The sequence below is a fragment of the Stenella coeruleoalba genome (assembly GCF_951394435.1).
Source record: "Stenella coeruleoalba genome assembly, chromosome: 9".
NCBI classification, from domain to species: Eukaryota; Metazoa; Chordata; class Mammalia; order Artiodactyla; family Delphinidae; genus Stenella; species Stenella coeruleoalba.
In genome coordinates this window covers 9192430-9301425 of record NC_137155.1, presented here as the reverse complement: position 1 = coordinate 9301425, position 108996 = coordinate 9192430, and the positions used below count along the sequence as shown (strand labels likewise).

The 108996-nt window shown below is 50.5% G+C and overlaps 2 protein-coding genes across 2 annotated transcripts; both read right to left on the bottom strand.

Annotated features, from left to right (window-relative positions):
* Positions 1-965: 965 nt before the first annotated feature.
* Positions 966-74958, bottom strand: NUDCD3 (NudC domain containing 3). The gene is made up of 7 exons (XM_079931244.1): positions 74684-74958; positions 68775-69067; positions 25391-25523; positions 16710-16853; positions 6888-7076; positions 1419-3535; positions 966-1034 (listed from the first exon to the last, which is right to left on the bottom strand). The coding sequence occupies exons 1-6, from the start codon at positions 74873-74875 to the stop codon at positions 3425-3427; spliced, it is 1062 nt and encodes a 353-aa protein (XP_079787370.1). The 5' UTR covers positions 74876-74958; the 3' UTR covers positions 966-1034; positions 1419-3424.
* A 4832-nt stretch (positions 74959-79790) lies between these two features.
* On the bottom strand, positions 79791-103264 carry NPC1L1 (NPC1 like intracellular cholesterol transporter 1; the record flags this gene model as incomplete). Its single annotated transcript, XM_079931672.1, has 19 exons — positions 79791-80138; positions 81995-82157; positions 82235-82348; positions 82507-82738; positions 82948-83098; positions 84221-84276; positions 84441-84567; positions 85164-85288; positions 85452-85642; positions 94386-94475; positions 94727-94864; positions 95310-95437; positions 95565-95679; positions 96801-96983; positions 97393-97521; positions 97757-97929; positions 98281-98381; positions 100692-102217; positions 103211-103264. The coding sequence occupies 19 exons, from the start codon at positions 103262-103264 to the stop codon at positions 79939-79941; spliced, it is 3996 nt and encodes a 1331-aa protein (XP_079787798.1). The 3' UTR covers positions 79791-79938.
* Between the last annotated feature and the right edge of the window lie 5732 nt (positions 103265-108996).

The following is a 108996-nucleotide window of genomic DNA, read 5'->3' as shown; positions in this document are numbered from 1 at the left end:
GGGCAGGAGCGGGGGCCCAGCTCACGCCTCGGGGGTGACACTTCCTCTGTGACCACTGCACAGTGGGGGTTTGAACCAAAATGTCCCTAATGCCCCATCCAGCACTGGCCAAAAAGCCTAGGATCCCTCCCAGGAGGAACCAGGACAGAGGTGGTAGAAGGCCTGGCTCGAGCTCCCTGGAGAAGCCCTGACTCACTCTGGGGTCCAGGCACCTCTCTCGCGACGGCCTCCATCTCCAGGGGACAGGCTCGGGCCTGCCCTGCAGGAGGATGGCCGCGTCAGGCCCACTGGCTCTCTGTCCACAGCTGGCGTGACGCTTGTTCTACCAGGCTGGCCCCTCTCCGCACCACCAAGTCCGAGTCAGTCCCCAGATTCTCCCAGGGTGGGCTGCAGTGCGTGACCCCAGCCCCGCCCTCCCCACGCCAGCAGCAGCAGGTGCCCGAGCCTGCAGAGTGGGGCTAGGACAGCAGAGTGGCGTCCAGCTGAGGGCTCCGGGTTAAAAGGGGGGGATCTAGGACCCCCAGCTGGCACCCGACGGTCCTTTCTTCCCTCTGAAGGGAAGCCGGTGACCCAACCTTCAGTTGTAAAGAATAAAACCAAGGACGTAAGACAGAATAGACCAGATAAAACCATGCTCGTGTGGACTGGCTGAGGGGTGAGCTGAGTCTGAGACTACAGAATATATGAATTTTTCCTTGCCCCTGATGTTGTGACAGGGACCTGAAGGAGGGGCCTCGGGATTCCTAACCACGCCCACGGGGGCATCAGGGAGCTGAGAGAGAGCGTGCCAACCTGGTGTCCAGGAAAGGTATGCGCAGCAGCGGCCAGGTTGCAACCACCCGACTCCCAGACCAGGGGGGACCAGTCCCACGTGTGCGCCACTGTCGAGGGCAGGAGCTCTGCTCTGGAGCCTGCCCTCTGATGAAGAGGGAGAGAGCGCTTACCGAGGACTGACGATTGCGAGTCCACACACCATTCTTTATTCACGGAAACAAGTCGTCCAACCTGGGCTGAGCCTGCTGCCAGCTGGCCGTCTGGGGAGCAGAACGGAGGGGGGTTTGGGTCTGTTCCCCAGACTGTGTTCTGGGTGGTCAGGTCTTTGTAAGGCAGCTGCCACCTCCTGGACACACTGGCACATAGACTACTCCCGACTCTTCTCCCTCCCGCACACTTTGGAGGCAAACTGTTGAGAGATGGTGCCTCTCCCTCCTGGCAGATTTTTCCTGCCCTGGGAGTTTGCAGTTCGCTTGGTAATTCCACTGCTGAGCCCTTTGCACATTCTTCACTCATTCAAGAAATGCTTATGAAGAAATGCTCACCAGGTCCTGCCCACTGAGCATGGCCCCTGGAATGGGGGAACGGGCAGGGGGGCTCTGGAGAGGCTGCCATGTGACTGAGGAAGGGGATGTGTCACACACCTGTTATGTCCGGAGCGGGTGCAGGCAGACTCGTGAACCCAGCGTTCCGGGACCCGTGCAGGTAAATGGGGCACTGAGGACCCTCGGGCTGCAGCCTTCTGACTCCTGTTTGGAAATGCACGCAAGCTCTAGAGCTACAATCTTTTCTCCTGACCAAAAGCTTATTAGATTTCTGAAATCTGTGTGGAGTCTTGCCAGGATGCAGGCTGGATGAGAAACACCTCTGGGAGATATTTAGGAATTTCCCATTTTGGCGTTTGCTGTGTACGCGGGCCTCAGGGCTAGAATTCGGGTAATGACCACACAATGAGAACTGTCTTGGCAACGATCGTCACACACAGACCCACAAGTGCTTAAATACAGATTTATTGCAAACCAACACCGGAGACAGGGTGATTTCGCAGGTGTGTACCCCACTTCCTTGGACCTCAGCTGACGGAGCTCAGTGGCCAAACTGCTGCTGCCAGGTTTGAAGAGAGAAAATGGGCAGAGTGCACAGGCTCCAGGGCCCAGGCCGGCAGCGAGGGGCAGAGGTCTCCCACGACACGGCGAGGGCGAACGAGCACTCCCTCCCCTGAAGCCCCGCACTCCCAGATGCCTGCGAGCTGCTGTTACAGCGGGCGGGGTGGGGAGAAACCAACACTGGAAATCAAATCGGGCAAAAGGAAGACAACTGGCCACCGAGTCCACAGCTCCCAAAGTCTCCCAAACAGCTGAGGCGCAGGCACCACAGCCCTGCCGGTCGCAGCAGAAGACCCCACGGGGGCGGCGGAGGGGAGGAGGAGACAGGGGCGTGTTGAGAATGGTTCTCTCACAGACACGTGCCAGTGAGACCTTTCACTATGTGGGACAGGTGTGCAAATCCTGAGGGCGCTACAGAGGGGCCTCCAGCAGCTCCGTGGCCAGCCTCGGTGACAAGTGCAAACAGCAGGGCCCTGTGCTCCCATGGTGGCGCTTCCCCCAGCCACCTGGTGTCCACGCCTCCTGTGGTGGCATCAGAGCAAGCAAACGCTTCCCAGGGACCCAGGGATGTGTCTACAGGGCGCTGTGAGCCAGAAACCTGCCCCCACAGACTGTGATGAAGCAGCTCCCACCTCTGCAGTTAAAGGGGGAAGGCTCCAGAAAGAACGCCCCCCAGACAGGGCTCCTTCCTCCCCCAGACCAGAGAACAGAGCTCACGAGGGCAGGTTCCAGGGTGCAGAGACCTGCAAGGTCACTGCCCGGAAGGGCAGCCCCACAGTCCTGGTGAAGGGCACAGGCTCTGGGTCCTGGGACAGCGGTGGGAGCAGAGCCACGAGCTCTGTGCGGTGCAGTCTGGCCTCAGCCAGGAAAGGACCAAGGGCTGCACCGAGCAGCTGACACACCACGGGGCCTCCTGAGGGTGCCTGGCCCAGCTCACTTTGACAAGAACCGGATCCCCCGAGAGAAAAGTGCTAGGCTGGGTGGCAGCAGAGCAGCCCGGTCAGGAGAGGGACAGATCCTGCCGTGCCTGCCCCTGAGGCCACAAGACACTTTCTTCCAGCGTCCAGATCCGGCGGCAGGACCCCAGTTTCCGCAGCTCCTCAACGAGGCTGAGGCAGGCGGTGAACGCGTACAAGCAGGCGGGCAAGACCACACGTGAACACACCCAGCAAAAGGTCGAGGCTGCGCTCTCCCCAAACTGGCCAGGAGCTCGGCCCTCAGGCTGCACAGTCCTGCCCACGCTTCAACAGCCGAGCAGCACCCACGCCCGCCCCAAGCGTGAGAACAGCAAGCAGAGAGCACACGAGCAGCAAGCGGAGGGAGGGGGTGGCTAACGGCCAGGAGGGGCCGGAGCTGCGCCTGCCAGGACACCCCCTGCTCTCTAACACCCGCCCGGCACGGGCCACGCAGCCCCCGCCCTGCTCTACAACAGTCTGGAGATGCAGGGCCAGAGTGGAGGCCGGGTTCCCCCTTGAAAAGAAGGATGGCAAGGGTGAACCAGGCGAGCGAGTCCCCACCGGCGAGGGCTTCCTTTACTCCGGTCATTAAAACTGCACAGCCCCGGGGGAGATGTTGAACATGGCCGGGTCGAATCGCTGGCCTCGGAAGGGGGAGCCTTCAGCATCCCACCCCTTCTTCAGCATCTCATGGACTTTCTACAAACAGAAAATAGAGAGGTTAACTGTAGTCACCAGGCCCGCATGTCCTAGAGCAGGACTCTGCTCTGCTTCCTCCGGAAGAGGACCTGCCCAGGGTGACAGCAGACCCTCCGCAAAACTGTGCTTCCCACATGCAGATTCCATCCCCATCTTGTCCCCAGCGAAGCACCGGCTATCTTCCTGGCTCAGATGCTGTCCCTTCTCACCAGAAATACCTATCCGAACTCCAAATGGCCTGAGGGCTACAGCCCACAGGGCTGACTGAAGTGCAAAGAGGGGTTCTCTGCTCCCCCTTCCCAGGGAGAAGGCTGGTGGCCTCGAGGCCTGCACCCTCAGATAGTCTGGGAATGACCCAGGCTGTGACTCAGAGAGACCTCAGGGAGTCTGGCTGTGGACCCACCAGTCACCGACCCCTGCAGCCCTTGGGGGGCAGAGGTCAAAGCTGCTGGATCACGTATCCCAGCACATGGGCAGCCTGGACCATCCAGCCTTCAGGGGCAGCAGCAGGCCAAGCACTGTGGCCTGGGCCAGGGCACGGCAGGAGGCTGCGCCTATGAGGGAGGTCCCTCGCGGTGCTGTAGGCCCTCCTTCCCCGCGGGTCCCCGGGTCTGCCCTCTGTGCTTCCCTGCGAATACATCAGGCTGGGAACCATCTCCCCTTCCTTCTGACCAGGAGAAACAAAGAGACTCACTGCCACGGGGCCAGAAAGCCCTGTCCACCTCTGGCCTCTAGGCTGACAGCCTGAGCTGAGGGGAAAACTCCCGGTGTCTGGCGAGGCTGCAGGACTCCCCTCCTGACGGGGGCCTTCTTTTCCCTGTTATGAAACCTACGTGGTGCAGCAGCAAACACATCAAAGATGGGTAGTACATCTCAGGGATTAATCCATATTACTCCCAACTCGGTACAGATGACACACGCCAGGGACGCTGGGAAGGGCACTGGAGGAGCGGGCAGTGCTGCCCGCAGGCCGCCCCCCGTGGAGAAGGGGCCAGAGAGGCCGGCCCCGCCCACCAGCCTGACTCCGGGGTTTCCTGGCAGCCCTGCTGGGCCAGGCCTCCTCCTCCGTCCCATCCCTCTTCCTCTAGCTCTCGCCCACCTACCCCTCTGAAGCCCCGTCCTCCCAGTCTCTCAACTCACTCTGTGCCCCTCACCTGAGCACCTCCTCTGCTGAGTGAGCCCTGACCCACCTGACGGGCCCCTCACGCTCCAGCTCCATGGGGCCCCGGCCCGCTGCCTGCGCTGGTCCTGCCACACGCCCCTCATGGCCACCACCTGCTTTCTTAAGCCGCCCCTCCTCCCAGTAGCCCCCATCTGAAGCCACCAGTCAGTCCTGCTGACTCTCCAGCCCCGATTTCCTTCTTCTCCTGGGGACGCTTTCCTCCGAGGACTCCAGAGACTGTCCGTGGCTTCAGCACCGCGAAGCCCAGCTCCCTCACCGCCAGGCCACGCCAGCTCTACTGGCTCCTCGCGCCTCCAAAGCTCTTCTCTCCGTCCAGATCCTGCTCCCCACACTGCGCTTCCCTCAAGGCCCCGTGTACTGAGGACAGTCCACGTGGAAGCCTGGGAGGCCCCAAATGTCTGCTAAGCCCAGATGAGTCCCAGACAGCAGTGCTGGTGCTCCCCCTCTACCACCACGGCCCTGAGGTGTCAGTCCTCTACCATCTCCAGCAAGGGCCGGCGAGCTGGAGGCCCCTGCCCGTCCAGGAGCAGGTCAGCTGGGCGAGGGGTCACCCCCGAGTTCTGCCGCCTGCACCACCAGCCATGGGCTCCTGTGTGTCTGCTGAAGGTCTCCACAGGGCACTGCACTCGGCCAGGCACTCACGCCCCTTCATGGTCAGCACACTGCCTGGCACATGGCAAGCCCTTCCAGAATCCCTTTCGACTCAAACCACAGAGGTCTTTCCATTAGACTGCAGGGTCTTCCAGGCTCTTCTTCAGATCCTTCTTGATCGGCCGGCCCCATCCCTGAGCTCATCAACAGGGACTCGGCTTCCTACTTGGGTCTCACAGCCAGGTGCCTGCCCACTTTGGGGCAGCGACACCCACACTTTCGACGGCTGCACAAGGTCCCCTCCCGTCAGGCCAGCGTTCAGAGTGCTCGTTCACCTGGTGGCCACAGGCAAATGCAGCACAACTGGCTAAAACTGCCGCCTAAACGTGCACAGAGGTGGGTTGCACTCCGCGTCCTGTGCCCTGCGAGCTCAGCGATTACAGCCAGGGGCCAGTTTCCGTAGACAAGACCAGCAGATGCCTGTGATCCAGTGGTCAACCATAGCCCTGGCCTCTAGCCCCAAAAGCCCAGGTGGGTCAGGGAGCCAGACCAAGAGGCGATTCAGAGACTCGGGGAGGGGTGACAGACAAGACTGGAACCAGCTCAGGGTTCAAACCCCAGCCCTGCTGTCTGGCTGTGGGACCTTGAACACGTGCTGTGACCTCTAAACCTCGACCCCCCTCTCAGGGGTGCTGCAACAGGGACCATGACCCAGCCAACCCGACCCAACCTGCGTGCAGTAAGCACTCACTAAGCACTCCCCTCCATGGCTCCTTGGCCGTTGAAAGAGCGAGGCAGGCCGTTTGCATGCAAGGTCTGAATGAGACAGAAAGGAAGGACCACAGGCACGGGGCAGTGGGCGGGGGCGCTCGACGGCCCCAGGCCTAGAACACTCACAGGAGCCACAAAGTGAGGCCCCTGGGAGACAAAACAGGACGCCTGAGAATCTGAATGGCACTGGGGGTGGGGTGGAGGGCGGGCCTCGTGTCTGACACATGAGCAGCCTTGGAGATGGGCCGTGGTGCCATGGCTCAAACTCCCGGCGCTGTTCACGTGGGACACTGGGAACTAAAAATAACCTGAGAAAAGCAACCCTCACTTCTGCAGGGAGTCACTCTTGGGAGTATTAAAGCAGAAGGAAGACGGTACACATCTAACTAATCCTCCTCGTTGTGGCCACCACAGGCTCAGGCACGAGCCTCCTCTTTAGTCACTAACTTCCTCCCGTCCCCCCACAGCCGCAGGCACACTTCTCACGCCTCTGACATTTGGAAGTGACTTGGAAGGACTTTCTTCCCATTGGCCCTTTGTGGTCAAACCCGCACCGCCCCGAGGCAGGGCTGGGCCTGACTCTCCCTCCTGTGCTGAGGGTCCTGGAGGGGCTAAGGGGAGGGATCCGTCCGCACGGCCCCAGCGTGTCAGCTAGCAACACGCGATACCACCGGGACCCCGAGGACAGACAGCTCTTGGCTCTGCTGGCTGGGCGCCCCGTCCCAGGCGGCCAGCAAGCCGGCGTGCCCGCGCCAGGAGCCCACAGCAGCTCGCCCCGCCCCCGCTCCGACCCCAGAGGGCCCGTACCAGCTCGTGGCTCTGCGGCTTGCCCTGCAGCTTCTGCTGGTAGTCGAAGGCGAGCCTGTCCAGGACGGCGCGCTCCTCCTCGTCCACCGTGGCCATGGAGCGCTCCTTGTTGATCTGGTCGATGTCGATTTGCTCCTCCCCCTCCAGGATGGCGTTCCACCAGTACTCGCCCACCTTGTTCAGGCTCACCTGGCACACGAGGGCAGAGACACAGTCAGTGTCGGGCAAGTGGCACCGGGGACCCAGCGGGGCTGTCCAGACCCCGGGCACTGAGTATTCCACTCTCCACCACCATGACTGGGCGGTGCCTGCGGTCCTTGTCCCCCAGGTCCTCTCAGAAGACACTGACCCCCGTAGGCATCAGCATCCGCACTGCTCAGTCACCAGAAGCCCAGCCCACTCGGACCAGAGTGGGGCGTTTCCCAGCACTCCGAGCTGCCCCATCCGCTGGTATCCAGACCCCATCACGGTCTCCCGAGCTGCCGAGGGAAGCTGGAGCCCAAACAGGAGCTTCTGTCAACATCCACCTGCCCGGGCCCCGCTAGCTCACCCCTCTCCCTCCTGCTGACCGTTGCCGCCTCCAAGTGCAGCACCCAGGCTCCTGCCTGCTGGGGGGACCAAGCACTCGGTCTGACAACGACTACCCGCCAGCCAGACGTCCAGGCGCCTTGTCCCATTCTCTTTCCTGGCCAGGCGGCTGCAAGAGTGGCTCCCCAGCCCTGCGACCGCTGCATGTGACTCACCTGCCACTCAGCATCATGGTGCAGCCCAGTGAGGGACGGGGGGAGTCGGGGGGACACAAGAACTCAGAGACGGGGACTGCAGAATAGCAGGGCTTTGCCTGAAGCTGATGCCAAGTACACGCATCCCAGGGACCACACAGGGAGGGCCCAGGCCACCTCCTCCCTATGGTCACTGGCCAGCTCATCGGGAAACTCTTTACTGACTGGCCAAGAACTGACAGGAGGGCTGCCCACGCTCCCTCACTCTGTCCACTCTCAGACGGGATGTAACCCCCACTCATGCCCAGAGGGGCAGGGAGGTGACACAGAGATGACGGAGCCAGCAGTGAGAGCGGCGCTTCCTCACAGGAGCACCGTGAGGAGAGGCTCACTGGCCAGCGGGCAATCCTGACAAAGTGGAGTGCGAGCTGGCCCACAGGCGACATCTGTGAAGACACCGCAGGCCCACGGGGCCTAAGGAGTCGGCCCCGTGGCTCACGGGCTGCGGGGAGCGGTGCTGCCAGCTCCAGCCCTGCTGCCCGAGTCCACGGAGAGCCCCTGCGGAGCCCGGGTCCCACAGCGTCACAGCAGAGCTAAGTCTCGGCCCTGAGAGCGGCTGAGGCGTGGGCAGTGATGAGGGCGGGTCACACAGTGGAGACAACCTCCAGGAAACCACAAGCACAGCATGAATGTCAGCATCTCAGCACATTACAAAAGCAAGTCGCCCCACTTCTGACCATCCTGGGTGGACGCGGGCGTCCTGGGTGGACGCAGGGGTGAGATGGCAGGGGTTCTGAGCACCCCCTGCCCACCTGATCAGATGAATGACCTCTACCCTGCCAATGCCACTGTTTACATTCAGGGTGCAGCTTCTGTTTTCAGATGCTCTGTCTAGCCAGCTTCTGGCCAACTGCACTCTCCTGTTTGCATGCGCAGACCTGACCTGGCCCTCAGAGGCCCCAGTGCCGAGCACTGAGCCCCGTCTTCACAGAGCTGCAGATCACTGCGCCAGTGCCACAGAAACCTTCCACGGGGGAAATACATTCTCTTACCATTCCAGGAGAGACTTCTGAGGAAGTCGGCCCTCTGTATCCACAGGTTCTGCATCCACTGAAGTCAACCAACTCCAGATCAAAAATATTTGGAAAAAAAAATTTCCAGAAAGTTCCAAAATGCAAGACTTGAACTTGTCACACTTCAGCAACTGTTTACATAGTATTTACATTGCATTAGGTATATGATGTGAAGTAAACAGGAGGATGTACGCAGGTTACATGCAAACACTACGCCATTTATGTAAGGGACTAGAGCATCCTTGGACGTTGGTATCCTTCGGGGCGGGGAGAGGTGGGGGGAGGGCTGGGTTCTGGAACCAATCCCCTGAGGACACTGAGAGACGACTGTAAATCTCCAGAGACAACAGACCCTTTAGACTCATTTTACTTGTATCTTCGTTAGTCGTCATCATGGCCAAGATCTCTCTAACATGTACTGTTAGCGCTCACAACCTCTGTAAAATACCCACTATTACCTCTACCTGGAATTCAGCGCCTCGCCTGGATCGCCCAGCGCTACAGGCAGAACAGAGCCATGCTCGGACCAGCAGCCCGTGACAGCACTGTGGGGTCAGCCCAATCCCCGCCCCGGGGCTCTGCTGCTGCTTCTGCGCGTACGAACCACACACGGGGTGTCCCAGCCAGGTCCACACACACATCCAGGCCCGACACAGCTCGGGGGCTCAACGGGACTGACCCTGAAAACAAGGAGCCTGGTGGGCCTCGCTGCCCGGGCCTCGTGTGTCCACAGAACAAGTCCGCATGGGCACTCTGCAGACCCAGTAAACATCAAGATGAGCCCAGCACCACAGTAAAAATAATTTAAGGTGAAATTCACGTTAACATAGAATTAGCCATTTTAAGGTGAACAGTTCAATGCACTTAGCGCATTCACAAGAGTCTGAGCTATTACCACCTCTTATCTAGTTCCAGAACACTCTCATCACCACAAAAGGAGAACCCGTGCCCATGAGCAGTCACTCCCCACTCTGTCCCTCCCCCAGCCCTGGCAACAAATCATTTATTTGCCTGTTCTGGACATTTCCCAAAAACGGACACACAGGCTATGTGTCCTGTGCCTGGCTTCTTTCACTCAGCACGATGTCCTCACGGTCCATTCATATGCTAGTGAGTCAGAACTTCATTCCTGTTTCAGGTGGAATAATACAGAGTGCAGCAGCAAGAGGACATGGGTGAAATGTTCTTGGAATGGAGCTCAAGGATTCAGGTCTAAAAGTAACATCTTTGATAAAGCAGTCTGATGCTTTAACATTTGGTTTTGGTTTTTTATTTTAACATTTTTTTATTTTTTTTAAATCAGGTTTGTGGAGGCGTAAGCTGGCACACAGTAAAATTCACTCTCCTGAGGGTGCATCCTATGAGTTTTGACAAATGCAGCCACGTAGCCACCACTGCTATCAAGCCACACCCCAAAGCTCGCGGTCCCCTTTCGACGGCGATCCCCTCAGCCCCTGACACTTGCTTTGCCATTTCGTTGGTCTGTGTCCGTTGGTCTGCTCTTCTCTTAGCGCAGTGGCCTGGTGTTCAGCCATGCTACGCGCGCATGGGGGTCACCCCGACATAGGCCGACGCACCTGTCGGTGGACAGGTGGGTGTTTCCAGGGTTCAGCGGTCAGCTACCAGGCTGCCTGCAGGGCTCTGTGGTCTCCTTTCCCCTTCGTAGGTATCCAGCAGTGGGACTGCTAGGTCCTATGGTAAGTGCACATGTAACTTTATAAAAACTGTCAAACTGTTTTCCAAACGACCTGCACGGTTTGGCCTTCCCATCCACAGTGCAGGGGAGCCCCAGGGGCTCCACACTGTCACCAGTCCCTGCTCCTGTCGATTCTTTCCAGGAGCCAATCAAATAAGCGTGAAGTGACGTGTCGCCGTGGTTTTAATTGGTACTGCCTTAATGACTAACGACGTTGAGCATCTTTTCATGGGCTTATTTGCCATCTCATTTCTTAAAACATTCAATTTAGAATAATTTCGAACTTACAAGTTATTAGAATTATTCAAGTACAAAGAATACCTTTTCCTCGAGTCACCCACTGTTAACATGCTACGCCTTTTCTTCATCACGTGTATGTGTGTCTGCACATACGCTCTCACCCTATGTGTGTAAGTTTATAATATGGGGTAAATTACCGGAATTTTTTTGGAATCATCTTGGCCCTTTACCCCTAATATTTCGGTGAGTGTCTCCTTCCTGAAGGTATGGAAGTTCTTTACTATAGTAACTTCAGCTCACCTTCCCTCCTGCACAGGATCCAGTCCAGGGTCCTGACTACATCTTAGTGGGCCTGTCCCCTTTCATGTGGAACATTCCACTGCCTTTGCCTTTTGTTGTTAAGGACCATCCTTCATTTGGGGTTTGTTTGCTGCTTCCTCCTGATTAAGCTCAGGGATGTGCCCCCGCAGGACCTGCACAGATGATGCTGCAGCCCTCCTGGGATAATCCCCCTGCAGGCACAGAAGTCACGTGCCACATTCCCGGGGTTCCTCCCTGACCCCATCTGCCCCACAGTATGGCAGGGACACACTTCCAGCCCCAACAGGTGCTGTGCAGGGGCCAGCAGGGGCCTTCTCCTCCATGATGCAGCCACTCTGTCGTCAGCACCGGCTCCTGGACACATAGCATCTCAATGGCTCACTCATTCCCATCCCTGATCACACAGCGCTCAGAGTGCCCCATCTCGGCTGGTCACGGGTGGTTGCTGTGACCTGATAACACACCCTCGTTCCTTGGCTTTCCTCCAGGTTCCTTTTAGCAATCGGTCCCAGACCTAGAATCAGTTTCTCAGGGGAACCCCTAGAGTGCTGGTTGAACAGTTTTCCCAAAATGTCCTCAGAGAAACTTCCAACTCCACATGGCTCAGCTCACCTCAGCACCCCGATCTGTGTGGTGATGATGACTCACCCACACTCATCTCCCTCCCCTCCTTTGTCACAGAACGCTGCTTCTATTCAGAGAGGGAGGCAGTGCGCCCGGCGAGGAGGACGGCTCCTCGCAGCTGCCCGTACGTGGGATCAAGCTTGGGCCAAGGAGATGCAGGTGAAAGCTGTGGGATGGGGCTTCAGAGAGGCGCCTTGAAACAAGGACAGAGGACAGGGAGAGGCAGCAGGGGCCTGCTCAGCTCCAGGCGCTTCTGCGGGGAGGACGCGGCCCCGGCCAGACCGCTGGCCTCTCAGGGCTCTGCCAGAGGCAGCACTGCAGTGGGCAACCTCCTGGTTTTAATGTCGTCAACAAGTGTTTTAAGCTTAAACATTAAAGCACTGTAGGGCCAGACAGAACCCGGCCGTGGTGGGCTGTGGATGCGAGGCAGGTGGCCACGCAGTGCCAAGCTGCGTCTCCACTCTCCTCCCCCACGGGACACGCGCTCTGTCCACCAGGAGCGTGGTCTTCCAGTTCTGCTCGACACGTCCCTTCTATTCACAGGCAACTTCTCCAGAACATGCGGACTCGGGCTACCTGCTTCTCAACACCCGGTGGAGATCCAGGGGTTGGTGATGATGCCAAAAATGTGACCACCTTGAGAAACACGACGGGTCCTGGGAGACATGAGCACTGAAGGCCAAGAACTCGCATTTCAGTCCCTGGACTAATTTCCAGGCTTTGGGCTCTTGCCAAAATACTAACGTAATTTAACTTGTATTTTAAGCTGAACGATGGCCCCTCAGAGCCAGGCAGGGGGCCGGTGGCCACCAGCGACAAAACAGAAGTGGTGAACCACTTCACAGAGAAACACACATCCCCACTCGAAAACAGCCCAGTGCCAGGGCACACAGGGATCTGCTGATGTCACAGAAATCCGACATCCTTCTTAGGGGAGCCCACGGCAATGGCCGAGGACTACACTCAGCCTGTAACTCTACTTTTGAGAACTGTAATCTAAATATATAATCTAAATACGGGGCACGCAGCTTATATAAAAACACTCATAGGTTCAAGCACCAGACACACCCAGTAGCGCGAGCTTTAAGGCAAGCAGATGAAGGTCTGTGAACACTCTGCAGCTACTGTACCAGCTTTAAATGACGAGTGTGGATCGTGTCAGTGTGTGGACTGGCGTCGCCTCACGAATGGCTACAAACGCCGAGACCGTGGAGCCTCGAGGGCTCGAGGCCACGGCCTGCAGGTGCCCACGGCAGGGCCATTAGCCCCACCTGCAGGGAGAAACCAGGACAGTGAGCCGAGGCGGGTTCTGGGACAGAACAAGCCACGGGGGGAGGCCCCGATTTCGCGTCTCGGGAACCAAGAAAGGAGCTTGCCTCAGAATCAAGAAGCCTCATTTAACATTCTCGAGTGTGGGAGGGAGGGAGGCAGGAGCTGTCATCCGGGTTTAGCTGCCACCCCTGCCTGCTCTGAAAGCCTGCCCGGGTGTGTCTGATGTGGATCCGGCTCTGGCAAGGAGGGAGTGGTGGCTGGGCATCAAGGGGCATGTCTGCACTGGCCTGCTTGGGAGGTCAGGACCCGGACCACGGACTCTGGTAAGGTGACAGGCACCCCTGGGGTGACCCCTCCTGTCCCAAGTGGCCCCCACAGAGATCATGCCACGTAAGGCCTGGGCTAGTGTCCTGGGGCAGCCGTAACAAAGCGCCACGCGCTGCGGGCTTCAAACAAGACTCTTCTCCGTCTGGAGGCTGGACGGGGCTGCACTCCCTCCAGAGCTTCCAGGCGACCTTGCCTTGCCTTCACTTCACTCTGTGTCTGTCTCTTTTCCTCTTGTAAGGACACCTGTCACTGGATTTAGGGCCCACCTGGATAATCCAGGATGGTCTCATCATCGCAAGGTCCTTAACCTCATCACATCTGCAAAGGCCCCGTCTCCAAATAAGGACCTATTTGCAGGTTCTGGGATCTGGCGAGGACATCTGGGGGCCCTTTTCGGCCCATGCAGCCTTTAGGAGGAGGGCCCTTGGCTATTTTCCTTAATCGCCCCAGTGCCCAGCCCAGCACAGGGTCTGCCACTTAGTGATAAGCAACCAACAAACGTCTGGGGATCGACCAACCGAGGCTCTGGGCCTCACTTTAAGATCGAGGAACGGAGGTCCACAGTGAGTGGGGCTGAGGCACAAAGCAGGCCTGGCCACCTGGGCAGCCACGCTCTCCCCCTCCAGAGGCTCGAGGGAATGGCACTTGTTCTGGTCAGCAAAGGCCCCAGGGTCTTCACACATCAAAGCCATGTGCTTACTGAGCTACAATATCATTTCAGATACGTGGTCCTCAATGTTACCAGTAAATAAATAATTACACTGAGAACACACCCAACCTTCAGCTCCATAAGCAGCAATGTCTCCATTAAGACACTGGCATCGGCTGTACCCGAGGACCGTGGTCAGGAGGAAGGCGGAGACAGGCAGGATCCCCGCAACTCCTGAGAAGGTGCACGCCAGGTGTGCAGGGGGCTGGGCTGGCAGGGAAGCTCCGGAAGAGGATGTGATGCTCTAAATTAAGTCCTCTTCTTTTTCTACAAGTGGTGGAGCAGCATTAGAAATGTGATGCCATCCACAGATGATGAAAGCCACTCGAAGGAACCTCGGGAAAGAACCAGCCCAGCACCTGCAATTCTGAGAGGTGTCTCCGTGGACCTCGCAGGGTTACGCAGGAGCAGAACAGCCAGAAGCCACGCTCACAGGCAGTGACAGGTGCACCGCAGCCCGTTCTGCTTCTTTATAACTCCTCGAGCAGCAGGTGCTTGGCAAAAGCAAACTGGAAAACTAAAAGGCAGTCAGGGCACAAGCCTCCCCCTGGACCAGAGGAGGGCCTGGGACGACCACGGGGCCTGGGAACATGACCGGACACCGAGGCCGTCTCATCAAGGTCAGCAGGGAAGGCGACGCACCAGTCTCCCTGCTGGCCCGGGGCTGTTGGTCACAAGCTACGCTGCGCCGCTGCCAGCTCTCCTCCCCGCGCCTACTCGCTCCTGGGTGCCTTTCAGCTGAAAGTTAGAGAAGGAGGGAAATGGGAGGCTTCTGGGTCTGGGGTCTGGCTCCACCCTGAGCAAGCTCTTCACCCTCTCTGAGCGCCAGCATCCTGATTTGTACAACAGGCTTGCAGAGACGAAACAGCACCACCAGGCACCTCACAGAGCCAGGGCCAAAGTGTACCCAATAGATGGAGGCCATAATTACAAGGAGTTATTGCCCTGGCCACGAGCCACGTCTGTATTCAGACGCAAGTTGCACAAAACACGCAAAAAAGGTGACATGGCTCTGGAACAGGCATGAAGAAGTCAACATCACCTCTGGCAACGAAAATCCCAAGAGTGAGGTACCTGCTTAACAACCACATCTCTGCAGAAGCCACGTCAAGTACAGGGAATCCTCGGTACCCTGATCACAACCCCGACAGACCTGTGTGTAAACAGTGGCTGTGGACCTTCAGCGTCCAGCAACGAGGTCAGTCTTTCCGTCCCAGGTGGGGACTCGAAGACAACAGGGCTGAAGACAACAGAAGCACCCCTCAGAGAGAGCAAAGCACAACCAGCTGTCTGCCGGGACAAGCTCTACGTGCACAGCTCTGGGCGGTCCATCAACCCCACACAGGAGGAGTGAGGCCCGGCATCCGTGGACAATGGGGCACCCAGGATCACGGGTCCACGCTCCCTGTGACCACTTGAGCCATCACAGCGGCGCCGGGAGAGGGTGGGCTGCCTGCCGCGGCCTCCCGCTGGCTGCCTGCGTGACCTCGGGGGGCGGGGGGATAATGAGACCCTGGCTTCCTACTCCCCACAATCGTGGGAGGTGCAAATGAGACCATGCCCATGAAGGTATTCTGCAAATGGAACTGGTGGTTAAGAGCATGGGCCGTAGTCTGGGGAGCGGCACTGGGGGTGGGGAGGCACGGGGGTGAACAGACGAGCGACTTAACCCCAGGGTGATAAGGGGGAAATCATGACTGTTGCACACTAGTGGCGAGAAGCAGAAACCTGGGAAGGGCAGGGGAGGTGCGACAGAGCACGGTTTAAGCAAGAGTCGGGCAGACTTGGCCGGCGCTCTGCCACCGGGTGTTCCTGTCACACAGAGGGGCCTGTGTGTGCTCGGGGGTCCCGGGCATGCCGAGACCTCCAGCCCCCCCAGCAGTGATGGAATGCTCTCCGCTCCACCGGGTTTGTGTGTCTGCGAGCTGCGAGCAGCCAGAAGAGAGCGCCGCGGGCCTTGTCGGTCAGGACCAAGCAGGCAGGCCCATGGGCACCTATTCCCAGAGAGAGTGGATCACGAAGAAACGGCACACTTTGCACATATAAAGAACATGCCTATATAAAATTCTGAGGTCTTTTGTGCCCAAAGACTTAGTATTTTTCTTTTCATCTTTACCCCTTTCACCACACCCTGGTTAAGCATCCCAGCAGGAAGGAAGAGGAAAGGAACGAACCCAAATATATAGTCTCCCTTCGCTGTATGAAGCCTCTCTTCGCTGTATGAAGCCTCCCTGGGTGCTGCCCACCGACCAGGTGCAAGGCTCTGACGAGGGAGGATGGAGCCACCGAAGACTCTAGTAACTGGAACACGTACCCCTTCGTTTGGATCTTGCACCCTCGGCTAGCTTAGCCAGTTGAGACCCACTTTGTCAAATAGGCTGTCTGTTTGAATTTAGTAACTCTGCATCCCCCAGACTGGCATTCATGAAAGCAACCTGCCTTTTAATTTTTAACTTCTTTGGTTTTGCCATAGATGTAACTGAATCCCTGGAGAGCAGAAGCCTCTGGAACTGAGGGGACATGTCCGGTGTGAGCAGAGCCGCGCTCTGGGGACGATGCCCCAGCAGGACCTCCTCCGTGGTCACTGCATACGGTCTGTGCATGGGCAGGACAGGAAGCAGTGAGAAACACTGCACTCCAGCGCCCCTCCGTTTGTTGTTGACACGGGCCCCACCTCAAGGAAGCAAGCAGTGGGACGCCGAGAGGCCAAGGCTGTAGATGCAGCAGTGACAGTCAGCTGAGGCCCACAAGGTGCCCTTCGAGCTGCTCGGAAAACACCGAGGAAACTCCCCAGCTGGCAGAAATCAACATCCTCACAGTATCACTGCCCACACTTACCAAAACGCACTTCCCGGGTTCAAGGCTCCAGAGGGAGCTCTCGGTGTTGATCTTGTGGGTGAACTTTCCTTCCATGAGGACGCGCTCCCCGTTTTCCTCCAGCACGGCCACCCGGATGGAGCTGCTGCTGAGGGCCACAGAGACCTGGAACAGAGCGGACGAGAATCATCTCGCGCTGGGAAGGTGGTGGCCGGCGTGCTCCAGGGTGGGAGGGAACGGAGGTTTCCAAGGCGCCTGACCACACACTGCAGGAGAACAAGATGCAAAACCAGCCTGAAGGTCATCAGGCTTTCTGAATGACGAAAACCATACCATCCAGTTCACACGTGAAGCAGCCTCTGCATCATCATCTCCTTCAAGGAAACGCACTAGAAGATGTCTCGATACGCGTAACGGTAACACGGGGGGTTTGTGGGAACCGCTGGTTTCCCGCCGCAAACTCTACTCCGGTTAGGGGAGACCAACTCCCTGGGCAGAGGGCAAGCAGGGCCGGCAGCAGGGGCTGTGCTCCCCCGATGCCCACCCTGCTGTCTGGCGTGGACAGCAGCCCTGCCCTGGAGGACACGCCCGGGGGGGCAGAGCAGCCGCGAGCCCGGCTCTGCTGCCTGCCAGGAGCTGCTGTGCCACCTGTGGCCACAGCTCAGCTTTCACCCAGGATGGTGAGGCCAGGTGCTCTGGTTTTATATTTTGTCTTTGTTCTCCCATCTCCTCATTCGCTGGACACACCCTCTCCCTGCTCTCACCGTCTGTCTCCACAACAGCGCTGGAGCTGCTGGACTGGGGGCCTTATTTCGTGTGTGTACCCCGGCCAGCAGGATCCCAAGCACGTGGACCCCAGGACGTTCAGCAGATCAGTAAACAGAGAGGAAAGAAAACAGAACTCCGGGTTTATTTTTCCCCCACTTCTTCTAAATTCTAAATTTTGTGTTTTATAACGTAAAAATCTTTTATAATAGTATTTGCATAATGTCCGCATTAGGACTTTCTCACGGGTGGGTGGTGTCAGTCAAGGCGTCAAAACAGTCTGGAGATGGCCCTCCCATGTCACTTGCGAAGTGCTTATTAAATGCACTTGAAAAGAAACCCTCAGTGTCACAGAATTTTCAAACTGGAGTCTACACCTGTCAGTGGAATCTGATACTATAACCTACCTGTATTTTAAATAACCATAAATAAGCGATGGAAAGGAGAGAGATGCCTGCACACACCGTGTCCACATGCAGGCCCCAGGGGGGTCCTGTGAGCCCCAGCTCCAATTGCACCCAATTTCTGAGAGAATGTACCACTTAACTCGGTTCTGCTAAGGCACGGGCACAACTCACTTCACTCCCAGCTGCCCAACAGCGGCCCAGCGCACTCCTAGACAGATGCAGACAATCGCTGGCCGAATCGCGCGTCCCTGACCACGAACTCGGATGTGTGGTGAACACCTGACAGAGCGGACCAAGGCTCCACCAGTCCTGGCCTCCCAGGAACAAGCTCACTTTAACAAAGAAAATCCTCCAGCCAACTTTATGTAACAGGATAATTTCCAAACCTGGGTGAGCTTCTCACAAGGCTCGTCTCTTATACAAAGCGATGTACCCAAGCACCAAGGGGAAACCAGACCAGAGATGCCTCCAGGAGCTCCACAGTTCAAGACGTCACTCTGGGAACAGGCGGCTGTCTCCTGAACTCCATGACCCACAGAGATGACAGGAAGAAAGCACGCAGAGAAAAACCCCAGGCAACACAGGGAAGAAGGGAGAGGCCAGGACAGAGAAACTTTCAACAACTCTATGGAGAGGAAGGAGAGGTGTGTGGCGAGAGACAGCACGGAGCAGGGACAAGCACAGCCGAGTGGCGCTTCTGGCCGGCAGTTAGCAGGTATGGAGCATGGAAGCAGAGCGGCTGAGTCAGTCCACGGGCAGCCGTGCCAGCGGAAACCCCGTGAGAAGGGATAAGAACCCACTGTGTGCCGCGGAGCTACAGGGGGCCCTGCTCCAGAAAAACTGGCCTGCAGTCTGAGGGAACTGGGTGGACACCCAGCCCAACACACTGCATGGCAAAGCCAGACAGTCAACTCCTCAGCTGTGAGCAGCAATGGGAGCGGCAGACCTCAGACACGTAAAGGAGAAAACCATCAACCTCATCCCACACTCCAAAGAATGGGGAAGATTTTTTTTTCTTTTTTGCCGCACCACGCAGCATGCGGGATCCAACCAGGGATGGAACCCGTGCCCCCTGCAGTGGAAGTGTGGAATCCTAACCACTGGACCACCAGGGAATTCCCAATGTATTTTTAAAATAAAAAAACTAACAGGGAACTAAGGATTGCATTCTATGAGAAAAAGCAGCAGCACAAAAAGACAGACTTAGGTTAAAAAAAAAAAAGTAAAGATTACAGAGCTAATTAGGAAAAAAGGGAATTCTAAAATATTTCCAATTTATACCCTCGGAGAGATCTGAGAAGATACGGTATCTATAGAACCAGAATAAAACATGAAAACAGAACTAGACAAAACAAACGCTTAGAAAAAAAGAGAGTGAAAATAAGATTTTCAACAGAAAAGCTGGAAGATAAAGTCAAAGAAATCAAGGTAGAGCCAGGAACCAATCCAGGCAATCAGTTTGGCATTCCAGAAACTGTGACAGCAACAAGACAATTTTCCAGAGCTTAAGAAAAATATGGCTTCAGTTTAAAAGGACCCACTGAGGGCTGAACAGGACGAATGAAAGACGACTTCCACAAACTCATGACATTTCATACCACTGAATATTTAAAATAAGGTCTTAAAAGTTCCAAATAGGAGGAAAAAAGTTTACTCACAAAGAACCGGAATGGAAGACATTTCTAGAAGCTGTAACAGCGGATGTAAGAAGACAGGAGAATAATGCCTTCAATCTTGTTAGGGGAGATTTTTTTTTTTTTGGCCACACTACGCGGCTTGCAGGATCTCAGTTCCCCGACCAGGGATCGAACCCGGGCCACAGCAGTGAAAGCCCAGGCTCCTAACCACTATGCCAGCAGGAAACTCCCAAGAGAGTATTTTTTAAAGTTAGAATTCTATAAAAACTCAAACCACAAAATAAGCGGAAGTTTAAAATAACCGCATTTTAAGACATTCAAGAACACTGCATTTATTACCACACATCATTTCGAGAAAGTTACCTGCGTCTATACCACAACAAAATGAGGATGAAAACAGAGGAAGATCCTGGATGAGGAGGGGGGTCAAAATCCACTCATAAAATGAGTAAGTTCTGGGGATCTAATGTACAGCATGGTGACTGTAATGAACAATACTAAACGGTACATTTGAAAGTTGCTAAGAGAGAAGAACTTAAAAGTTTTCATCACGAGAAAAAATTTATAACTATGTGAGGTGATGAAGGTTAACTAAACTTATTGTGGTAATCATTTTGCTAAATATACACACCCCAAATAATTATGCTGTACACCTGAAATTAATACAACATTATATGTCAAATATATCTCAATAAAACTAGGGGAAAAAAAGAGGAAGATCCAACAAGGATCTAAAACACAATGAATTTAACCTAGAAGTGCAGTGAAAAGAAGTTCCAGGATGCAAGCTATACAACCGAACTAGAAAATAATCAGTCTGGATGGGAGTCAGAGGCGAGAGGGTCTGCAGGAAGTGATTTCTAGACAATACACAGTACTAGTGAGAGTCTGAATAATTCTGAGATTATGATGAAAGTGTACTATTTTTTGACAAGAAAAAAAGAAAGACAGCCAGAAACTCCAGAAAAACAAAAAACTATACAAGAAACTACTGATCCAAAAGGATGTAATGAAAATGGAATAAGGACCTGCAAAGCAGCTTGACGGGAGGAGCAGCAGAGACCAGAGCCCTGAGTGTACGGGGTGGTGGGCTCAGGGCACTTGCACTCTCAGCGTCCTGACAGCCTAAGCCAGATGACATGGGAAATCCTAGGTCCCCTGAGACTTTCCCGGGCAGCCACTCTGGCTGGCAGGCACGGCTGAGGCCCTGGGGGCATGGCGGCAAACACCAGAGACCAGAACCGCCCTGGTGGGGCCGACAGAGGGAACTCGGGGTGGGGGGCGCACATCATCTGTGCTGAAGGTGGGGCTGCGAGGCTATTTATTCATAGTTGACAACTTGACAACATATGCATAGAAAATATCTGCCCAAAGATCCCAGGAACTAGTACTGTGATTTCTGAGGTTGGGGTGGGGGCTGGTATAGGATAAAAGGGCAGAGGCAGGAAAGAAACCTCTCCTTGTACATTTTATTCTTTTGAACAGGTAAATGTCCTATGCATTCAAACAAAAACAATTTTTTAACATATAAATGCAGCCTATTAGCCTTTTCTGCTATGGAAGTTTCCTATAAAAAAGAGTCTTCCTACATTTTTTCTAAACGCCTTCTAAGAAGGGAACACTGTGTAATAGAGCTTTTAAGCACAAATTCCTACAGCTGAATCAAGCTCTGGGGCACAGCGTCACTGTACAAGACATGCCCAGGGGCCTTGGTGCTGTTCTGGAAGGTTCCCATGGTGAGGCGAGAGATGGCATGCAGCATGGCCGTGAGCCCACCAGCCAGCAGGAAGGGCCTCATCCGTCAGTAAAGACCCTGCACAATCTCCGAGAGGAAAGAGAATACTGAGAAGGAAAGTAATTCACTTGTCACTCAATGTCATCCAGTCATGACTGTGTGCAACAATATCATGACATTTTCCACGCAAAAGACAACTGATCAGACAGGGTGGAGGTGGGAGCCGGGTCCTGCGCTCCGCTCCACCACCGTCTCACCGGACAGTGTGGCGCCCTAGAGGTTTATGTCTCCAGGAGAGCTCTCTCATCTTCAAAATGAGAGTCAGACTAAAACTCTCTGGAGTTCAATTTTCCTCCATTAAAATCCTATGATTCAATGAAATGCCAGGTTTATAACCAGCCCCAGCTGACATTAGCGATCACACACATGACGTCCTGATGGCAAAGTTCCTTCTCCCTACCCCATGGCTACACTGAGGAAAGAATGGGGAACTCGGCTGCTTTTCCTGTGCAGAGCGGACAGAACAAAGAACGTGATGAAGCAAAGACCTAACTACATTTCACTGATGAATGAAACCAAAGCTTCATTTCGAGAAGTTTTCCGTTAGATGCACCAGCAAAATGATAAAAACAACACAGACAAAAAAACAGTCGCATGTAAAATAAGAACGCTTGAACTTAAAGCGTTACGCACATGCGTTTATCTGTCCCCCACTACCCTTGAGAGGCAAATACGTTTTCCACAGGGAAAAAATCGGCAAGGAGTAAAGGAGGGGCAATGTTCCGAGTCCTCAAGCACCAAGCTACAGCTGAAGAAGAGGGGGCCCAGGACCCCCCTGCATTAACCCTCAGTGCTCCCACATCTACCCATTACCCCCAACACCCCTGGCCCCTCACACACAGAGCTAACAACAAATCCAGAACAACTGCGACATCATCAGCTGAGCCGCTACAATCACAGCTACCAGCATGATGCTATCGGATAGGTGCCACAGACAAAAACCAAAAATAAACACTGCTGACAGGTAGCCGTGACAGGTACCGCAGGCAAGAGCTGGAAAGGAGCCAGCCCAGAAAGTGGCAACTCAGAAAAAACCCTTAGGCCAGCAAAAGCCGAGAGATACAAAATAAACTTATCCCTAGGTTTAAAGTGAGGCATGCCTAAAACTCTTTAGATCACCAAGAACTAGAGAGACCATGCATTTTTCAAAGGCTGCAGTATAAAAGCGACCTGGAATTTGAAAGTTGCTAAGAGAGTAAATCTTAGAAGTTCTCATCACACACACACAGTTCTGTAATATGGTGAGCATGTTAACCAGACTTACTGTGGTGATCATTTCGCAGCACACACAGATATCAAACCATTATATTGTACACCTGAAACTAATATAACATTGTATGCCAATTATACATCAATTTTTTAATGATATGGGGAAAATACTACTGAAGGAGAAAAAAAATTCAACCACGTAGGAGACTAGTGTAAATTAAGTCAGCAGGTGTCACAAAGCGCCAACACTAGATAAATAAATGCCTTACGGGGAACACGCCTCTTCCAATCCCAGCGTCACACACACCCAGGCTCATCCACACCCCGCGAGTGGCGGGAGCGCTGGCTCCAGAGCAAGCCAGCCTGGAGAGACCCTCACCGTCTCCGCGTTTCCCCCTGTGCACACCGCAACGCCTCGAAGGGCTGCTGGGAAGAAGGGCCCGAGGGGTGCCCGGCTGCACAGAGCTGGTTGAGCCAACAGCCTGTTTATGCTCCGCACGGCACCCGCCACACCCTGGAACTGTACTGGCGCACCTGCTGTCATCAGCTGAGCCCCACGCAGGTCAGCTCCAGAGCAGCGATCTTGTTTGACTCTTGGGGACCATCATGTGGTCAGTAAACGTCTAATGCAGGAATAAGCAAAACCCAGGGTTATCCTCAGTGAAAGCGAGGCCATCTCCTCCAAGAGGTCACAACAAGTGGATTTAGGAGGCATAGATATGACTGAGGCATGACAGTCTGTCCCTCAGCGCAATGAGACGAAGGACAGGCCCCTCACAACACACCGCTCATGGCAGGGCAGCATCGTGAGACTGACACCCCCATGACCAGGGTGCACATCTGAGATGCTGTTTTCAATGGGAAGGTTTCCCAGATGGCTGTGGGAAGTTCAGCAAGAGATGCCAGGTAACCTGTGTCTCTTAAGTCAAAGAAAGAGAAAATAACTAGTTGGTTTTTTTTTCTTTCTGGCCGCACAGCGCAGCTTACGGGATCTTAGTTCCCTGACCAGAGATTGAACCCTCATCACCGGCAGTGAAAGCGCGGGGTCCTAACCACTGGACCACCAGGGAAGTCCCCAAAATAACTAGTTTTAGGTTGGGCCTAACACAAGTCCTTCCAGAGAAAGCTCCAGAAGTTCATGGAGAAGTTAGAAGACAGACACTAGACCAGGAAGCTGTAACATTTTTAGCCAAGTAGTGAAGTATAGTTACCAACGCTTTTCATAATTTATTCGCCTACACACAAGGCAATCCTACCAAAAATCAAAATGAAAATCAACACCTGACCCACTAAAACTCTACAGGATGCTGAACAAACTATTCTGACAAGGAAGGTCAGCCTGTACCCACTATGACCCACCACAATCAGAGGGAACACAGTCATCAAAAGTAGGACTCTGTAGTGATGACCCCTAGTTACCTGGTCTGACCTGGATCCTAAAGTCCATTGGGTCACTGGTCACTGAGCCCTGGTGAGATCTCCTGGGATGGGGTGGGAAAGGGAGAAAGGGAGGAACGAGCAGACAGTGCTGCTGCAGCCACCATCTCCATGACACCCTGGCGCACACCCACGTGGAGCCGTGCAGGCTCAGGGGCTCCTGTCCGGCTCTTGTCTTCTGTGCTGCAGAATGAACTGCATTCGTCTGACACTGGCGGAAAGTAGCCGTATTCTTAGAGGCTTCCCTGGGCCCCACCCGGACTCCTGCACAGGGCAGGCCTGTTTTAGGTAGAGCCTAGGGAACCAGGGAGGGAGTAGCAGGGGCCTCAGGACGGGGGCGGGGTGGAGGGGAGGCCTGGAGGGGCTCACTCACTGCCCAGAACCTGGATCCACACACGTACCCAGACCAGCAGGAGCCACTTTACAGGGCATCGTTTCTCGAAAATGCATATGAAACTCAACTTCTGTTTTACATGCTCTGGGACCTTCTCTTTGAAAGAAGCCAGCAGTTATTTCGCTTTATCAAGTGAGGAGTGGGACACAGGGAAAAGAGCATGAGCTTCAGAAGCAAACACACGTGAATCAAACCACGGCTTTACCACTGCACCCATTCAGCCATTCACTCCTTCAGAAACATTCGGGCAGTGCTCACTGGCCCCGACACAGCAAGAGTGACGGAGACACATGGTGACTTTTCCATGTCACCTGGATAACCAAGTAACTTCTCTCGGCCTCAATTTCTCATCTATAAAACATAAAAGATACTACTTACTTTGCACGTTGTAGTTTCTCATTATGACTGAAATAAGGAAACAGTTTCTGGCATATATCGGAATTTTTTATATTACGGATTATAGTAACAATGTCCCATTTCACGTGAGAGTTTTTCCTTTAAAGTGATGCCTACCTATTTCCAACGAGCTACAATCATGTTATTCTCAACAACGTCCCCAAGTAAACATCTCTCTCCTGCTAAAAGATTAAATTTCTACTCACTCAAGCTCATTAAGATGGAGAAATCAACTCAAGCTGTAAATGTTACAACTTCGCAGAGCACAGGACTGGAAGTCCACTTGTCACTACAGAACCTGTAGTTCTTTGCTTTGCCTCTTGGGACTCCACTTTCTCCATCTATGAAATGGGTATAACAATAATTGCTTTGCCTACTCTGTAGTGCTTTTGCAGAGACTAAAGGCAATAAATGATATGAAAATACTGTCATTAAAAAACAACAACAAAGCTCAGGTTCTATTCACATAGGGGGCTGAGCTGGGTCTCATACTTGACGTGGTTAAAGAGGATATGGGGTGGCAGGCTTGTGACTGCAGAAAAGAAGCGGTTTTGTGTTGGTGGCAAAACGGGGAGACCAGCTCCAGTGCAGCCCACAGCCTGAAGCCTATGCCCCAAGGAAAGAAGCTGAGCAGAGAAGCTGGGAAGAACCCCCGAGGTTACCTGCTTGCCCTTCACCACGTGCTTGGGCACCGGCACCTTGAGCTCCAGGTCAGTGTAGTCCTGGGACCAAGCGTAGTTCTCACGCACAGCACCATTGTAGCTGTCGGGGTTTCTCTGGAACTGCTCCTGCCTCCTGAGAAAGAACAAGAAGTAAGATGACAGCCCAGGCCCACACACAGGGCAGGAAGGCCACAGGGGAACCCAGGTACATACTGTCTCTAGGTTGTGAGAATTTTCACCTAATCTCACTTGGTTTTGCATCTAAAACTCTCCCTCTCTCTGGGCGATTTCGTTTCTGACCCCCCAGCTCGGGCTTCCTGGGAGGTCACAGGAACAAAGAGAAAAGCCAAGGAGAAGACCCTGAGTGCAGCACCCTTAAGGTTAGGGAAAGTATCCAGCACCACAGACCACGGCACAGCCTGGTCCTCCTGGTCTTCATGAAGCTTAGAAACCAGGCCAGCCCACAAACCAAAGAGCCTCATTAATAAAATCCTGAAGGGACTTCCCTGGTGGCGCAGTGGTTAAGAATCTGCCTGCCGATGCAGGGGACACGGGTTCGAGCCCTGGTCCGGGAAGATCCCACATGCCACGGAGCAACTAAGCCTGTGCGCCACAACTACTGAGCCTGCGCTCTAGAGCCTGAGAACCACAACTACTGAGCCCACACACCACAACTACTGAAGCCTGCACACCCTAGAGCCTGAGTGCCGCAACTACCGAGCCCGTGTGCTGCAGCTACTGAAGACCACACACCTGGAGCCCATGCTCCGCAACAAGAGAAGCCACCGCAGTGAGAAGCCTGCGTACTACAACGAAGAGTAGCCCCCGCTCACCACAACTAGAGAAAGACCGTGTGCAGCAACGAAGACCCAACACAGCCAAAAAAAAAAAAAAAAATCCTGGGGCTTGTGGGTGCCTGGTTTCTCATAAACTACTTGGCAGGACGTATCTCTTAAAAAAAAAAAAAAAAGGCAAAACAAGTTCAGCCTACAGCTGCTCAACTTCAATCCTAATCCAACACCAGCCTCCATTTTCTCTCGGTAAATAAATGAAAGCCAAGGCAATGTACTAAACTGCAGGCTTTCCTAAGATGCGAGCAGTGTGCTTATGAGACAGCCTAGAAAAAAACCCAGTCAGCCAAATCCTCCTGTACACGCATTACCAACCCAGCACAGATGCAAACAGGCATGGCCAAGAAGCTGATGTTAAAAATAAAATACAATAAAATACTTGCCACAGAATTTAACAGTGTTAATGATAGTATGAACACCATACAAAAATAAGCGTAGAGTCCATCATAGTGAGTTTTAGATCTAAATTAAAGACAGAAGCTTAGTCGGGGAGGAGGCAACACCTATGAGGAAGGACATCCCCCAAAACAGATTCATTCGGCCACCTTCTCCTGCCCTCGGAGAGCCCAGCAGATGCACCTGGAGGGAGAGGCCGACGGATGAGATTCCACTCACCGTGAGCATCTGCATGTGTGCAGATGGAAACACCCAGAAAAGGGTCAAGAACACATGTACCCATCAGCCCCTCACCTCTGGTCAGGAGGAGTTGGGAGCGGTGGTTAATGAGGACTCACTTTTTCTGGCAAAAGTTTTAAGCCAAGAACATGTTTACCTCCTGTGGGTATGCTTTACACACCTTGTATCTGAGGCTGGGCGTCCATCACAGCCCAGGCTCTCTGGGCTGGTAAACTGGTGGCTGCTACAGGCTGAACCATGTCCCCCAAAATTAATACACTGAAGTCCTAACTCTCAGCACCTCCTTTGGAGACAGGGTCTACACAGAGGTAATCCAGTTAGAATGAGGTCATTAGGGTGGGCCCTGATCCAATGGGACCGTGTCCTTAAAGGGAGAGAGATCCAGACACGAAGACACACGCACAGAGGGACAACGTGTAGAGACTCGGGGAAAAGACAGCCACATGGCGACGGCAAGGCAGCTGCAAGTCAAGGGACGCTGAGGGCTGTCAGCCACCCCAGAAGCTGGAAGAGGCAAGGAAAGGTTCTACCCAGAGTCCCAAAGGGAATGCAGCCCCGCAACACCCTGATCCTGGACGTACGACTGCACAACTACGGGAAGATTTATTTCTGTTGATTTAAGCCACCCAGTTTGTGGTACTTTTTGCAGCAGTTTAGGTCAGGGGCAGGGCTGGGCACTGACCAATCAGAACAGATGCCAGCCCCAAACTACCTGCTCACGCAGCCGGGGAGGGATGGCGGGCCCCTGTGGGGCCCTAGAGCCACAGAGGAAGCAGGGTGGGGCAAAGGAGACGGGAACGGCCAAAGCCTGGCCACAGGGTGGTCAGAGTAAGCCTGATGCGGATGCCACCAAACGCTAGCGTCTGCACAGGGGCTTCAGTGATGCGAGGTAAGCTTTCAATATACTATAGAACTGACAGAGGACATGCAGCTTTTCTGCATGGTACAGGTTCAGTCTTCTAAGAAAACACACACATAAAGACGTGTGTGTATGTATAAAAGGAAGTCCATTAAGCCTCTGTGGTCGTCTCTGGGTAGCAGGATCACAAGCAGTTTGATTTTCTTTTCTGTATCTTTAGGTATTGTCCGAATTCCCTACAACATGCAGACACTTTACCACCAGGAGAAAAAGAGCTCTCTTTAAGAACACACTGACAGGAGACGGTGATCTGCCCTGTGGCCCCCACTCCCGGGAGCTCTCCAGTGGCCACGCCAGCCTGCTTGCCTGCTGAGCCCCTGAAACAGGTCCAGGGGACAGGGTGGCCCAATACCCACGTGTCCCTGACCCACAGGCTTCCTCCCCGCTCTAGCACCCACTGCAGCTGTAAAGCTCACATCTGACAAACACTTGAACGTGCACAGAATACCGCCAATGAGCACCAAGTAACAGGAGGGGTGGGAGGAGGCCTGACCCTCCCCGTACATCTTCTCTGCATGGCCTTTTGAATCGTGTGTGTACGTTACCTGTGTGAAATAATCAAGGTTATGAAAACACGGAAATAAAATACCCACACACAGAATAAAAGCCTATGTGGCCTGGCACTGGCAGAGGTTAGGAAATAAACCTAAGAACCCTCAAAGTGGGGGGATAGCTACTTCCCATGACATACGGCTAAGCCCTTATCGGCTGCCATCCACGTGGGCCCTCCAACCAGGACGGCCAGCAGACGAGCAGAGGATGGGAGATGCCATGAGGTCACACCTCCTCAAGGGGCCACCCTCCACCCCACGGGCGGCTGTGCTCAGGGAACCCCCTCCCCCAGAGCAGGAGGGGCGCTGCTCAGGCAGCATCGCAGGGGGGCGGCTCAGCAGGCGCTTGCCCCCCTCCCCCCAGACCTGCAGCCTCTTCCCAGCGGAGCCAGGAGAGTCACTCCCAGCACAGATCAGCAAGCTGCTGGGCATTTTTAACTCTAAAAATCCACCTTCTCTTTAAATACAGTTGATTACTTCCAGCCAACAGTGTGCAACAGTAAGTCTCCTGCCATGGGCAGGTGCTCTGGGTCCCCGCCCTCACCCTGTCCCCCACCAGCCTGCAGCCACCCCCCTGCAGCTGCTGGCCAGCGCTGGAGGTGGGGAAGGGGGAAGGAGGAGCGTGAGTCAGCAGCCAGGGCGCCGCGGCGGTGGCGGGTGGCGCTGGCCACAGGCCTCACTGCAGCCCCCACGCCTGGAGCCGCAGCAGCGGATTACAGGGCTGCGACCATGTTAAAGGAAACGCCAGGCCCTGTGTCTCCAAGGGACCGGCTCTGCTGGGCAGACGCCCACAGCCAGCATCACCTGCACAGGTGGGGTATGAGCTCAGGCCGCCCCCACTCTCCCCTTCCACACCCCTGCGCCACGGCAGCATGGAAATTAGAACAGCCAGTGGCAAGTAGGAGTCGTTGCGGGTAAAAGGGGTCACAGCCCCCAGATAAAGGCTTTTGTGCAGCAGGCTGGAGCCCATACAGGGAATGGGTTATAATTCGGGGAGAAGCCGGGGCTGCTCTCAGGCCCCTTCCCAGGCTCCCGGGGTTGGCGGTGGCTCCCCCTACGTGAAGACAGGTGCTGGGCAGTGCTCACCAGGTTCCCAGAGCCAGAAAGAGCTGCTTTCACCCTGGAACATCCTGCCTCCACACACTCACACTTGCCCCTCATGACCTAAGGCAAAGGCCACCTCTCCACTGTCCTCAGTGGTGCCCAGGTGTGACAGCTCTGGCCACACCTCCCTACCCACCTGTAGATGCCACTGCCCCTGAATCCAGTGGGAGGGGCCAGGGCTTATGCGTGTACGAGCACATGTGTCGTGCATGGGTACATGTGCATGAGCACATCATGTGACCATGTGTGCTGTAAGCATGTGCATGGTGTGTACGTGTGGTGTGCACGTGTGTTATACGCATGTTTGTGGTGTGTGTGCGTGTACGGGGTGTCTTAGGTGGTCAGTAGACAGCATCTCATCCTCTCTCTTCACAGACCAGCTCCATCTCTCATCGACTTCCTTCTCTTCTCACTGATCCCACCATATCCCACATGTGGATGGGAGCCATTGGAAACACAGTGATTTTTCCTCTGGATTTCTGCATTTTCCAACCTATACAAAGTGAGCATTGTTAGAACACTTGCCCACCTCGGAGTCCCAACTCCCTGCTTCGGAAGCCCAGCACCAACTGTGCCCTCCTGGAAGCAGGTCCCCGGGCAGCATTCTCAGCACTGCAATGTGACTGTCGGGGCCTGGATCCTTAGCCATTGTGACTGTCTGGGATGACCACGCCACACCATGTCACACTTCACCTCTGCAGCTTAGAAAGGAAAGGGTCAGATGGCAGCGTCGGTCCACATGACCCGCCCAGAGGGCGCTCTGCACCAGACGGCCCACCATCCTCCCCGGCCTCCTGCCCAGTCTCCTCTGGGGCCCCCCACCTGCAGGATCCTTTCTAGTACCTGCCTCTTCTCAGCTCCTCAGGCAACAGGAGCCAACACCACCGGGCCCCAGGTGCGGGGCTCAGAGCCCTCTACACCAGGCCCAGTGGTCACTGAAAACCCCATGTCCACAGCACTCAAGGCCCGAGGCCGAGCCCATGTCACTGGGTGCCAGCCATGAAACCTCAAGCAGGTCATGGCACTCCGGTCCCTGCTCCCCAACCATAAAACCAGAACACTGACAGCTCTGTCCCAAAGAGTGGCCAAGAATAAGCGAGACAAACGTGTAAAATGGCCCAAACGGGAAAATGTTCAGGGTCACCGCCCTCCGCGTGCTGGATCACTGCCCTCTTCAGTGCCTTCCCACCCAGTTAGAAAGTCTGCCTACGGACGCAGGACTCAACAGTGACTTTTATGAATAGAGATTTCTTGACCTTCTGGGGCATTCAGGGAGGGAAGTTATGCATTCTGCCTAATAAGCTTCCAGTTCTACCCTTGAGTTTCTTTTTAAAAATCTCACATCAATAAGTTTATCTACACTGATCTCACCAGTTTAGCATCTGCCACCAATCGGTCTCCCCAGATAGTAGTGGGCCTGCCTCACCAACAGGACCAGAGCCCCTGTGGAGAGGCGGCCAGTCTCCAGCCGGCCTAAGCTAAGTAGTTCCCTGAGAGCAAAGATGCCATTCAAGGTGAGGAGGGTCCCACGAGAGGCACACGAGACCCCCAGAGGGCTCCTGCTGGCCAAAGATGGGACAATTTGAGCATCAAAAAGAATAACATGAAATAGTTAAAGATCCATGAGTTCATAAAACCCCAGTGGTCACCTCTGGTGAGCAGAGCACAGCTCAGTCTGAAAATTAATTTAAAAAAAAAAAGGTTCTACAGGAACTGGAATTTCAGAAAAGCCAAGTCCCTCTATAAGGATTCCAGAAAAGCCAAGTCCCTCTATAAGATAATAAATGAAGGTATAACAGAATGAGAAAATCACCACTGTGTAAACTACAATGGAAACGTGAGGCTGGGCAGCATCCCTTGACAGACGCTGAGCACTAGGTGAGCGGCAGATGGGAGTCTGCCCACGGAAGGATCAGAAAATCACCTATGTCCGCAACAGCCAGATACCAGGCACCTCCTGTGAGAGCCTCACCTTTGGTGTAGTCCTGCACCAACGCTGGGCCTTAAATCCACCCCACCCCACAGGTCTAATCACTATAGGGAGCACAAGGGACAGAGAACATCTTCATCAAAACCATGTACATTGGGGCTTCCCTGTGGTGCAGTGGTTAAGAATCCGCCTGCCAATGCAGGGGACACGGGTTCCATCCCTGGTCCGGGAAGATCCCACATGCTGCAGAGCAACTAAGCCCGTGTGCCACAACTACTGAGCCCACACGCCACAACTACTGAAGCCCATGTGCCCTAGAGCCCACGTATCACAGCTACTGAGCCTGCATGCTGCGACTACTGAAGCCCGTGCGTCTAGAGCCCATGCTCCGCAACAAGAGAAGCCATTGCAATGAGAAACCCGCGCACCACAAGGAAGAGTAGCCCCCGCTCACTGCAACTAGAGAAAGGCCGCGTGCAGCAACGAAGACCCAACGCAGCCAGAAAAGCAACAACACCAAAAAAAAAAATAAAACCAGCCAAGTCCAGAATCTGGAAAATTACAATAGACAAAACACTTAGTTTCTTTACAAATAAATGGCATAAAATGAAAAAAGAGAAGGGAAATGATTCTAAATTAAGAGACTTAGAAGATAACAGCAACCAAATGTAATGTTTGGACCTGCTGGAATACTATTTTGAAAAAACTAACTGAAAAAAGACATTTTGAGACAATCAGGAAAGAGTGAACACAGACTGGACATTAGATGATTATAAGGAACCATAAATTTATAAGTTATGATAATTACATTAAGCCCTTTTTTTTTTTACTGAAGTATATATATGGGTGAAGTCTGTGATTTCTGGGATTTGCCATATCAAAAAAAAAAGTCTGGGATTAGGGAGAGAAATGAAACACGAATCATGACATGCTGCTAACAAGGAAGGGGGGGAACCTCGTGGACATTCGTTATGCTACGCTTTCCTTTTTGTGTCACAAAACCTGAAGGGTTTGTCTTGGTTATGCACCCAGGAGTGGGCCTGCTGGGTCAAGAGTGTAAAAGTAAGCAACCTACCCTTAAGAGGCAGTGCGAACTCATTTCCAAGGGCTGCCCCAATTCACCATGCACCAGTGGTGTGCACGGGGTCCCGTCAACCCATGGGGTCATGTTCAACACTGTCACACTTTCTTAAGTTTTATGAAGTAAAAATATGTAAAAAATAGTATTTCCGTATGGTCTTGATTCACAGTTCCCTGCGTATTAATGTTAACTGGCCGTATATGCGACTCATTTCTGTGAAATTCCTGCCATGGCTTTTGCTTGTGCTTTCCCTGGTTTGAAGAAGTTCTCTATAAACTGATAAGAATTCTTCGTTGGTTTCATAGTTTACAAACGACTTCTCCTGGTTTATTAACTTGTCTTCCTACTTCCTTCCAGATGTTTGATTAACTCAAGCTCCATCACTACCACCAAAAGATCTTCACAGCTCCTCACCTCCTCGAGGTCTGAAGGGTGTCGTCGCGCCTATTTTCTAACAGGAATACTCTAATTTTTTAATCTCTACTTTTTGGAGTTATTGCTCCCTTTGCATTCAACATGGTTTCCTTGTGTAGTCTTTTCTTCTCTTGACCAGTTGTACCAGGAGCTTGTCTAAATATAAAGGGAAAGTCCAGCTGAGGCACACAGAGGGGCCAGCTGGGGACAGGACTGGCCCGTGGTCACTGCGTGCACCAGCCTAGCTCCTCCGGGATGCCTTCCATTCCTTAGCGCCCACTCATGGCCAAGACACTGTCAGGAAGGCTCAGTTTAATAAAAAAAATTCTTACAAAAAGTATATTTTGAAAATGTGCTTTTAACATTGTAAAATTAATTCTGTAGCACAGTTAAAAATATGAGACGATTCTATATTTACCTAAAATAAATGAGGCAAGGTGACTGGAGTCTCATGATAAGCCCATGAATCATTTGACGGTAAAAATGCAAATTTAGGGAACGTCTTTGACAATCTGTATCAGATGGTCAGCCAACAAAAACATAATCAATATTTACTATGAACTCTTCTAATTAACTAAAGATATAAGTTGGTTATAGTGAAACTTTTTCTTAAATCGTGTTAATTACTTCAACAAGGGAAGAAGGCATTCCAATTTTTACAAGTATATAAATATGAAATATACATTTTAAAACAAAAACTAGATAATCTACTCCATAAATATGTTGAATTCTTAGTCTTTAACTCAATTTTCTATTCCTAGTCATCCAAAATCAGGACAGTTATGACCAGCTTTACTATTTCAAGTCCCAACAGACTTCCCAATTGAGGAACACAAGCACACCTCAGAGATATGGTGGGCTTTGTCCCAGACCACCACACCACCACAATAAAGTGAGTCACATGAATTCTCTGGTTTCCTAATGCATGTAGAAGTTATGTGTCCTCTACACTATACCATGTAACTATTCTGTAGTCTGTTAAGTGTGCAACAGCATTATGTCTAAAAAGACAATGTACATACCTTAATTAAGAATATTTTATTGTTAAAAAATGCTGACCATCATCTGAGCCTTTGGCGAGGCATAATCTTCGTGCTGGTGGAGGGTCTTGCCTTGGTGTTGGTGGCTGCTGACTGATCAGGGTGGTGGGTGCTAAAGGCTGGGGTGGCCGTGGCCATTTCTTAAAAGACAACAATGAAGTCCGCCGCATCGATTCACTCTTCCATTCCCAAATGATCTCTACAGCAGGCAATGCTGTTCGACAGCATTTTACCCACAGGAGAACTTCTTTCAAAATTGGAATCAATCCTCTCAAACCCTGCTGCTAAGTTTATGTAATATTTAAATCCTCTGCTGTCATTTCAGCAATCTTCACAGCATCTTCACCAGTAGATTCCATCTCAAGAAATCACTTTGCTCATCCATAAGAAGCAACTCCTCATCCGTTAAGTTTTATATTTATAACAAATATAATAATAATGAAAAGGTTTGAAATATTGGGAGAAGTACCAAAATGTGACACCGAGACCTGAAGTGAGCAGACGCTGCTGGGAAAATGGCGCTGCAAGGCCTGCTTGACAGAGGACTGCCGCAGACCTCCAACTCGTAGGAAACAGTTATCTGCGAAGCACGGTAAAGCAAAGCACAATAAAGTGAGGTACAGCCTGCAATTAGACCAGAGGGAAACAACACCCAAACCTCAGAAGGGGTGAACCCAGCAACACAGCCACCTGTCAGAAACGCCTGCATCAGAAGTTGCCCGTGGAGACAGCGTAACAAGGGGCAAGAGGTCCAGTGAGGGGATGAAACGGAACCCAAACCAGATGCGTGCATGAGAACCGAGCACTGCCACACGCTCACCACAGATGCAGACTAGAAGCCACACCTGGCTGCAACATCAACAAGCCTCAGCACTCAGCCCCTGCCGTCACTAGCACTGACTATTCGTGACAGCAACTTCCCCAAAGAGCCCTCAACTCTTCCATGAATGTAAACTCAACCCCCACTTTACACCCAGCCTCTGAATCCCTCAAAATCGTAGCCTTGCAGTTTCCACCAATCCTGACTGTCCTCACCCAGTCCTAATCAAGACTCCCACCCCACGTTCTCACGTTGAAAGACCCACCTTATATCAAACTTCTAATTCTCAACAAGTTCTGGCCTTACCACCCCCTCCAAGAGGCTGTCAGAGCTCTGGAGGTGGTGCTGTCCCTCCCGAGGTGAGCAGTACTTAGCTGTCTCACCAACAGATGACATGGTGGTCTCTGGGGCTGCCGTACGCAGGCATGCAATGTGCACATGTGATGTGCATGTCAGGACACAGCAGGGTGGCTCTGAACCCACAGGGTCTCTGCTCTTTCTGATGCTGACATCCCATAATAAGTGAAGTTCATCAAGTCCTGCTTCAGGTGGACCAGGTTGTGATGAATGAAAAGTACCACACTGGAGGAAAGAGATCGGCGTTACTTTTATTGAAAGTAAAAATCAAAAAATAGGAAAGAAGGAAACTTGGGAGGGCTGAGGAGGGCTTCCCTGGGCCCAGGTGAAGAGGCGGTGAAAGTGTCAGGGTTGAGGGGCAAGCCTCAGGCCATACAATCGGCTGGCCACCTCTGTCCTGGTGACAAAATGAACTGGTTAATGACACCACCACTATCACTGTCAAAGAATTTACAGCCCAATCCGGGAAAGTCGTGTGCCCAGCCCAAGATGAAAGGTGCCAAGTGTTAGCTGCCAGCGCTAGGCTGCCCAGTACCTGCGAGCACTGAGGGACTTCGGGGGGGCGGGGGGGGCAGGGAGAACGTGGACACCCCGAGACGGGGAGCAAGGCGAGGCGTGGCAACTCCTATCACTGGGACATGTGGTCAGGTCACTTGGGATGGGGCCTCCTCCACTCCCAGGGGCTCCATCCTGGGAAGGGGCAGCATGGAACAGCAGACGCACAGGGATTCAGGATGATTAGCTACGACCGCTCACACCCTCTCTGGGCTGCAGGTTCTTCATCTCCTTTTCACCTCCCAGGATTCTTAGGTGAGAATCATATGGAAGTGCATGCACACAGTGCACCTGGTAACAGGCATGCTCTGTGTGATTTTATCTAGTGTTTCCCTCCCATAAACCACCACCCACAACTCCTCAAGGAAGAAACCAAATGCCCTTTCATCCTGGAAGCTGTCTGCTGTCCCCTTCTCTCAACATCTTCCTGACCGTCCCACCGACTGGACGACCTCACCCACAGAGCGAGATGGCATGCCTGCATCTCTCCAGTCCAGACCATAGAGAGAGGAGGATAAGGCCCAGAAAAAAGAGAGGTAGGGGAATTAAAATAGAGACCAAAAAGGATGCCAAGAATCACCAAGATAATTCTAAAGAAGAAGAAAAACAAGGGGGGAGAACAGCCCCTGCTGATGTCAAGTGTGATCCTGGCACTCGGAGCCAATATGGCCACCAGGGAGAACACCCAGCCCTGAACCAGCCCCTCCCACGGAGACCGAGGTGGCACACGGGTGGGAAAGAATGGCTGCCTGACAAAGAGCAAAAAACTAAACCTATATGTGAAAAACACACTTGTCTTTAAAATTTTATAGGGAAATATTTTTATTAAATCCAAGTAGAGAAGTATTAACAAGACACCTTATAGCATAGAAAAGACCGATCAGTTAGGGCTTCCCTGGTGGCGCAGTGGTTGAGAGTCCGCCTGCCGATGCAGGGGACACGGGTTCGTGCCCCAGTCTGGGAAGATCCCACATGCCACAGAGTGGCTGGGCCCGTGAGCCATGGCCACTGAGCCTGCGCGTCCGGAGCCTGTGCTCCGCAACGGGAGAGGCCACAACAGTGAGAGGCCCGTGTACCGCTAAAAAAAAAAAAAAAGACCGATCATTTGAATCTAAACTAAATGTGGGCTTCCCTGGTGGCACAGTGGTTAAGAACCCACCTGCCAATGCAGGGGACACGGGTTCGAGCCCTGGTCCGGGAAGATCCCACATGCCGCAGAGCAACTAAGCCCATGTGCCACAACGACTGAGCCTGCACTCTAGGGCCCGTGCACCACAACTACTGAGCCCGCAAGCCACAACTACTGAAGCCTGTGCACCTAGAGCCCGTGCTCCACAACAAGAGAAGCCACCGCAATGAGAAGCCCGCACACCGCAATGAAGAGTAGCCCCCGCTCGCCGCAACTAGAGAAAGCCCGCGCGCAACAAGAAAGACCCAACGCAGTCAAAAATAAAATAAATAAATTTAAAATAAAACTCTAAACTGAATGTAAAACTTCCGTATGAGAAGGCCCCATGAGTACACAAAGTTAAAACACAGGCCACAGGGACTTCCCTGGTGGTGCAGCGGTTAAGAATCCGCCTGCCAATGCAGGGGACACAGGTTCGAGCCCTAGTCCGGGAAGATCCCACATGCCGCGTAGCAATTAAGCCCATGCGCCACAACTATTGAGCCTGCGCTCTAGACCCTGTGAGCCACAACTACTGAGCTCGTGTGCCACAACTACTGAAGCCCGTGCGCCTAGAGCCCGTGCTCCACAACAAAGAAAAGCCACCGCAATGAGAAGCCCACGCACCACAACGAAGAGTAGCCCCCGCTTGCCACAGCTAGAGAAAGCCCGCGCGCAGCAACGAGGACCCAATGCAGCCAAAAATAAATAAATAAATGAATTGGGGGGGAAAAAAAAAGGTAGGCCACAGAGAGGAGGAAGATCTGTGACACATAATCAACAAAGAACTGGAACATATAAACAATTTCTACAAATCAGTAACAGAAATAGGAAAGTCGGCAAGGGCTATATAAAGAGGACATTCAGAGAGGAGGAACCCGAACTGCCACTGAGCATAGGGCTGCATGGTCTCCCGAGTAACTGCAATCATGACCAAAATGACGGACTCACCCATCGACTGACAAAAAGGAAAGGAAACCACTGAGGTAATCAGAGAACAGGGCAAGAGGAACGTAACTCTGCACACACCACTGGAGGGTGCACACCCTAGAACAGCACTTCTCAGAGCACGGGGCATAAAATCTACATGTGGAACAGAACACAAAATGGAACAGACAATGGAAAGCTGTACTGCAGAGAAAGAGCCAGCACAGCTTCACGGCGCTGCCCCCATGTTGGTACCGGGAATCTGAGGGCACAGCCAAGACAGTGTGCAAGTTGCTGCCTAAGAGAACCTATCACACACGCAGGAGAGGAACTGCACCATGGTCAGGAGAGGTCAGGGAGTCGAGAGAGGGTCAAGGGCCAGGAGGGAGGAGGGTCCTGGGGTAGAAAGGGGGTCACAGAGTGAGGAGAGCACCACATCAGAGATTATCTAGTAGCCAGTGAGGGTGAACAAACAAATGACAACAGGTTCAATCAGTGGCCCGGTGTATGAGGCTGAATAACTGGAAACAGAGCTTAAAGATGAAGGGTAACGACTAAGTGGTGCTAGCGTTGGGGGAAGGACACACCCATCATCACGAGAGAGAGACAGAAGAAGCTGGGGGCTCACAGTCAACCAATCAATCACAAATGTAGGAACACCTCCTCCAGCACACCTCCAAGCTGGGACACAGAATTCACCTATTAGAAGGATTTGCTAATTGCATCACAGGTGCAGGTGACAGGCGCCATGCTCTGGTTCTCAGAGAAAGGTACAAAGATTTTAATATATTTCCAGAAAGAAAGATATAAAAATAAGGAGACAAGCATGTACACTGACAGGGCCCAGAGGCAGGGGCGCCCAGCAGCAGTGAGCTCACCCACTGCCACATACGGCTTCTAAACACTGTCCTCACACAAAGCAATCAGGCTCCTTGGAGAATGGGTGGAAGAGAAAATACGAGATGAGCCTGGAGCACCTGGCAGTGCCAGAAAGTAAGGAAGTGCTCAAAAAACCACAGGATGCAGAATGTCAAAAGGACAAAGAAGCCAACCGGAGAGCTCCCAATGGGCAGAGCTGGAACTGATACGAGTGGCTAAATATATAAAACAGCACTGGATTATAATGCAGAGAATAGGGACTTCCCTGGTGGTCCAGTTGGTAAGACTCCACGCTCCCAACGCAGGGGGCCCGGGTTCGATCCCTGGTCGGGGAACTAGATACCGCATGCATGCCGCAACTAAGAGTTGCTCAGAAAGGTCACAGAGCCACAACTCTGGTCAAGGGAGCCACTCGGAGGCTTGACAGGTAGGAGGAGGGTGCCTATGACCCCGGTGAGCAAGGGAGGCACACAGCTCCAAGCCAGCTCTGCCACTGACTTGCCGTATGACCCTGAGCGGATGCCTCAAGCTTCTCACCTGTAAAATGGGGACGCATTAGTACCGACCTCAGAGATGTGAGGATTAAATGGGTAGAGATATATATAAAGCACTCAGAGCAGAGCCTGGCCCAGAGCAGGTGTCCCAATCATCAACATCTTTACTCACCTGGATCATCAGTCCTGTAAACACTGCCACTGTTTTGTCAAAGAGAGTAAGCGGTCGTGCCAGGCAAGACCTGGGCTTTTAAAACCAGGCAGGGTTCACAATTTAATCAAAAAGTCACAGGTAGTCACCACAGCATTGGAACAGGGAGTGACATCATTTGATTGTTTTAAAAGGTCCCTGCAAGGTTGCCGTGCGGAGGCAATCGGATGGCAGGACGCCCACTGCATGGGAAAGGAGACTGGTCAGTGCCGGCGGGAGTCGGGCTGGTGGGGTGTCGGCAGGGATGGGAAGACCTGTGGAGGCGAGGGTGCTGGGGGCCCAGCCTGCAGGCGGCACAGGAGCCTGAAGGGTGGCAGGAGGGCGAGCACCTGGAGGGCTGGCAGAGCCCGACACTCAGAACGTGGGGGCTGAGGGTGGAGGGCGGGGTGACCCCCCCTGGAGGCCTGCCTCACCTCATCCACCCGCTTTTCTCAGCCCGCTCATCCCATCCTTTCCCCTCACCGCCAACCTCTACCAGGACCAGGCTTCCTCCCTGATGACAAGAGGGGCGAATCTCCCCCTTCACAATCAACACCAGGACACAGACGACACCGCAGACACACCCAGAGCAGGCCATCCTGCACTTACACTCAGGCAGCCACATGCATAGCTGTCATGGGGTCCCATATGAGACCACAATCTTCCAGAAGAAAAACCACACCTAACATGGGGTCTAACACACTGGTATACAGTTGGGACAAATTTTGAACAAACTGAACGTAAACCACAGAACTTAACGAAATACATACATCATAATCTTATGGAAGAAGTTCTCCCCGTTTCCTTTAAATCCATCCAAAAAGCTTCCAAGTTACCAATGTCTGAGTTTTGTTTTCAATCCCACAAGAACACCCTGGAACTCTAAGTAGAGATGTAGTCCATCTCCTCAGCTGTGAAGGCCCGGAGTTATCAGGGGTGGAGAGGGGTTTCCACTGCAGCCTAAGGCCCAGCCTGAAGGTGTCCTATTGCGGGTCAGCCCTCAGGTCAGCCTTCTACATATGCACCAGCTTCCTCTCAGTAAAGTCTAGAATGTCTTTTCTGCAGGCAAAAATGCACACCTGGAATTTAAGATCATAATCCATTAAATTCTGGTAAGTAAATATCGATCACGAACTGAAGGCCCTGTGCACTGAAACAGGACCCTGGCATAAGACTGGGTGGCCAGCACAGGGCAGCTGCAGGCCCAGGCCCTGTCCGGCCATTTCTATCCTCTCTGCTCTCAAGTTCCCTGAGATGGAACTGGCCTGGCTCCTCCATCCCCACCTCAGGTTCCAGCTGCCTGGCTCTCACCCGCCCCCTAGACTGTAAATCCAAACAGAAAAAGTCAAGGCAGGGGAAGCAGCCCTCTTCTCAGCCAGGCATTCGCATCACTCCCTCCACACCTTCTCCACCCTCGGCCAGGCTGACCGCGCGGGAGGAGGTGCACCAACCCCTGAAGACCTTCACTCGGGTGCGGCGTGGCGTGTATCTACGTTTGCAAAGAGAAAATCTCCAATGAACTAAGGAGTCTGCTATTGAATGGAATCTTAGGGTAAATGCTTTTGGTAAAGTGAAGCATTATTTTGACACAGCAAAGCTCCACTTCTCACTGAACACTATATAACACGGAACTTCGACGTCAACTAGAAATGCTGAGTCCTGGGGACCTGGGCTGTGCTCTTGCTTCTTGCTGTCAAGGTCAATGGGCCAGGCCCCCTGGCCAGCTCCTGCTCGACCCCTCCCACAGATATCCCCTGTCCCTCAGAGCCACACTGCTCCAGCCCTCACACCTCACCCAACCTTAAAGACAAACAAACAAGGACTCGAAATCCTGCTCCCACCCTGCCTTCCCTTCAGGAAGTCACTTTCTCTCCACCTCACCTTCCAGCACGCCCCACTGTGAAACTCTGGCCAGCCCAGCGACCTCCAAGTGCCAAAGCCAAACTGGCCTTTCATAGGTTTCAGAACCTGCTTTCCCCTACAACATCTGACATCAACATCCTGCCCTAGACACACCCGGTCTCCCCCTCTCTCCTCCACCATCACACCCACCACCACCTGGTCTCCTTTGGCTGACCTCTCCTCCCCATAAGCTCCAGGCGACACAGCAATAACCCTGCCTCTTCCACACACACACCTGGAAACACTGCAACAGTGAGGTATCCTGTCTGCATCCCCAACCTCATCCACTCTGTCTGCTCCCTGTTAACTTTCAAACAAGCCAGAGTACAGAACTCTGGAGTTAGAAACCACTGGGTAGCCCACTCTCCACAAGATAGACCCAATTCTTCAGCATGACACTCAGGGTACTTGACCGCGTCATCCCAGCCCCCCAGGTACACAGAAAAGCCCTCTCTCCTCCGACCTCCTGCGGGACCACAAGAACTCCAGCACTGACAGTACAGGAATTCCTCCTGACAGGGTGCCTGCCCTTCTCAGCCTGCTGACCTCCCATGCCATCTCCCCCACAGTCAGGCACAGTCTCCCCACCGACTGTTCCTGGTGTTCCTGTCTGCTTTGTTTTTGGAAGGGAGGAGGACTGCTGCTGTGAGCGTGTGCGCACACACATGTGCACAGCAGAAGGTGCATTCCAGACTCTAACACAGCATAGGCGGTCCACACGGTGTCAGGACTGGAATCAGCAGCTCTGAGCTGATGTGACACGTAGAAGCAATGAGTACCCGACCCTAGTGAGAAAGTGAAAGACTAGGCAAAGGGGTTCAAATGTCAGACCTCCTTAAGGGAAGGAAGGTCTTCGAAGGATTTCAGATAAAAAAATAAAGCAGAATAATTTAGTGCTCGAGGACACAGACTCTGGAGTCAAAGTCCCTGCTGGGCCACAGACCAGCAGTGGAACCCTGGACAAGCTGGCCCCGCTCTCCAAGCCTTGGTGTGCTCATCAGTGCAATGAGGGATGTAACCCCTCACTGCGGAAACAGCACGGGCTTGCGAGCTAACAGACCGGCAATGGCTGACACCCCCAGAACCCACCTACGGGTTGTGTTGATCCAATCCTTATCCCCAGTTTACACACATGAGGCTGCACAATTCAGGTCCAGACACACGCTCTAGGCCCAGCTGTGACCTCTGGGTGCCATCCACCTGCCCACCCACACGACCCTGAGCCCTGAGAGTGTGTGGTCAGACTTTCACGCTGACAAAACGCACTTCTCCATACATGTCCAGGGTCTTGTGTGGCTGCTTCCGCCTCCTGACAACAGCTCAGCTTGGAAGAGATGACGGCCCAAGAGCACAGCCAAAGCAACAACGTGCCATGGGAGCACTAACGCCTGCTGGATTTCAGTCTCTGCAAATAGTACTTTCCGTTCTCATAGTTACAGGCTGCCAGGGAATTTTAGCTGTGAAGAGAGTGAAGACAGGCTGGAGAAACACTCCTACTATTTACGAAGTTCTGTGTCAGACTCGATCCTCTCTAACAGCCCCCTCCCCCCATATATATGAGCTGAGACCCTCCAGCAAGTGCTGTTCTGAGGGGGGCTGAACGGATGGCTGGACAAGACCCAGGCCACAGACTGGCCAGGTCCTCCCGCAGCGCCGGCAGTGAGCTGCAGCACGATGCCACCCAGCCTCGCTGAGCTACTCTGCTGCTTGGCTCCTGCTGCCTGTCCCCACACAGCATGAACTGTTAACTTTACTGCCTCCTAAAAAGTGCTTCAGGGCTTCCCTGGTGGCGCAGTGGTTGAGAGTCCGCCTGCCGATGCAGGGGACGCGGGTTTGTGCCCCGGTCCGGGAAGATCCCACATGCCGCGGAGCGGCTGGGCCCGTGAGCCATGGCCGCTGAGCCTGCGCGTCCGGAGCCTGTGCTCCGCAACGGGAGAGGCCACAACAGTGAGAGGCCCGTGTACCGCAAAAAATATATATATATATAGTGCTTCAGAGGAGCCTCTTAGACTACGGTATATATTTGCAATCTCTGTAATTTTACCCTTTAAAGAAGCAGAACTAGATGCTCTACCAAACATAATTACCTCATTGGACTAACAATGCCTGAGGAATGCAGCCTGGTTTCTGGCAATGTAGACTGGAGAGTTCTATGTAGAGGCTTATAGAGAAAGGTCTTTCTTACTATAACAAGAGTCACAAACAAAACTAGTGTCAGAAAGGCATCTCTGGCAGACAGCCTTTCAAATGCAGCACATCTACTCAGGCTACTGATGAAAAGCAACTAGTTCTGCCTTCACGGGGACTTCCCTGGTGGCGCAGTGGTTAAGAATCCGCCTGCCAATGCAGGGGACATGGGTCCGAGCCCTGGTCCGGGAAGATCCCACATGCCATGGAGCAACTAAGCCCGTGCTCCACAACTACTTAAGCCTGCGTGCCTAGAGCCCATGCTCCGCAACAAGAGAAGCCACAACAATGAGAAGCCCACGCACCGCAACGAAAAGAAGCCCCCATCCGCCGCAACCAGAGAAAGCCCGGCGTGGCAATGAAGACCCAACGCAGCCAAAATAAATTTATTTAAAAAAAAGAAAAAAGGAAATGTTGCCAAAGATATGGAGAAAAGAGAACCCTAGTACATGGTTGGTAGGAATGTAAATTGGTGCAGCCATTACAGAAAACAGTAGGGAGGTTCCTCAGAAAACTAAAAATAGAGTTACCATATGATCCAGCAGTTCCACTCCTGGGTATATATCCAAAGAAAACAAAAACACTAATTCGAAAAGATATCTGCACCCCAGTGTTCATAGCAGCATTATTTACAATAGCCAAAATATGGAAGCAACCTAAGTGTCCGTCAACAGATAAATGGATAAAGGAGATGTGATACATACATACACACACACACACACACACACACACACACGCACACGCACTCGCACAATAGACTATTACTCAGCCATAAAAAAGAATGGAATTTTGCCATTTGCAACAACAATGGATGGACCTTGAGGGGATTTTGCTTAGTGAAATAGGTCAGAGAAAGACACACACTGTATGTTATCACTTATATGTGGAATCTAAAAAATAAAACGAATGAATATAACAACACAAAAAACAGATTCATAGAGATAGAGAACAAACTAATCGTTACCAGAGAGAGGGTCAAGGTAGGGGTAGGGGATTAAGAGGTACAAACTCCATGTACAAAATAAAATACAATATATTGTACAGCACAGGGAATATAGCCAATATTTTACAATAACTTTAAATGGAGTATAATCTATAAAAATGCTGAATCACTATATGTTGTACACCTGCAACTAATACAGTATTGTAAGTCAAATACATTGTAATATAAATCAATCAATCAATCTTCTTCCACGTCAAAACTGTATGCAAAGAGCACATGAACAGAACGATCTGCTGATCTACCAAGTCCTGCCATCCCAAATGTGGCCACATGGTTGAATGGGTGAGTTCAACTCCTCGAACTCACTCTCAGTCCACCGAGTCCCATCCTGCCCCCGCCAGACGGCTCTGCCCACTGTCCCAGCTCAGGCCAGCAAGTCTTTCCCAAACCGCCCTCAGATTCCCCCTCCAGCCTCAGGGATTGTCTTACCCCTCTTCAGGGATTCCTTTTCTTCCACCGGATTCAACAGTCCCCAGAGCTTCAGAACGCTTTCCCCCAGTCTCTCACTGGCCGCTGCCCTTCTCACTCCCTTCAGAGACAAAACTTCATTTCCACGGTTACAACCACCACTGCCAAGATGATGACTCTCACACCTGGCTCCAGCTTTTGCTTCTCTCCCTAAACTTCAGACTGACATGTCCCTGTCAGCTAACCGCTTCCACTCACATGTCCCAGTCACCTCATACCTGAAACCAAACACACACTTCTTATACCACAGAACCCCCAAAGGCTCTCGAGCTGGGGACACAAGTTACCTTAGGAAGTAAGGAAGTGGGGCTAAATACTGAGGACAGGTTAAGGAATCTGTCTAGGAAGAAGTCAGCCCCCTCTTCTATTCCACGAAGAGGCAACTACCCCCCCCCCACCCTCCAAAACCCTAGAGGTTTATTCTACAGGGAATTGGAGACAGATAAACACACACACATACACACATCTCCATCCTCGTGTGTGTGTCCATCCTCTCACAACAGTGAGAAGACACCGCAGCCTTGAAACAATAACAGAATATTATGTAAAAAACAACCCCTTTCAGAAAACAAAGAAAGAACTTGTGGAAATGAATACTGATAGCAGAGTACAAACCAACTCAATACAAGGACTGGAGGATACAGGTGAGGAGATCGTGCATGAGTTTCCCAGAAAAAAGAGAAAAAAGTCAGAGACAGAATACACAGGCTTACCACATTTTATTGCACTTTGCAGATACTGCATTTTTTTTTTTTTTTACAAATTGAAGGTTTATGGCAACCTTATGTTCATTGTCAGATGATGGTTAGCATTTTTTAGCAATAAGGTATTTTTAATTAAGGCATGTGTATTGTTTTTGATATATAATACTATTGCACACTTAACAGACTTATAGTGTAAACCTAACTTTTTTATGCACGAGGAGTGACTCGCTTTATTTTGACATTTGCTTTATTGCAACGGTCTGGAACCAAACCTGCAGTATCTGCAGAGTGTGCCCATCAGTCTGACGGGCCCACCAGGCACAAAGCACATCAAACTGAACTAGAGCCAAACTCAGAGAAGCAGGATACACTTTTGGAAGAGCAGGAACACTGGGAAGAGTAAGCTTCCCACCAAGAGCAAGAATCCGAACGCCCTCCAACTCCCTAAGAGTGACACTGTGAGCCAGAAGAAAACAAGGGAATGCAGGGCACACTGCCAACCTAACACTACATAGAGCCAAACTATCAATCAAGTATAAAGAAAACACAGACACATTCACACATTTGGTAGAGTGGCCGGCTTGCCGTGGTTTCCTTGGGGCTTTCTTTGCTTCAGCACTGGATTCTCACATCCTGGGAACCTGCTCAGTCATGGGCAATGGTTTGCCCATAAAACTAAAAGTCCCTGATCCCAAGAACCCTTTAATCCCAGGAAAATCAGGAAGGTTGGAGAGGTCTCAAAAACTTTCTCTCAATGGTCACCTTCCCAGGGAGTTACTAGGAGGTGTTCTCAACCAAAACATGAGAGTAAAGAAAGACTAAGGCCCACAGTTCACATCACACTTAAGCGTGAAAGCCTGAATGCTTTTCCCCAAGTCTGGGAACGGGACAAGGATGTCCGCTCTCATAATTTCTAGTCAGTGTTGTACTGGAGGTGCTAGCCAGGGCAATTAGGCAAGAAAATAAATAAATAAAAGACACCCAGACTGGAAGAAGTGAAACTATCTCTATTTGCAGATGACATGATCTAGATAGATAGATAGATAGACTGACAGATAGATGCTTAAGAATTCACTAAAAATTATTAGTTAATAAAAGAGTTAAGCAAAGTTGCAGGTTACAAAATCAATATGAAAAAATCAATTGGGTTTCATAACGGTAGCAGTGAACAATCTGAAAAAGAAATTAAGACAATTCCATTTACAACAGCATCAGAAAGAATAAAATGCTTAGGAATAAATTTAACAAAAAAATGATAAAAACTTACACTCCAAAAAGAAAACATTGTTGAAAAGAATTAAAGAAGAGCTAAATAAAATTGAAAGGCATCTCAAGTACAAGGACTGGAAGACTTAAATACTGTTAAGATGACAATACTCCCCAGACTGATATACAGAGTCAATGCAATACCTATCAACACCCCCACTGGCTTCTTTGCAGAAACTGGCAAGCTGATTCTAAAATCCATATGGAAATGCAAGTGATCCAGAATAACCGAAACAATCTTAAAAAAGGAGAACAAAGGTTCCAATTTCAAAGCTCACTTACTAACAAAGGTGTAGTAATCAAGACAATGCGGTACTGGCGTAAGGACAGACATGGAGATCAACAGAACAGAACCGAGAGTCCAGAAACTCTCAAATTCACGGTCAACTGATTTTCAACAAGAGTATCAAGTCTATTCAATGGGGAAAAGAACAGTCTTTTCAACAAATGGTGCTGGAATAACTGGATATGCAAAATAAAGTTAAACCAATAGCTCATATCATATGCAAAAATGAACTCAAAATGGATCAGAGACCTAAATGCAAGAGCTAAAATAATAAAACTCTAAGAAAATATAAGAGTAAATCTTTGTGATCTTGGGTTAGGCAATGATTTCTTAAATATGACACCACAAGTATATGCAACCAAAGAAAAACTAGACAGACTTCATCAAAATTTTAACCTTTTTGAGCTTCAAAGGACATTTTCAAGAAAGAGAAAAGATAACCCACAAAATGGGAGAAAATATTTGCAAATCATTTATTTGATAACGGCCTAGTATCCAGAACATGTAAAGAACTCTTCTATCTAATGATAAAAAGACAACACAATTAAAAACTGTATTAAAAAAAAAAAAAAAAAACTGTATTAAAGGATCTGAACAAACATTTCTCCAAAGAAGATATACAAATGGTCAATAATCACATGCAAAAACACTCAACATTTGTAGTCACTAGGAAATGCAAATCAAAATCATTAGGATGGCTACAATCAAAAAGATAGATAATAACAAGTGTTGGCAATGACGTGGAGAGATTGGAGCCCCATAAAGTGCTGGTGTACAATGATGCAGCCGCTGTGGAAAACAGTCTGGCAGTTCTTCAAAAGGTTAAACATTGAGTTACCATGTGACGCAGCAATTCCACTCCTAGGAATAGGCACAAGAGAAACGAAAACATGTATCCAGACAGAAACTTGTATGTGAATGTTCACAGCAGCATTATTCATAATAGACAACCAAAATATGCATCAATGGATGACTTAACGAAATGTGGTCCGTCCATTCAAGGAAGTATTATTCAGCCAATAAAAGGAATGAAGTCCTGACCCATGCTATACCACTGATGAATCCCAAAAGCATTATGCTAAGTGAAAGAAGCTAGACACAAAAAGCCAAATATTATATGATTCCATTTAAATGAAATGTTAGAACTAGCAAATATAGACAGAAAGTAGGATGCTGGTTGCCTAGGCCTGGGAGGTTTGGGAGGAAATGAGGAGTGACTGCTAATGGGTATAAAGTTCTTCTGGGGATAATAAATATATTCTGGAACAGAATTAGATAGCAGTGATGATTGCACAACCTTGCAAATTTATTAAAAACACTAAATAGCATATGATAATAGGTATTTTATGATGTGTGAATTGTATCTCAATTTTTAAAAACTGTGTGTGTGTGTGTGTATGTGTGTGTGTGTGTGTGTGTTGTGAGCATGGAGGAAGGTATGCAAGAATATATTTCGCGGTATATTAACATTAGCTACAGAATTAGGAGGAAGAGTTTACTTTTAAATATACTTGTAATTCACCTATTATAGTGGCCAAGTATTTTCTAATGTTAAAATGATCTAAAAAAAGAAATAACAAATGTAATTTTTTTAATTGGAAGGAAATTCAACAGTATAGTAATACTGATGGAACTTGAATAATTTTCTCTATTTTCCAAATTTTCTAAAGCCTGCCTTTATTACTTTTATAATTAATTAACTGCTTTCCTAACTGCCACAAGCTATAACAAACAGTGGCAAAGAAAATGCCATTCCTAAATGCAACACGAACATTAAAAATGTGGATATTAATTGAACTCAGGATACATGAAATCTGTCTATAACCCTCCAGGGCAACTTTCTGTAACTGAATTTAATGAGAGAAGGAAAGGAAGCCATGAACAAAGCAATGATATACCTGCTTTTAACAGGGTATTTAATGGGAGTATAATGATAACATATACTGCAAGTTAATATGCAGTTTTACCATAACATCAATTAAAGACCCAAAGGGGTATAACACAGAACTTGATCAAGTCACAGTAAAATTCATTTTAAAGAAATCAAACAATATTAAAGAACAGTCTCAAGCCCCTTGTACACAATGGAACGGTACATCCAACCTACGACTTGAAAAGAGAGAGAAATTTCTAAAATCTAACAACATAAAGGAAATCACTGAACACAAGATAGATGTGGCAAACTCCCTGCACAAAGTTCAATGAATCAACTGGAAAAAGAAAAGCAGCAAATAAGAAGACACATTAAGTTTTATTTGTGAAACTCTACAGAAGGGAAATACCCAGATTCCAGGTACTGGAGTAGTTAACAGAAGGAAACACCAATTTTAAATCACTGCACAGAAAATGTAATCTTTCTTATAATTAAATTAATGCAAATTAAGGTGTAAGGCACTGTCACACATGTTTAACTGAAATTTAAAACTTGCTTGTTATCCATGACGACCAAGTAGGCCTGTCCCAGAAGAGGCAAAACAGAGAAATAGGAACGTGCTCCATCCCGTCACCACAAGACTCTCTACAGACAGCATACCAGACTCTACCACAAGCCCTTTTTAAAAAACCATCAGTATGTGTAATATTCACCACCACCAAAGCTAGACTAACCACAGGAAAAAAACTTTCACCACTGATGACCCCTAAGGCTTCAAATCTACCCATACACACTCTCCCCAAAGGACACTAACGAACCAACTACCTCCAAGAAATAGAGGAAAATATGACTGTGGCATGAAAATAAAGGTGAAAAGAACCTGATGCTTTAACTTTGGGGGAAAAAAGAAAAGGGAGATCAAAAGTTTAAGTACTGGATGGAGGATGAAACAACTGCAATTTACACTGAATTCATAAACACCACAAGACACTCCACATGAAGTAATTCCACTACCCAACCTGTGACCGTTATACTTTTCACAAAATTTGCAATAAGGGATTTTAGTTTTCTTGGAAAAACTTTCAGTCTTTGTTAAAGTCTATTTGAACTGCATCATGATTCTTTTCCACGCCCACACATCCTAGGTGGCCCCAGACAGCAGACCCAAGGACTAGCCTGGCCGCAACTCTACCCGCCTCACACGCTCCTTCAAGGCTGCACCCTTCCGGGGAAGGGACCTGGCGTGCCCGCCCGCCCGCCTGCCTGCCTGCCGACACACAGGCTGGAGGACTGGGAAGCCCCCGCCCCTGGCTCCTGGAGCCCTGGCCAAGCACACCCTCGCCAGGAAGCATTTCGGATGTCTAAGGGAGCTGTCTGACCTCTTCCTTACACTCAGCACACTGGACTACAGCTGTCTGTCCCCGTCCCCACACCGTGAGCCTGCAAGCACCCCCTGTCCCCCCAGCACCTACAGCAGGGCCTGGTACAGCACACAAGAGACACAACACGCATGTCGGATGCGAGGGGAGAAGGGTAGGCCCGTGAACAGACACACCTCCTCTAACATCAGAGCGGCCTGTGAAAGGAAGAGGCGTTGCAAATAACTGGAGTTTCCCATCACTGGCCTGATTGATTCCCACCCTTGGGGGTGTGTGGGAAGGCAGAGGACAACCCACCCCCAGCGCTGAGGGTCAGAACCCGGCGCCCACAGCTGTGAGTGCATACTGGGCCATGCTCTGAATGGAGTGTGGCCATGCCTTTAGCCCCAGCAGCCGGAACAGAGGAAACTGAGGAAAAGGGAAGCCTGGGAGCCAAGCCCAGACAGGTGGGACAGGGCGGCTCCTGGGGGCACTGCCACCCTCCTCGGCAGCCGGCCCCGAACCCGTGACCCCATGGAAGCTGTCCACACTTGCAATGAACAGGTGATGACAGGACAACTTCTACAGCAAACAACATCAGTGCTCAGACCAGTCAGCTGTGCAGGCAGATGTCCGTGAACAGGTGGCCTCCCTAGGAGACTTTCTGTAGCATTGTAAAAATAAAGCCCCACACACACTCCCTGGGAGAAAGGGAAAGACAAAGAGAAATGTGTGTTACCTCCAGATCCTTGAGCATATTTCAAGTTACTCAGTCAAAGGGCTGGATATATTTTGCTTACAAACATTTCACAAATGGCCCTAAAATTTCAACAAAAACTAACTTCCAGGGTTCTAGTCACAGTTACTGAACAAATGTAACCTATAATAAATTAACACACATGCAATTCACCTGCTAAAATCCTCTAATGGTCATGTCTCCAGGAAAAGTCCTAGGTAAGAAAAACTGATCAATATATAAGCTTAACTTCTAGTGGAATAAAGAAACCCTAAAGCAGATTACTCCACTTGTTTAAATGTACATGAAACCAGGAAGTCCTACTTGATGGGCAGCTCTCAAAGGGAGGGACACCGTGGAGTGTTGGCGGCCTGGAGGGAGCTGGTGACACTGGGCCCTATGCACTGTCCTCTGACCCACACCCCTCTACACGTCCCTCTAGACAGCAGGCAGGTGGCAGCATGTTTATAATTAATCTGAGCCTGGAAAAGAGCTCAATTTTAGATACAAACCCTAACAATCTTTTGCCTGGTCTCATCACACTGTGAATTTTCCAGGCACACAACCGTGTGTGAATCTGTTTGATTCTGGGCTCAAAGTTAGTCACCTTTTTGAAAACTCATGACCAGCACAGCGCTACTGAAGCGACACTGGTAGACTTCACCTAGAATAGTCAAATGCAGTGGCACAAAATATTTCTTACAAACATGGAGCATGGTCTGGCAAGGTTAAGAAGTTTAGGAGGAAACCTAGTTTTCACTATTTAAATAAATGAACGCTTAGCAACTCTTCAGAGAATCACCTCTTGATATAAACTTACGGGTCTGAAAAGTAAACACAACACAAGGAGCTGGCTGTGAGGCTCCAAGCCACACAGGTTTTCCCCACAGACAAAGCCACCCGCCGGCCCTGTGCCCCCGACGAGCAGCACGCACAGGGCTCGGGCCACACTCAGGGGACGCTGTGGCTCCATGCAGGACAAGTGCTCTGTGCAAATGCTGTGCCCCCAGCATTACAGAGCGGAGGCTGGAAGGACCGCAGAGATCATCCGGCACCATCCCCTCATTTATCCAGGACAGAACTGTGACTTGTCCACAGGCACACAGCTCTGCCACCGCCTTGTCCCTGACCCAGGCTCAGCAGTCAAGTCCGCTCAGACACGTTCGGGGAGTAGGTGCTGAAGCGGTGCCTCAGAGGCACCCTAAAAGAGGGAAGTGAGGGAGCTTTTCCCTGGCAGGAGCACCGCTCAGCAGGAGTCTAGTGGCCCGTGGGACACGCCTTCTGGACGATGTGCGGACCCGGGCAGTGTCACCAGTGCCTCCGGGAGGACCAAGGCTGAGCCAAAGGTTCACATCCCCTGGGGCTCAGACCTGTCAAGTCCTCTTGCAAAACGCGGTCCCTAACAGATGTCATAAGGACACCTGAACAGCCATTTCGGAAATGGTAACACTGGATCCACACCTCACACGTACAAAGAGAGCAAATGGATCAGAGGCATAGATATAAAAAATGATACTACACAAGGGTTATTTTCACAGAACTATAGAAAAAAAGCACACAAGTACCACAGGAAAATGGGTGAAATCCTTCCTGAACTCAACACAGGGAAAGCTTTCTAACTCAAAATCAAAAAAAAAAAAAAAAAAACTGATAAAGTTTATGAAACAAACATTTTAAATATTAAAAAAAAGTTTTGCTTGGAGCAAAACCTATCATAAGCCAAGTCTAAAGACAAACTGGAGGAAAATATTTATAATATATTACAGATAGAGGTCTAATTTCCCCAATACAGAGAGCGAGCTCTTAAAAGTTGAAAAAAGTAACAAACCCTAACAGAAAAATGAGCAAAAGACATACAGTATTCTCAGAAAAAAGATATACAATCAGCCCTCAAATGCATGACACTACATACAACTTCACACATGATAAAAGAAATAAACATTAAAATATGAGTGTATCTCATCTTCCAAAGAGTAAAAATTCAAAAGCTCGGCACACACAGTCCACTGCCCAGCTGTGGGGACAGGCTCGCAGTAGGAATGCAGACGGCGCAGCCTTAATGTCATTGGCTTATCTAACAAAATCACGGACACACAAATATGCAGCGACTGTAAGGGAGTGGGTGGCACACAGAAGGAGCGCGTGGGGAAACTTCCAGTTATTTCTCGTTTGGGAATATCTTGTTCTGGGTGGTGATTCACGGCAATGCTCATTTGTAAAAATACACCAGACTGCACTTGAAAACTGCACCCATAACAGATGTGTGTGCTGTGCCACCCTGGCTAAGGGGGCCCGTCTCTCCGAACCCCCTTCCCCAGGCGGTTCTGAATTAGAGTCGGCCAGAAGCTGCCCAGGGATGGAAGTGAAAGCTTTGAGGGGGTAGCAGCCTCAACTGTAAGACAGGCCCGGGGTGTCTCGTGGGCTCCAGCTCAACCTCATGACTTAGAGCTAACTAGTATTACTTCGCCTGCTGGTGGTTGAACAGACCACCATCAGGCCTGCAAGAACCACTACTAAGCAGTATGTGGCTAAATCTACCAAGTATTCCAGGGGCCTTCCAGGTCTGGGCCCAGGTGAGCTGGTGACTAGGGACAGAGGGAAGATCACGGGGTCGGGGGGCCCTCAGCAGCATGCAGGGGTGGCCCCGACTCCTCAGCAGAGACGGGGGTGAGCCCTGTGCTGAGATGGTACCTTGCTGAGCAGGTGGACGGAGGCAGCGCCGGTGCCCAGAGTACTTCCCTCCCCAGAATCAGGAGAGCAGGCCAGGCTGCACGTGGAGGGGGCAGTTCAGGCAGGATAACCTTTTGGGTTTCTAACTTACAACCTGCTTCGGATAATTAGCTGCAGGGTACACCCCTCAAGCCTATGTCGTACTTACGCACACGAATGAAGTCTGATATGCAGAAAGTGATACATGCTGGGAAAATGCACCCGAGAGACTTCAGGGAGGCCCGGCCTGGACAGCACTAGAGCGAGCGTGCACAGGCCGGAGAGGGAGGCCGACAGAAAAGGAGCCGGCGCGCAAGGGGCAGCATCCTCCTGTGAGGGGAAGGAAGGTCCACAGAGACATCAGGGGATGAGCCGAGGATGGAGGAGGAACAGCAGGAGACGCCCCCCTGGGCAGAAGTCTGAAGTGCAGAGCATGAGGCTTGCAGGAGGACAGGGACCGGAGAGAAAGCACCCAACGAGCTTGGGTCCTGAGACGGGGCTGAGTGACTCGAAGCCTCAGGGAGGGAGGGAGGAGGCCACCAGGCTTCAGGGAAGTATTTTACATACCTGCACGAATGTGTATGAGACTAAGTGGAATGGAGAAAGGCCACAGACCAAGCAGGAGGCTTCAAGCCCCGGTCTGCGTGGAGGGGTCAAAGATGCAGAGATGGACCCAGCTCTGGTCTCTCCCAAATAAGGAGGGCCAGCGTGCTGAAGGCAGGACAACAGAAGGGCCACGAGTCCACCTCCTGCCCCCTTCCCAACACATACAAAATCTGAACCAAGTGGCACCCAGCCCAGAGAGTGTGGGGACATGTCTGGTGACAGCCGGGAAGTGGAACTCCATTCCTGCAGAACAGCAACCAGCGCAGGACACCCTAGGCCACTGCCTAAAAATTTCTAGAGACCAGGTGTGGAACAGTGACAACATTCACAGACAGGGTAACAGGAGTCTCAAGCACAAAAATGAACACAAAATCAGGAATCACCAAACCCTGGGAAAAGCCAGCTTCCCAGGGCGCAGGCCACCAAACTCTACAGGGAAAGAAGTGCTGCTGAGAGCCTCGGAGGGAACCGGGCACCAGGACTCCACAACAGACACGATCACCCTTCCAAGTGACGGGAGGGACACTGCACTCCGAAAACTCAACCAGCCATCTGAGAAACTAAAACCTGTGATCACTGAAATTAAAAAAACAAACACAAAAGGTGAGCTCCAGAAGAGCAGTTGCCTCTGGGAGCAAACTGCGATCGGGGCGGTCAAAGGGGGCCTGAGATTTACCTATGCTTCTGAGTGTACTCTTTAACTATTGTGTAAATTAAAATTAATGAAAAACTTCAAAGAAATATATTTTCTGGATGAAATAAATGAGAACTTAGTACTTCTATAACCTTTCAGGCTCCTCCGAAAAAAAATTCCCTCAAGGTGACAGCAGGCCAATTAGAAAGGAAGGAAAAGGCCCTGTGGTCTAACTGATTTGGTAAATGCTGGGTTAAATCACACGTTTCTCTCTTCCAGGACCACCAGGTGACAGTGCCACAGCGCACACCAGTGAGTCACTGATGCTCCAAGAACACCTGCCACAGAAACATTCGCGACTGGAGATGCCCAAATCTGCGTGTCAGCTTTCATTCTTTTTTATTCTATGAACCAAAAGCCTTTTGGAAAAAAGGCAACGCCCACTCCTGGGCTTCTGGACAGTCTGTGCCCCCTCATTCATTTTCCTCAGTGAATACACATTACTTCGGAAGGTATTTTTAGGACTGTTAGAATCTCATAGTCTGTTTAGTCACTGTTCTCCTCTAGTTCCATGAGAAACGAGGCCGACGGAGCAGACAGAGTCACTGAGCACAGTTTACACAGAGGAACACGCCAGGTGGCCGCTCCAAAGCACACAGAGCACCGAAGAGGACACATTTATAAGGTTCACCGTGTGAAAAAAGCCAGGGATGAGCAGTGTACACAGCGCGCTATCCCCCCAGGAAATCACCCCGAAAGGCACGATGGTGACACAGGGAGGCTGTGCGTGTGGGAGCGGGGCTGCGTGTAGACTCTGTGCTCTGCTCACTTTTGCTGGGAACCTAAAACTCCTCTAAAACATACAACCTGTTTTTCTAAAAAGTAGGGGAGAGGAGCACATAAGCACCCTCGGATCCTCACAGACTTCCCCTGTGGTGTCCCTGTGGTGACAGGCTCACGCCGGGGGGCCTCTCTGCAGACAGAACAGGGAGGTGGGGTCATGGTGAGAGGAGGACTGATGTTCCACGGCCCCCCATTCTGCTATTGCGATCTCTTTAAACATCTGCATGCGGCATTTTTCAAAACACCAGTAAAAAAATGGTTTTAAGGAAAAAGGAAGTTCTAGGGCTAAAGGGGTACAAGGGAGACAGATCTAAGTAAAGGCTGCAGCAGCAAAATCAAAGGCGCTTGGCCACAAAGCCACAAAGTGGGGAAGAGACTGGCACAAGGAGGCAGAGTCTGTAAAGAAACGATCATGGGACCCAGGGGCACAGCCTCTACCCTGCAGCCAACTGCGACTGTAGGGCCCAGGGCCACCCTCGCTCGCAGGGCTCTCCCTACCATCCTCCTCATCAGATTTCAGCCTAAACCTGAAAACTGCTGGTAACAGTGAGATCTACTCTGTGTCGCTAAGAGGGCACTGCCAACCTGCTGGAGGACAGGGACCACACCCCACATCCGCTGTGTGGCAACCATCCCCCTCCTTCCTGACTCTGAGCTCTGCGAGGTACTTCCATGAGTTTTGCTGCTTTTGTTGTTTGGAGAGCTTGGGACTTGTTTTTCTTGGGAAGGAGAAGAGACTTCTTTCTGTTCTCTTACTCCGGACCCAACAGAGTGGGCAGGGGTGGGCAGTCCCACGAAGCAAGTTAGGAAACCAGTTGTCACTGCACCGTGTTGTGCAGCACCCATCCTGCCAGGCATGTAGGCACAAGGGTCATGGGGTCAGCATGCAGGCACTGGGGTCATGGGGTCACCCCGTAGGTACCAAGGTCACAAGGTCAGCTTGTAGGCACCAGGCTCACAGAGTCAGCAGCACTGCCTTCAGAAACAAGAGGCAAGAAGAGGCCTGGAAGTTTGTTCTCCTGGGAGAACATGAGCATCTGAAATGACATTCCTCCTACTTTATTCAGCTTTCCCCAGGGACGCCCTGAAAATGCTCAAGTGTTTTTAGGTCACAGCTAGTCCTACCTACCCACTTACTGCAACGCTCCAGCAGCAGCAGAACAGAAAGCTCTCAGGGAGCCTGTCTTCCTGCCCGGGGACACTGGCAGGGGCGGATCGGGTGCCCAAGGCACAGGGCTTCGTGGGGGGACCAGCCCAGACCTGTCTCCCACCCCTCCTGCCGTTCCCCCGCAGAGAAGATTCTGTCTAAGCATCTGGGGGGCTCGTGGCCACCCCTGCAGAAAACTAAGGGGCGCTGGCTGGTTTCCTTCCAACTGCCCCCCTCACCAGCCCCCAGGCTGCACTTACTGCGAGCCACACCCCACTCTACGGAAGAACCGGCCAAGAAAGGCAGAAAGGTTACGCCAGAGGAGGAGGAGAAGTTCCTTCCAACCCCACACAGGACAGTGCCACCCAGAGATGGGCGATGAGCGGGGTGCTTGCTGTCGGAAGCAGAACATACTGCTAGAACCAGAACTGCTCCTTTAACTGGGGACAGCAAAGCACCCACTCCTCTCTCCCCGCATCCCTCCAGCTGTAGAGCAGCTCGGGATCAAGGAGGCGTCGGAAGCGCTGCCCCTGCACCAGCCGGCCAGAGGCCCCACCAGGCTGGCACTCCCAAACCCCACATGCCCCAGGCCCTGAAACAAACCTACACAAGCATTCATTCCATAAATACTTGCTGAATGAAAGCACCCAACTGAGCACTCAGCCTGTGCTGACCACTCTCATTTTACTCTCTCATTTAACCCTCACAACAACCCTTTAAGCTGAGAATCATCACCCCTACCTGACATATGGGAAAACTAAGGCCTGAAGGCCAGATGACTCAGCAAGGTCTGAGCTGGCATTTGAATGCAGGGCTTCTGACTTCGAGATTCACACTCTTAATCCATACCATGAATTTTTCAAAAGGGAGGAAAGAAAACTGGAAGTGAAAAGTTGGGCAGGATGGTTTCAGAGGGTAAAGTAACCAGGAAATGGGCATAAAACAGGCCTAGAAGCCAGGACACCAGCAGCGACAGCACACCTGGTGCCCAGATCCTTGATTTCAGACCATTCTCCAATCAAAAGCCAAGGCTGGGGACTTCCCTGGTGGAGCAGTGGTTAAGAATCCGCCTCCCAATGCAGGGGACACAGAGTTCGAGCCCTGGTCCAGGAAGATCCCACATGCCTCGGAGCAACTAAGCCCGTGCGCCACAGCTACTGAGCCTGTGCTCTAGAGCCCGCGAGCCACAACTACTGAAGCCCACATGCCACAACTACTGAGCCTACGCTCTAGAGCCCGCAAGCCACAACTACTGAGTCCGCATGCCACAACTACTGAAGCCTGCACACCTAGAGCCCGTGCTCCACAACAAGAGAAGCCACCGCAATGAGAAGCCCGCGCATCACAGCGAAGAGTAGCCCCCGCTCACTGCAACTAGAGAAAGCCCACACGCAGCAACGAAGACCCAACGCAGCCAAAAATAAATAAATAAATTTAAATTTAAGAAAAAAAGCGAAGGCCACTTGGAGAAAAAGCCGACTTCACAGCAGGATGACATGGAACATCTTGTGGTGCAACCACACAGAGGAGTGCTCAAAAAACGATGCGAACATGTCAAAAGGACAAGCCCATTTGAAGGGCACCCTGAGCAACAACCCAAGACAGTGGGGCCATAACTATGTAGTCAACATCTGTAAGGACACAATGACACACACAAACAAGTGCATGAATGAGTGAGTGAGTGGAGGAGAAAGAAAAGCCATTCCTAGCAGTATAATCCCAATTAATAAATGTAGAAAGAAGGATATAAACAGGAAATCGCAATTTGGCAGACACCACAGCAATAACTGTTTCAGGCAAGAATAATCAATGGTTGCTAAGATTAGTGGGCAAAGTATGAGAAGAAACAAGATATTTAGAGTCTCAAAGTATCTCCACACAAGACACTTACTAATCACAAAAGGGAAAATAGCAACTCTTTAGCACAGAAGAAAAGCAGCCACTGCGGCAGCCTTAGCCAGTCACAAGGAAACATCAGACAAAACCACGCTGAGAGACATTCTACCAAGGAAAAAAAGAAGTCAGTACTCCTTAAAAGGGTCAAGGTCATGAGAGACAAGACTAAGAAACTGTGCCAGATAGAGGAGACTGACGAGACGTGCCCATAATGCAGTGACGACAACGGATGCAACGCTGGCCCGGGAGAAAGGACACTACTGGAACAATGGATGAAACTGGAACAAGGTCTTCAGATGCGCTCACAGCAGCCCCGGGTTACAGGAGGCACAGACATCTGGCATGCTGGGAGAAGGATGTATGGGGTCCTGTGCATGATTTTTGCAACTTTTGGGGGCAGATCTTAATTATCTAAAAATGAAAGTTTTCTTTAGAGACCACAAAATAAATGGACCTTGAGGGCTATATGCGAGAACACGTGGTGGCCCTTGCTCAGCTAAGGACTGGCCCCATTCCATCACATTGTCGAAGCCACGGACCTGACCCTCGAGAGATACTCAGAACCCAGGCTCACAACCAACCAGACACACAGGATTCAGAGCTGAGCCATCCCAGACATCCTTCTCCAGGGGTTCTCAAAGTGAGCCTGGAGATGAAGCCACCCGTGCCTCGCAGCCCTACGTCAGCCAACTGCTGAGCCCTCACCTGTTGTACGCAGAGGCCTTCCCAGGACTCCACTTACCCACAGGAGGGCAGGTTCCCTGGCTTAAGAAAAAGAGACAAAAAACTCAGGCCTGCTCCCACTCCCTTGCAGTACAGCCTACAGGGCCCAAGGCCTGCTCACACCAGGGCTCTTGACTCCCAGTCCCGGGCTCTGTCCCTAGAGGGTTCTTCACCACTAGGGAAGCTGAGTGCCTGGCCCTTCAGTACAGAGACAGGGAAACGATAGAGGCCTCAGGGCTCTATGACCACACAGGACTCAATTAGGGAGTTTACAGAACACTGAGTTGCCCTAAAAGAAGACAGGGATGAACAGTACATAGAAGATGTGAAAGCCCTAACTATGAAAATTCAAGAAAAACTGAATGTTACTGGAGAATGGAATTCATTAGATATGTTAAAATTCAAAGGTTTATCATTTTTTCACATGACTTTTAATTTGAATCACACACTCACTCAGCTGGTTACTAAGTGCCAACTATGCCGCCAGGGACGTTCCAGGCACTGGACACACAGTGGACAAGATAAATAGACCAAGGTGCACACAGTAACAGAAAAGCTGCACTTTCTGCCGATTGCCCTCCTCTTGGTTTCCCCGGTGAGAGAACTAGATACAAAATAGGCAGTTTACACGGGGACACACACGGGAGCCGCCACCCGGGGCCAGAGACAAGGGTGCAGTCTGAGCCAGAGGCCAGAGAAGCACCCGCCACAAGGTGAGCCAACCGCAGAAACAGAAACCAGAGGACAGGTCAGGAGTGTATCCCAAAGGAAAGGGGTGATGAGCGAGCTGAGGACTTCAGGGCTGGACGGCTGCAGGGAGCAAGCGAAGGGTGAAGTAACAGCGCATGTGACGGTGCAGCGCGTGTCACCACTGGCCTCCTCCCGCGTGACAGGACACTCTCCTGGTTGCCTTGCTCGGGCCTGCTCCCCCAGGTCACACACCCCGCTCTCCTGGCCCCCGAGGCAGACGGCCCCTCACCTCATGTACGACCCCCCGGCTCTCAATCCTTGGACCTCTTCTCCATATACACTCACTGCCTCGGTGACCTCATCCAGTCTGTGCCTTTAAACCCACTGATATGCCGATGTTTTTCAAACTCCGCCCTCCAGTCCTGCTCCCCTCGGACTCCACCTACATGGCTCACAGCTTCTCGGACCCCGGAGACCCCGCTGTGGCCAAAGGCTAACCTGTCAGCCTCAGAACCAGCCGCCCCCGACCCCTTCCCTCTGCAGCTAGTGTCAGCTCCATCCTTCCAGGTGCTCGGGGCAACACATTTTGAGAGGGAGAAAAAAAATGAAGTTACATTTAAAATTCAAAATATTAAAAATGTATTTATTACTAAATATACTTGTCACTAAAATACTATAATAAAAACTGAAGAGTCTATATTCCTAGAAAATCCAAGAAAATCAACAGAGAAACTATCAGAAAATAGAGAATTCAGTATCGGTGTACAGGGCTTATTGAATAAAAACATTAAAATTCTACAGAAGAACATAAAACAAGACTTGAATAAATAAAATACACCCTGTTCTTAGACAGAAAGACTCAAGAATGTAAACCTGTCATTTCTCTCTAATTCAAAACATAAATTTAATGTATTCCCAATGAAAACTTCAACAGAATTTTCACATGGAAAAAGTTTCCAGAAAAGTCTGGGGGCAAGGGATTAAACACTAGTCCCACCAAGTATTAAAATGTATCATAATGAAGCTATGGTAAATAAAACAGCTTGGTACTGGCAAACAAATAGAACAAATGGTTTAGTATCTATGAATAAATGGAATAGAAAAGGAAAAAAACACAGAAACATACACAGAGCCAATCAGAACCCAACATACGTCACAGTGAATGGCATTTCAAATAAAACCAATGAAGCAAAAGTAAGAGCAGCCAAGAAATGGGTTAGGGATGCTGGCTGGCACCTGGGGTGGGTCAGGTACCCACCATCAGACAGCCTGGCAGTGAGAGAACAAACTGGTACAATCTCTCTGGGGCCACTTTAGCAACATCCATCAAAATTACACACTTCATACCCTTTGACCCAGTAATTCCTGTTCTGGGAATTCGTCCAACAGATATTCATACACATGTTCCAAGAAACACATACAGCACAGTCACTGCAGCATCATTTGTGACCGCAGTAGATTGGAAACAACCTAATAACACTGCCTGTGGAGACTCACTAAATAATGACACCACATCCACAGGATAGAACTCTGAGGGAGTCGAGAGAAAGACTGTAGTCAAGTCTGACTCTTGGTTACAGCCAGAGTCACCTGGGAAGCTTCTGAAAATCCTGACACATGGTCGCACCTGGGCCAGTTAAATCTGATCTCCAGGGGCAGGCCCAGGAATCAGCATCTTAAAGCCCCACAGATGTGAGGACAGATACAACGCATAGCAGGAAAAATGGCACCTGGCAACAGGGAGACTGCCTCCTTGTTAGCTGCTTGTCAGCTGCTCGGGGGGATGTAACTAGAAGTCCACACACAGCATATTGTATACAACAGAGAACATATACATAAACGAATATGAAAAATAAAAAGTTTATAAAACAGAAAACTTTTACAAAAGTACGCACAATGGCTGCCTTTAGGGAGAATTCACTTTCATTACACAGGCTTATAACTTTCAAAAGTATTGACCCTAAATCCAACTGCCAATTTACTACACCACGTAACAGTCAGAGAGTGGGAAACTCAACATACCAACAACCTGATTTTTTTCTTAACAAATAAATTTTGAGAGAATAAAAGCAAGAGAAACAGAGAGTCAGCTACAAAGTGATATGTGGTTGGAGCCTTATTATAGATGTAAACTTTTTTTTAAAAAATTATGACATTATGAGAAAACTGGAAGTTTAAACACTGGTTGAAAACATTTACAGATGAAATGATGAGGTAGAATTTGCTTCTGAATAACACAGGAGGGGGAGAAGTGGCCGGGTGTACTTCACAGGGTTGGCAGTGAGTACACGCGGATTCACTGCATTCTTCTGTCTACTCACCTTTGTATTTAAATTCAACCTAATACATTTTCCACAAGGTGCATATACCTTTTTTTTCAACAGGAAAAGAAAAAAAAAGCTAGCATAAAAAGTTATACTTCTTTAGTGACATAGAAAAATATTCAATTAGATACTGGTTGTGTTAGTTTTGAAAAGTATCTCTTAGATAGTTCTGGTAATAGTTCCTTTTTCTTAACAACAGCAAAGCGAACATACCCATGTCTGGGCCTCTAAGCGCACTGGGAACTGCTTCAGTTCCCCATGACTCTGGCCCTCCTTTCTAACTACGGTTTCAAGCAAAGCACTTCACCACTGTTCATCTCCATTTCTCCATCTGTTAAAAGGAAGCCGACTGGGCTCTGGCATCTGGAAGTACACACTTCCCAGGGGGAAGAGTACCCTGGGGGAGTCTCACTGGCCTCCTCCTCCGGCCCAAAAACATGCTCACTCTCACAGGCTAGGACGCCAGGTCATTTTTACCATCCGGCTTCAGTATCCAACCAACTCAACATAAGTCATCGCTGTAAGATATACAGGCCAATCTCTTCTAAAAATGAAGCCTATAAGCTAGAAATGAACTGCAAAATGAAAACAAAAACACAATGCTTCTAGAGGAAAAAAAATACTTCTAACAAACAACCTTTCCTCATCTGTGATTTAAATCAAATCCCTGAGGCCACTTACACCTGAGGTTCCTTAGAGAAGGGGCAGTTTCAGGGCGAATTGGGTGAAAGAACAGCTTCTATAACAGATGAGACTGAAAACAGACCCTGAGGCCGGCAGGCCCAGCAGAGCCCCAGTGGGGGAAAGCTGGCAGACATCCCTGGACTGCTGGCTTTCTGTTTACTATTCTCTTGAGTGCATGATTACAGCCAACAACCTCATCTGAGCAAAAGAACCTCTTGGGCACACAACACTCAACAGTGTACAACATGAATTCAAAATCAGCAAAAGGGATGCAGGAACCGCTCAGCATACAATGTTCAGCAAAACAGAAGCCACAGTGTAAGACAATGTTATAAGCATACTTTGTTGTGTGTGTGTGTGTGTGTGTGTGCGCTCAAACACACCCACGCACATGTTTATATGCATAGAAAAAACTGTAGAAATATCCCAGAAAGTTAATAGGGAGTGGTAGGACGTTTTCTCTTCTTTACACACTTATCTTTATTTTCCAAATAGTCTACACTGAGCATAATGAGGAAGAAAAACAGTTTGTTCTTGTTTAAGTTAAGAAAAGCAATACTGAGAACAGCTCGTACCTACTTGAGGGCTCACTATGTGCCAGGAATCCTGCTCACCAGGTCTTACACACTGACCTCAGTCAATCTTCACCATAAGCCAACAGGGTGGGTATTTGGGGTAGCATTCCGGTATGTCCACGTGACTCTATCAAAGGGCCTCCTGCAACGGGCACCTGAAAAAGCAGGGACCAACAAAGGAAGGACCCCATTTAGAGACAAATCCAGGAAGCCAGCTCTCAGGCAGCATGACTGCGCACAGAAAGGATGCCCCAGCAGAGAGCAGCACCTTTCTGGCTCTTGTGACAGCCTGCCTAAGGGACATCTAAGCCACAGACATCACGAGACATGGGTGAGTAGAACCAAAGGAGAGGCACTAAGGAATGAACTCAGCACGCATCGGATGCTCACCTAACACACAGCTGGGAGCTGAGAGGGGCTGAGTAAGTCTCTGCCCCAAAAATGAAAGATGTAAGAACTAGCCATAAACAGATGTAAGATGAAACCCAGGCTCAGAGGAGACGCAGTTACCTGTGGCAGGGAGCAGAGGGACAGAGGCGCTGGAAGGCCTTGCTGCATGGACAAGAGCACTGAAGAATGTGAACAGTGCTGTGCTTGGGGCAAACGAACCAGGTGTGATGAAGATGAAGCATTTGCTGAGGATACTATTAGAAATCTGAAACTTCTCTTCCAAACTACACCATCCCTTTCCTAAGATGGATCCCTGTAACAGCTGGACACAAAGGCCATGCCACCCAAAATAAAAGAAAGCACTGAGCAGCTTTCTAACACACCCTTGTTCTACCAGGACTTCACCAGATGGGTCAGCACATCAAGTAGTTCCATGACACGCCCTTCTCACGAGGCCCTGCTGTCTGCTTCCCTGTGCAGGACAGAGGGGTAGCTCGGGAGGGACTCAGGGCACGTACCACCATTCAACACCAACAGCGCAGGAGCGGCTCCTCTGTATCCACAGTTCCACATCCACGATTCAACCAACCACAGATTCTGTGGTATTGTACCATTTACTACGGGAAAAAATCCATGTATAGGTGGATCTGTGCAGTTCAAGGTTGTGTTGTTCAGCGCCAACTGTAATTTACTCTCAGTGCTACTTTCTTTCCTTCTTTTTAAAGAATCCTGTTTGTGATTTATAAGGGCAAAAGCCAGAGGTGGCACAGCCTTTTGTACATTTTGCTTGTGCATCCCAGCACAAGCAAATGCAGTTATCACTGTTTTGCCTACAGCGACACCTGCAGATCGAGAGGGAAACTGCAGGACCTATGGCCACCGAAGCGGGACCAGACACAGATGGAACCCAAGAAGCAAACCCCACCAACAGCTCTGAGAGGTGCCCGACTTAGGGATTAGGACGTTGATGCTGTTGGTTTTGCATCCCTCTCTCCTTCCACAGCACTAGTAATGTCATCAGCATTTCTGAAAGCTTCCCAGCTCCCTAGAAGTCCTTTGAGCACAGATCACTGGGTCAAGTACAATATAAACACTGGGGCTCTAAGCAGCACTTTTTACAATATCTTCACTACGGATAACTCATAAACTGTGAAGCTCCTTTGCAGAGTATGTGCACCTCTCAAAGCTATCTTGTATGGTCAAGGAAATTTTTGTGTACCCAAATTCTCTCATCTCTAAGGAATAAAACTGGGCACTTTGAGCACTAGGGTGGTGGCATGTGGCTTTATGTGTAAAAATCTGTACTTTATTTTATGTATAAATGAAAATGTACACTTCAAAAACTTTAACCCACGGTTGGCAGGGCCTAGGCTGGGGACAGGGGGTTGACTCCAAAGTGTGATTTGCCTGTAGATGGAGCGAAGTTGCCATCACCACTGCCTAATCCTGGGCAGAACCACCAGCAAATGGGTAGCAAGCAGGAGTAATCAGAAGTCAGCAACGTGAGACCCAGATTCTAGGTATGTAACTGGTTTTTGGACAGGGTGCCCCACAAAGGCAGTGCTTCTGTGTGGTCACCTGAAGAACAACTATCTTAAGTTATTTAATTAACAGAACCCCCAGATCTACAGTTTATAGGATAAGCAATTCTGGGCACTGACTGGAGCGACTTGGGGGGCCACAAAAGCTACAACAAAGATAAGGATGGCTTTCATGTTCCATTTCAGATCTGCCACAGAACAGCCTTTCAGATGGAACTAGAGAGATGTGGACCACAATTTCTTGTTTTGTTCATAGAAAACCAGTGAATACCTGAAGGCTGAGAAGGTTCAGTCCATGGAAGCGTTGAGCCTGCAGCACCAAACTAAGGTTTCCTGGAACACACCCAAGTCTTCAGTCTGTGCTTAAACCACGGCAGGACTAGTAAAACTAACGCTGATACTAACCTGGAATACAACTCATTGGTCCAAGAATAAAAAATAGGGTCTCTACAAGATAACAAGGCAGCTACTCTAATCTATTACTCAGGAATTAAAAACAAATCCCCCCTTTCAATACAGTTTTTAGAAATTATAAAAAGAATGCAAAAAAATTAGTAAAGCAAAGTGTATAGTTCATTGTAGAAAAATTAGAAAATACAGTAAGGGACAATGATGGCAATGAAAAACACTCACAATTCCACCACTATTCATAATGTATTTCCTTCTGGGCTTTTTCTCTGCATGTACAGTTAACCCCCCTTGAACAACAGGGGGTTAGGGGCACCGACCCTCCATGCAGTCGAACTTGGACTTTGAGACTCTGCAGCCTTGCCCCAACCTATCTCCACAAAGTTTATTTTCCCCCTACTCCGCATTTTATGCCACTCCAAGTTGTTCACTTTGCTTCATTAACTAGGAACTACATTCAAAGAGTCCCCAAAACACGTTAGAGGGAGAGTGCAAGGAGAGGGAAGAACAGAAGGGAAGTTTAGTCAGAGAAGGGCCAAGGGGGAGAGAAAACCCAGGAGAGGGCAGGGAACAGTCCCATGAAAGAGGGAAGAGAGCAAATTCGCCTAAGAACAGAGCAGGCCAGGAGCAGCATGCTGTCTTTCAGACACTGCCACAGCTCATACACAAGGAGGCATCAGCTCTTCTCACCCAAACAGGGGCAGGGAAGCACCAGGAAGCAGAACTCCTGAAAAGTGAGGACAAGTACAGCACAGGGCTTGATCTAAGCCCTACCACTAATCAGCTGCATGACCCTTGGCTCATTCAATATTCACAACAGCCTCTGAGGGAGGTGCTGTTATTATCACCTCCGCTTTACAAAGGAGAAAACTGAGACACAGAGAGGTGATGCAGCTTGCCCAAGGTAATACATTTACTAAGTGGCAGGCTCTGAGGGGACTCTGGGTCCGCAGTCCCCCATTCCAGACAACCTCTTCGGGTGTACGTCAGACCAAGAGGACTGTGGGCCCATGTCCCAGCAGTCGCTCCTGCAGGGAAAAAACAGAGTCAAGACACACAGAGAGGCAGGTCTCACGGGAATGCATAACTCTATGAGCCCAGCGCTCTAACTCTGGTCTAGCTCTTAACTGGCTGTTTGACTGTGGGCAGATTATTACCTTACCCTATAGAGAGAAAAAGGAAGAATACTGAAACCACCTGACCTCCCATCCTACACACTGTAAGGCAGTTTGCAAACATGAAGAGCTAACTAAATGCTGAAATAGAGTCAGTGTGTTACCAAGTAAGACCCACTTAGGGACAAACCCAACCACCAGATGTCAAGCAAGAAAGAGGCCACCTCTGACATAAAACTAGCGATGTTTCCTTAGGTCAATCTCCCAAGGCAAAAGGAACAAAAGCAAAATAAACAAATAGGACGTAATCAAACTTATAAGCTTCTTCAGAGCAAAGGAAACCATAAACAAAACGAAAAGACAACCTAAGGAATGGGAGAAAATATTTGCGAACAATGCAACCAACAAGGGCTTAATTCTCAAAATATACAAATAACTCACACAACTCAATAATAAAAAAACAAATAACCCAAATGAAAAATGGGCAGAAGACCTAAATAGACATTTCTCCAAAGAAGACATACAGATGGCCAGTAGGCACGTGAAAACATGCTCAAATCACTAATTGTTAGAGAAATGCAAATCAAAACTACAGTGAGGTATCACTTCACACAGGTCAGAATAGCCGTCATTTAAAAACTCTACAAATAACAAATGCTGGAGAAGGTGTGGAGGAAAGGGACCCTCTTGCACTGCTGGTGTGAATGTAAATTGGTGCAGCCACTATGGAGAACAGTATGGAGGTTCCTTAAACAACTAAAAATAGAGTTACCGTATGATTCAGCAATACCACTCCTGGGCATATACCCAGAGAAAACTCTAATCTGAAAATATATATGCACCCCAGTGTTCACTACAGCACTATTTACAACAGGCAAGACATGGAAGCAACGTAAGGGTCCATCAACAGATGAATGGATGAAGATGTGAGATACAAACACACACACACACACACACACACACACACACACACACACACACACACACACAATGGAATACTACTCAGCCATAAAAAAGAACAAAATAATGCCATTTGCAGCAACATGGATGGACCTAGAGATTATCATATTAAGTGAAGTAAGCCAGAGAAAAACAAATATCATATGATAACACTTATATATGGAATCTTAAAAAAAAAAAAGAAGAAGATACAAATGAACTTATATACAAAACAGAAACAGACCCAGAGACACAGAAAACAAACTTATGGTTACCAAAGGGGAAAGGGAGGTGGGGATAAGTTAGGAGTCTGGGATTAGCAGATACACACTGCCATGTATAAAATCGATAACCAACAAGGCCCTACTGTATAGCACAGGGAGCTATATTCAATATCTTGTCATAAACCATGATGAAAAAAAGAAAAGAAAAGAAAGAAGCCACAAAGTAGAAATTCTTACTTGGGAAGAGCTGGCGGGCTCCTTGGGACTTCAGCAGCGCCAGCATCCGCTCCTGGTGGCTCTGCCTCCCTGGCGCGGTGGGCCACTTCCTGCACGGCGTCCTGCGGGCCGGGGGGCTCCTGAGGGCCGCCTGAGTCTGTGGTGGAGTCAACCTCCACCTCCTGAACCGGCGCTGGGACTGGCTCCTGCTCGGCCGCGGCCTCCTCCCCTTCCTTCCTCCTGATCTTCTCCTCCAGCTCCTTCCTCCTCTTTTCATCATCCTGACGGGCCATGCGGTCAAAGGTTTTGAATACCTAAAATCAAACAGCAATCCTGCAATGAGTTCATCCGCCCAGTACTGTACCACACATTCTGCAGAAATACAGCAAAATCTGGTAAATAAAGAATGAAAAAGCAGTAGACTAAAAAAATGTTCCCATTGGCAAAATGGAAATGCACTTCAACTTCACCAAATGCCGCTAGGAAAACAATCTTTAAAGGGGAGTTCCAAAATCAGTGGAAGTGAAACCTTTACAAGCCAAGGCTCAAAATATTTACACGCCTATGAGGCCAACTTTCAAGTCTAAATGATGCATAACTAAATGGTCTCACCTGTCATTACTTTTATAGCCCCAGAGAGCCTTGTTCAAAACGCAAAGAACACGCTGTCCTGGTACTGAGAGCTGTAAAGGCACCAACAACTCAGACGAAAGAAGAGAAGATGGGAATTAGTTGAATTTCAATCCACAAAATACAAGCCGGCTCACTGGACTGCTGCTATCTTCCCACACTGCATGAGCTGCGGGAAGGTGCGGGTCTTAGCCTGGGAATTCAACAAACATCCATGATGTGCCTACAATGTGCAAGGGGCACCCAAAATCCAAATGACAGCTCCCAACCTCGAAGAACTCCACTTTCTGGTGTGTGGAGCAGTCATTAATCTTTTCGGGGCCACAGTCACACCCACAAAAGTGCTGGGACTCTCCATCCAAAAAGTGCACAAGAAAATGGCCTTTTGTATGCACCATTCAAGGGCGTACATAACCCTGAAGTGCAGCCAGGACAGACCCAGATGTGACAACTCTGACAGGAAGAGGCTGTGACGAATACAAGTGATGCCATCACAATGAGGGTGCAAACGAGCATTTCCGGTGAAAGAGAGCTAAGGAAGTTTCTTGGAAGAAGGCGCTCTGCATCAGACCTTGAATGAAAGGCACACCTTCCAGAGGGAATGACAGGAGGAAGGGTCATCAGGAGATATATCCTATGGTATCTCCTCCCGGAGACAGGAAAGCTGGGAGATCCACCTTGAAAAGTGGGTGGGAGAAGACCCTTACATTCAATCCAGCAACCTCGCTCCAAGGTATTTACCCAAAGGAGTTGAAAATATGTCCACCCAAAAACCTGTACACGGATGGTGTATAGCAACTTTATTCATAATTGCCAAAACTTGGAAGCAACCATGATATCCTTCAGCAGGTGAATGGATAAACAAATTGTGGTACATCCAGACAATGGAATATTATTCTGTGATGAAAGAAATGAGCTATTATTAAGCCATGAAAAAACATGGAAGAACCTTAAGTGCATATTAGTAAAAGAAACCAATCTGAAAAGGCTACACAGTGTATGATTCCATACACTATGACACTGTGGAAAAGGCAAACTTTTAAAGACAATAAAAAGACCAGTGGTTGCCAGAGGATGCAGGGAGGGAGGTTGGAGGCAGCAGGTAGAGCGCACAGGATTTTTTTAGGGCAGTGAAAATACTTCGTGTGGTACCATAATGAGGATTACATGCCATCACACATTTGTCCAAACCCCGTAAAATGAACAGTAAGAGTGAACCCTGAAGTAAACTGTGGGTTTAGGTGACTATGATATGTCAATGTAAGTCCATCAACTGTAAGAAATGCACCACTCTGGTGGCAGCTGTTGGTATAGGGGACGCTGGGGGAGGCGGGGGTGGGCAGGGGGGACATGAGAAATCTCTGTACGTTCCCTTCCATTTCGCTCTGAACCTAAAACTACTCTAAAAAACAGTCTTAATAAAATAAAAATGTTTTAACGTGTGTAGGAGTCAGTTTCCAAAGGGCTAGAATGCAGACAAGTGCTAAATAACTGTTGCGTGCACTGGGCAGGAAGACAGAACCAAAGAAGTTACTGACTATGCCAATGTTTTTACAGACATTCTCTCAAAACCCTCGTGAAAACGCCATGAGGAAGACAGCACTGACATTTCAAAGATAATGGAAAACTAAGCTCGGAGAGGGTAACCTGCCCAAGGTCCTGCCAGTGAAAGAAGAAAGTAAAAAATTATACAGGAAACACACCAAACACTGAAAGGAGATGTAGGCAGAGGAAGATAAGTAAAGCTCTAAGGCTAAAAACTGGAAACAATATCTCTCTCCACTTCTTCTGAGAACCTGAGCCCCTGACTCACTCCTCTTATACTCACGTCAGTGACACCGGACACCAGACCCGTTGCCCTCAGAGCCATTCATCCTCCTGACGCCACACATCTTCATCTTAACTCCAGAAAACAAGCAACAGCAAGGGCTCTCTCCAAACGCCGGGGGGCTCTCTCCAAACGCCGGGGGCCTCCCTCGGACCCTGGGCCTCACGTTCCTCACTACACTGCGGCGCCCACCACCCCTGCTTACTCAGCACCCCGCCTGCCCCCTGGCTTCACCTCTCATGTCGCCACTGACCTCAGCACTCATTTCAGAATCCTGGACTGCGGAGCTGGAAGAGATGTCCCTGACCTCCAATCAACCTTCTCAACTGACAGAGAGGAGAGTGATTCTCCCAAGACTTCCCAGCAAGCTCAGAACAGATAGAGCCAGCTTTCCTGACTCTCATGGGGGGACCTCTAAGCTTGCCAAACTGGACTCCAGGATAAACACAGAGGATCCACTGATACGAATGGAACGTCATTCAAAATTATTGTTTTCTTAAAACATACTAATAAATCATGGAGTGGAATACAATTTCTACATGCATCTTTCCTGCTGAGGGTCTGGCAAGCTGTACATTCAGACTGTGCAAGCCCTAAGAATGAGCAGGAAAAGTCTGAGAAGGCTTAAACCTCATCAACAGCCCATACCCCAAAATATCAACGGAGAACTTTTGGGTTCCAGAACTGAGTACCCCAATACTCCCATCCAAACCCTCTTTGCCTGAGTTCTGAAGAGACCCCCAAGCACCCCACTGCCAAATGCCTCTGTGGATAAAAGAACAGCTCCCCAGGACTTACCCTGATCTACCCAACCAAAATACCCAGGGAATATCTGCTCTTTTAAAGTTCCTTGGGCAATACTGATGATTCAGAACCACTTTAAAAAAACACTACACCCCTCCTAACCATCTGCTGGAAACTGTCCCCCTTGGTTTCCCTGAAACTTACTGCCCTGCCCACTTCCCTCCATCCCCCTCCCACTCACACAGCCTCTTCCTTCTCCCATCCCTTCTCTGGGATCCTTCCCCAAAGGGCTATCCTCCACCTTCAGTTCCTCTCCTTCAAACCACTCAGATTCCTCTACCTCCCTTAAAATCCAGCCCCACAATTCAACAGCCTGTGGGAAGGGACTTCTGCCTGCAATCTCCAATTCAACTAAGCTTCTTCCCCTAAACTCAGGTGACAGTTCAGTGAATGCATTATCATTATTACAGTGCCCAGGTTTGAAACCCTGGATCACCTCTGGCCCATCCCAACCCTCTCTCTGCCCTGCTCTCCACCTCCACTTTATTAAACTGTTCACCAAGTCTTAACCTTAAGGGTGTCTGAAACATGGTAGGTGTCTTACATGAATTACCTGTCAGTTCACCTGTAAAACAAGGGAAAAGACCAACCTTTCAGGTTGTGTTAGAAATAAATAACATCCTAGAATGTAAATTACATAACAACTGGTACATACTAGGTGCTCAGTAAATGTTCCTTTCTCCTTTACATCTTTTCTGCAAAAGATCACCCGAGACAGGGGCTTCCCTGGTGGCGCAGTGGTTGAGAGTCCGCCTGCCGATGCAGGGGACGCAGGTTCGTGCCCCGGTCCGGGAAGATCCCACATGCCGCGGAGCGGCTGGGCCCATGAGCCACGGCCGCTGAGCCTGCGCGTCCGGAGCCTGCGCTCCGCCACGGGACAGGCCACAGTGAGAGGCCCGAGTACCGCAAAAAAAAAAAAAAAAAAAAAAAAATCACCCTAGACAAAAGTGTTCCCAACCTACAATGGATTGGCTAAATAATAGAACAGAAAGATCTGGAATCCGCAAAATGAAGTTTTGAGTTCCAGCTCTATGATGAGTTTCATCAAATCACCTAACCTTGCTGAACTGGCACCCTCATCTGCCACATAAAATTCAACCTTATCTATTTCACAGTCTTCCATGAAAGCATTAATTTGACATAAGGGCCTCCTAAAAACCATCTCTGACACACAGCTCTCTGATCACTCAGATGGCACCTAACAACTACAAGGGTGAGGAACAGCCTTAAGTCTTGAAATTGAATACCACCCTCACTCCTCACCTGATCATGTTATCTTTGGTAGTTAAACATTGTAAACTTCTGTTTCTTCATGCAGGCACTGAGGAAAATACCTGACCAACCTGCAGCTTGTAGCAAGTCTTCACAAGATGAACATTTGAAATCACTTCATAAACTGTAAAACGCTACAGAACCGTAGGAGGTTATCACCAGCATTTCTACCTTCTCAGGTTCCTAGAAACAGGCTCAATGCTTGACTGAGTACCATCTTTCAATCCCATCCAAGTCCCACCTCTTCGAGTAGCACTGACGTATATACACTACCAAATGTAAAATAGAGAGCTAGTGGGAAGCAGCTGCATCGCACGGGGAGATCAGCTCGGTGCTTTGTGACCACCTAGAGGGGTGGGATAGGGAGGGTGGGAGGGAGACACAGGAGGGAGGGGGTATGGGGATATATGTATACATATAGCTGATTCACTTTGTTATACAGCAGAAACTAACACAACATTGTAAAGCAATTATACTCCAATAAAGATGTTAAAAAAAAAGTCCCACCTCCTCTATAAAACTTTTCTCCATTTCCAAACCATCATTTCTATTCCTTTCCTTCCAGTGGGCTCTGTCACATAATTGGCCTTGCATGGTTCTCTGTTACTGTATTTTACCTCCTTAACTAGAGCATAAGTATCCCAAGGAGAGAGACCATTATTTAACCATCTGCATTACCAGTGTATCTCCAATGCTTCTGGCAGCTGAGAGTATAAATACATTCAGTACATAAACTCTTGGTTATTACATTCCAAGTACCCTGTCAACGTCAGTGAATAAGTATTACTAGTACCTCAAACAGACAATAAACTTAACCTGGGATGTACAGATATATGTTCAAATGTAAACTTATTAAGTACTACTATGACTGTCTTTGACCTGAAAAGTCACACTTCGAACAGGGGGACCACACCCATCAATCACACAGTCTCCCTTCCACGTCCAGTCGTCGCAGTTCTGGGGTGCAGGTGTCCGTGCTGCCGCCCGTTCCCCCGTCTAGCCTGCACTATTTTTATTCTCTGACTGGCAGGCCCCGGCACCTCGAAGGGGGTTACACGCTGCGGGAGCTAACCCTGGCCCTGAGCGTCGATGTACTACTTCTGATATCCAAGTGCACCCGGTCGTACCAGGCTGCTCGAGAGCCAGCCCCTCTCGCACGGAAGGAGTAAACTGATACCTGATACCCCAAGAGCATGTCTGCTGAAGCCGCGGCCCCAGGAGGCTGGTCCGGGGCAGCGCCAGAGGATGAACTGAGGCCGGCAGCGAACGGAGCGGCGGTCTCACAGGGGTCTGGGCTCCCGGAGAGTCGGGGACTACGGGGGCGCGCTCGCTGGGGTCGGGGTCGGGGCTCCCACGGCCTCCCCCCACCGCGAGCTTCCCGCCGGCCGCGCATTACCTGCAGCACCAGAGCCTGCGCGGCCCCCGGCGGGAAGCCCATGCGATCCGACGGGTGGCGCAGCAGGCGGTAGAAGTCCGTCTTGCGGTAGAGGAAGCCGAAGAGCACACGCAGAAAGTCCTGAACGTTGCCCACGTGCTGCAGGATGCCCAACAGGGCCTGGTCGTACAGCTCCGCCGCCCCGGGCTCCATGGCGTCGCTGGCCGGAGGGAAGCTCACTCACGGCGGGCGCGGCCCGGACGCCGGTCTGGGCCCACTTCCGGTGCGCTGTGATTAGGGCTCCGGCAGCCAGCTCGCCCGTGAAACTTCCGGTCCGCGCTAGTTCGCCCCAGCGGTAGGGCTCGGCTGGGCTGAGTTTGAGCCGACTTGACGCGGGCCCCGCTCCCACCGCCCCTGGCTTCCCGAGCGGTCTCGCAGAGGAGCGGACGTGGGCCCATAAACGCAAGAAAGCCCGGAGCTGCGGGACTGAGGGCGCCTAGTGGCCATGCTGGCAACGGACGGAAGACGTGTAGCGCGGGCAAGTGTTACGTGAGCCTCGCTTTTGTCACGTGGTCTTTGGGTTGTGTTCCCAACTGGGTGTCCCGAGCCCCAGGCGGGACGGCGGGAGCCTTTTGCTGGCGCGTCAGAAGAGGAAATGCGAGCGCTTGCGGGTGGTGTCTGTCCTGTTAATGACGGAGTCGTGGGTGAAATGCAAGGTGAAGTGCATAGATACAAAAAGACAAGAATGTAAAGTGAGTGCATGCACAAATATTAAATGGAAAGAGCTAGGCGCAGAGTAGAGAATCTGGCGTGCCATCCTGTGAAATATACACATACGTATGTATTTGTGTGTAGTATATACATTGTATGCGTAGTATACACCCAGCGTGTATACGTGTCCTAAGTGTCTGTCAAAGCATAATCTTAAACTAAAAATATAACACTCATACAAATATATAATGAACACATGTGAAACATTTATACATTTTAAGTAAAGTAACCAGTGATATGAGAAAGCTAGTTTGGAGAAGCTTTTGGAGAAACTGGATATTTATCAACACTTTGAGAAAACAGAGTAAGATTGCTAGGTGGGATATGAAGCTGGCTGGTGTCCTACAGAATGATGTAGATTATTTTTTCCAGTGGATAGAAATGATTTGCATCTCTACTGGCCTAAAATCTACACGTTAACATATATCTTCATAGTGCATGGGCGCTAATGAATTGTAAATAATGGCAAACTCAGATAAATTGCCCTAGAGCAGTGGTTTTGAAACTTTCTGGACTTAGGACCCATTTATTGGGAATTCCCTGGCAGTCCGGTGGTTAGAACTCTGAGCTCTCACTGCCGAGGGCCCAGGTTCAATCCCTGGTCAGGGAACTAAGATCCCACATTTCGTGAGGCGCCGCCAAAAGAAAAAGAAAAAAAAAGGACCCATTTTCACACTTAAGATTTATTGAAGACTCCAGAGAGTCTTCAATATTTTATGTAGATTATGCTTATCGGTAGTTACCACATTGGAAATTAAAACTGAGAAAATTTTTAAATATTTCTTTATGCATTCTAATAACCATAAAAAACACATTACGTATGAACATATTTTTATGAAGAAATAATGTTCTTCAAAACAGTAAAAGTTTATGAGAAACATAGCATCCTTTTAAATTTTGCAAATCTCTTTACTATCTAGCTAATTGAAGACAGCAAGATTCTCTCATCTGCTGCATTCACTGCATTGCAATATGTTGTTTTGATTGAAGTATAAGAAACCCAGTCTTGGGGCTTCTCTGGTGGCACAGTGGTTGAGAGTCCGCCTGCCGATGCAGGGGACACGGGTTCGTGCCCCGGTCCGGGAAGATCCCACATGCCGCGGAGCGGCTGGGCCCATGAGCCATGGCCGCTGAGCCTGCGCGTCCGGAGCACCGCAACGGGAGAGGCCACGACAGTGAGAGGCCCGCGTACCGCAAAAAAAAGAAAAAAAAAAGAAACCCAGTCTCATACAAATAGTAGTTTGTCTTTTTAAATAAATGTGAGTATTATTCTTGGAAACTACACCAAAATTCGACAGATTGTAGTTTCTCAGTGGTTAGTTGCAATATGGAAGCTGAAAACCCAATCAATAAATGTTTCCTACTTTGTCACATTAATACCCATTGGTCTATCCTATACTTTGAATGGAACTTTGTTCGTTCACAATCTAGCCCCCGTACACCCAGGGCAAGGAGAGACCGAAGAAAGAGGCAAACCACTTCAGATTGGTAGGCGGCAGGTTTAATAAGCAAGGGAAGTAACTTACAAGGCTTGCCTGGGCAGCCACTCTGCCAGAATCTTAAAAGTTTATACAGAAGCCTTAACTGGGTTCAGTCACCTACACTGACTGGATGGTCTCATCAACACCTTACTCTCTCAAGGCTGTTTCCCTGAAAACAGCTCCCACTGTGGGAATGGTAGGCAGAGCGTACATTACAAGGACAGCAGAAGGGGTGAGGGGTCTCCTATTGCCTGGGTCCAGCTGGAGGGTCAACCAGGGATAGTGTTCTCTTGATTACCCGCCCCCAACAATCTTTTTTACACACATGATTTTGTAACACCAGAATGGAAGGAAGAATGTGACGCAAGAATCTAACTGTATTAAAAATGTACGAAACAGCCTCTCTGAAAGGGGTGGTAGAAGAAGATGCTGACCTAAGTAACTTTGGAAATGAATGGTGTCTGGAAGACTAAAGGCTAAAGGAACTGTACATAGTAGACACTTCATTCTAAGGTGGTTTTCCACAGGGATATGAGTTATCATTTCTGAGACTACTACATATGTACAGAGGAAATGAACAATTATGTAAACGGTGAGGGTGGTACAGCCGGGCTTCTCGCTATTGGCATGGGAAGCTACAGATAAGCAAGAGAGCAGTCTAGAATGATTCGCGTGGTTATGGGTTAGAGGTGGAGGCATCAGCATAAACTCCTGTTTAGCTTAATATAGATACAGATGGCTACATATAGCAATATTTATAGAAATGTGTACATACATGGGTCAGTGTACACACGTTTCCTTGCTCTCTCAGCTGAGAGGACCCAGAAGCAACAATGCCCCAGCAGCAACGCACACACTGAACACCCAGATCCTGGTTTCTAATCCCATCTCCAATAGAAGGGCTAGAACTCCTGGGAGAAACGACTGACTCTAGGACTGGGGCAGAAATATACAAGTTGAGCCTGGATCATCTTATAATGCCAGAAAGTAAGGAAGTGCTCAAAAAGGGGAAAAAATTCCACAGTGATGGGAGTATGCCAAAGGGACCCAGGAGCCAATTGAAAGAGCTCCCAATGGCCAAACGTGGAACAATTTGAGCCTCAAATAAAGTAGTATATTAGAACCCAAAGTACAAAATGAGTATCCGTGAGTCCATACTGATATAGATATCATACCGAATAAATAAATGGAGAGGAATAGACAATTTTCCTGTTCAGAAGAGTTCCGAATAAGTTATGTAAACACCCCACCTGCCAGGAAGTGGAACATAACTCCCCCCTCCTTAAGTGTGGGCTGTGCATAGCGACTTCCGTCCAAAGAGCACAGCGTGGAAACAGGTGCAAGATAACTGTACAGGGAAGACGCCTGGCCGTTGCAACCTCAGCCAGGTGGTCAGAGTCAGCATCACAGCGATGAGTGGTGGCGACTGCAGCCACCTTTGGCACGATATGCTGAGAACGGTGCTCTGCCTCTGTGGTCTCCCTCCCAAAAGCCCATCACCCTAGTTTAATCAGGAGAAACACCAGACAAACCCCATTTGAAGGACATTCTATAAAATGCCTGACCAGTCTTCAACTGTCCGGGTCATCAAAAACAAAGAAAAGGAGAGTCTGACAAACTGTCACAGCCCAGAGGAGCCTAAGTAGACATAACATCTGAGTATTATGTGGTGTCCTGGATGGGATCCTGGCCCAGAAAATGGACACTAGATAAAAGCTACAGAAATCTAAACAAAGTATGGGCTTTAGTTAGTAGTAATTATCAGTACTGGTTCATTAATTGTACACTGACAAGTGTATTATACTGATGTAATATGTTAGCAGGGTAAACTGGGTGGGGGGCATACAGAAACTCTCTGTACTATCTTTGTAATTTTTCTGTAAAACTATTCTAAAATTTAAAAGTCTTCTTTTAAAAAAGTGTTTTTAAAAAAGGGATAATCACCCATAATCGTACCCTCCTGCCTCTCAAAAGTAAGTGGAGCGTTTTGTTGGTATTGGTGCAGGGAGAGAGGCACCCTCATCCACCGCTGGTGTGAACAGGGCAACCTCTCTGGGAGGCATTTGACTGTATGCCGTTCAGTGCTACAGCGATGGTAGCGCCCCACACATAGACAGGAGACGTGTAAGCACGTACTCAGCACAAAGGTCCATGGTTCCATACCTGAAATCCCATAGGTGAGCTGAATTTCAGGATTTAGAACATTTTTTAGAAAGGTAATTTGATGCTTACAGTACATTAGCTATTAGACCCCAGGAGGATCTGGGGCAGCAACACGAAATCAAACTCATTAATGCACTGAAACATATGACTATTCACAACAAGTTGGTTGAACAGTGTAAGTATCCTATTTATAAAGTATAAATAGATACATCTTGTCTGATCAGTTTTTGCCACCAAATGAGTTTGTCCCAAACTTACAGGAGAAAAAGAGACAAACACAGTAGGTTTTCAGAGCTTTGGGAGCTCTGAATTCCACAAAAGTGACTGTGGACTTATAGCAGAAAAATAATTGGGGACAATGTGATTGCCCACTAGCTGGGCAATGGATAAAAACACCGTGTTCGTTCACACAATGGAATGCTGTGTCGCAGTTCAAATGATTGGACTAGATCTCCACGTATCAACATGAATAAATCAAAACAATGTATGTTGCGTGCAAAAAAAACCACCTCATTGCAAAAGGATAGGTCAAGTATATCGATTAAGGAAAACTTTTAAATGTGCAATAATATTATATGTTTACATACACAGAACTAAAGTTTTAAAACTTGCATGAGGAGGACACACGTCAAATTCAAGAGGTGGGTCAGGACCAGATCACACCCACGCCATCGCGCGCCACCTCCATCACAATCGTGTGTCCCTGTGGGTGAGACCTCATGGCCAGAGGGTGACCTGTCACGGGCACTCCTGTGGGGACAGCCTCTCCCAGGCCCTGAGGGGGTCAAGGGACCCCCACAGAGGAGCCCTCATGGCCCCTCAGGTCAGGGCCGATGAGCTTGGACAGGGGCTCCGGCTCCATCAGAGCTTCTGCCTATTGTGAGGCGGAGAGCTACCCAGGCCACCCTCGCTCTTGTCAGGACATTCAAAGCCGTAGTTGACATGGACACTGTTGGCCGTGCCCGTCGGGGCAGGGCGCTTTGACCAGGAGGCCGCCTTGGCTGCAGTCACCTCCTCCTCCTGCTTCTGCAGCTGCACCAGAGCTGGGTTGACATCAGGCCCTGCAGAGGGATAGGTACAGAGGACCACGGTCAGGGAAGCGTGTGCTGGATGCGGGGCGCAGGCGTTTGCTGTGGCCTAAAAAGGAAGTTCCCGAGAGCGAGAGCTAAGCCCGAAGCCCTCCACCTCCACCACTGCCCCTCGCCCCAGCCCTCGCTCCACCCTACACCTAAGTGCCAGTAGCCGTTTCAGCCGCCATCTGCACCCAGCCCCTGGCCCACCTGCCTTCCAGTGCAGACCCCTGCCATCCGGGGATCTTGCAGGGGAAGCCCCCAGACACCCATGGCCTGTGACTGCCACCCCCTCCTCTCTTCATGGACACCCTGTGCAAGCGCTCCTTGCCGAGAGAAGCCGTTCCTCACTCTGTTGTCAGACTCAGGTCAGGGAGGGGCCCGGGGGTCTCTGCGCCTGCCACTCGCCTCTCTGTCAAGATCCCAGGCCACTCTGAGGGGGCAGGACCTGCGAGCTCCTTCCTCACTCCCGGCCACTCGGAATCTCCAAGGGGTGGCCACGACCTGTGGGACCTGTAGCTCCCCACCTGGGTGACCCCTGGGGCTGTCCTCCTCGCCACCCACCATCCCCAATACACTCTCCTCTTCCAAAGGGGGTCAGGAAGTTTCTACAAGATGCTGGTGCCTTAGGTAGGGGTGCTGGAGCTGTGTGGCCTCCAGATACACTGCGTGTGACCAGCTCTGTGACTGGGGTGGGAGTCTCAGTTTCCTCATCGGTGAAATGGGGATGAAAACATCACCTACCTCCAGAGGTGATAAGACGATTAGTGCACATATATTAGAGCACAAACACACCCTTCTGTAAATGTTTTCTCTAAAATTACCATTGTTATTATTCCGGGTGTCAGGGAATGGTGCAGCATTGAACTGCTCTCAGCTTGCCCACCGTAACAGGGGGGACGCTTTGTCCTGCGGGCCCAGTTTAAATCTCTGTGGGTGTGGGGCGGTGGAATTCCCTGGTGGTCCAGCGGTCAGGACTCCGTGCTTTCACTGCCGAGAGCACGGGTTCAATCCCTGTTCGGGAACGAAGGTCCCGCAAGCTGCCCAGCGCGACCAAAAAAAAATCTCTTTTGGGGGACGGGGTGTGTAAATGACTGTGCTCAACAATGAGGAAACAGAAATGCACGTGTTGCTGATAGGAGTTTAAATGATAAAACGTGCTGGAGGGCGTTAACCATTGGCATGAATAATCAACATTCACAGACTGGACTTTCTCCAGGAAATATTGGAGGATGAGGTCAAAGATTCAGCCACAAGGATGGTCATCGCGGCATTGGCAATAACATGGGAAGTCAGAAATAGTCTAATGTCCAGCAGCTGGGAGCTGGTTAAATGGATTGTGGCTGATCCATAGGAGAGGATATGTTTTTCGACTGCAAGGAGTCACCCATGAGTGAGTCATGAAATCAATTTCGCAGATAACACCAGCATTTTTTAAAAAATCAATGATAGACTAGAACAGAAAATATCCAAGGCTTCTCCGGCAGTGTCATTTTGTGAAATGCTTGTTCTACTCTGCCTGTCCGTGTCCGTGCCTGTACACATCACCTCTCAGTGTGAAAATATATTTCCTGCTGAAAGTCACGATCAAAAGTTCAACGGCACACAGCACAGACCATACGGCCACTGAAAGTGTTTGAAACACACATCTGACAAAAAAAAAAAAAGATGTTTTCACATGTTAAGTGAAAGACCCCAGTTTTTCCAAGCCAGGAGGAACTGTGTGCTCACAATCTGGGCAGTGACTGTCCCGAGTAAGCAGGGCTGTGTGTGTTCGTGGCATTTTGCCTGTGGCCTGGAGTCATGAGGGAGGGGCCTGGCAGTGTCAGAGGAGCCCAGGCGCTCACCCAGGTAGCTGAGGATGACCGGCAGGAAGACCAGGCCATGCAGCAGGCCCAGCACAGTGATGAGGAGGTTGAGGCGGAAGAAGAAGATCTGGATGAGCTGCGCCTTGGCCAGGCCCAGGACGAGGATGCCGGGCAGGTTGGTCATGGCCACTCCTGCGAACACCTGGGGGTCACAGGTGGGCGTCAGGCTGGGCACGGGGCAGCCGGCCGAGGGCTAGGTGAGGCAGCCCATCCACTCACCGCGCTGCCCATGGAGATGGTGGCCTCCTTGGCCCTCTCAAGCCGCGTGGGCTTGGTGCTGATGGCAAAGGAGCGGGTGATATGGGACACGAACTCCACAGAGATGCCCACCGCCTGTGGGGAGAGAGGGGGCTTCAGCCACAAAAGGGCGGGGGCAGGGGTCTCCACCCAGACCAGCGGGCAGCACCTAGACTCTAGAAAGAGCTGGGGTCGTCCTATGAGGCCAGCACCCCTCCTGCCCTGGAGCCCCGCCCCTTCGGCCAGCAGGTTACCGTGACCAGGTTGATGAGGGACACAGCATTGTAGCTGATATCCCACAGGGTCATGAAGCCCACAGTGTCCACCAGGATCATGATGATGGAGAACAGGTTGAGGAGGCCGGAGCAGATGTCCATGCCCAGCAGGAAGCAGCAGACAGCGAAGGTGGGCAGCAGGCAGACGGTGAGCATGAAGAGCCCCTCAGGGACCACGGTCAGGTACTGCTCATAGAACACGTTGGTGATCCTGCGGGTCGCAGGGCACAGTCACCGCTCCATGGCTTCCCACGCCCACTTCAGGATGAGCATGCAGCTAGGGGAGGGTGTCGGGGGGCCCGGGCCCAGGTGCAGCCCGAGCCTCCCTGCTGCAGCCCATCCCCACCCAGCAGCCGCCCTCACCAGCCCAGCACCCGCACCCGGGCCCACCTCCCTGCATCCCAGTGCCCAGGGACTCACGTGTAAGGGAAGACCTCGAAGTCTGGGTCGGTGCCCGGCACCTTCCGCAGGTCGGCGGTGATGTTGGCTGCCAGCGCCCGAGCTGCCCGCAGAGCCTCCGTGTAATCCTGAGAGTTCTTCAGCGGCTTGTGGTAGGCCATGAACCGCGAGGCTGCAAAGGTCAGAGCCTGTGCCAGGTGCCCTCAGAACCCCCAAGGGATAGCGCCCGGCTGGGTTCAGGGCTCTGCCGCCACCATTTGGGAATTCTTAATACATTTTGAGCAAAGGGCCCAGCATGTTGGTTTGGCCCCAGTCCTGCAAACTCTGCAGCTGATCCTACTGCCGTGCAAGACTCAAGTCCCAGCCCTGCCTCTGAAGAACAGAGCTTGCAGAGATCTCCCAGGACTTCCTGGTGGCGCAGTGGTTAAGAATCCGTCTGCCAATGCAGAGGACACGGGTTATAGCCCTGGTCCAGGAAATTCCCACATGCCGCAGAGCAGCTAAGCCCGTGTGCCACAACTACTGAGCCTGCACTCTAGAGCCTATGAGCCACAACTACTGAGTCCATGCACCACAGCTACTGAAGCCCACGTGCCTAGAGCCTGTGCTCCACAACAAAAGAAGCCACTGCAACGAGAAGCCCAAGCACCGCAAGGAAGAGTACCCCCCTCTCACCACAACTAGAGAAAGCCCGTGCGCAGCAACGAAGACCCAACGCAGCCAAAAATAAAATTAAATTAAGAAAAGAAAAAAAAAAGAAGGGATCTCCCAGATGAACCCAAACGCTGCTCTGTATGGTTTCAAAACATGCATTGGATTTTTAAAATTCATTTAATTACTTTTCCAATGTACATATTCCTATAGGAAAGGACCAGAAAGGGAGTCAGAAAAATGGAAACAGCTGACTTAACAGAGCTGTGCATCAGGGCACCCACTGGGTAAGTCAATAGTCATTCATTTAACCAGCTGCCCACTGCCCACATCTGGGTGTGACTTGTGCCTGAGAGAAGAGGATGTGGGTGGCTCCCGGGTGTGGCATCAGCCACTGAAAAGTCCATGAACGTCACACTGACCTTGGATTTGGGGGTGGGGAGAAGGAAGCAGGGCAGAAATGGGGTAAAGTCTGAGGCTGCGGAGCTGGGCAACGTGACCTCTGAAGATAGGGCCAGGGCAGTTAGAAGTCCCCCATAAAGGAGGAAGGAGAGAAGGTTCGAGATGGAGCTGTTCCCTGGGACTCGTGGGGCCCCTGGAGCAGCTGACTCTGGTCTTCCCCTCCAGTCGAGGCCGTGCTTACCTAAGACCTGCCCATCTGGGCCCAAATTCACGGAGGTGCTGTACGCTGCCAGGCCGCTGCAGGGAGAAGACCAGAGCAGGTTAGCCAAGGATCGGGCCCCCTCCGTGTGCCTGGCCTATGGCCACTCCCAGAGAACCCACACTGCCTCCTGCCCCTCTGTGCCCCTGCCTTGGGCGCCCACACAGCTGTCCTCCCTGGTGGACCCGCCACCCCAGCCTACCCTTTGGGACATTTGATGTTGGGCTCATCTTTCAGGAACCAGGGAAGATACTTGTGGAACTGCTCCACTGATGGCCGGACAGACCCTGCTGTGTGTCTCATGCAGTTCTTCAAGCAGGCCAGGGAGTCTGCAGAGAGAGCAGAGGCTCCAGGTGGCGGCACCCACAAGGCCAGTCAGCGCCCCCACTGCCCACCTTGTGGTCCTTTCCCATCATGATCCCCACGCACTGCCACTGCCGCAACAGGCATGGGTACTTCTGGAGAGATTTGCATTTGTCTCTAACTATGGGAGGAGTTCCCCTCTCAGTTATGGAAACAGCTGGTACCTATGAGCAAGTGAGGAAGAGAAGTTTGGGACAGAGAAGCAGCCACCACGGGGCCTCCCCGCCCCGCCTACAAGCGCAGCTGCTCCGGGGTAGGGCCACGTGCCGACCCCAGCTCTCACTCGGCTCCCTCGGCATGTGAGCAGCAGCCTGCCCAGCGGGTGTGGGCACAACTCAGCAGGGGCATGAGGGGGTGATTGCCTGGTGGGCCAGCTGGGCGTCCACACATACGGGTGCAGTCCCCCACACCTGTGCACCAAGACGGGACGACCCCCCCGCCCCGACTGACCCTGCCGAAGAGTGGGAGGGGCTAAGAGATCCTCCACCGGTCCTCTCCGTTTTCTAGCCTCAGTTTCCCCAAGATGTAGTGGGCCCTGAGCCCCCAGAGGCCCCATACTCACTGACAGTCGAGGGGCAGAACTCATCTTTATTGGGGCCAAAGACATAAAGGCGGCAGCAGGAAGGTGAGGACAGCCAGTCAATGAAGTCGTCCACCCAGGAGGAGGCAGGGATGGCCAGGTAAGACCTGAGGGTTGGGGAGAGGAGCTCAGGGGACAGGACCACACAGGCAGGCTGCGGCGGGTCCTTCCTACGGTCCAACCTTCACTCTGGGCCTCCCCAGGCACATGGCAGCAGGTGGGCAGCAGAGCAGGGTAGGGGGACAGACAGGGGTGGGCTGGGGCACTCACTCATCAGGGAACTCGGCGGCGTACTGGATCTTCTGGGTTAAGGAGAAGTTGTTGCAGCCTGCGCTGGAGCAGATGGCATTCAAACCTGCCTCACTGGAGAAGTTGTAGCCCCCAGTGGTTACAAAGTAGACTGGGACCCCCACCTCAAAGTAGCGGTTCAGAAAGAGGAAATAGTCAAGCAGGTACGAGTCCTGGAACAGAGGACAGTCAGTGAGGCCAGGGCCAGACACACCCCAAGAGCCTCACTCCAGCAAATGCTCAAGAGGTACACACACAGAGGTGCATGCTCACAGGGGTACAGACATACGTGCTCACAGAGTCACACATACGGTTCCATTACAGATGTACATGGTCAGAGGTGTGTCCATGGAGGTACACACTCCAAGGCACACACATCCAGGTATAATTACAGGTACATGCACAGAACACACTCATGGAGGTACATGCACAGAGCATCACATGCCAGCCTGCATGAACACACTCTGACACACACACAAACATATACACATAATTTTATCCCTTCTTATCATCTCCGGTTTGGTACAGCCACAGGTCTAACAAGTGACCACAGACTGCACAGACACGCACATGTAAACACCCATGTGCACACCCTCAAGGCCATGTGCCAGGCATCTGCATGGCCTGTTCCCTTCTCCTATAACGTAAAACCTCAAAGTGACATCAGGGATGATGTTGGAATAGGAAGAACCAGGATTCCACCTCCCCACCTAGACTCCAACTGCACTGGCAGAATCTGTCTGATGTAACTATTCTGGAATTCTGGGGTTGATTGAGGGCTTGAAGCTTCCAGAGAAAGGCTTGGATGGTTCTTAGCATGGTACTGGCTACTCATCCTTTATCCTCCCAGCCTGAAGCAGGCAGCCATGCACACATTCCGGGAACAGTTTGCACACAGCTTGCAGGATCCAGGGTAGGCTATAAGGCCCATCTCTTAAATATCAAGGATATGTGTTCTGATTAGTCATTGCTGCTTCTGATATCCGTAGAGCAGACACAGAGTCAGGCACCATTAAAACCTTCACCTCAAGCTGAAGTTACTTCCAAGATATTTAGAGAGCAAGTGCTTGATTTATTGTTTTTCCCCTTCATATCTCCCTTTTTCTCCTTTTGAGAGCCAGACGTTCAAGAAACATGACACTCAAAATCAACCACAAATACAGGGGAATTTAAACAGTCACTGCTCATGCCCAGGGAAAGGTGAAGGCTCAGAAAAGATCTGGAAAGACTTTAACTTTACATCTCAGGCTGATCTCCATGACAGAGACATCAGTAACAATTAAGTTTTTAAAAATAAATAAATAGGGCTTCCCTGATGGCGCAGTGGTGGAGAATCCGCCTGCCAATGCAGGGGATATGGCTTTGACCCTGGCCCAGGAGGATCCCACATGCCGCAGAGCAACTAAGCCCATGTGCCACAACTACTGAGCCTGCACTCTAGAGCCCGCGTGCCACAACTACTGAAGCCCATGCACCTAGAGCCCGTGTTCTGCAACAAGAGAAGCCATGACAGTAAGAAGCCCGCGCACCGCAATGAAGAGTAGCCCCCGCTCACTGCAACTAGAGAAAGCCCACGCACAGCAACAAAGACCCAACACAGCCAAAAATAAAAACAAATAAATAAATTTATAAAAATAAATAAATAAATAAGCAAACCCTGGGGAAGGAAGAGAATCTGATCTCTAGAGTTACTGTGGACTCTCAAATGTCCATTTTTCAACAACAATAACAACGAAAATCATAAAACATACAAAGACTCAGAGAGATATGGCCCATACCTAGGAACAAAAATTAATCAACAGACACCATCCCTAAGAAAGACCAGACAATGGATTTATTAGACAGAGACTTTAAAACAACGATCTTAGAGATGCTCAAAGAGCTAAAATAACATATGGACAAAGTCAAGAAAACGATGTATGAACAAAATGGAATGATCAATAAAGAGAAAACATAAAAGAGAACCAAAAAGAAATTCTGGGGCTGAAAAGTACAATAATTAAATAAACAATTCACTATAGGGATTCAAAAGCATATTTGAGCAGTCAGAAGAAGAATTACCAAACATGAAGATAGGACAATTGAAATTACCAAGTGAAGAAGAGAAAGAAAAAAGAATAAAGAAAAATGAACCTGTGGGACATCATCAAGCAGACCAACATACGCATCATGGGAATCCCAGAAAGAGAAGAGAGAGAAAGAAAGAGGAAGAAAGATTATTTGAAGAAATAACAGCCAAAATTTCATAAATCTGATGAAAGATATGAATATAAACATCCAAGAAGCTTAACAAACTCCAAGTAGGATAAACTCAAAGAGACCCACACCAAGGCACATTACAATTCAGCTGTTGAAAGATAAAGACAAAAAGTGAATTTTGAAAGCAACAAAAGAGAAGAAGCTTATCATATACAAAGGATCCCAAATAAGATTATAAGCACAGTTCTTATTAGAAAACTTGAAGGCCAGAAGGTGGTGGGTTTGTATACTCAAAGTACTTAAGGGGAAAAAACTGTCAACCAAGAATCCTACTTCTGGCAAAACCGTACTTCAGAAATGAGGGGAAGATTAAGACATTACCAGATAAACAAGTGCAGAAGGAGTTTGTTGCCACAAGACCTGTCCTGCAAGAAGCACTAAAAGGAGTCTTTCAAGTTGAAATGAAAGGATGCTAGGGTATAACTCAAAGCCATATAAAGAAATGAGGATCACTGGTAAAGGTAAATACATCGAAAATTATAAAAGCTAGTTTTATTGTAACTTTGGTTTGTAACTCCATTTTTTTATTTCTACATAACTTAAGAGACTAATATATAAAAAATGATTAGTCTGCATTTTTGGATACACAGTACATAAAGATGTAATTTTGTGATAGCAATGACTAAAAGGAAATGGAAAGGAACTGTATAGGAACAGATTTTTTCTATGTAATTCATGTTAAACTAGGATACATTCAACAAATTTTAGGATATTTAATGTAATCTCCCTGGTAACCACAAAGAAAATAGCCATGGAATATACACAAAAGGAAATGGGAAAGGAATTTAAGCATTTCACTATCAACTAAACAAAAAGAAGATAGTAATGCAGGAAATGAGAGACAAAAAAGCTATAAGGTGTATAGAAAACAAATAGCTCAATGACATAAGTAAGTCTTTCCTTATCAGTACTTACTTTACATGTAAATAGACGACTCTCTCCAGAAAGAAGTCAGAGGTTAACAGAATGGATAAGGAAAACATGATCCGACTCCATGATGTCTATAAGAGACTCACTTGATATCCAAAGTTGCCCACAGGTTGAAAGTGAAAGTATAGAAAAAAGATATTCCATGCAAATAGTAGCCAAAGGAGAGGTGGCTATCCTACTACCACGTAAAATAGACTTTAAATAAAAAGGGTACGAAAGACAAAGAAGAACATTATATATTAATAAAAGATTCAACAAAGCAAGAGTAAGTGTGTATAAACAGTTATACACCTAATGAATGACCATCAAAATCTATGAAGCAAAACTTGATAGAAATGAAGGGAGAAATAGAAAGTTCTACAATAATAGTAGGAGAGTTCAATACTCCAGTGTCAATAATGGTAGGACACACAGACAGAAGACAATTAAGGAAATAGAGGGCTCGAACAACACAATAAACCAACTAAATCTAACAGACATATGCAGAAACTCTCCCCAACAACAACAAAATACATATTCCTCTCAAATACACATGGAACATTCTCCAGGATAAACCATGTGTTTGGCCACATATTAGATCTCAACATTTAAAAAGATAGTTATCATATTATGTATATTCTCAGACCACGACTACATGAAGTTAGAAATCAATAACAGAAGAAAAACTGAAAAATTCACAAACTTGTAGAAATTATACATCACACTCTTAAACAACCAGTGGGTCAAAGAACAAATCAGAAAGGAAATTAGAAATTTACAGATGAATGAAAATGAAAACATAACATGCCAACACTTATGGGATGCAGTGAAAGTAGTGCTAAGGAGGAAATTTATAGCTATAAATGCTCACAGTAAAAAAGAAGAAAGATCTCAAGTCATCATCCTAACTATACAACTTATAGAAACAGAAAAAAAAAATGACTAAACACAAAGCTGCCAAGACAAAAGAAATAATAAAGATTGGAGCAGAGATAAATAAAATAGAGAACAGGAAAACAATATAGACAATCAATGAAACCAAGAATTGGTTCTTCAAAAAGTTTAACAAAAGCAACAAAGATTTACTTACGTCGACTAAGAAAAAAAGAAAAGACTCAAATTACTAAATCTGAATTGAAAGTGGGGACACAACTACTGATTCTACAGAAATAAAAGGAATTGTAAGTAAGTACTATGACCAATTGTATGCAAACAAATTGGATAACCTAGATGAAATGGACAAATTCCGAGAAACACAGAGCCTACCAACACTGTGAAAAGAAGAAATAGAAAATCTGAATAGACCCATAACTAGTAAGGAGTTTGAATCCATTTTCAAAAATCAACTCAACATAGAAAAGCCCTGTACCTGATGACTTCACTGGTGAATTCTACCAAACATTTTAAGAAGAATTAACACCAATACTCCTCAAACTCTTCCAAATAATTGAAGAGGAGGAAACACCTTTAGCTCATTCTATAAGGCCAGCATTGCCCTAATACCAAAGCCGGACAAAGACACTACATGAAAAGAAAGACTACAGACAAATATCCCTTATGAATATTGATGAAAAAAAATCCTCAACAAAATACTAGCAAATTGAGTTCAACAATATTTTAAAAGGGTTATACACTGTGACCAAATGGGATTTATCTCAGAATTCAAGAGTGGTTCAACACATGAAAATCAGTCAATGTAATACACCACATTAATAGAATGAAGAGAAAATCACATGATCATCTCAACTGATGCAGAAAAACTTTTCACAAAATCCCACATCCTAGGAATTCCCTGGCAGTCCAGTGGTTAGGACTCAGCCCTTTCACTGCTGTGGCCCGGGTTCGACCCCTGGTTGAGGAACTAATATCCTGCAAGCCATGCAGCGTGGACAAAAAAAAAAAGAATTCCACATCCTTTTATGAAAAAAAAAACTCAGAAAAGCAGGAGTACAGCAGAGTTCCTCAACATGATAAAAGCCATAGATATGAAAATCCCACAGCTAATATCATACCCAGTGGTGAAAAACTGAAAGAATTTCCTCTAAGATTGAGAACAAGATAAGGATGCCTGCTTTCACCACTTCTATTCAACATAATACTGGAAGTTGTAGTCAGAGCAGTTAGGCAAGGAAAAGAAATTAAAGGCATCTAAACTGGAAAGCAAGTAAAATTATCTCTGTTCATAAAATACATGATCTTATATACATATATAAAACTTTAAAGATCCACCAGATAAAACCCGTTAGAACTAATAAATTCAGCAGAATTGTAGGTTACAAAATTAACACACAAAAATCAGTTGTATTTCTATACGTGAGCAATGAGTAATCCAAAAAGGAAACTAAGAAAACAATTCCATTTACTATAGCACCATAAAATACTTAGGAATTAACTTCACCGAGGAGGTGAAAGACTTATACACTGAAAACTAAAAAACATTGCTGAAAGAAATTAAAGAAGACAGAAATTGAAAGACATCCAATATTCATGAGCTGGAATATTTAATATTGTTAAGATGTCAATAGTACCCAAAGCAACCTATAGATTCAATGAAATCCCTCTCAAAATCCCAATGATTTTTTGGCATAAATACAAAACTCCATCCTAAAATTCATACTGGAATCTCAAGGGACCCCAAATATTAAATAATCTTGGCAAAGAAGAACAAAGTTGAATGACTCATATTTCCTGATTTCAAAATTTACCACAAAGATACAATAATCAAAACAGTGTGACTGCAAAAAAAAAAAAAAAAAAAGTGAAATTTTGGGGCTTCCCTGGTGGCACAGTGGTTGAGAGTCTGCCTGCCGATGCAGCAGACACGGGTTCGTGCCGCGGTCCGGGAAGATCCCACGTGCCGCGGAGCGGCTGGGCCCGTGAGCCATGGCCGCTGAGCCTGCGCGTCCAGAGCCTGTGCTCCACAGCGGGAGAGGCCACAACAGTGAGAGGCCCGTGTACCGCAAAAAAACAAAAAAAACAAAAAAAACAGTGTGGTACTGGCACAAAGACAGACACATAGACCAATGGAATAGAACAGAAAGCCTAGAATTAAACCCTCACATATATGGTCAAATGATTTTTGACAAGGGAGCCAAGACCATTCCCACCAACAAATGGTGCTGGGGAAACTGGATATCTACATGCAAAAGAATGAAGTTGGACCTTCAAAAATATACATAAATATATATATAAATCAACCCAAAATGGATCTAAATTTACGAGGTAAAACTACAAAACTCGGAATAAAACAGGGGGAAAACTTCAGTACATTGGATTTGGCAATGATTTATTGGTTTGTTGTTGTTGTTGTTGTTGTTTTTGGCCATGCCACAAGGCTTGCGGGATCTCAGTTCCCCAGCCAGGGACTGAACCCGGGCCCTGGCAGCAAAAGCCCAGAGTCCTAACCACTAGACCATTAGGGAACTCCTGGCAAAGATTTATTCTTGAATATGACACTAAAGGCACAGTTAACGGACAGAAAAATAGACAAATTAGACTTTATGAAAATTAAAACCTTTGGTGCCTCAAAGTACACTACCAATAGAGTAAAAAAGCAACCAACAGAAATGAAGGAAATATTCACAAATCACATATCTGATAAGGGATTGATTATCCAGGATACCTAGAGAACTCTTAGAACTCAACAACAAAATCCAATCCAATTCAAAACTAGACATTTCTCCAAAGGAGCTACACAAATGGACAGTAAGTCCATGCTTAACATCACTAATTGTTAGGGAAATGCGAATCAAAGCCACAGTGAGATACCACCTCACACCCATTAGGATGGCTATTATCAAAAAAGAAACAAACAAACAAACCAAAAAACCCAGAAAACAAGTGTCGGTGAGGATGTGGAGAAATTGGAACCCTGTGCGTTGTTGGTAGGAATGTAAAATGGTACAGCTGCTGCTACGGCAAACGGTATGGAGCTTCCTCAGAAAATTAAAAACTAGAATTGCCATACGATTTAGCAATTCCATTTCTGGGTATACACCCAAAATAATTGACAGCAGGGTCTCAAAGGGATACTTGTAAACCCGTGTTCATAGCAGCATTATTTCACAATAGCTAAAACGTGGAAGCAACCCATATCCATCAACAGAAAAATGCTTAAGGAAACTGTGAGGTATATGCATTCGTATACATATGAATATTCTCCAGCCTTAAAAAGGAAGGAAATTCTAACACGTGTTACAACATAGCTGAACCTTGAGGACATTATGCTAAGTGAACGAAGCCCATCACAAAAGGACAAATAGCGTATGATTCCACTTACATGAGGTGCCTAGATTAGTCAACTTCAGAGACAGAGGGTAGGATGGTGGGTGCCAGCGGCTGGGGGGAGGGGATGGGGAGTCAGTGTTTAATAGGGACAGAGGTTCAGTTTTGCAGGCTGAAAGGGCCGTGGAGATGGATGGTGGTGAGTGTTGCATAACAATGTGAACGTACTTAACGCCACTTTAAAATGGTTAAAATGGCAAATTTCATGTTACGTATATTTTACCAGAAGAAAAAAACGGAGAGAAATAAGTTTTATAACCTCATAAAAAACAAACAAATCTCCCCCAAAGAAAAATAAACAAAGGGCATAAACAAAACCTCAGCTGGGTCTTGCAGCCCATCACCACCTTCCTTCTCGCTCATTGGCTCTGCCCACCAGGTCCCTGATGCCCGTCCTGGGGGCACTGGGGACCCTCTTCTCTTCGGCCCTGTGAGCAGCCCCCAGGGCCACCACGGGTGGCAGGGTCATTCTGCACCCTTGCTGGCTTTGCTGCCTCCTCTTCCTCCCTATGGTGGCTCGAAGGTGCCGTCCTGGCTGTCAGCTCTCCTCCCACCTCATCTTGCTTCCAAGGCCAGCACCACCTGCAGATGGCTACCCAGACTACTCATCCCAGGGCTCCTGCCAGCAACTGGACTCCCATCACCCTGCCCAGGGTGGCCCTGGGTGTCCGAGCCCTCATGACGCTCTGCCTCCCCTGGAGCGCAGGCACGCAGACTTGCTTTCCCCCAGCCACCAGCCCACACCACCTCTGGTTGCACGTCCAGATGAGCCTCTCCATGTGTGCTTGCTGGTCCCAGCCTGGCAGTCAGCACCCTTCCCCACCCCCGAGCCCCGGCCTCCCGCTCTCGGGCTCTACCGCCACTCCTCCCCACACCCAGTCACTCCCACACCCAGGAAATGCACCTGGGTGAGCCCCAGCCTCCCACGGGTCCGTGCCATCACCCTTGCTGCCTTCCTCTGCAAATCCCACTCATGCTCAGATGCCCCTTGATCTCTCCTCTGCCCAGGACCCTCAAGCCACAGAGGTCTTTCCTTCCACTCTGCTGCCAGCCTCCAAGAACTCCTAGTACCTGGTGGGGAGGGGCTGCCCCGGCTCACCTAGGAAGAAGCCCCCGACCCTCATGGGCTGCTGCGGAGCCCAGGTCTGAGGATGTTGCGTGCCCAGCAGAAGGCAGGTGCTCAGCGAGCCTGCCCTGACAATCATCTCGATCGGCTCCCATGGCCAGCCCCTCGGGTGCCTGGTCATCTCTCTCTCGGGGCCTGGGGCTGGCGCTGAGCTCCTGCGCTTTCCATCCATGACGTGGCTTCTCTTCCCAGCTCCACGTGATGAGCGGTCCCACACTCCTACCACGCCCCTGCTCCATGCCGCCCCACCAGTTGTGTGCTGCTGACCCTCCCCACGTCCCTGGGGGCCGAGGGCAGGGGAGGGAGGGCACCCATGGGTGGCCCCAGGGCCCGCTCACCTTGGGCAGGGCCAGCTCCTGGTCCAGCCCCACTTTGACGTAGCACATGAAATAGAGACTTGCTCCAAACATGGCCAGGAAGAGCAGCAGCTGCGGGGGGAAGCGCTGTGTGAAGGCCTCCTGCCCAGCAGCTCCCCAGGCTGGGTGTGGGCGGGGTCTCGTGGGGAACATTCTGGAGTTGGGCAGGCTTGAATCTCAGCCTCCCTCTTGCTTCAGCTCCTGGACCTGGGCAAGCTCGACACCCCTCCAAAGATGACGGGCGAGGCGAGGGTCCAGGCTGAGCAGACCCCTGTCCCCGGGTGGTGCGAGGCCCCCCCAGCTTCCCCTCTGTCCCCACTCACCACGACCACACGGGTGAACCGGTGCAGCAGGAACGGGACGTAGAACTTGCGGAAGCATCGGAGCAGTAGCCCCTCGTCCTGGCTAGGCGGGGGCAGCTCCCGGGCGCTCTTGCAGCAGCAGACGTCCAGCCGGGAGGCCTGGAAGGAGGCAGGCACTCAAGGTGGCCCCAAAACAGACCCCAGGGACCACCTCCCTCCCATGGGGTGGGAGAGCCACCTTCCACAGGTGGCCCGTGCCAGCACCACCCAGTGGGGACATGCCACTGTGCATTGCCTTTATCTCTATTTTCTACCTTGATAAAACTCCTTTGAATTTTGCACCATCACGGAAACAGGAACTCCGTCCCTGTCAGTCTCTCATTTATATTTTATGTCATGACCTCGTGTACTTTAGAAGGTTTGATCATATTCCCCCAAATTACCAAAACGAGGTTGCTTTGGGACGTTGGGGACTACGTGGCCCAAACAGTCCAGCACTCTGTTGCCGCGCTCAACGCCACACTCTGAGGCTTTACTTCTACACAGTAAAGCCACCCCAGCCCCAGCCAAGATGGGGGTCCCTGGCTCTCTCCACCTCCCCTACCTCCTGCCTTCTGCTGTCAAGGGAGAGCAGGGCCACGAAGGCTGACATCTGCAGCAGGAAGTCGAGAAGCAACGCAAAGCCGGAGGTCAGGGCAAAGGTCCGCACAGCTGGCATGGGGGTCAGAGCTCCTGGTGGGGGAGGGGACCAGGGTTGAATCTCAGGGCCCAGCACCCGCTCAGACGGTACAAAGGGAAAGGAGGCTGCCAGCCTCCAAGAACTCCCCGTACCTGGTGGGGAGGGGCTGCCCCGGCTCACCTAGGAAGAAGCAGATGGCCTCGGAGAGGCTGCAGAGCAGCATGCTGGGGGCCACTCTGCCCAGGGCTCGGCCGATGTGGGCCTCCCGTCCCTCCCCAGGCCTCCGTGGCAGTCTCTGTGTGGGGATGGCAGGGACACGGTCAAGATCCAGCCAAGGGCTCTGTCCCTTGCAGGCCAGCAGGGAGCTGGCGCGTGCCACCCGCTCCCCCAGGCACGGCCATCGCCTGGAGACCCAGCCAGGCCTGAGGAAATGGCCCCACCCTCCCCAGTGCGAGCAGACCCTGCCAACACTGTGCTCGGCCACATCTTCCACTTCTCAGGGTCTGGCCCAGAGAAATGCGTGGCACGTCTAGGGATCATCCTTGCTCTGACCCATCGTGGAACCCTGAATGTTCACTAACAGGAGAGGCTAAACGGACCCTGACTTGTCCTTCCATGGAATGCTACCTAGTAGCACAAAGACAGAGGTGGCTGTGTGTGGGACAGAGAAGAACAAACCTGACTCCATATTGGATCTCTAACCTTTGTGCTCTGTTGCCTGTGCTTAGTCATGCTGGCTCTGAATCTTTCGTTCAAGAATGTTGCCTATGGCCTGAAATATACATGATGGCCCATTCTCAAGGCTCTGACCTTTAAAGGTAGAACACTTTTCCATTCACACAGAGATAAAAAAAAGTTGCAGAGCAGAGTCTAACATGTGTCTTGTTGGAGGTTTATAGGAACATTGTGACCAGACCTACATGGACAGCTGCAAGAACAAAGGATTCCTGGCACCAAAAAGTTTGTCACAACAAGCCACACCCCCTCCCCTTTTAGTATAAAAGAAGCCTAAATTCTAACTCGGGTAAGATGGTTCTTTGGGACACTAGTCCACCACCTTCTCAGTCTGCTGGCTTTCCGAATAAAGTCACTATTCCTTGCCTCAACATCTCATCTCTCGATTTATTGGCTTGTCATGCAGCGAGCAGTATGAGCTTGGGCTCAATAACGTATGTGCTGTGTGACACTCTTACCAGACAGTATGTGGGGCTGACAGAGAGCAAGTTCAGGAGACACAAATGGTATGAATACATTTATGTGAAAGATAAATAAACGCAAAGCACTGTTTTCTACAGGAATTGTACACATGGACATCAGCGCTTAGGAAGAGGCCGTAAGAAGCCCAGCAAACCCATGCAGGGCTGCACCTGGGCATGTAGGGGCAGCTGGGGCTATGCAGAACTCCTGCCCCCTTACCTGGTACTCGAGAACGAAGATGAAGATGTTGTCGGCCCCCACGGCGAGCACCAGGAATGGTACCACTTGCAGGATCACCAGTGAGGAGGGGACACCCAGGTAGGATAAGAAGCCCATGGAAGCCATGACTGCTCCCAGCACCACAGCCACCCCGCCCAGGCCCAGCGTGGCCTTGGAGTCCACCTGCAATGGGATCAGGCTCAGCCTCCTGGCTGCGGGGCTGCCCGATGTGCCCCCAACCCGAGTTAGAGGAGGGCAGAGGGCAGGCTTGCTCCATGCTTCTGTGTTTTGGCCGCTCCGCAGAGCCATCCTCCCAAGGGCAGGCCCTGTGAGCCCGCCACTTCTTCCTCAAGCATGCATTGTAAGACAATGGAAATATTAGCTTTGCATTTGCACAAGTTGGGGGTGGGGTATTGTCAGGGAGCAGAATGAAAACTTTTGAAACAGAACACCTCAAGAAGCTCCACCCTTTGGGGGAGCCACTCTGGGTGTGTCCACTCTGCTGTTTTGAAGTGCTCTGGAAAGCAGGTTGGAAAGGTTCTAAGCACCCCGATGGGCCATCCCCACCCTCGCTGCTCCCCTCGCTTCTCACCAGTACTCGGCGCCAGCTGGAGTAGCTGCCCAGGGCCAGGGAGATGTACAAGAAGATGACGAGGTAGCTGACAGCGAAGATGGGCAGGTCCTCGGCTGTTGTGCTGTTGATCTCATCCTCCAGGGAGCGCTGTGGACGCACACCCGACCAGCCCCACTGACCCAAGGGCTCGGCCAGCGGGCACTGTGTGCGTGAGCCACCGTGAGCCCCGGCAAGGCTGCGAGAACAGCTGCCGCATCACCCCATCCTCCTGGGCAGGCAGACGCTAGCTAAAGGTCACTCAGGAGGGGCGAGGACATGATGGGGACACAGGACCCCACCCAGAGCCACTTGAACTGTCCTCCCCAAAGCCAGGGGACCCTACCTCCGCCATGAATGTGACCTGGAACACACCAGCCGTCCGACGCTGGAAGGCTCGCATCTCCTCCAAGAAGGCCCCCTCCCAGAGCTTAGCCTGGGCCAGGCGGGGGTCCCCAGGAGGGTAATTGTTGAGGGGGAAGGTCATGATCAGGGCCTCCGCCTCAGAATAGTCCTTCCCTGGAAGGAGAAATGCTCAGCTACCCTCCAAGCGCACCTCTGCTTTCCTCCCCAACCCCAGCCGCACCGCTGTTTCCCCTCCCCCTCCCCTCCTCATCCAAGTCATTGTCGAATGCCTACACCCCGCTTCCCTCTCTCAGCCAAAGGCAAAGTCTATGGGCCCAGGCACAGAACCAGAGAACCTGGGCAGGGCTGGGAGAAAATGAACGGGGTGGCAGAGGAAGGACAGAGGATGGGCGGGTCTGCAGCCAGCCCCAGGCAGCAGGAAGCCCTTTGCCACTCCCATCCTTCTGCCCTTGACTCCTGCCCCGTATGTCCCCTAACTGTCCTCCCGGGGGCCACCCAGCTTACCTTTGTAGCCCCCCACGGCGAGGAAAGGGAAGATGGGCGCCCCGTAGTCAGCCATGCAGCTCAGGGCCAGGGCCGTGCCATCTTTGTAGGTGAGGGGGGCGCTGGAGGGAGAGGAACGCACCTTTCCTGATCCCACTCCCATCTCCGTGGCCCGGGTGCCCCACCCCGGACCCGCAGCGCCATTGCCTGTCCCTGTGGTCAGAACATTTCTGGGCCCAATCCAGAGTGAACTGGAGCTCCCTGAGCGGGGCCTCAAGCTCTCTCTCCCCTCATCCCAGCCTCACCCTCCCGGCTCCGCCATCATGTCCTCCCAGATGCGGCGGGTGGGTGAGCGTCACACACGCTCCCCTGGGGTGGGGGCCGGAGTCTGGCACACAAGCCCCCCGGGTCTTAACCACCAACAGAGCCTCGCAGGCCTCACGCTGCCCTTAGCCTCCTCCTCCCACCAGCCCAGAAGCCTCCAGGCCCAGAGGTGGGAACTCCTTCCTTCCTTGGACAGCATACCAGCCCTGCAACCTTGGGCAGGTCTCCATGCCCTCCACTGAGCCCTTTCTGCGAACACATCACACGTGCGTGGACGAAGCGCTCATTGTGAGCAAGTGCGTCCGTCAGTCACCAGCTGGCTGGGAGTGCTGGTTGCTGTGTGACCTTGAGCAGCTCACCATACCCCTCTGAGCCTCAGTTTCCATGTCTCTGAAATGGGGATAATCGGGCCACCCAAGAATTGTTGTGAGCATCCAAAACCAAAGTAAAGCCAACTCGAGGACTGGAAACCTGGGGTCAGAGCGTCCTCCCTGACCTGCCTGTTCTGAGGGCCAGCCCTGGGGCTGAAGCACAGACTCTGGGAAGCAGCCCAAACTTGGCTCACCTGAAGGGTGGGAGCCCTGGCTCCCCTGTCCAATCCAGAGGTTCTCAGGGTGGCATGGGGGCCTCGGGAGCCCTGGAGACCCTTTCAGGGGTCTGCAAGGTCAAAACTATTTCCATAATAACACTAAGATGCTGTTTGCAATTTTTACCCTTTTTCGATCTCGAGTCTGTGGAGTACAGACAGTTCACGGACATGGCTCTGGTTTCCATATTGCCGCTAACATTTAAGAAAAGATCACTTGGGGACTTCCCTGGTGGTCCAGTGGTTAAGAATCCTCCTTCCAATGCAGGGGACGCGGGCTTGATCCCTGATCAGAGAACTAAGATCCCATGTGCCAAGGGACAACTAAGCCCACGCGCCTCAACTAGAGAGAAGCTCACATGCTGCAACTAAGACCCAACGCAAAAAAGAAAAACAAAGATCACTTGCTGAGCTTTGGTGACGTATCAGAGCAAATCCACAATTCTCTGGAAAGGCTATTACAACACTCCTCCCTCCTCTGGCTACACGAGTGTGTGGGCAAGCATTCTCGCTGAGCTTCAACCAACAGGCCAAACGCAGAACCAGATGCCAGGATCCATCCAGCATCTTCTGCTAAGCAAGACCCTAACGAGATTTGCAAAGATGCAGAACAATGCTACTCTTATCACTCCAGATATTTTTGGTACAGAAAGTACCATTATTTTTCATAAAAATATGTTCTTTGTGGCAGCATGTAATGGGCCTATTATTATTTTTTAAAGAATTAAGAAATATTTCATCATTTCTCCGTTCTACTTTCTCACGTGGTAAATGTCAGTAGATATAACCTCTATCCAAACCCAAGCTCTCTGGAGTCCTCGGTCTTTTGTCAGAGCGTGAAGGGACCCTGAGACCAGGCTTTTGAGGACCTCTGCCCATTCCAACCCCAGAGAGCCTCAGCGGCTGCCTGCCCACCCACCTGCTCCCCTCCAGGCTTGGTAGCTCTCAGACCTTCGCTCTTGGTCCCAAGGCCCAGCGCCTTCACTGGCCTCCTGTTTGCACCACGGCAAAGTGGACACAGCCGGGGACAAAACCCCAAACAGCGTGAAGGGGTGTAGCTGCAGCCTGCACAAGGGTACCCGGCCCAGGCGAGCAGGACCTAAAACCAGCCCCGGCCCCTGCCCTGGCCCGGGGCACCTCACGGGCTACCCATGGCCCTGCTGGCGTGCATCCAGGCCCAGCACAAAAGCAGAAAGGAAAATAACGAAGCACACCCATGAGCAGGGCCCTCGGATTGCTCTGCGACCCTTAGACCAAGAACATGCAAGGATGGGCCCTATGTCAGGAGTGCTGCAGAAAGACCGCGTGGAGGCTCTGATGGTCGGGTGCAAACCAGCTACAGTGAGCACGCACCCCGCTTAGGGCGTGCGGGTCCGAGAGGGAGCACGGAGAGAAATGGCACGTCGCCGCCCCTGCGACCGAGACCCAGAGCCACACGGGGCCCCTCAGTTTGGGCTGTGTACCTGGCCTGGGCTCCAGGGGGCCCACGCCGACCCCGGCAGCCACGCCCGCGAGCACTCACTTGGCGCAGTAGAGAAAGTGGTCCTTCCAGTCCACCTGGGAGGTCTGCCCCGACAGCGTCTGGTTGGCCGTGAGCAGCAAGCGCGTGCGGTTGTTCTGGAAATACTGCAGGAGGCTGTTGACGCTGCAGTCGGAGAGACTGGCGTTGTGCGGGTTGAGGGGGGCGTAGCAGGTGTCCTGCAGGGAGACGTTTCGCTGCTCCTCTGGCGACCACACCTGCAGGCGCCGCAGCCTCTCCTGCAGCTCCAGCACCTCCAGCAGCAGGTCAGAGGACAGGATCCCACTGAAGTTCTTGGGCCCCAGCAGCAGGGAGTCATACCTGTAGCGGGGCCGGCCAGGTGCCGTCAAGATCACCTGGTTGGTTCGGAAGAAGGGGCCAAAATGCTTGTCGTGGAATGCCTTCTCACTTCGGGCTTGGCTGCTGGGGGCTGACCACAGCTCCACGGGGTCTGTGGTCAGTTCTAGAAAAGCCAGGCCCCCTGCCATGGGCACCACCACAACAGTGGACACCACCAGGATGGTCACTGGCCACGAGGCCACCCACGTGCCCCAGCACTGGAAGCACTGGCTGAGGACGGTGTGGGTGGAGAGGCTGAGCCGGTGGGCGAGGCCGATGCTCGCCTCGGGGCTGCGCGTCTTGCGTTGGCCCTGCTTGGCCAGGCGGGACCACAGGAGGAAGGCGGTGAGCGAGACGAAGAGAGAGCCGAGGATGAGGATGAGGGCCAGGCTCCCTACCATGCGGCCCAGGTAGAAGGTGGGGTCCAGGGCTGGGGGCCGGGCGATGACGGGGCAGGAAGCAGTGCAGTCCTGGCAGGAGCAGGCCGACGCGCCGTAGCCCAGGGACCGGTTGCAGGGCACGACCTCACCGTTCAGAGGTTGCATCACGCTGCCCTCGGCCTGGCTAGGCTCCCACAGGTGAAAGGTGATGTCCAGGGGTGCCAGGCCGTTCCCCGTGTCCCCCTGGAAATTGAGCCAGCGCTGGGCATTGCAGAGGGCAGAGCCGTAGACACCGCACATGGAGCCCACCACCAACGTGGCGGCCGCAGGGATGCGCACCCGGCTGCAGGAGTCGTAGGTCCGCTCGGCGAAGCTGCGCTGGTAGTAGGCCTCATAGGCCACCACCGCCCGGGGCTGGCTGCCCCCCTGCCCGGCCACTCGGGTCACGTTGATGAAGAGGCTCTGGTTGGAGCTGCAGGTGTTGTGACAATGCAGGCTCACGAAGTTGTCAGAGCAGGCAGGGCAGCGGGTGAGGAGGGCCTTGGTGACCCTCAGGCTCACGTCCAGGGCCACCAGCTGTTTCGGGGAGCAGCAGGCGTAGGTGGTGTTGGGGCCGGTGTAGAGGCGGGGACAGATGCTCTGCAGGAGGGTCAGGTGGTCACCCGTGACGTGGCGAGCAGGCGTATTGTCCAGGCAGGACACGTTGGTCAGTGAAGCCAGGCTTCCAGACAGCTCCGGGTTCTTCCCGCACTCGTCGTAGAAGGCGCAGTATCCGGGCCGGTGTATGGGCGTGTACAGCTCGCTCTGGGCCTGTGGAACAGGGCAGCATCACCCCGAGCCCCAGCGCCGGCCAGCACCTCCGGGTAGCTGATGGGGCAGCGGGCAGCCAGGACAGGCATGGAGAAGGAAGCAGAGCAGGGCGGGTGAGGGGTGGACGCCAGGCAGGTCCAGGACGCCAGGGATCCTGGGGGAGTGCTGGAGGAGGTGGGGCACCGAAGCAGCACGTGGGGCTCCCAGTGGGGTCTGAGGGTGGTGAACGGATGGGAACAGCCAGGCCTCCACCCTGAGCGACAGGGTCACTGGAGAGAGAGGTGACCTGGCACATCTGCCTTAGCAAGGTCACTCCGGAGGGTAAGGGGACAGTAGTGAGAACGGGGTCACCCAGGGGACCCCTGGAAGCCACTGTGTGGTCCTGCTGAGAAACGATGACCCCTGGACAGGCGGAGGGCTGCTCCAAGGGGCCGTGTGGATGCAGGCCCTGTGCACCTGGGGCACCATTGCCATTGCTGGCGGCTGCCACCGTGCCCAAGCTGCAGCCAGGGCCCCTCTTGGAGATTCTGAGCAGAGCTTCCCCTGCCCTTACCTGCTGGGGGCTGAGAGCCTTCACCCACCTTCCCAGGCGTGCAAATGAGCAAGAAACTTGCGAGGCAAGACCTCCTCCCAAACCTAGATGCTAAATCCTCATTAGGTGATTCTCCCCCTGAACCCATGCCATCAGCACCCCGGGACTGGCTCCTCCTTTAACCTTCCACCAACCGTCTTAGGCCAGGACACCCACAGAGGACCAGGAATGGGAGGCACTCAGTCACACCCAGTCCAGCTACCCCCTGCTCAACGCTTGTGTCCATCTAACCCCACGACCTGAAGACTTGAGCAGCTCAGGGCCCTCGACCTGCACCCCTCCTCTGGGGAGCCTGGGATCCCTCATCTGTTTAGAAACTGCCCCCTCCCCAGACCCCAGGCCCTCTCTCACTGTTGCCAAGCAGCCCCCTGCCCGGGGTGGACATAGGGCCTGGGACTCACCGACTTCAGGAGCAGAGCCCAGAGCAGCCAGCCCTTCAGGCCGACCTCCACCATCCTGGCACTGGGAAGGGGTCAGAGGGTAAGTGAGGCCAGGACTTGGGGACAGCCAAGGGCTGGCTCCTGGCAACACACAGAGCTCACTGCGGCCGTACATATACTAAAACTGGGGACGGCCTACGAGGCAGCTTCCCCACCCGGGACAGTGTCACCCGATTGAGTTGGGGACCAATGGGGCTGAGCGCTGCACCTCCCAGGGCTCCCAGCTGGTTAATGATCCACCTCACTTCTCCCTCCAACCTTTGGCTGCACCCTCTCAGTTGAGCCTCCCGGGGTGTCCCCTTCATCCACTTCCCAAAGTGACTAAGGCCAGAGGACTGAGTGAGCCAGAGACTTCCCGTGAGCTCCCCAAGCGGCCTCTGCTGCAGGAGGTCCCAGGCCCAGAGACAAGTGCAAGACGTGGCTGGGCCCGGGCACCGGCCCTCTGAACCTCTCTTTGCGCCCCCAAGCCCCAGCCTCAGACCCCCCAGTCTCCCCAGCACCCTCTTGGGTCCAGGCCAGCTCTGGCTGGGACACACCCTTGCACTGTCATCCTTAGCAACTGTTGTTAATTAATATTAACAACCCGATAACAGAGGGGGCAGTTAGGGGTGGAGTGACACAGTGACAGTAGTCTCCTCTGGGTGGAGGGGCAAACACCAGCTCACTGGGGTCTGACAGTGCACAGAGACCCCAGGTGTGAAGGGTACACACAGCCTTGCTCCTCCGCCCCCGGCCCGTCCCTTATGTCCCGTGCCCGGGTCTGTCCCCACCAACCATGGAGGAGCTGAGTGTCGCTGGGAGCCCCAGGCAAGCAGCCCCGCCCTCCCTGGGCCCAGGTTACACTTCATTCACCTTCTGCTCCTTCCAGATAGGGAGCTCTGAGGCCTCCCTTGGGCTCTCTCCCTATCACCAGAATGGGTCAGACCTTGGCCCCCATGCCAAGGCTGAGCAGATAAGGTCAGCCCGGGGGGGGGGGCTATCTCTCATGTGGCCACCTGCCACAGGCAGCTGCCGGAAGGAAACTGCTGTCTCCCTGGTCTTGTGTTTGCTTCATAGACCCTGGCCTGACTCGGAGGGAGCCACCCAACACATACAGGGGAAGACAGAAGCCAAGAGCGGGGGAACCAGACGCCAAGGGGGGATGCCAGGGCAGGTGCCGGCGGACCCCTAAGCCCCCAGTCAGCCACGGTGGAGAGGAGAGCCAACGGCCCAGGGGCTGCCGTGTGCAGTGACCTCCATCCGGCACCTCCCGGGCCCCGCCCCCATACACCATGGCAGGCAGATGCTGGGAATCCAGCTCTGTCTCCCAGATAGGCTCTGTCCTCTCTCCGAGATGTCTATCCCCCGAAGCAGACGCTGAGGCAGGGATTCCAGTGCAAAGAGTTGATTTGGAAGGTGATCCCAGAGGGCACCAGCAGACAGTGGGGATGAGCCAGGGGATGGAAGGAAGCAACCAGAGTGCATTGAAGAGTGGGTTCCTTGGACTTCCCTGGTGGTCCAGTGGTTAGGTCTCCATGCTTCCACTGCAGGGGGCACCGGTTCCGTCTCTGGTCGGGGATCTAAGATCCCGCATTGTGTGCTGCGCGGCCCACAAAAAAAAAAAAAAAAAAAAGAGTGGGCTCCGGCTTGAGTACCCACAGCCTCACGGGGAACCTCCGGAAGATGATGCGGAGCGTGCCCCAAGGATGTGTGCTTGTCCATCATCTTCTTTGGTCGCTGGTTGAGGACGTTCTCTGCAGCTTCAGCCCCAGGCCCCTCTGGCACTTGTGGAGCCCCCGGGCACACCCTCTTGACCTAGTTTGTCCCTAGGGGAGGCCCACAGAGACGGAGCCCAGATGTGTGGCCTCTGGGATCTTCTCCGAAACACACACAGGGGGAAAGCAGCAGTATCCAGCTCTGAGTAAAAGACGAAAACTCTCAGCCGCAATCTCACCACCTGGCTCCCTGGGCATGTGTGGGGTCTCCGAGGCCACGCCCCGGGCACAGACTTCTGTTGTGAGCACAGTTTTTGTACACTCCCGTATCCCACTTTATCTCCTGACATTTAGCGCAGACTCAACACTTCCTTCAGACTCTGACTACTGTGTGTGTCACTGGGCTGTGTCCCACAGAGTGAGGGATTGCCTGCTCTCCTAGTGCCAAAGGTCGGCTGCTTCCAATAAAGAAGTTTTTGGTTGGTATCTTTGTGCCGAACTGTATTTCCTCTATTTTGTATTTATCTTCCTTAATCCAGGATTCTAGAGATGAGATGAGAGTGTTGACGAGTACCACGTCTACAGCCCTAAGTACACACAGTTCATCAGCTCTCCCCTTGGGCTAATCTAATCTAGGATGTCTTGACTAATTACCAGATTCTTGCTTATTGGTGTCGGGTGAAGGGGTCAGATGGTGGACACGCATGGATTCCCCAAGGGTTGCGACTCTTTTCACTGACACCAGCAATAACCAAAAGTGCCAAGTCACTAGCCTCACCTTCACTGTGTGTTCGATCTGTTGTCAGACTTTACAAATTTAATAACTGTAAAAAGATGTCTCGTTTTCAATTCTCCTTTATTACTAACGGGATTGAACCTGCCGCAGCAGTCCCAGAGAGGGAACTGGAGCTGAACACTGTTGCTAAGCTCAGGAGGTGGCGAGGAGGGGCCAGCTGCCAGCATAGGAGCCTCCTGTGGTCAGGGATGCCTGGCCGACGCAGCACGCCTCACTGGCTTGCCTCTCTGCTTCCCAGGAGCGTGCTGAGGGTTTGCAGTCTGGGCTGGGAGGTCAGGGTAAGACGGTGATGCTCCACCAGTCACTGGTCCGGGCCATGGCACCTGGCTAACTGTGTGTGCACTGCTCTGACCAGCAGTGATGTGAACAGTTTATGGTCATTTCCAGCTCACAGGGGTAACCAGCCTACAGGCTGAGATTTGGAACCTGGTCACTTAGTGGACCCTTCATCTTCTTTGCCATCAGACCCCAATTCTATTTGGTGAAGGACTGTGTCCACAGTCCAGGTGAGAGATGCTGCTCCCTGCTCTCCCAGCCTCCTTTGCAGCCAGCAGTGGTCCCGTGATCCTGTTCTGGCCAATGTGAAGGCTTCTTTTAAGAAAAAATAGATTTAATTTTTGAGGAGTCTTATGTTTATAGAAAAATTGAGCAAACATAACATTGTAACAACTATATTTCAATTTTAAAAATTTGGGGGGACTTCCCTGGTGGCACAGTCGTTAAGAACCCACCTGTCAACGCAGGGGACATGGGTTCAAGCCCTGGTCCGGGAAGTTCCCACATGCCGCGGAACAACTAAGCCTGTGTGCCACAACTACTGAGCCTGCACTCTAGAGCCCGCGAGCCACAACTACTGAGCACACGTGCCACAACTACTGAAGCCCACGCACCTAGAGCCCATGGTCCGCAACAAGAGAAGCCACCGCAATGAGAAGCCCGAGCACCACAGCGAAGAGTAGCCCCCACTCAATGCAACTCGAGAAAGCCTGCTCGCAGCAACGAAGAACCAACGCAGCCAAACATAAATAAATAAATAAATATCCTTCTAAAAAAAATTTTTTTTCTTAACTGAACAGAAGGTACATAGCTCCCTCATGCCCTTTCATCCCCTCAACAGTTTCATCTATTACGACTCTCTTGCATTACTGTGTGGCACATTTGTTGCAATCAATGAGCCAATATTGACATGTTATTATTCACTGTAGTCCATAGTTCACCTTAGAGTTCACTCTTGGTGTGCGCATTCTATGGGATTTGACAAGTGTATAACGACATGTATCCACAATTATTATATTATACAGAATAGTGTCTCAGCCTAAAAATCCCCTGTTCATCCTTTGCTCTCCCTAAACCCGAACCACTGAAAACTGCTGCTCTTTGTGCATACATTTTTTTGTGTTCATAAAATACACATACCATAAAATACTTTCTTAACCTTTTTTTTTTTTTTTTTTTTTTTGCGGTACGCGGGCCTCTCACTGTCATGGCCTCTCCCGTTGCGGAGCACAGGCTCCGGACGCGCAGGCTCAGCGGCCATGGCTCACGGGCCCAGCCGCTCCGCGGCATGTGGGATCTTCCCGGACTGGGGCACGAACCCGTGTCCCCTGCATCGGCAGGCGGACTCTCAACCACTGCGCCACCAGGGAAGCCCTCTTAACCATTTTTAACTGTACAGTTCAGTGGTCTTAAAGACATTCACACTGTTGTGCTACCATCACCATCCTCCTAACTCATTTCGTCCGGTAAAACTGAACTTCGGTACCATTAAATGTTGACTCCCCATCTTCCCCTCCTCCCAGGCTCTGGCAACTACCATTCTTCTTTCTGTCTCTATGAATCTGACTACTCTAAGTACCACATATAAGTAGAATCATACAGTAGTTGTCTTTTTGTTACTGGCTTGTTTCATTTAACATAATGTCTTCAAGATTCATCCATCTTGCAAAATTTCCTTCTTTCTTAAGACTGAATAATATTCCATTGTATGTATACACCACATTTTGCTTATCCATCCGTCAATGGACACTTGCTTCCATTTTTGGGCTATTGTGAATAATGCTGTTATGAACACGGGTGTACAATATCCCTTCCAGACTCTGCTTCAGTTCTTTGGAGAATATACCTAGGTATGGAATTATGGGACCGTATGGCAGTTCTATTTTTAATTTTTTGAGGAACCGCCATACTATTTTCCACAGCAGCTATACCATTTTATGGTATCACCAACAGTGCACAAGTGTTCCAATTTCTCCATTTCCTTGCCAACACTTGTGCTTTTCTAGTTTTTTGATAGTAGCCATCCTAATGGGTGTGAGGTGGTATCCCATTGTAGTTTTGATTTTCATTTCCCTAATGACTAGTGATGTCGAGCCTCTTTTCATGTGCTTATTCGTCATTCATATATCTTCTTTGGAGAAACGTCTATTCAAGTTCTTCGCCAATTTTTTAATTAGGTTTTTTTCTTGTTTGTTTTGGTTTTTGATGTTGAGTTTTAGGAGTTCTCTCTGTAATCTGGATATTAATCCTTTGTCAGATATATGGTTTGCAAATATTTTCTGCCATTCTGTGGGCTGTCTTTTTACTATGTTGACAGTGACTTTTGATGCAAAAAGTTAATTTTCATTTAGTCAAATTTCTCTATTTTTCCTTTCGCTAAATGTGCTTTTGGTGTCATATCCAAGGAATCATTGCCAAATCCAATGTCATAAAATTTTGTCCTATGTTTTATTCTAAGAGTTTTATACTTTCAGCTCTAAAGTTTATCTCTTTAACATCCTAAACTTATAACGCTCTAGCTTTTATTTATACCAGCTTAAGTTCAATAACATATAAAACTCTCTGCCTTTACAGCTCTGTCTCCACCTCTTTCAGCTGTTGTCACAGAATTACATCTTTATATATTATGCATCCAAAAACATAAACTAATAATTATTTCAAATGCATTTGGCTCTTAAATTACATAGAAAGTAAGATTTGGGGTTACAAACCAAGGTACAGTAATACTAGTTTTCACAGTTTTTTTAAATTAGTTTCTTAAATCATGTAGGAAACAAAAATTGTAGTTATAAATCATTGTTACAGTGAGATAGCTTTTATAATTGCCCACGTACCTTTACTGAGATCTTTATATCTCCATATGGCTTTGAGTTACTGTTTAGTGTCCTTGTAGCACTCCTTTGAGCATTTCTTGCAGGGAAGATCTAATGGTTACAAACTCCGTCCGTTTTTGTTTGTGTGGTAATGTCTTAATTTCTCCC

Excerpts from the sequence above, each read along its gene's own strand:
- NUDCD3 (XM_079931244.1), bottom strand. The coding sequence starts at position 74,875 with ATGGAGCCCGGGGCGGCGGAGCTGTACGACCAGGCCCTGTTGGGCATC. Across the intron at positions 7,077-16,709 it reads AACCCGGGAAGTGCGTTTTG|GTGAGCCTGAACAAGGTGGG; the intron begins GTAAGTGTGGGC and ends CTCGTGTGCCAG. Across the intron at positions 3,536-6,887 it reads AGCCGCAGAGCCACGAGCTG|AAAGTCCATGAGATGCTGAA; the intron begins GTACGGGCCCTC and ends TTCTGTTTGTAG.